Source organism: Cnephaeus nilssonii (assembly GCF_951640355.1).
Source record: "Cnephaeus nilssonii genome assembly, chromosome: 23".
Classification (NCBI taxonomy): Eukaryota; Metazoa; Chordata; class Mammalia; order Chiroptera; family Vespertilionidae; genus Cnephaeus; species Cnephaeus nilssonii.
The window spans coordinates 4,800,143-4,944,321 of NC_137094.1; the positions used below are offsets into that span (position 1 = coordinate 4,800,143).

Below are 144,179 nucleotides of genomic sequence, written 5' to 3' on the forward strand. Positions count from 1 at the left end.
TTTTTTCCATTGACATTTAGAAAGAGTGGAAGATGGGGGGGCGGAGAGAAAGAGAGACACAGAGGGGAAACATCGATGTGACTGGGAATCAAACCAGAGACCCTTCAGAGCGCAGACCGATGCTCTACTATTGAGCCACACTGGCCAGGGCTGTTATTCACAATTTTAACCAAAGCACTGTATCATATTTAATATCTTAAATTTGCAGAGTGTATTAAACGTTCATGTCTATAATCTGTGACAAAGGTAGTTACCTAACTTTAAAATTAGACCCTTTCAAATAAGAGCATGTAGAATCATAAGAACAAAATCTGAGAGATTATAGAGTTTTCATTCAAAACCACTCCAAACATAAAAGTGACAGGCCTCCTTTACAAGTGCCTTTTGTCCAACTGGTGGGAATTGACTCTCTGACCCAACCAATTGTGGTAAACAAATGTCTTGATCCAAACCAGAATGTGAAACTAGAATATTCTATGACTGGCTAGGACACCGAGTGTTATTGTAATTACCAGTAAGGTATTTAAGAAAGAGTTGTAGCTTTTTTTGATTTTAAAGAAGCTTTTATTTTTAAAAATCTCAAACAAAAAAGTAATTTTTATGTAACTATGATTTTTAAAAAAATGTATGTTTATTGATTTCAGAAAGGAAGAGGGAGGGAGAGAGAAACATCAATGATGAGAGAGAATCATCGATCGGCTGTCTCCCACAGGCTCCCCACCGGGGACCGAGCCCACAATCTGGGCATGTGCCCTTGACTGGAATCAAACCCGGGACCCTTCAGACCACAGGCCAATGCTCTATCCACTGAGCCAAACCAGCCAGGGCTGTAACTATGGTGTTTTGATTGGACTGCTGAGGGACACAGATATTGGTCTTATCAAGCTTTGTATCCCCAAGGCCTTGAATAATGAATAGCTAATTAAAACCATTTAATAAATATGTAATGAATGAACAAATAAATTAATAGGGAATGAAAATAAAGTAAACTATACTGAAAAGTACTCTCTCCCTGAGAATTATTAGAATGTCAAGGATGTAATTTTGGTTTCCTTCAAGTTCTGTATTGTTTTCTTCACTGAACAGAAATTATGTGGCCTGCTAACAAATAATTCACGTCTAAACCCTAAACACCTACATTTAAACTTATTTTCAGAAGAATGCTCTAGGGTATGCTGAGTTTCATTTTGGACATTCCATTTAGGACATCCTACTTAACATCTTGCTTCAATTTTCAGACATTTCTTGGTAAAAATTAATGCCACATCATCTCCGTTTTTTTCTAGTCAAATCCGATGAATCTACCTGAAGTTTATTAAAATCCATTCCAGAGACCAAAGAAAAAGTTAAATTCAGAAACAGGCAAAAATCCCGTTTATAATTTTAACCATGTAGCGATGTGGTTTTGGCTAATCATTTGAAATGCTTTGAAAACTTAAAGCACCATGCAAACACCACAGTTAATACAGGTCATGCAGGCTCCATGGGATTAAAATATATTCACAAGAAAAGATAAGGCTGAGAACCCATCTAATAAACGAGGCACAAAACATTGTCACTATGAGCGACCTGTTCCCTCCCTGGAATATCGGATTTAACCGTTTCCATCTCTATCTCTCCACCTCTGAGGGCCAGCTTTTCTTACCTGGTTTCCTTGGAGGCAGAGAACGTTGGGCAAGTGAGAGAGCAATATCCTTGCAACTCCAATCGTGAAAGGAAACATGTAATTACTACTCTGGAATCCAGTTTAACAAAGCTCTAATGCAAGCATGCGTCTTGAGTAACTAAAGCTTCAAAATTTGAAAAATGCAGAATTTCGCCCTAACCGGTTTGGCTCAGTGGATAGAGCGTCAGCCTTCAGACTGAAGGGTCCCAGGTTCAATTCCAGTCAAGGGCATGTACCTTGGTTGCAGGCACATCCCCAGTGTGGGGTGTGCAAGAGGCAAATGGTCGATGTTTCTAACTCTCTATCCCTCTCCCTTCCTCTCTGTAAAAAAAAAAATAAAAATAAAAATAAAAAAATCAATAAAAAATATTTTTTAAAAAATGCAGAATTTCAAGATCCATCATACTAATGGTGTTCTTTGGGGTTAAGCAATAGTGAAATCATAACCAGGATAGTTTTAGTTAAAATATACAGCTTTTAAAGTAACTTGGTGCCCTGGCTGGGTGGCTCAGTTGGTTGGAGCATCATCCTGATATGCCAAGGTTGCTGGTTCGATCTTCGGCCAGGGCACACCCAAGAAGCAGCCGATGAATGCATGAATAGGTGGGACAACAAATGATGTTTCTTTCTCTCTTCCTTCCTCTCTCTCTCTCTCTCTCTAAAAATCAATCAATAAAATATTTTTAAAAATTTTAAAAGTAACTTTGGAAGAGGAAGTTGTAAAAGAAAGGGACAGGTAGTAAGGAAAATAATTCTTAAGGAGAGATCAACTGTGGTACCATGTTTATGAGAAATATTACCTTCAGAGAAAGAAAGAAAAATCTGTGGCTTTTGGGGGTACCATACACAGAAAAACAATTTTCAATGAATAAAAACTATAATTTAATGACAGAAAAATATTTATATTACTTAAAAAACTATAGGTTTGATTTAATGCTTATTCACTTATTTATTTATTGGTTAATCCTTACCTGAGGATATTTTTTCCATTGATTTTTAGAGAGAGAGGAGGGGAGAGGGAGAGAGAGATAGAATCATCAATGATGAGAGAGAACCATTGATCCGCAGCCTCCTGCACGCCCCACACTAGGGATTGAGCCTGCAACCTGGACATGTGCTATGACTGGGAATGGAACCGTGACTTCCTGGTTCATAGGTTGACGCTCAACCACTGAGCCACACAGGCTAGGCTGTTTATTTTTTTAAATCAAAACAAATAAAATCCGGGGGTGGGGGGGTGGGGGGCAATGCGGGGATAACCACACATTTGTAATCCCTTAATCAATAAAAAAAAGAAAGAAAGAAAAAAAATCCATCCTAAAATATTTTTGGCAAATCATTTGACAAGCTGTTTATCCATCTATAAAGTGAGGTGTTTGGCCTAGACCAGTGGTCGGCAAACTCATTAGTCAACAGAGCCAAATATCAACGGTACAACGATTGAAATTTCTTTTGAGAGCCAAATTTTTTAAACTTAAACTTCTTCTAACGCCACTTCTTCAAAATAGACTCGCCCAGGCCGTGGTATTTTGTGGAAGAGCCACACTCAAGGGGCCAAAGAGCCGCATGTGGCTCGCGAGCCTCGGTTTGCCGACCACGAGCCTAGACTATCTCTAGAGTCCCTTTTAACCTAATATTGTACATTTTGATTTGAGTGATAAAATCAATAAATATATATTCATTCGCTAAACAATGATTTTAGCCCTTATTTACATCCTGGCCACTGTGCCATCATTGGAAATGTAGTGGGGAGCAAGAAAGATATGACTCTTCACTCACCAAGCTACTGCCAACTGGAGAAATCAAGGTTGGGGTGCTGCTTGCCATAACCAATCACCTACACAACAATGAGGAAAATGCAGCCATTAGCACAGAGGCATTGCTTCTCTTAGAGACAGATAAGCTCCCTTTTGTTGTTGCTGTTAAAATATCAAGTCCTGCCGAAACCGGTGTGGCTCAGTGGATAGAGCGTCGGCCTGCGGACTGAAGGGTCCCAGGTTCGATTCCGGTCAAGGGCATGTACCTTGGTTGCGGGCACATCCCCAGTGGGGGGTGTGCAGGAGGCAGCTTGATCGATATTTCTCTCACATCGATGTTTCTAACTCTCTATCCTTCTCTCTTCCTCTCTGTAAAAAAAAAAATCAATAAAAAAATACATATATATCAAGTCCCCACCCCCACCCCCACCCCATTACTCTGCAAAACAAATGAGATCGAATTAAAACACTTCAATGAGCCTCTAAGTTCTCTGAAACCAGATGGCTATCCTCACTACCAGGATGCGGGATGGGCATTGAAATGTTGCCTCTAGAATAAACAATCCGATAGAAGCCTGAGGGTCCACACTAATCATCATTCTGTGGGGCCCTTTACCAAAACCTAACCATCATACAGGTCGCCAGGGAATGAAGGCCTGAGCTGGGCACATGCCTTTAATCTGTGCACCAGCTCTGCAAGGGAAGTAAGGGGTAGCGTCCTTTCGTCCTCAGCGAGAAAACAGGCACAGAGAGGGAAGCAATCTGATAAAAGTCACGTTGCTAGAACATAATGAAAACCCAGGTTTGTGTGGCTCCGGAAGACCATCTTCTTTGTACGACACAGTCGTCCTCCAGAAAAGGAAAGCTCTGAAGCCATGTTTACCAAAGGTGGTCGTTGTCGTGTGGAACAGCCACGAGGCAAGATGCTGCCCAAGCCTGAGTGGGCTCACACCACAGTCACGTGACTGGGAAACGCCACGCACACTCCCGGCGGTGAAGCAGGACATAAAGGAGATGTTTGACTTCATTTAATCAGCTCTTCCCCAGACTCGTCTGACATCAAGCCCAGATATCTTTTCCACTGAACATTATTAGCGTCTCTTGAAGTTAACGAAAATCATGTGGCACGTGCTTAAATGACTGAAAAGGGGAAAGAGGGTTGAATGAGAGCTTCCAAGTGGAAATTCAGTTGACATAGCAATTAAAGTGAAAAACCAGCAGTTATGAGGAAAGCATTCTGAAAAGCGTAAGATACATCCTGTGCTCTCAGTGTAGCTGCGAGATGGGGGGTGGGGGGGTGGATGGAGGCAGTCAGAGGCAAAAAGGGAGACAGACATAAAACAACAGCATATTATCAGTGTGAGTTCTTTTATATATTTTTTTTTATTGATTTTTTACAGAGAGGAAGAGAGAGGGATAGAGAGCTAGAAACATCGATGAGAGAGAAACATCGATCAGCTGCCTCTTGCACACCCCCTACTGGGGATGTGCCCAAAACCAAGGTACATGCCCTTGACCGGATTTGAACCTGGGACCCTTGAGTCCACAGGCCGACGCTCTATCCACTGAGCCAAACCGGTTTCGGGCAGTGTGAGTTCTTAAAATAAATTATATATATATATATATATATATATATATATATATATATATATATATATATATATTGATTTCAGAGAGGAAGGGAGAAGGAGAGAGAGATAGAAACATCAATGATGAGAGAGAATCATTGATGGGTTGCCTCCTGCACGCCTCCCACTGGGGATCAAGCCCGAAACCCAGGCATGTGCTCTTGGCTGGAATTGAACCTGGGTCCCTTCAGTCCGTAGGCTGAAGCTCTATCCACTGAGCCAAGCCGGTTAAGGCATCAGTGTGAGTTCTTAGTGATGAATGTGGGCTGAAGTCGCAGGGAAGATACGAGAGAGAGAGAAGAGGCTTGGGCTGGGTCCTGAGGCATCTTAAGAGTTAGATCTGGGGAGAGGATGCTGGGAGACACCGAAAGGCAAAAGCACGTTAGGAGGAGAATGAAGAAACGGTTTTCAGGAACTCTGTAGGGAAATTAAATAGGAAAGGTAGGGTTCATCCAGATTATAGACAATCATCCAGAAACCGATCCATTGGTAATGTTGAAAGGAATGATTAAAATCTGGAAGATCAAAAAATAAGTAAAACCTGGAAGATCATTTAGAAAGCCGATGAATCTGGGTATTAAATATGATGAGACAGATTTTTGCATTTTACAACTGGCAGGGCCCTTAGAGCAAAGTTAACAAAACCTGTCTCATGAATCAGTAGATCCTCTAATCCAGTTACTTATGCACTACTGATCTGATAACTTTAGCCCAGAGAGGTCACTTAATTTTTCTAATGTCACACAGCTCACTAGCAACATACTTGAGTTGAGAGTCTTTGGACTAACAAGAAGGACAGTGCTCATGGATGGAGCACACCATGGTGCCAAAGAAAGAGAGTGTGGATTGGGGAGCAAGGCAAGGACATCAATCCGCACATATGACGGAGGGGTGGTCTCTGTTGAAGAGGTCCACTTAGAATCAAGGCAAACACCCCAAACCTCTTTCACCTCCTTCTCTGCTACAACTTAGTCCAGTACCTTTTGCAAACAAATATGGTACGTGTAGATTGCTGCCAATAAACAAAAATATAGAAGAAAAGAAATTACATGTCTAAAAGGCAGGCTTATTTTATTTTTTTTTAATTTCAGAGAGGAAGGGAGAGGGAGAGAGAAATAGAAACATCAATGATGAGAGAGAATCATTGATCGGCTGCCTCCTGCATGCCCCCTATTGGGGATCGAGCCCACACCGGGGCATGTGCCCTTGACCTGAATTGAACCTTCGACCCTTCAGTCTGCAGGCCAATGCTCTATCCACTGAGCCAAACCCGCTAGAGATGGATAAACATTTTTTTTCTTTATTGAATTTATTGGGTGACATTGGTTAATAACATTATCTAGGTTTCATGAGTACAGTTCTATAATACATCATGGTGTATTGACTGTGTTCACCACCCCAAGTCAAATCTCCCTCCATCACCATTCATCTCCCCTTTATCCTCTTCTATCTCCCTCCAGCCCCTAAGGATAAACTTTTTTGATTAAAATGAACAACATCGGCCTGCTTGAACCCTCACCTTGTAATCCTTTTACTTGGTACTTACTATTAGGGACAGATTCCACATCTTATTTTTTGAAATGTGTTTGGTGCTGGAACTACTAGTTTCAAAGATACTAACAACAAATAATAATTAAAACAACAACTCCATAATGAAACTCAAGGGTGACCCAAAAGATAACACTGATTTAGGGTAAAAAAAAAATTTTTTTTTAAATATATATTTCTATTGATTTGAGTAGAGGAAGGGAGAGAAACATCAATGATGAGAATCATTGATCGGCTGCCTCCTGCACGCCCCCTACTGGGGACCGAGCCCACACCCGGGCCTGTGCCCTTGACCTGAATTGAACCTGGGACCTTTCAGTCCGCAGGCCAACGCTCTATCCACTGAGCCAAACTGGGCTTAGGGTAAAATTTTGACGAGAAAGATTAGGCTTCGTGAGCACCTGTAGCCAAGAAAGCGCACTCGGATGTGTGTGTGTGTATAGATATAGATATAGATATAGATATAGATATAGAGATATAGATATAGATATAGATATAGATATAGATATAGATATAGATATAGATATAGATATAGATATAGATATAGATATAGATATATGGCGTCCCCCATATGGCGACCCCCATTAATCTGGTGCTCATTTTTAGCACCAAAAGTAGGAGCAGAGAGAACGAAAACCACCGAGGGCAAACGGGGTTGCCAGGAGGGCAAAGATTATCTCTTGTCCGCCAGCAAGCGTGGCCAGACGATAATGCAGCGACCCTCCCGCCACAGACGGCACCCCGCGGGACCTCCGATGAAGACTACCATTCCCGACTCTGCGCCGGGCCCGCGAGTCCAACCGCCCCAGCAATGTAGCGCGCAAGGCATTGTGGGAATCGTAGTCTTTCTTCCCCCTCCGCGCATGGAAGGCGAGGAGATCCTATTTCATGGAAACGACGGCCTTTCCCGACCCGGCGGCTTCCCTTCCCTTCCTGGTCTTACCCCACCTTCTCTCACGCGGAGTTTAAAAATTCCCGCGGTGCCGGCGCGCGAGGCCGGAACACTCGCGAGAACTCGGGCCCCCGCGCCGCGATCTCCTTCCCCTCTCCCCTCCCACTCGGCCCTCCCCCTTCCCTCCCCTCCCGGGCGTGTGGGACGCGGTCCGCCGGCCCCGGGTAATGCGCCAAGCGGGGCTGGCGCTGTCGGAGCGGAGGAGGCAGAGTCGCGTGGGGGAGGACCCCGAACCGCGTCGGCGTTCCGGTCGCTGAGCACTCGGCGGTGTGCGCTCCGGGGCGGTCCGAGGCCCGCGCGAGCGGCGGAGGTGTGCGCCTCCCGCCTGTGGCGACCGTGTCTCCCGGGAGATGCTGTGACGGACCGCGCGGGAGGAGCTCGCGCCTCGCCTCGCGCCCCACCGGACCTGCGGCCGCGGCGGCGGGGCCACCCGCCCGCAGGTAGAGGGAGGGGCGGGGAGGGCGGCTGTGGGCTCCCGCGGCGGAGGGCGGGTCTGCGCGGCCTGGGCCCGTGCGGCCGCCCGGCTTCTCCCGCCTCGCGGCGCCGGCTTCTCCCGCTTCGCGTGCCGGGCCTAGGCCTGGCCTTGACCCTCCCAATGAGCGGCCGCCACCCGGCTCGCGGGCCGGGCGGAGGGGGAACGTTGGCGGTTGCGGCGCGCACCGGGGCGGGTTATATAACCGAGGCGTGGCGGCGCGGCGGCACATGGCGGCACATGGCGGCGGCGAAGCCCTTCGGGGTGTACTCGGCGTTGGCGTGGCTCACGGTCTCCGGGCTGTTCGCCTCCTCCCGCCATGCTCCCTGGGATCCCGTGCGGCTGAGAGCAGGGCGGGCCTCCGCCGGGGGCCGCCGCGGGGCGGTGTGAGCGGCTGCTACCCGGACGCCTGCTGCGCGGGCTGCTCGGCGCGGCTCCGGTGAGGCCGGGCGGGGAGCGGGGCTCGGGTTGAAAAGGCGCGGCGAACCGGCCCGGGGACGGGGACCAAGGTGCCCGCCCCTCTCCACGGCCCGCTGGGTGCGCGTCCCACCTGGAGGGGAGAACCGCACGCCTTGGGGAGGGTTACCCGAACCTCGGTGCTCCCAGCTGGGAAGTCAGTTACTTCTGTTACTGTTTGTATTGTTGTTGTTGTTGTTTTTGGGGGGGGAGTGGGTTGGGGTTAGGGGGAAAAGCAAGTTAATTTGTTCTCAAAGCCAACGAAATTTATTCATACTAGGTAGCTGTTCTTTTTTTCTTTTCTTTAATAGTCATTTGGAGAACTATTTGGAAGAACCTGGGTCCTTGAGGATACACTGTGTCTCTGTGTTATTCACAAATTATCCTCAGGAGCCCGGAGATTTTAAGAACCTTCTTGGATGACCTTCCATTGGTTGGATGTGTGAGGAGGGAAGAGTTCGGGTGGGTTTATGCTTATTTCGGAGGCTTTAAACAGGGATGACAAATGACAAGCCCAGCTCCAGTCAGTGCTTGAGAGACGCTCTGAGTGAGTTGTGCTCTAGTTTTTAATGCAAAGTCTTTCCGGACTGTAGTTCCTAACGCTCATTTTTCAATAACCTAGTACCAAAGTGTCACCCATTCGCAAAACGGCCCTGATTATTTTTCAAAAACTGTTTTTTAAAGGTTTTTATACAGCAACTTTGCCACAGTCACGTGAGGACTTAAAAGGAACTCAGGATTGTTTCTTTCTCTCCTGACCATGAACATTTTCGGGAGCTCCTCATTCGGAGTGAAGTCCAACTGCCCTTGAGGTAGATCAGTGGTCTCTGCAGTAGGGCTGCTCTGTGTAGCCTCCGTATTCACGGATCTTAGGCTTCAGCTACTCCAGAATCATCCCCGATCCTGGGCCCTTTGATGTTCCTTTGCTCATGACTTTCAGCCTGGAGTGCATCTCTGCCTTTTTCAAGTTCTCAAATGTCAAATGCTTTTTAGTGTAAATGCCACCTTTTCTGTGCCCTCTTTCACTTCCCTTCATCCCCCTTCTCCCTGGGATCTCACAGCATATCTACCTCCATGGTAGCCTTTACGTGTGTCTGGCATTTTAATGGGTATGTGTCTACTCTTTGAGCATGTAACTCCTTGAGGTCAGGAAGTAGGTAATCTTTTTGCCCCTGCATTCCTTTTCCAATACAAGGTATTAAAAGTAGTTGGTGATTAATAATAAATGTTTGAGTTGTTTGAAAGATCAAATGCTGAAAAGTTTTTGGGTTTACATTTAAGTCATAATTGTCTTTTTGAGTCAAAAAGAAAAATATGTGTACAAAATGCTTTATAGACATGTTTGCTCAGTATATATTGCAGTATTGAACAACTAGAACAACTAGTTTTCTTTTTTGCAGTGGAATTCGGCTCCTTTTAATGGTGTGTATTTCACACAGAGATGACATGGTATTCTGTATTACTATTTTTCCTAGTAATTTTTGCAAATTTTGTTTTGCTTAATACTGAAACAATGTAGTGTACTTAAAAATAAGTTGGACCCAATATTGGATTATTTCTTTATTCATTTATTTATTTTTATTGATTTTAGAGAGGAAGGAAGAGGGAAAGAGAGAGAAACATCGGTTATGAGAGAGAATCAATTGGCTGCCTCCTGCATGCCCCCCACTAGGGATGGAGTCTGCAACCGGGGCCCTGACTTGGAATTGAACCTTGACCTCCTGATTCATAGGTTGATGCTCAACCACTGAGTCATGCCATTCAGGCCCAATATTGAGTTTTTTAGAGCAGTTTTAGGTTCACAGTAAAATTGAGTGGAAGGTACAGAGGTTTCCACTCATGCATAGCTTCCCCCACCATCAGCATCCCTCACCAGTCAGATTCAGAACAACCGGTGAACCTGCATTGGTGCATCATTATCATCCACAGGCTGTGTTTGCATTCGGGTTGTACTCTTGGTGGTGCACGTTCTGTGGGCTGGACAAATGTATCATGTCATGTATCCACCTTTACAGTATCAGAGTGGTTTCACTGCCCTAGAAATCCTGAGTTCTGCCTGTTCCTCCCTCCCTCCTGCTGACCCCTGGCAACTACTGGTCATTTTACTGCTTACACAGTTTTGCCTTTTTCATAATGTCATATAGTTGGAATCATGCAGTATGTAGCCTTTTCAGATGGGCTTCTTTCACTTAGTAATATGCAGTTAAATAGCCTCCATGTCTTTTCATGGCTTGACAGCTTTTTGTTTTAAGCACTGAACAGTTACTGTATGGATTACACCACTCTATCCAGTCACTTACTGAAGGACATGTGGGTGGTTTCCAGGTTTTAATAATTATGAGGAAAGCTGTTCTATATACCCGTGTTCAGGTTATTGTGTAGACATGTTTTCACTTCCTTTGGATAAGTACCAATGAGTGTGATTGTTGGATTATGTGGTAAGATGTTTAATTTTTTAAGAAACTGCCAAACTGTCTTCCAAAGTGGAGGTACCATTTTGTATTCCCACTAGCAACGAATGAGAATTCCTGGGGCTCCACATCGTCACAGCCTTTGCTGTTGTCAGTTTTCGGTATTTTGGCCAAAATAATAGGTGAAATCGGGTATGTAGTGTTTTTTTACATTGACTTAAGAATTCCACTCAAATATGTTTTCTAGTCTGGGCACCTGTTTTATACAAAAGCGCATATACATGTTAATTTCCTTCAATTTATAATCACTAAGTCTAACCAGTACAGGAATAATACCCAGATCACCTAAGCTGTGGTGTTCTGAATATTCTTAGTTATACCCTAATTTCACCAACTGCCCAAGATTTTCTGGGATAAACTCACTGCCACTTGAATAAATTGGCTACTTTTGAAGATAAAGTTCAAAGAACTCTGAATGAGTCTCCTCTGGGGGCGGGGGATTACTGTATAGACATTAGTTAGCAATTAGCAACAGAGGCCATGCTGATCCTTCTGGCACCACCGGGAGAGCACAAACTACTGGAGTGGAATCGTTTCACTTGCTTGTGGCAAAGCAGTTCAGTTCTGTGTCTCACACGCAGATAGGTGAGCAATACCCCCTGCAGGTCCAGGGCAGCGGGCAGTGCTGCTACGGGAAACGCCTTCTGAGGGTCCCTTTCAGCCCCAGAGACCAGGCTTTGACTTCCCACTTACAGAAACTTTATCATGAAGATCTTACACTCAGCATCTTAAAATGATGGTTTTCATGTGAGTATTTTCAAAGTCCACTGCCAGCACCTTTAATTTATTTCAGGGCTTTCTCCATTACTTTTAAGCTTCAACCTGCAGGTGTGCTTCTATTTCTACATATGCTAAAGGCAGGCCATTGCCAAAGGCCTGAGGCTGCTCGCCGAGCTGGATCTGGACAGTAGCATCTGTGACTTCTCAATGTTTTAATTTGTGTTTCCCTCATGACATATGATGTGCAGCATCTTTTCATGTGCTTATTTGCTGTCTATATGTCTTCTTTATTGAGGTGTCTGTTTAAGGTCTTTGGCCATTTTTAAATTGGTTGTTTCTTGCTGGGTTTTAAGAATATTGAGTGTGTGTGTGTGTGTGTGTGTGTGTGTGTGTGTGTGTGTTTTAAATAAATTGGAATTTATTGTTTTAACATGTTTGTTCCTGTCCCTGCTAGTATCTTGCTATTCTAATTTACTACATATGTAGGACCTATTAGTTGCAAGTCATTGTGACCCTCTGGGATTCACAGGAATAAGATATGATTTTTGCCTTAAAAAAAATATTTTTATTGATTTCAGAGAGGAAGGGAGAGAGTGATAGAAACATCAATGATGAGAGAGAATCATGGATTGGCCACCTCCTGCACGTCCCCTACTGGGGATCGAGCCTGCAACCCGGGCACATGCCCTTGACTAGAATCGAACCTGGGACCCTTCAGTTCACAGGCCGATGCTCTATCCACTGAGCCAAATCAGCTAGAGCTGATTTTTGCCTTTTAGAAAATCAGTATAGTGGAGAAGACAGGCAAGCACAAGTAATGAATTTTTAAAAATTATATTTAGCATTTCTAACACAAAGGTGAAAGGGGTGATCTTAGAGATGAAAGGGTGGATCTACCCAGACCTCATTGGGGAATCTAGTCTGTGAATGATGGGCTTTGATAGATGGAGGTGAAAGGAGAGACAGCAGAAATAAAAGAATGAAAGTGCTAGGCAGTGGCAAACTCATGAAGGAAGTTAGGTGGTTTGAGGAGACAATGCTGCAAAATAGTCTGGGACTTCCAGGTTGTGGAGAGCCTTGATTGCCTGTGGCTGGAGTGTTAACTGTAATAGGCAGTAGGGAGTCATTGAAGGGTCTGAGAAGGGGAGTGACATGATCCATGTGCTTTGTCAAGAAAACAAACAGTATTTCATGTGACAGCCAGCACAGTGTTCTGGCTGAGCCTGGCTAGGTCTTGAGGAGGAGTGGAAACTTTGTAAGTTACCTTTTAGAGGTTGCCAGTGCTGGCATGTCTTAAAAGCTTTTTCTTTTGGAACGCAATGTTGTTTCACTGTCAGATTGCTTACATTGTTTTCAGTAAGTCTCCTGTCATTGTTATCTTTGTTTCTTTGTGTGAGGTGCTACTTTTAAGATTTTCTCTTTGTATTTTGGTGGAGTTTTTTCATGTTTCTTGTGCTTATGAGGTTTACGGACCTTTTTGGATTTGTGGGATTATAGTTGTCATCAAATTAGGGGAAAATTTGGCCATTTGTTTTTCAAATATTTCTGTCCTCTCCTTTTGGAGATCCCTATTACAGATATTAGGGCACTCGAGGTTGTGCCATAGCTCTGTCCTTTCCCTCCTGGCCCCAGCCTTCTTTCTCTCTCTGCTTCATTTTAGACAGTTATTTACTGTGGGTGTTTACATTTACTACTTCCTATGTCTAATCTATTAATACTATTCAATGTATTTGTCATCTCTAGATATTTGATTTAGTTTTACATCTTCCAAATCTCTCCTTAACATGCTCATTCTTCCTCTTATCATCTTGGACTAAAGGCTAGAATAACTGATTTAATTTCCTCATCTACTCTTTCTAACTTCTGTCGTTTTTAGGTCTGTTTCTGTTAGCTGTTTTTCCCTGCTTACTATGAGTCCTTTTCCTGCAGCTTTGCTTGCCTGACGATATATCTATATCTATATCTATATCTATATCTATATCTATATCTTTATTGATTTCAGAGAGAAAGGGAGAGGGAGGGAGAGAGATAGAAACATCAATGATGAGCAGGTTGATGCTCTATCCACTGAGCCAAGCCAGCTAGGGCGCCTGATGATATTTTTTATAACTTTCTTGTTGTTGTTTAGTTGATTTTAGAGAGAGAGGGAGAGAAAGAGAGAAACATCAATTTATAGTTCCTCCACTTATTCATGCCTTCATTGGTTGATTCTTGTATGTGCCCTGACTGAGAATGGGACCCAAAACCTTGGCATATCAGGACGATGCTCTAATCAACTAAGCTACCAGGCCAGGTGTCTGATGATTTTAGATTGGATTGCAAACATTGTAAATTTTGCTTTCTTAAGTACTGAATATTTTTACATTCCTTTATATAGTCTTGAGCTTAGTTCCAAATAAGTTAGTTGGAAAGACTTTGATTCTTTTGAGGCTTGCTTTATTGAGCCTTTCTAGACCAGGGCTAATTTTCCTCCCTACTACTGAAGAAATCAATGCCTTTCTGAGTACTTTACTGCGTGCCCCATGTATTATGAGGTTTTTCCACTATGGAGCTATTTCTGGCCCTGTGTAAGCTCTAGGGGTTGTTTCTCCTTTAGTTTTACAATGATTCACTCCTTGGCCTCTGGTAGTTTCCTTACATGCTTACGTTGATCACATGAAGATTCAGGGGAAACCACTGCAGGATCATGGAGCTCTTGTATGGCCAGCTGCACTGCAGTACTCTGCCTGTGAATTCCAGCTGCCTTGGCGTCCTGGCATTCTCAACTCAGCGAGACCCTTGGGCTCTCTTTGGGTTCCCCTCTGTGCTCTGTGTCCTGGGCATTCCTGTACACAGCCCGATAGGTCATTTTGTGGGTTTTACTTCCCTAAGGGCCCACTATCCTGTGCTACCTTTTGTCCATTGTCTGAACTCCTTGTTTTCATATATTCTGTCCTGGTTTTTAAAGTGGGAGGGTATATCTGGAATGGAAATTACAATTTAAAAATATACTGTGACTCAGCCATTACTTCCACATCATAATCTTTGTTTTATATTAAAAACAATATAACAGTAACAGACAACTCATCCAGCCTCAGAAAGAAAACATTTTATTTTCAAATAATTGTTGATTGTGCATTATTCATTCAGATGAACTTTGGAATCACCTTGTGAAAGTCTTAAAAATTATGTTGTGATGACCCTGATTGAATTGCACTGATTATAAAACTTTTTTGCTGAATGCCCATGAACACTCCACTGAATACATTTTGAGGAGAGCTACCACATGGAATTCTGAAGGTTTTAGCTCTGGATAAATGACTTTGGTTTTAAGTTTATTTTCTTTTATTTCATTTTATTTGTTAATCCTCACCCGAGGATATTTTTCCATTGATTTTTAGAGAGGAAAGGAGGCGAGAGACAGAGAGAGAGAAACATCAATGTGAGAGAGACACATTGATTGGTTGCCTCCAGCATGCACCCCAACCAGGGCTGGGGATCCAGCCTGCAACCGAGGTATATGCCCTTCACCAGAATCAAACCTGGGACCCTTCAGTCCGCAGGCCCATGCTCTATCCACTGAGACAAACAGGCTAGGGCTGGTTTTAAGTTTAATAGGAAAATATATTAACTAACTTCAGTTTGCCATTACACTGGTTTTATCAAGGCTATAGAAGGCCATCAGAGGAAACGTGATAATATCAATTATGGTGACCCTTCCTAAAGTTTTCCTCCGTACTAAGATGCTTAGGAGAGAGGAATGTGATCAATTTGTGTAAATATAATGCTTTCAGCAATTAAGGCTTGAGTCTAGGATCCTCCTATAAATATGAGATGTGCTTGAAGCTAATGGCCACTATTTCCCATTTACTATATTATAGTAATTATAACCTAATTAATTTATATTAAATTATACTTTAGGATCTGTTTTGGATAATAAAAAGGCTTCCACTTTTTGTTGTTGTTTATCCTCACCTGAGGATATTTTTCCGTTGATTTTTAGAGAGAGGGGAAGGAGGAGGGAGAGGGAAGTGAGAAAGAAACTGATTGGTTAACTCCTCCTGCAGAGGCCCCAATGAGGGCTCAAACCCAAATCTAAGTGTGTGCCCTGACGGGACGGTGCTCCATCTGCGTCACCTGCCAGGGCTCTTTAATTTTTAAAGTTTCTTCCTCACTAGCAAGCTAAATCTCTGGTTTCTTTAAGCATATTAAACATACTTGTTTTCTGGTTATTTCACTATCTGAAGTCTTTGCAGACTTAATTTGCCAGCTGTTGATCATGATATCCTTATTCTGTTTTGTTATTTTGACTGTGAGCCCCTTTTCGTTGGAATTTTGAGGACTCTGACGATTCCAGAGAAAATTCGGTGGTTTCTGGAGGTTGCTTGGAATGTTCCAACCTGGGAATACTTTATAAAAAATTCTTACAACATAGCCTAAATTCTGGCCACTGATTTGTGTAAAGGGAAATTTTCTGAGTAGAGACTTGTTGCCAAGGTCAAAACAGGCAACTTTATTGCTCCTTGTCCTGCACAATGGATGTTTCGCTCGCTAATCTTTATGCTGATGATATAGTCCTGTGGAGTGTGACGTAGAGTGGTGGGGTGGGGAGGCTCTTCTTAGCTTATTGGCTTGGCTCTGTTGGCCCAAAGCTTCATTTTCTTCCTCTCTGGATCTCAGAGTGCTGAAAACAACGTCGGGATCACCAGGACGGGTCATCCTCAAAGCCCAAGCCAGCTTACTTGCCTTACAGAATGCCTACTGTCTCTTCCCTTTTGGCTTTGCCAGCGCAATAATCATCGAAAAAGATACTTTTTTATTTTAACTATTATTTTTGATTGTTTACAATGGAAGGGTCATTCAGGGAATCTAGTCTTCTATATATATATATATGGAAATGAAAGATAATTTTAGAATTTTTTCTACCTAAAGTTGTGTCAAACTCCGTTTCTTAAGTTACTGTGGATTTGGACTTTTTTTTTTCTTGGACTTTTCCCCCTTTTACTGTAGCGGTAATTTTTCTAAAATGTATATTACTATTTTTTTGTGTGTGTGAAGTATTCTTTGAGAGTCAGGCAATAAGATTAATTGCATCTTTGAACCAGTTTTCAAAGAATCTAGGGACTCATATATGTCCTTGGGACATATGGCTTAATGAATCTTTACATATTCTGCTAAGTCTGTTGGGAAATATTTTCTTAGGAGAGAATACCTCAGATCCAGAAGCACATTAATATGTATTTTATAATCATACTTTGGTTTTAGGGTTTTTATTTTTGATGGTTTTTCTTTTTCTCCTGGTTAGAGATAAACAAGTGTATGATGATAGAAAATATCATGAAACTATCCTTTTTAAACATTTACAGTGAAAGTATGCAAGACTTAACAGCACAAGTGACAAGCCGTCTTCTGCAGTTCCCAGAAGTGACTATTGAAGCCCTGGGAGAGGATGAAATCACATTAGAATCTGTACTTCGTGGAAAGTTTGCTGCAGGTAAAGTAATGTTGCTGAAAATTTACAAATTTGATGGATTTGTAAGATAAGTAATAAGTATCTATTGCAATTTCTTTAATGTGGATGAGGAAAAAAAAGCATATCCTGGTTAGAGTGGTCTTAAGTAAATACGTAACAACTATGACTACATGTATAGTAGTATCTACGTACTCTGGAACACATTTTCAGTGACTCTCGGGAGGGAGTGGAGCTTATTTTTCTTCATTAAAAATACCGTATATTTAATATCTTTTAGTATTGAGTATCTACCCGGTGGTTTTTCTTTATAATTAGTAAGTTTTTTTGGTGAGCTTGGATTAGAACCTAAACAGTCTTATGAATAAAGTAATTCTGGATTTTAGGGCCCTTTGTGAGACAAAATATTAGTTTTGTAATTCCATTAATCTGAACAAGATCTCAATATATATGGTTTGGATTATATAATACAGAAAACCACACAAAAGAAGCCATTATATGATGAATTTCATCTTAGTGAAAGACATTGCAGAATACTTTTTTAAAAAGATGTTTTTATTGATATTAGAGACGGGAGGGAGAGAGAGAAACATCTATTGGCTGCCTCCTGCCGGGAATCAAGCCCACAACCTGAGTGTGTGCCCTGACCGGGAATGGAACCGGTGACTTTCAGTGCATGGGACAACGCTCAACCAGCTGAGCCACACTGGCCAGGGCTGCAGAAGGCTTTTCTGAAAGTGAATATCACAGCCCTCCTTCCTAGGAGAAAGGAGCGAGACATTTGTATGGTCATTTAGCTATGTACAGTGCTATTCTCTTGAACAGTATTTACTGTAACAACTTTTCATTGAGGTAAATGTTAGATTTTTCTAAGTAATCACTGCTCTGTGTAGCTGAGAATCAAATAGGGGAAGTAACCTGATCTAAGTTACTTAGCTAGCAGGTGGCAAATATGAACTTTGAACCCATGCCTTCTATGTCCCCACTGTGTCATACTACTTCCTTAAACTATTTAGCCTCCCCTCAGCTATAATCTAGTATATCCAACTATCTATCTACTTAGATGCATGAGAGACATCAAAAATTTAGTAATGCCCTCCCGTGGTTGGCAAACTGTGGCTTGCGAGCCACATGCGGCTCTTTGGCCCCTTGAGTGTGGCTCTTCCACAAAATACCACGGCCTGGGCGAGTCTATTTTGAAGAAGTGGCGTTAGAAGAAGTTTAAGTGTAAAAAATTTGGCTCTCAAAAGAAATTTCAATCGTTGTACTGTTGATATTTGGCTTTGTTGACTAATGAGTTTGCCGACCACTGCCCTAACCGGTTTGGCTCAGTGGATAGAGCGTCGGCCTGTGGACTCAAGGGTCCCAGGTTCGATTCTGGTCAAGGGCATGTACCTTGGTTGCAGGTACATCCCCAGTAGGGGGTGTGCAGGAGGCAGCTGATCGATGTTTCTCTCTCATCGATGTTTCTAACTCTCTATCCCTCTCCCTTCCTCTCTGTAAAAAATCAATAAAATATATATTTTTTAAATAAGTTTTATAAAAATAAAATTTAGTAATAGAAGTTACCACCGTCAATGTAGCAGCTCAAAGGAAAATTCAGGGTCTGTTTTTTAATCTTCTGTATTACTTACCTCCCATATCTTATTCATTAGCAAGCAGGTCCTTTTAGTTCTGCCTCTAAGATGAATCTTCAGTTAATCAACTTTTCCCTATTGATCACCAACCAAGCATAGGTATCATTTCCCCACTTCTTTATACTCCCTCCTTATTGTCCATTCTCTGCTTAACAGCTAGAGTAACATTTTTTAAAATTTTATTTACTTTTAAATATATTTTTATTGATTTCAGAGAGGAAGGGGGAGGAGGAGAGAGAGAGAAACATCGATGATGAGAGAGAATCGTTGATCGGCTGCCTCCTGCACAAGGTTCAATTCCCGTTAGGACACATGCCTGGGTTATGGACTTGATCGAGCATGTGTCCTGACTGGGAATTGAACCTTGACCTCCTGGTTCATTTCAATGCTCAACCACTGTGCCACGCCAGCTGGGGTGGAGTAACATTTAAAAACATAAATCAGATTGTCACTGTCCTGCTTAATACCCTCTAGTTACTTTAAATTGCATGAAGAGTAAAATTCATACGTGACTAGTAAGGGGACAAGAAGGGCTTCTGATAGTTGCTTCCTTTTGTTATGCTATTTAGGTCTTGTCTTCTCAGTTAGATTTTGAATTCTTCTGGGATAGAGTCACATGTTGTATTCTAGAACACCTAGTTTAACTCTTAAGGTATAATGTAGTTAAAATATGGGCTTTGGACTTAATTGGGATCTACTTCTGCTCTGGTATTTTGCTGTACGTCTTTGGGCAAGTTATTTAACTATGAACGTTTAGTTGCCTTTTCTCTGTATTGAGGTTCAATAAGGAGTCAATGAAATAATGCATTTAATCACATAGCATGGTGCCTTTACTGGTTACTTTATTATTATTATACTAGAGGCCCAGTGCACGGAATTCGTGCATGGGTAAGGTTCCTAGGCCTGGCTGGCGATCAGGGCCAATCAGGGCCTTCCTTTGTTCCACACCACCCCCTGGTGGTCAGTGCACATCATGGCGAGCTATCAGTCTCCTGGTCGAACTCCCATGGGGTAATTTGCATATTAGGCTTTTATATATATCCATATATATAGATTATAAAATTTTTTAGTTTTGTTGTGCACATACAATATTAAAATAAGCAACATTTTTGTTTTTTTTCTTCTAGGGAAAAATGGACTTGCTTACTTGACTTGTGGCCCACAGCTTGAGGTAGTGCACTCCATAACAGGAGAGCGGTTGTCCGCGTATAGATTCAGTGGACTGAATGACGAGTCACCTATAGTCCTCGCTGTGAAAGAGTTCTCTTGGCAGAAGAGAAGTGGATTGTTGATTGGACTGGAAGATGCAGAAGGGAGTGTCCTCTGTCTCTACGACCTGGGCATATCACGAGTGGTTAAAGCGGTCGTTCTTCCTGGAAGGGTAGGTACTGTGTAAGACGTGTGGACATCTTGTTTCAGAACTGAGCCCCTGCTGATGACAGTGACAACGGTGCGTTTACTCAGTGTACTTCCAATTGGTTCACTTTTATGGAAATGTGCTATTTTTCATTTAAAAGTTCAAAGTATTTATAAAAATATTTACTACTTTGGCTTTTCCCCCCTGTTTTGTTTGAGGCTACAGTTGACCCTTAAACATTGCAGGGGTTAGGGGCACTGATCCCTGACCCCCTCGGCACAGGGGAAAATCTGTGCATAACTTTTGACTCCCCAAAACTTAATCGCCTACTGTTGACTAGAAGCCTTACTGATACAATTAACACATACTTTGTATATTATGTTCTATATACTGTGTTCTTACAATAGTGTAAGCTAGAGAAAAAAGAAAATCATAAGGAAGAGAAAATACATTTATAGTACTGTATATACTATGAAAAGAAATCCACGTGTAAGTGGACCTGTGTAGTTCAAACCTGTGTTGTTCAAGAGTCAACTACATAGTCTTTGAACAATATGGAAAACATGTCTTTGTTATTATTTAAGATTTGAGGAATGTATTTAAATAGTGGACTCATTTCTAATCACCATTTCTTAACTGTAGTATCTATATGCCCTCCATATGCCAAACATTTTACCCAGTAGTAATTATAGAAGTACTTTGAATTTGGTTTGTTCAAGTTTTATACATGATGAGAACCTGTATACACTTAACAAATGCACACACACATCCACAAATATAAAGTTATGGAAGAATAGAATTCTTCCTATACCTGGTGTGAAAAAAGTATTTACTGAGATATACATAAAAATGTGTGTATGTATATATAATGTATATAGTCATAGAATAGAGTTTTTAAAGTTAAAAGGGAACTTAACCCTTTGCACTCGCTTGCTTTTTTCGATTCCTTTATTCTACTGCTAACTGTGTTGAGTCACACTCGACATCCGAGTGCAAAGGGTTAATGACAAAATAGTTGAGGAAACTGACCTTGTAGGCCAATGTGTGCAGGGTCTGCAGTAATTGATAGTGTTATATATGTACTTGCCAGCGGTGATAATTCTAAGGCAGAAATTCATTGAGTGCTTACTATAAATCAAGCTATTTGCTAGATTTTGAGGACAAATAGATTAATTGAACTTGGTTCATGTTATCTAAAATCTTGTAGTCTAATAGAAGGCTGATGATAAGATTACAGCATAAATATAATAAGTATTTTCATAAATTCAACCATTTAGAGCATGGAGAACACCTGAATAATTTCTACTCAAAAAGGTTGGATATTTCAGGCAAAGGGACCAGAATGTAAAAAGTCACAGTATATGGAACATTTGGGAAAAAGGCTTATTTAGAACTAGAAGCCCGGTGCACGAAATTTGTGCACGGATAGGGTCCCTAGGCCTGGCTGGCAATCAGGGCCGATTGGGGCCTTCCGGCTGCCAGCCAGGGCCTTCCTTCGTTCCGCGCCACCCCCGGTGATCAGCACACATCATAGCGAGTGATTGAAATCCTGGTTGAACTCCCAAGGGGTCACTTCACATATTAGCCTTTTATTTATATAGACTAGAGGCCGGTGCACAAAATTCATGCATGGGGTTGTGTGTCCCTCAGCCCAGTCTGCACCCTTTCCAATCTGGGACCTTTTGAGGGATGACCAACTGCCCGTTTAGGCCCGATCCTACCGATCAGGCATAAACGGGCAATCAGACATCCCTTTCACAATCCAGGACTGCTGGCTCCCAATCACTCGCCTGCCTGCCTTCCTGATTGCCCCTAATCGCTTCTTTCTGCCAGCCTGATCACCCCCTAACCACTCTCCTGCCAGCCTGATTGTTGCCTAACTGCTCCCCTGCCAGCCTGTTTGCCCCTAACTGCCCTCCCCTGCAGGTCCAGTCACCCCCAATTTCCCTACTCTGCCAGCCTGTTTGCCCCTAACTGCTCTTCCCTGCAGGCCTGGGTCCCCCCCAACTGCCCTCCCCTGCTGGCCTGATCACCCACAACTGCCCTCCATTTCAGACCTGGTCCCTCCCAACTGCCCTCCCCTGCTGGCCATCTTGTGGTGGCCATCTTGTGTCCACATGGGGGCAGCCATCTTTGACCACATGGGGCAGCCATCTTGTGTGTTGGAGTGATGGTCAATTTGCATATTACTCTTTTATTAGATTAGATAGGATAGCTGCAGGGAGAGGGGAAGTAGGAAGTGGGAGCTAGGAATGGTGAAGATGGAGATGTGAATGACCTTGTTTGCAATTAGGGCTTCCTCCTAAAGTCTGTGGTGTAGTTATTTTAAGTTTAACCCTTTGCACTCGCTTGCTTTTTTCTCGATTCCTTTATTCTACTCGGGATTTAATTTTTTAAATACCCCAGATTTTACAAAGCACGGCAGTAGAATAAAAAACTGGAGTTTCTTTTCATACAAACTTATTTATTTGAATTTTTTTATATTTCAAATTATTGATACATTCAAAGAGTATAAAAAGAGCTGCTACCAATGCTAACCGTGTCAAGTCACACTTGACATCCGAGTGCAAAAGGTTAAAGCAGAACTCCAGTGTAAAAAGCTCTTTGGACTGGGATAGTTCAGGTAAAAAATGGATGATGAACTGAAGCACGGAAATGACAGGAGAAACAGAGGGTGGGGCAGCTTTAGTATATACTCAGGAAGGAACATGGACAGGACTTGTTGATTATTTGGATACGAGTAATTGAGAAGGAACTTACCTAAGTTCCTGATACTCAGTTGGGTGGATGGCTGCTATCACACGGAAGAGAGACTATAGGAGAAGGAAAAGATTGGGAGAGTAGTGATCGATAACTTCCAAAGGTCAATCGAATAGCTGTTTGGGGGGGGGGGGGGAAGGTAGGGCACAGTAACCCCTCTTAACGCTTCTTTGCTTTTCACTGCCTTATTTTAAAATTAAGCCCAGGCTGTGTAGCTCTGTTGATTAGAACATTGTCCTGAAACACCAAGGTTGAGGGTTCAATTCCAGTTGAGGGCACAAATGCATAAATAAATGGAACAACAAATCAATGTTTCTCTGTCTCTTTCTCTCTGTCTCTTTCCCTTCCTCCCTCTCTCTAAAATCAATATATAAAAAAACACCCAGAAGTTTAAAATTAAATAAGGTAACATTGCTGATTACTTATATAGCATTTATATGAGGAAAATAAGCTGTGACGGATTCCTTACCCCTCGCTGAGGAAATGGAAGAAAATACGCTTCCCGATGTTGAAAAGGAAGATAGTCCGTGAAATTACAGCTTTTAAAATTAGAAACACTACGGAATGTTTTGTGTGCTAATGAAATATAGATAGAGCCAGGCTTTTATCTCTGGTAAAAAATTATAGACTTAACTTTGATTTTATATTAATGCATTATATCATTAACAAATTTTCTCTTTTTTTCTAGTAATTTTAGTATTATAGTAGAAATCACCAAATACTTAACACTATGTCATATATCATGCCTAATTAATATTTGAATTAATAGGAAACAGAAGGAAAGCTAAGTAGAAAATAAAATATGGACTATTAGGTACAGATATTTAAGATTTAACTCATGAATGAAGGGTGGTATCATTCTATAATGTAGCTACAGTATGATTTTCTTTAAGTAATTTCAGTCCTTGTTAAATGCCAGTGATTCAGTCACTGCTAAAACTTTGTGTGAAGTCCATTATAATATAGCCCTTTTATTTTTTTAAAAAATATTTTTATTGATTTCAGAGAAGAAGGGAGAGGGAAAGAAACATCAATGATGACTCATTGATCACCTGGCTCTTAAATGCCCCCTACTGGGGATCGTGCCTGTAACCTGGGCATGTGCCCTGACCAGGAACCTAACCGTGACCTCGGTTCATAGGTTGATGCTCTACTAGCCAGGCATAACCCTTTTAAAGACCATTACACATCTTACTGTGTAAAGGCTTAAATAGGACTTTTTTTTTTTAAGAGTAAACAGTAAAATTTTCTGGAATGATTTATTTTTACTCTTTAAGAAAAGAAGCTATATAATCATAGAGTAGCTGGTTAACAGCTTTAAAGTGAGAAAAATCTAGATTTGAATTTTCTGTTTAATGAATGTGTGACTAGGATAATTCAACTAACCTTTCCAAGCATCTTTAAACAGGTATAATTATACCCAGGTATAATTATATCCATTGTCAAAGGATTATAATGAACATTAAATGAACCAATTAGCAATGTCTGGCTTATATTAAATTCTCAATAAACATCAGTTATTTCAACTGCATGATTTTTTATATATTGAAATAATGGTATAATTACTATTATATTGAAAGATTTAATTATGTTATTCAGATTCACAAGTATCAGATGCGGATTTATGCTTTTATGTTTGAAAATGTCTGTTATACCTAATAACGTGCCTTAACTTCAAAATTTATTATGTTTTAATTGCATTTTCTCACCTTGTATAAGAAAAGCAAGTCATGTATTCTCTTTTCTAGGTAATAGCTATTGAACCTATAATTAATCATGGAGGAGCCAGTGCAAGCACTCAGCATTTGCACCCAAGTTTGCGATGGCTTTTTGGGGTGGCAGCTGTGGCAACTAATGTTGGACAGATCCTTCTTATTGACCTATGTCTTGATGACTTATCATGCAGTCAGAATGAAGTGGAGGCATCAGGTAATTTCTTTGCTTAAAACCGAAAATTGAGCACCAGAATATTCTGATATAAGGGATTGAGTTTTTCAAAGTAAAAAAAATTTATATAGAGACTTCTTTATGTATCTTTGTTTCTTTCATTGTTTGGACCTATTGTTTTAATGTTTTGGGCACTGTTGATATCTTTTGCATGTTAGTCTATTTTGTTGATGAACTGTTTATATACTAAAGTAGGTATTGAAAGAGAAGGCCCAGCCCGTGATGTGGTTCAGTGATTGAGTGTCAATCTGTGAACCAGGACGTCATGGTTGAATTCCAAGAGCACATGCCCGGGTGTGGGCTCCATTCCCCAGTGGGGAGTGTGGAGGAGGCAGCCAATCATTGAGTCTCTCTCATCATTGATGTTTCCATCTTTCCCTCTCCCTTCCTCTTTGAAATCAATATCAATATGGTGTGGGCTTTTTTTAAGTGAAAGAGATAGGGATATTGATTTATTTATTCTCAGATATATACTTGAATAATATCAAGTAAATGCCAGACAAGGACTAAAGGTATAAAATGTTGAACTTTATCAAGATTTTATTTTTATCCATGTAGGATCTAACTGTTTTGGCATGCTGTTTGTGTTCCTGTGGTAAGACAAGACACAAATAATTCACTAGGTAATAACAGAGTGATTGAAAGTTATATCTTACATCCCAAAATAGAACTAATGCTACTCAATAAAAATAAAAAAGTGAAGAGAGGCAGTTTTTTCTATGTAATATTAATGCTTATATTAATAAATTTACACTTTATCAATTGCTTTTAGGTTTTTGGCATTTTTTTCACCTTTTAAATTTATGGGATTCTTGATTGGTTTATGTAGGGAGGGGAAGTAACTTAAAAACTTTTTAAAAATGTGTGGCCCTGCCCTCACTAGTGTGTTCAAAGGTCAGAGCTTCAGCCTGCACACCAGAGGGTAGTGGGTTCAAGTTCCAGTCAAGGGCACATACCTGGGTTCGATCTCTGGCCTTGGTTGGGGCATGTTCAGGAGTCAGGAGGCAACCAATGTGTTTCTCTCACATCGATGTTTTTCTTTCTCTCCCCCTTCTCCCCTTCTCCCTCTCCCTTTTCCTCTCTTTTCTCTTTCTGCCTCCCTTCTACCATCTAGAAATCAGTGGGGAAATATCCTAGGTTGAAGATTAACAATAACAAAAATAAGATAGAAAAACAAGCATGTGTGGCTCTGGCCAGGTGGCTCAATTGGTTAGAGCGCTGTCCTGTACGCTACACCAAAAAGTTGCTGGTTCAATTCCTGTCCTGGTCAGGACACATACATAGATTAGGATTCCATCCCTTGTCAGAGGTGCATACTGGAGGCAACCTATCAATGTTTCTCACAGAAGGACCATTTGACCTTTGAGGACCTTGAATTTTATTTTTTATTGATTTCAGATATAGAGATAGAAACATTAGTGATCAAAGAGAATCATTGATTGGCTGCCTCCTGTATTCCCCCTACTAGGGATTGAGCCTGCAACCTGGGAATCAATTATGCGTGACCTCCTGGTTCATAGGTCGACTCTCAACCACTGAGCCACAACAGCTGGGCACCGTCTTGATTTTTAAAGCATACTGTAATATTGCAGATCTGTTCTTTTTTAAAAATATATATTTTATTAATTTCAGAGAGGGAGAGAGATAGAAACATCAATGATGAGAGAGAATCATTGATCAGCTGCCTCCTGCACGCCCCCTACTGGGGATGGAGCCCGCAACCTGGGCATATGCCCTCATCTGGAATTGAACCGGGACACTTCAGTCCTCAGGCCAACGCTCTGTCCACTGAGCCAAACTGGCTAAGGCCATATCTGTTCTTTTATGGACCAGCTAAGAAATAGAAATAGAATAACAAACTATTTTATCCCAGCGTATGAGTCTTGTGTAATAAAACTGCAAGCGGCAAAAATTTGACCAGAAATTGACTGAGGAACTTAACCATTTGAACTAAATTTAAATCTGTAAAATAAGTTTAAGTGAAAAGAATTGATTAGCAAAAAGAAAAGTAAGTAAAAATGAGTTTGTAGAATATTAGAAATGGTTTAACTGTTCTTCATAGAAAATTAATAAAGGAATTAAATAGTCTTAAAGTTTTGTTCTGGAGTGTGTTTTGTATATGATATAGCTGTAAGGCTAATTAAAATGTTTGTATCAATTAAAACTTCCGATCAAAATAGAGTTAAAACATCTTTTTAAAAAAAAATTTTTTTTTTTATTAATTTCAGTGAGGAGGAAAGAGAGATACATCAGTGTTGAGAATCATTGATTGGTTGCCTCCTACATGGTCCCCCACTGGGGATACAGCCAGCAACCCAGGCATATGCCCTGACTGGGAATTGAACCGTTACCTCCTGGTTCATAGGTCAACACTCAACCACTGAGCCACGCCTGGCTGGGCAGAGTTAAAACTTCTTTTATTTCAGAAAGCAACAATCAGTAGTTGAATTTAGCACAAGGATAATTTTATAATTGAACTGCATTGTGATCAGAGGTCAGAACTATATCTCAATTAATAGAATTATTAAGCCATTGAATTTTATAGCACACAAAAAATTGAGTGTTGGGGTTCAATGCAAAATTGATTTTGTTTAAAAATGTAATTTATGATTACAACTATTTAGACTTTATTGAAATACATACAAAGAAAATGGAAGTTCCTAACGTTTATCATACCATAGTATTCTGCAATTCTCCCAAACCTAACGATATTTCTTACATATTCTGTCCCATCAGTACATGTAGAGTTTACCTTATTTTCTTAAATATGTCTACAGTATTTTATTATATGAAATATTATATTTTGGCAACATTTAATCACTATTCTCTGAAAATATGATCAGAAACAGTAGGGATCAGGAGGGTAACTTCAAGAACAGTAGGATATGAATTTTTTTTTTTTTAATATGGAACGCTTCACGAATTTGCGTGTCATTCTTGCTCAGGGTCATGCTAATCTTCTCTGTATTGTTCCAATTTTAGTATATGTGCTGCTGAAGCGAGCACAATGGGATATGATTTTATAACCCCTTCATAATAGCATTGAGGGAATCTGCCCTTGTACAATAGTTATATCAATATACAGGCCTGAATATTTCTGTTTTATTAAAGATTACCATCATTTTCAAGTAGGGAAAGGAATATAAGAATCCACACATACCTATCACCTAAATTCAAATTGGTTTTCAAAATTTACTGTATGTGCATCCATTTTCTTTCACTCCCCTTTCTCTCATTTCCTCTGCATTAATTCAAAGCAAGTAATGGCTATGTTACTACATAATCATGATGTCATTACCACTCATAACAACATATCAATTAATTCCTTGGTATAGTTTAGTGGTTTTCAACTGGTGTGCTGTAAGGATTTTTATTTTTATTTATTTTTTATTTTTAAATATATTTATTGATTTCAGAGAGGAAGGAAGGAGAGAGAGAGAGAAACATCAGTGATGTGAGAGAATCATTGGTCGGCTGCCTCCTGCACGACCCCCACTGGGGATTGAGCCCACAACCCAGGCATGTGCCCTGGCCCGGAATCAAACCCAGGACCCTTGAGTTGGCAGGCTGATGCTCTATCCACTGAGCCAACCCGGCCAGGGCTGTAAGGATTTTTAAAACATGCAATACCTGACTATTTAGTCAGGGGCACTGACCTTTATTCCCTTAGATTATCAAATAAAAAAATGACAACAGCAAACAGGACAATAGCCATCCAGTGTGAGTGAATCAAATTATGCCTTTTATTTCCAGATCACTAAAAAACATATTTTTTGGTGTGCTGCAGAATTTTAGTGGTTAATTTATGTGTGAAATTGCTGGTATTGAGTCCAATAATCAGATTTCTGTGATTGTCTCTAAAGCACCTTTTTGCATTTAGATTGTTTGAATCAGGATACAGGCAAGGTCCACACATTTCACTTGACATCTCTCATGTTTCCTTGAAGGTAGAGCAATCCTCTCTATCCAGTGACTTGCTGAAGAAGTTACCTGGTGTAATGCTCCACATTTGAAATTATCTGTTTGTTTCATGTGGTATCATTTACATTTTATATTTCCCGCAAATCTAAGCTCTCTCTGATTAGATTCAGACTTAACATTTGGCAAGGCTACGTCATAAATGCTGGGAACTTCATACTGTATCACATCCAGAGGCACATGGCATCTTGTTTCACATTTAGTGATCAGGGGGTCAGATGATGACCTGCACGATCGTTCCTCTTCCTATTTACCCCAGTAGTCTTCAATTTCTGCTTGAATAATGGGTGGCACATTTGTTTTTACTCTGTTCTTAGTTTATCTCACTTTTTTTTTAGACCTTGAAGTTATAGCTGGTATTCCAGCCGAAGTACCACACATCAGAGAACGTGCAATTGGAGAAGGACGCCATCTGTGTTTCCAATTAGTAAGCCCATCAGGAACAGCAGTTTCAGCTCTGAGTTACATAAGCAGGACCAATCAGCTTGCTGTAGGTTTTTCCGATGGCTACCTAGCACTCTGGAATATGAAAAGCATGAAAAGAGAGTAAGGATATCTTTTCTCTGATTTGATTTTTGGCAGTTTCTTAATATGACTTGTACCCTATTAATATGTAAAAATTAGCTTATGGGGAAAATGGTAGGACAAATTAATGATTGAGTGACTGAATAATTTTTCATTGTATTAAATCATGACGATATAATAAAGGAATGGCTTAGCACATGAATTTGGGTTGATTCAGTGTATATTTTAAAAGGCATTTCAGTTATTATGTTAATTTTGCTAATAAAGCATGACTCTAAAGATGTTTATATTGTATGAATTCTTTCAGAAGTACTTTTCTTTATAACCATATGTATAAATATGTGTAAAGTAGTTGTTCCCAGTAGACAGAAAAGCAAAGGCTTTTTTAAAAATCTGTTCTAAAATGCTTTGTTTTAAAATTGTTATTGATACTTTTAATGATGTTAAAATTGCTGAGGAATTAACAAATCCTTTGTTGAGGGAAGTAACCCTTTATTAAGGGCGGTAGCAAGCATAGTGGATCTGATGCTTAAATCCATACAGCTGAAGAAATGGAGTGTTGTGGCAGTATTTCATCTTTCTCGAGGGTACCTCTTAGTGGGGAGCAGTACATAGTGGCATATATTTATATGTATTGGAAGGACTGGTTCACATATACATGTATTCTATGCTTTATTAATTTTAACCCTTCCCAGTTCTACCTGGGGGATGGATGCCATGCTCATTGTCTTTTTTTTTTTTTTTTTTTATGCTCATTGTCTCGATGTCTTGTACCCTGTGTATTTTTTGTTGTTGTTAATCCTCACCTGAGGATATTTTTCCACTGAATTTTTTTATTTTTATTTTTGAGGGAGTGGAAAGGAGAGGAGCGAGAGATAGACATTGATGTGAGAAAGACACACTGATTGATTGCCTCCCGCACCTGACCCAATGGGCTGGGGATCAAACCTGTAACCCAGGTACATGCTCTTAATGGGGAATCAAACCTGCAACCCTTGGGTGCACAGATGGATGCTCTAACCCCTGAGCACATCACTGGCCAGGGCTACCCTGTGTACTTTTTTTTTTAATATACTTTTATTGATTTCAGAGAGAGAGAGAGAGATACAGAAACATCAATGATGAGAGAGAATCATTGATTGGCTTCCTCCTGCATGCCCACCACTAGGGATTGCCCACAACCTGGGCATGTGCCCCAACCGGAATCAAACCTGGGACCCTTCAGTCTGCAGGCCAACACTCTATCCCTGGGCCAAACCAGCCAGGGCTCCTGTGTATTTTTGAAGATGGTTGTATGAACAGTAGATGCTCTAACTCAAGTTCTTACATCGAGGCGCCTTCTTTAACAGTTATAATTTAAAAGTATGAAGTATACTAATTTTTGTGCCTCTTACAGATACTACACACAGTTGGAAGGCGGAAGGGTTCCCGTATATGCTGTTACTTTTCAAGAACCTGAGAATGATCCTCGTAATTGCTGTTACTTGTGGGCTGTTCAGTCTACACAAGATAGGTCAGTGTGATACATGTGTTTTAAAAAACTATTTGTCAAAAATGGAGCAGCAGTTAATTTCTTTGGAAAGCTTTTACTTTGTACTATGTTGTCTCTTTTTAGTGAAAGCAACATAATTCAGTGAATTAGTGATAGTTGAAATGATTAAAAAAGTTAAATGATTATTTCTACAAATTTAAGTAATTCTCATATATCGGTGAGAAGAAATTGTGCTTGCTTGATTGTTTCAATGTTATTTCAAAGTGTAAGCCAATTCAGATGAGCAGGCAACCTATTATTACTATAGGCAATTTTTATGGCTTTCTGTGTTCTCTTGTAAGACATCTTTTCTCTTTATAATCTCATTCCTTTTTCCTCTTTGTTTTGTACGCCTCTTTCATTTTTATTTATCCCTACTCTGTTTTCTAGTCCTACTTGCCTTTTGCAGTATATTTTTAGGATTGACTTTTCCCTGTCATAAGCTCTAATGTTCTAAGTACAACTATGGACAGATCTTTGTTTTCAATTTAATTTCTAACTGGTTCATGTCCAGTGCTAGGACAGTTATGCAGTATTCATTTTTAAATTTTTTTCTTAGGTATTTAGTTCTTTCTTTGATGATCATTGAAATTAAAGTTTGTGGTATAAATGCCATGGTCTTGATAACTCACTGATTCCAGTACTTACTCTTTCCAAGTCCTACCTTAGATTTTATGTACCTGAATTGTGGACCATTTGGGTTTTTTTTTCTATGTCCCCCACGTTTGAGGTTTTGTCTTAACCTTACATTGTAGTAATAAGGCAATGAATGAAAAAATGATTTGCCATTTTTGAAATTTGTCAATCCTGGAGAAAATACAGAGGTATCTATTGAGATGTGTGCCTTGAGAAGGCTTTGTGTGGTAAGGAATGAGAGGGCATTATGTTCATTTTTATCATTGACAATATTACAGATGTCTCCCATTCCTCCCCCCTTTGCCCCTCTCTACTCAGCCTCTGCCCACAACAGGCCTTCCCACACTATTGTCTGTGTCCATGGGCTATGCATATGTGCATGTATGTTCTTTGATTAATCTCTTCCTGCCCCCTCCATACCCTTCCCCTCTGGACCTATTTTGTTCATAAGTTCATTTTGTTCATTAGATTCCACATATAACCGAGAGCATGTACTTGTCTTTCTCTGACTGGCTTATTTCACTTAGCATAATATTCTCCAGGTCCATCCATGCTGTTACAAAGGGTAAGAGTTCCTTCTTTTGTATAGCCACATAATATTACATTGTGTAAATGTATCACGGCTTTTTTGTTCCACTCATCTACTGATGGGCACTTAGGCTGTTTCCAGATCTTAGTTATTGTAAATAATGCTGCCATGAACATAGAGGTGCATATATTCTTTCTGATTGGTGTTTCAGAATTCTTAGGATATATTCCTACAAGTGGGATCGTTGGGTCAAATGGCAGTTCCTTTCTATTTTAAAAAATATATTTTCATTGATTTAGAGAGGAAGGGAGATAGAGATAGAAACATCCATGATGAGAGAGAATCATTGATCAGCTACCTTCTGCATGCCCTTTACTGGGGATTGAGCCCGCAACCCGGGCATGTGCCCTGACCAGAACTCAAATTGTGACCTCCTGGTTCATAGATTGACGTTCAACCACTAAGCCAGTGACCTTAGTTTTATCATATGCACTCAATATTGTATTCAAACTAAACTGATGTGGGCAGTAAGAGATGCTTAGTGTAATTAATATGATTGTTAGTATTTCTTAGTGGAAACACTAAAGGTAAAGCTGATCTCTCTCTCTTTCAGTGAAGGGGATGTTCTGAGTTTGCATCTGCTTCAGCTGGCCTTCGGGGATAGAAAGTGTTTGGCAACAGGACAAATCTTATATGAGGTAAATGTAATGGTAATATGGCTTCTTATTACCATTTTGTTCATTGATCACATATTTTAAGTCTTCCTTTTAAGACATTAAGATATTAAAAAGTTACTCTTATATTTAAGTTAGTACTGTATTCACAATACAGTGGAAGAAGTATTACATTAGGGATTAGGACACCAGCTGGTTTTTTTGTGTGTGTGTGTTTTTTAATATATTTTATTGATTTTTTACAGAGAGGAAGGGAGAGAGATAGAGAGCTAGAAACATCGATGAGAGAGAAACATTGATCAGCTGCCTCCTGCACACCTCCTACTGGGGATGTGCCCGCAACCAAGGTACATGCCCTTGACCGGAATCGAACCTGGGACCTTTCAGTCCGCAGGCCGACGCTCTATCCACTGAGCCAAACCGGTTTCAGCGACACCAGCTGTTTTACCGAGGTAGCTTTATTGGCACTCCAGGTATCACTTTCCTCTAAAATGAGGGAATTGGACAGAACTAAAGCTTGTAGCCTAAATGATACCCAGGAAAAATAACCCCACATTGATGCTCTTAACACAGGGGTGGGAAACCTTTTTCCTGCCCAGGGCCATTTGGGTATTTATAACATCATTCGAGGGCCATACAAAATTATCAGCTTAAAAACTTGCCTGCTATATTTGGTCAAACATTTAATTAACTCATCCCTAATGCCTTGGCAGAGCCAGACCAAATGATTTTGGGGGCCTTATATGACCCACGGGCCAGACATTTCCCATCCCTGCTCTAACATATCAAGCAGTAAACCATGGGGAGACTTTATAAACAGTCTTGTCACTGACACTTATATAAGAGCATAAATGCATCTAGCTTTTCATATGATTACTAGAGGCCCGGTGCATGAAATTCATGCACTGGGGTGGGGTGTCCCTCAGCGCAGCCTGCACCCTCTCCAATCTGGGACCCCTTGGGGATGTCCGACTACCGGTTTAGGCATGATCCCTGTGGCAGCTGGATATCCTTCTCACAATCCGGGTCTGTTGGCTCCAAATCGCTCGCCTGCCTTCCAGCCTGATCACCCCTAACCACTCCCCAGCCAGCCTGATCAACACCTAACTGCTCCCCTGCCTGCCCAATTGCCCCCAACTTCCCTCCACTACCAGCCCGGTCGCCCCCAATTGCCCTTTCCTGCAGGCCTGGTTGCCCCCAACTGCCCTTCCCTGCTTGCCTGATCGCCCATAACTACCCTCCCCTTCTGACCATCTTGTGGCGGCCATCTTTGACCACATGGGGGCAGCCATCTTGTGCGACGGCATGAGGGTCAATTTGCATATTACCTCTTTATTATATAGGATTTTTGTGGCTGAATTCTTGAGGAAATAGTGGGGTGCTGCTAATAGCCATATTTGGTCAACCCTCACATTCCATTCTCCAGAACACTAGTTTCTAAACCTAGTGTTCGCAGGTATAGGGATGGGTCCCTGAATGATGTGTGGCATTCTACTGAGTATGCAATTTGGGGGGAAAGTTGCACAGCTTTTTTTTTCAGATTCTTAAAGGGATTGATGAGCAAAGACCTATTCTAGAGAAAGATTTTCATTAAGAATACAAAAGTAGGTTTGCTGGCCTAGAGTATCCTATCTAATAAAAGAGTAATAAGCAAATTGACTGTACCTCCGCTACACCACAAGCCAATCAGGAGCGAATATGCAAATAAACCCAAACAAGATGGCTGCGGCCACAGAGAGCAGGAGGGAGGCTTGGGTTTCCGTGGCAATGGAGGAAGCCAAGCTTTCTGCCTGCCTTTGCCGGCCCAGGCCTCCACTCAGTGCTACAAAGTTTCAATGATAGAAGATAAATAAATCCCACGGAGCTGGAGAGAGCAGGAGGCTAGGGTTGCCCCTGGAGATGTAGGAAGCCAAGCTTTCCACACACCCTGGCAGCACAGGCCTCCACTTAAGGCTACCAAGTTTCAATTATAGAAGATAAATAAATCCCAACAGAAATGGCTGCCGCCATGGAGTGCGCAGAAGGCTTAGCTCCGCTCCAGGCTACAAAGTTTCAATTGTAGAAGATAAATAAATCCCAGATACCAGGGCCTCTGCTTGGGCCGCCGGGGGGGCGTGGCCGGCCTGCAAACCACCACAGGCTCCTCGCCCAGGCTGCCCACACCCCAAGGGAACCCCCACCCTGATCCGGGACACCCTTCAGGGCAAACCAGCTGGCCCCCACCCATGCACCAGGCCTCTATCCTATCTTATCCTATCTAATAAAAGTAATAGGCAGATTGACCATCACTCCAACACACAAGATGGCTGCCCCCATGTGGTCAAAGATGACTGATCCCATGTGGACACAAGATGGCCAGCAGATGAGGGCACTTGGGAGGGACCAGGCCTGCAAGGGAGGGCAGTTGTGGGCGATCAGGCCAGCAGGGGAGGGCAGTTGGAAGGGACCAGGCCTGCAAGGGAGGGCAGTTGGTGGCGATCAATCCTGCAGGGGAGGTCAGTTAGTGGTGACCAGGCCAGCAGAGGAGGGAAGTTGGGGGTGACCAGGCCTGCAGGGAAGGGCAGTTAAGGGTGACCAGGCCTGCAGGGGAGGGCAGTTAGGGGCAAACAGGCTGGTAGGCAAGCAGTTAGGCATCAATCAGGCTGGCAGGCAGAAGCGGTTAGGGGCAATCAGGAATGCAGGCAGGCGAGCAGTTGGGAGCCAGCAGTCCTGGATTGTGAGAGGGATCTCAGGTTGGAGAGGGTGCAGGCTGGGCTGAGGGACACCTCCCCCTCCCCCGTGCACGAATTTCGTGCACTGGGCCTCTAGTGTGTATATATAATTTCAGTGGTTAGTCCAATTTACACTTCAACCAGTAGTACATGAAGATGAAGGTTTCCATGTTTGATAACAGCTTCAAAAAATGTATTGGTAATTACTTTTGAGAGACTAAAACTAGCCTTTTATTTGATAAATATTTTTATGCTTATAAAATTTTAGAGCTCCTTTCCGTGATACTTTCTCTTCAGGGTTTAACTTTTTTTGGTTTGTTTTCTTGTGAAATATCTTTAAATTTAGAAAATATTTAACTTTAGAATGTCGTTTTGCTTAGAATCCTATTAAGATAAGGGTTTTTGTACACTTTATTTTTCAGGGGTTGGAGTACTGTGAAGAAAGATATACACTGGACCTCACATGTGGCATGTTTCCTTTGAGGGGACAAACTAGTAATACCAAACTGTTGGGATGCCAGAGTATAGAGAAATTTCGATCTCATGGTGACAGAGAGGAAGGCATGAGTAGTGAAGGTTAGCTAAAAGTTCTCTTACATGACATGTGGATATTTGACTTAAGATTTATCTTTTTTTTTTAATCAATTTTAGAGAGAAAGTAATATCGATTTGTTATTCGACTATGCATTTACTTGTAGATCAGTCCTTCTTAACCAAAATTCCTGTAAAGAATTAAGCTCTAAGACCTAAAGGCATCCACTTTGGGTATTGATATTCTCTGGTACTAGCTATGCACCATTCTTGGGAGATATTCATTCAGATCATTTTCTATTTTCTACTTCCAATACCTCAAAGTTGCCAAGGTGATAACTGAAAATAAGCCAGAATATAACTTTTCTGATGAGTTTTTAATAAAGTGTTCTTGAAATATAAAAACAGTTAAGATAAAGGTGAGTAAATCTCTACTTACAACATGCATGATAGAAGTGTGTTTGGGCAAATTAAATCAAATACGGATTTATGAGAAAAATCTCGTTATAGTATTATTTGGAGGATTTTACTTTGAGATTATTCTATTTTTTAAAATTGTCTTTTCCTTTTAGCTCTGTCTCCCGACACTAGTGTTTCAGTCTTCACCTGGCAAGTAAATATATATGGACAAGGAAAGCCTTCTATATATTTAGGGATTTTTGACATAAATCGTTGGTATCATGCACAAATGCCAGATTCATTAAGGTATGCTTCTCTCTCTTTCTTTTGGTATTTGTATCTATAGCAGTTCAGTGACTTAATAATTTTGTAAAATTTTCTTTTAGATCGGGAGAATCTCTACATAATTGCTCTTATTTTGCATTGTGGTCCCTGGATTCTGTTGTAAATATGGCTTCTCCACATTACATCCTGGATATATTAGTCCACGAGAGAAGTTTAAGTCGAGGACTTGCTCCTTCATACTCACCTCCTGAGCAGTTTTTTAACCCAAGTTCCTATAACTTTGGTATGTATTTCCCTAACATTACCTTTTGAGAAAAATAACATGCAAGAGTGTGTGTGTGTGTATGTTTAACATATGTGCTAGTATTATTCATATCTCATTGTCAGCTAATATATGGATAACTTAGAAAACAAATATACATGTACATGAGAAATTTAATACATAGTTTATAAAGAAATTATCACAGTTTTGAATTTGCTAGAAAATATTAAAAATTTCACACTGCATTTGTGATAGTTTGGTATCATTTTTGATAAAGTTTAGAAATATTTTAAAATTTATTGTGTATAATAATTTGATACCTTGGCTAGCAGTCTCTTAAGGGAAATTCTGTTGTATCAATGCCATCTGGAATATAATACTTAAGTGGATTTTCAAAATCTTTTTTTTTAGATGCCACTTGTTTGTTAAACTCAGGAGTTGTTCATATAACTTGTACTGGCTTTCAGAAGGAGGTAGGTAACAGCTGACAATGTGGACAGTGTTTCATATTGAACTCAAGTCAGATCATGGATTTAAACTTGATGGTAGCTTCTGCTAGGTTAATGAGACGTATTGGAATGTTTTTAGCAGTTTTCTGTGGATGTTAGCTACTTGAACCCCAAGGAAAAGATCAGAGTAGGCCATTGTCTTACCATGTCCCTTTTTATCCTTTCTCTGAATTCTCCTTTCTCCAGAAAGCTTTTGAATAAATAAAGTAATGCAAAGAGGTACCTAGCACAGTGGTACAGTGCCTAGCACAGAGCGAGCGGATGGTGACTATCTGTTGAAAAATACTTTTCTAGGAAAACAACAAATGACAAACCTTTTAACTCATAATCACCTAGATGTAGATGGATGCCATATTTATACTTTATATCAGGTCTTTTGTTTATTAGACCAAGAGGAATAAATACAGGGTGTTGTGTGTATGTGTGTGTGTGTGTGTGTGTGTGTTCATAAAGAGCTGTCATCGAGTCTATCAGCTTTAGAGAAGGTATTGGGTACCTTTCATAAAAACATAGAAGCTACAATATTATTTATAATTACGAAGCATTGATTTAGCTCAAGAACCCACAAACCCTTTTCCTTGAAAATAGTACAAAAATGTCCTCTTCCACAATTTCCATTTCAGTGTTTTTAGTTTTATTCAAAATGTTAAGTCTAAAAGTGGGATAATGAGTTTATTACATATTCTTAAATCTGGTTATTTGAATTGAGTGTTAATTGATATCTTATTAATCAATCTGTTTCAGACTTTGACCTTTTTAAAGAAATCAGGACCATTTATCAATGAAGTTATTTCTGATGGTTATAATCGATGTCTTATGGCTGGCCTTCTCTCACCAAGACTTATTGATATGCAGCCTTCCAGTTTAAGTCAGGTGAGATGATTTTTTTTAATCCTCACCCGAGGATTTGTTTTTATTGATTTTTGAGAGGAGAGAAACATCGATCATTGCCTCCTATATGTGCCCTACTGGGGTTCAAGCCTGCAACCCGGGCATGTGCCCTGACCAGCAATTGAATCATGACCTGGTTCATAGGTTGACACTCAACCACCGAGCCACACCGGCTGGGCTATAAATTGAATCTTAATAATACGGCATTTTGTGACTGGCTCCTTTAACTTAGCACAATGTTTTCAAGGTTCATCTATCCCGTAATATGTATTAGTACTTCATTCTATTTATGGCTAGCTAATATTTCACTGTACCGAGTATACCTCATTTTTGAAATTCATTCTTCAGGTGATCGTTTTGGCTATAGGAATGATGCTGCTTCCCATAGAGTTCTAGTGTAGTCACGTGTTTTCATTTCTCTTGTGTGTGTACGTAGGTGTGGAATTGCTGGGTCACATGGTAATTTTGATTGTGAGGAACTACCAGATTGTTTTCCAAAGTGGGCTTTATCGTTTTATATTCCCACCAGCAGTGTGTGAGGATTCCAATTTTTCCACATCGTTGATGCTCATTATTGTCTTTTTTATATAGGCATCCTAGTGAGTCATAATGATTTTTAAGCCTTTAAAATTTTGTATTCTGAACTAGAACTTTTTACCTCTGATTCTGTGATCACATATCCTTTCTTATCATTAAATTTCTTCCTACTTTTTTTATGCATGGTGTAGGAAGAACAATTAAAAGCTGTATTGTCAGCAGCAATCCACACAAGTTCCCTGGGACTTTTGACTGGATATATCAGGAGGTGGATACTGGATGGTAAGATGATTATTTTTAATGGAAAATTACTTTTGTATTTTTAAAATTATCAACTTGCTCTTTGTGGGGGTGGTTAGTTAAACTTCATTGGGAACTATTTGTAGATCCACATATAGTTACAGGATTATAAGACATAATATAGAGAGAGCCTGTGTACTCTGCCCGCCCCCCCACTGCCACCCCAATGATAAAATCTGGCAAACCTCTACTACAACATCAAATCGGGATCCCCCATGTTGCCCTTTTATAGCCACATCCCTAACCCCTGACAATCACTAATCCATTCTTTATAATTTTGTCATTTTAAAAATGCTCATAAGTGGAATCACACAGTATGCAGTCTTTTGGGATTGACTCTTTCTCACTCAGCAAATTCTTCGGAGACTTATCCAAGTTGTGTGTATCTCTCACTCTTACAAACATTTGAGAATAAGTTGAAGACATCATGCTTCTTTACCCACAAATAGTTCAATATTATTTCCTTCTAAGAACAAGGACACTCACTTAAAAAAAACCACTTTGCAACTATAAAAATCATGAAAATTAACATTGATAATATGCCATTATCTAATCTACAGACATTGGAATCTCGCTAATTGTCCCGGTAAGGTCCTTTGTAGCATTTTGGGGCAGGGAGAATCCAGAATTTGTATATATTTATTTAATTTTCATGTATTTTTATTTATTTTTTTATTTAAGAAATGCAGGTTGTGTGTGTGTGTGTGTTTTAATCCTCACCTGAGGACATGTTTTTTTAATTGACTTTTTTTTTTTTTTTTTTTTAAGAGAGGAGGGAGAGAGAGAAACATGGATATGAAAGAGAACATCAATCAGTTGCCTCCTGTACATGCCTGACTGGGAATCGAACCCCAACCTTTTGGTGTACGGGTGGTCACTCCAACTACCTAAGCCACCCAGCTAGGGCAATTTCATGTCTTTTTAATCTCTAAAGTCGGTATAAGCCTTTCTCTTTCAAAAAATTGATATTTTAAAAGAATATAACCCTGTTATTTTGTAGGTTGTTTTTCAGTTTGTGTTTATTGATCTTTCCTCGTGACGAGATTCAGATTTTACAATTTTCACATAAAGTGATGTACTGCACTCAGAAGGATACATGATACCAGTTTCTCTCTATTGTTGATATTTATCTTGCTCACTTTGGTGAGGGCAGTTTCTGTCAGGTTTCTCCGCTAAAATGTTACTCCTTTTTTGTTTCTAATTAATAATCATACTTTATTTTTTCTTTTATATTTACAAATTAGAACAACCAAATTCTGCTGCTAATTTGCGCTTTGTGCTTGAATGGACATGGAATAAAGTGATTCTCACAAAAGAGGAATTTGACAGACTGTGTAAGTACTATATTAAAAAATTAATCATTTATTTTTTAAGTACTTAACAATAATTTAATCATCGTGAAGTTATAGGTTCTTAAAGAAGGCCCAGAAGAAAACTTCCTTTTTAGTTTAGAGTGATAAAATTATTTTTTGACGAAGATTTTGTAACAGATTTTTAAACAGGCAGCATGTTATGTCCATATTGGCAAGTTTAAGAATTGTATCTTGTGCATTGTTGATCTTCAGAGTTTAATTTACAAAATTGCTTATGATTAAAGAGAGCTAACCTCAGAAGCTCCTGTACTTATTCCTTTTCTATTTAAAGTATTTATGAGCATAAAGAAACTAAATAGGATAAAAGCTCATCATCTGTTTTTTTATTTTTTTAAATAAGTCTTTATTGTTCATATTATTACAGATGTTCCTCTTTTTTCCTCCCAGTTCCCACCCCACCCTATGCCCTTACCCCCCCGCCATTGTTCTCGTCCATAGGTGTACAGTTTTTGTCCAATCTCTTCCCACACCCCCCACATCCCCTTCTCCCAGAGAATTGTCAGTCCACTCCCTTTCTATGCCCCTGATTCTATTCACCAGTTTATTCTGTTCATCAGATTTTTTATTCACTTGATTTTTAGATTCACTTGTTGTCACTTTGTTGTTCATAATTTTTGTCTTTACCTTTTTCTTCTTCTTCCTCTTCTTAAAGAATACCGTCCAGCATTTCATATAATACTGGTTTGGTGGTGATGAACTCCTTTAGCTTTTTCTTGTCTGTGAAGCTCTTTAGCTGACCTTCATTTCTAAATGATAGCTTTGCTGGGTATAGTAATCTTGGTTGTGTAGGTTCTTGCTATTCATCACTTTGAATATTTCTTGCCACTCCCTTCTGGCCTGCATAGTTTCTGTTGAGAAATCAGCTGACAGTCGTATGGGTACTCCCTTATAGGTAACTAACAGTTTTTCTCCTGCTGCTTTTAAGATTCTCTCTTTGTCTTTTGCTCTTGGCATTTTAATTATGATGTGTCTTGGTGTGGTCCTCTTTGGATTCCTTTTGTTTGGGGTTTTTTGCACTTCTTGGACTTGTAAGTATATTTCTTTCACCAGATGGGGGAAGTTTGCTGTCATTATTTCTTCAAATAGGTTTTCAGTATCTTGCTCTCTTCTTCTGACACCCCCATAATTCGGATGTTGGTACGCTTGAAGTTGTCCCAGAGGCTACTTACACTATCTTCATATTTTTGAATTCTTTTTTCTTTTTTGCTCTTCCAGTTGGGTGTTTTTTCCTTCCTTGTATTTCAAATCGTTGACTTGATTCTTGTGATCCTCTAGTCTACTGTTGAATTTCTGTATATTTTTCTTTATTTCAGTCAGTGTATGTTTAATTTCTGACTGGTCCTTTTTCCATTTTTTTGGCATTCTCACTAACATCCTTGAAAGTCTCGCTAAGTTCCTTGAAGGTTTCTAGAAGATTCTTGAGTAACCTTTTAACTGTGGTTTTGAGCTCTATATCCAGTAGTTTGATTTCCTCCATTTCTTTCATTTGTGACCTGTTTCTTTGTCTCCGCATTTTGGCTGCTTCCCTGAGTTGATAGAGTGGTTTTGTGTGGTAGGTGTCCTATAGGGCCCAATGGCTCAGCCTCCCCAATTCCCTGAGGTGGACACTCTAGGTGCACCCCTTTGTGGGCTGGGCGCACAGTCTTGTTGTAGTTAAGCCATGATTGTTGTTGGTATCACTGGGAGGAATTGACCTCCAGGCCAATTGGCTGTGAGGATCAGATATGTCTGCAATGGAAGAACTGCTGTGCTGGAGACACCCTTATGGGGCAGGACTTGCTTCAGTGGGGCTTTGGTGCTCACTGAGTCTGCCCCCTGAGTGTGTCTCTTAGGGATGTGAGGAGTTGCAATCTGATATGATCTCACACTGACCACTGTGTACACTGGCTTTTGGATCTCCAAGGAGGTGCAAAGTCAGCCACTGCTTGAGGCCACTCAGCAGGAGCTACAGCGAGATCTGCAGATTCCTCCTCTTGGTTTGGGGTTTCGAAGTGCCCAGATGATGCCCAGCTGTGAAGCAAGGCAGGCTACTGCTGCCAAGAGCCTTTGCCCTTCTTTTGGCAGCTTTTGAGCTCTCTGACCCAGCTGCAGTTTGTTAGGTTAGACTGCGAAAGGCCAGGCCATTCATATGCAAAAGCCTCTGCGCACAGCTTGGGTGGGGTTGTAAATTGGGTGGGGTGGGGTGGGGTCTTGGGGAATCACCAGGGCAGAGCAAACAGCAATGGCTGCTAGTCAGCCATCTCCGCATTCCGTGCCCCCATGTAGGAATAATGATCACTGCGAGCACCTCAGAGAAAGCCATTCTCGCATTCCGGCCCGGTGCCACACAGTCCAGTTTCTCCCGGTATGAGTCTGGGTCCCCAGAGTCTCGCCCGGATTTGGAGTTCAGAGCAATCGGGAGCTTGTATCTCCCTCCTGATTGAAAAAAAACAACAGCGCACCCAGTTGCCAGCCCATTTTGCGTGCGCCTCAGTACCTCTGCACCTCCACACCTCCTATCAGTTTCAATGTGCTTTTTTCTTTCCTCCTAGTTACAGAACTTCCACTCGGCCAGTTTTCCTGTGGTTCTGGATGATAGCTGGTTTCTCCTTTAGTTGTAGTTTTGATGTGGTTGTGAGAGGCAGCCAGTACAGGTGTTTACCTATGCCACCATCTTGGTTCTCTCCTCATCATCTGTTTTCTAACAGATGTCATTATCAGGCATGCCAGGTCATTTTCCTTCTTGACAGTTGTACACTTTGAATTTTGAGGTATCTGTGAATAGTAAAAACTCATTATGCCCAATTAGTGCAGAAATGATTGCTCTGTACGTGAAAGTAAAATTAAAGTTTATTTAGAAGTATGTTTTTATTTCTATTATGATGAGTGAACAAATGGATTTTTAAAAATTTATTCTTAATAGAATTTTTAAATCAAAGTTGTACAGGAAGACATGGGGTTCTATTGTATTTTAGGGCATACTCATAAAACTATAAACATGGAGTAAAAAATTTTAAATATTTCAGTAATCTGATAATTCAGAGTAAGGGTCAAAATATACTTACTTTTTTTTCAGGAGAAAATGTTTTCAGGATTAATAATGTAAGTTATTTAAAAAAGAAAAAATTCAACTCGGTTTATAAAATTCTATGTCTTTATTATTCTTGTAGCATCATTTGGTGTTTCAGGGTTGAACTTGGTAATAACTCAGTCATTGTTATTGCCTTGAGTGTCATTAATGGTTAATGAAGATTTTTTTTTTTAGGTAAAATAATAATTAAAATAAAAAATAAGTATACTAAATGTATTAAAGGTAAAGCAAATATATTTTTTCCAAGTTTTTAAAATTGACTTTTAGAGCTGGGAGGGAGAGAGATTGATTTTGTTGTTCCACGTATTTATGCATTCATTGGGTGATTCTTCTATATGCCTGGGCTGGGGATCGGAATAGAAAATTTGGCATATTGCAACGATGCTCTACCCAACAACAATTGAGCTACCCAGCCAGGGCGTAAAGCAAAAAATTTGATTTGAGAAAGGAAGGTTTTAGAATTCAGATATTTGTTTTAAATGATATATCAAATATTACACATTATATAGTAAAATGCGATTATATATAAATGTCAGTGCAATTAAATCTTATCAAAAGATGTAACCAATAGCAACTAAAATACTCCCCCCCCCAAAGCATTTGTAAATTCAACCTTTAATTTAAAATGAAAGGACAACTGAGTCTACAGTGAATTATAACATGCCTGAAATTTTATTGTAATAAGTCTTTATCTGAGTCTTAATTTTAATGTCTAACTTTTGAAGACTGGAGGTGGAAGGAAGTTCTTATTAATTGCAAAACAAAATGGTACATTTCTGACATGAAAGATTTATTTGAAGGAGAATAATGAATATACTGATTTGTATTGAATCTGTATCACCTTTTCTACATTCTGCTTATCTCATTCTACATTTTTAAAGAAGTTATTGTGTCTATCCCTTCTAGGTTCCTTAAGGGTGTTTGCCATTTCAAGCTCGTCTTTGTAAATCTCATAATGTATAGAATAATTAATTCTGTGGTCAGTAGGAATTTGAGAAAGTTTTCAGTTGCGAGTTTAATTATTTCAGGTTTATTGTGTCGAAACTGATTGTATATTTTATCCTTGAAAGGTACACCATTATTTGATGGTTCGTGTCGTTTCATTGATCCACAGACTATACAGTCTATTCAACAATGCCATTTGCTTCTTAGCAATCTTAATACAGTCTTAAGCTGTTTTGCAACAGAGGCACAAGAGATCACGGAAAGAGGTGTGCTGTTTATTTTATATAAATGAACGTTTTGTTAAATTTTACTTATTGACTTCTTAAAAGAAAAAATTTCCTGTCTTAGATGGACCATTGTTCAAAAAGGCCATTATTTCTCATATGCTGTGTTTTTGTTTTGTTTTATGAAAAGCTACATAATGCTATTAGGTATATCATGAGCCCATGCTTAAATAAGTGTGGGAAATTTTGGGTTTAAACCTAATCACTATTAAGGTAGTATATTTATAGTAGAATTTCAAATTTTTAAATTATACATTAAGTTTTTATTCACAGAGGTCATTATAATGTTTTCTGCTGTTTTGCCATTTAAACAAAACAGTTTTATTTAGAGGCCTGATGTGAACAACCTGTATTAATGATACTGTATAGTTTGTATCAGTGTGTAAACTTGACTTCTGATATTAGGTAAATGGAAGTGTAGCTGAGATAGAAGCATACCTAAAACGTCTGCTTTAGTGAGTTATTTGTTCAAGCTAATTTTTGACTTAAGAATTCATTAGTTTTTTAAATCCTGCGAGTGTCTTGATTTTTCATTTGTGGTTGAAGTTTAAACAACTGATGTTTAACTCCTCTTTACAGGTCGTATGAACTTAACCAATAAGTGTATGGTTTCGCAGCTCATCTGTCAGTATGCCCAAATGGTTCTTTGGTTCTCTCATTCTGGGCTTCTACCAGAGGGCTTAGGTAAAATATTTACTTAATCTATAAACATTAATTGAAACATTCTTAAATCTTTATAATTTTGTGGTTGTGTTCTAATGTTTTGGATTTTCTTTTCTTCTACCACCTCACTTATGTTTCTTTTTTTCTTATCTTCTTTTCTTACATTCTTTCTGTTTATCTTCAGTAACTCACCCCATGCCTGATACACAGGTTTTCCATACATGTTTATTGGGTTAAAGAACATTTTGAAGGAAAGAATATTTGAAAGAATATTATGGCTTCTGAAAGTTGATTCAATATCACCAGCTATAATTTAGGTCCATAGAACTTATGCATCTTATAATCTAATTTGTCAATCTTTTTATTTTAAGGGTTCTTTTAATATGGTAATTGACGAACATTTACCATCATTTAAATACCTCCTTTTATCTCAGAGGTGGGGAACCTTTTTCTGCCAAGGGCCATGTGGATATTTATAATATCATTCAGGGGCCATACAAAATTATCAACTTAAAAATTAACCTGCTGTATTTGGTCAAACATTTAATTAACTCACCCCTAATGCCCTGGCAGGGCCTGACCAAATGATTTCGCAGGTCTTATACAGCCTGCAGGCCCGATGTTCCCCACCCCTGTTTTATCTAATGATTGATGCCAATATCAAGAATTAGAGAATTTGACTTTTGCTATATTTGTTTAAAATACACTTCTAAAGCTTATTAACTTCTTGCATTTCCAGGATTCGCATTAGACTTTATTTAAGCTTGCTTCTCTCACTGTCCATGATTGCTGTTGATCTGTTCTTTCATAATTCTCTTAGCATCCTTATTGTTACAGGTGTTTATGAGAGACTTGCTTTTCTCATTTATGCATCTATTAATAAAGGGATGGGTAGTATTACTGAAATTTAGGAAGCCTACAAATTAAACAACAATATAAAATTATAGTAAAATATCAATGTGAGTAATCTAAGTATTGTTGGGATATTTTGGAAATATTACTAGCTTTTTCTCCAACTCTTAAAAAAAAAATCTAGATGATGCTGTGCAGTTGTCAAGGTTATGCTACAACTACCCTGTAATTCAGAACTACTACACCAGTCGTCGGCAGAAGTGTGAGCTTTTATCAAGGTATAGTACATCCAGAATCTTCAAACAACATTTTAGAAATTTCTTCTGTAAGAAGTCAAAAAGCCTTCTGAAATAGAACAGAATTCACCATGTTATAAAATGAATAAATGGGTGGAATTCTCAGAATTTGTTACCAACATTACTATTTTATTTGTAATGTTTGCCTTGACCTGATGGTCACACTTTTACTTTAGAACTTGAGTGTAACTATTTATTATCTCCTGAAGAAAGATATTTACCACCATTCATTGTTAGAGGAGAATCTATAATTTTAAACGTGTTTTTTATGAGAATTCTTATTCAGAAAAAAACTGGAAGCTGCTATTCATCAAAAGAGCATAAAGTAGGTCACCAGTTATTTACATTCTTTCCATTAACAGTTGCATTTCAGCACTTGGACGACTTTGTTTTTCCCCCTTATTTCCTCTCCCCCCTCCAGCTTCCCAACTCTTCTCCCTTTAATAATTGGGATCATTACTTTTAAGAATTTAATGCTATTGTTTTGATAATAATAATTACCACTAATATTAAATAATCTTTAATGTTGCCCTTATTGCAGTGGGAAATGGAACTCTGATTATTTGATGATCGATGGAATGGTTTCTCAGTTAGGAGATCGAGTTGAGAAGTTGTGGAAACGAGATGAAGGAGGCACAGGAAAATATCCTCCTCCTAGTCTACATGTAGGTTTGCAATGGTATCACTTAAGAGTTCCCAAAGATGTGGGGAGGGAGGTATGCTTAACTGAGTTTTCACACCTGGCACAGTCTTGGGAAAAACAAGGAGTGTGAGTAAGTCTATAATAATAAAAGCGTAATATGCTAATTAGACCAGATGTCCTTCTGGGCGAGGCAAGCCCAGGTCTTAGGTGCCAGAGGGAAGCCAGTGCTGGCAGCCGGGGGAAGGAAGGCCTACTCTTGCATGAATTTCGTGCATCGGGCCTCTAGTGGGTATATAAAATGCACTGAATTTTTTATCTCTTTTATAGGCACTACTTGACATATACCTACTAGACAACGTTACTGAAACAAGCAAACATTTTATTGTATCCTTTAAAATTTTTATTAAATAATTCATGTATTACCTAAATTACAAAATTTTAGAATAGTAGAAACCAATTCACAATCTAATTCAATCTCAACTTCACATTTGAATTTTTTTAAAAGAAAGGTTTCTTAACCCAGGATCTGCGGGTTGGGTTCAGATGGTCTGTGGTTAACCTGAAATTAAACAAACGTTTGTTTTATGTCTATTTTTGTGGGGATAAGGTCCAGTGCTTTTATCAGATTCTCTAATGTGTCTGAGACACTACCAAAGTTAAGAGCAGCAGTTCTAAAACATGACTGGCAAGTAGTCATTCTCAAATAGGTTAACTTATGTACTGAATATGAATACATTTAAAGTAGCTTAATTATTACCTTAGACATTGTGTTGAACCCTGTGGTCGTTGCAGTAAGGGTTTTGTCCTAATGTCAGTTATTAATCTGAAAACGTGCAGTTCTGTTCATAATTTATAAGACACTTGATGCATTTGCTTAAGCTGCCAAGTTTTGCTGGCTAACTGGAATTTGTCTATAGCTTTGTTTCTTAAATTTGCTAAGCTACTGACTTCACGAAGCAAGTACGCTTTAGTTCTTCCCTTCTGTGATGGTACTTCCTATTGAGAATGAAGGAAGTTGGTGTGGGATTACCTATACCCACATATGATAAAACTACTTACCCTAGCTGGGTATTCATAATGGTTTTCTAAAAAGTCCAGAATCATTCCTGCTATATTCTATTGCTACCTATTATAAGTAGAAGTTTTTGTTTATTGTCCTTAACCCTCTTTTTAAAAGACCATTTATTTGCTACTTGATATTATGTATTCATTTCCAAACAAAACAGATACTTCAATTGAATCATTTCCAACTGCCTTTGCCATTTCTTGGGACCAGGTTAAACTTATTCAAGGCTTTTGGCTGATCGATCATAATGACTATGAGGTGAGTCTATTAGTTCACTTAGAATTAAAACTTTTGTAAACTATTAAAATAATAATTAAAATTTATATTAAAGATATGATTGAATCTATTTCTAGAGGTAATTTAAGGAGTCAGTTCAAATAATGGCTTCACTACCTTAGGCAGTAAGAATCCTGTCTAATAAAAAGGGAATATGCTACTTGACTGTCACACCCTCACAAAATGGTGGTGCCCACAGCCAATGAGGAGGGAATATGCTAATTGACTGCCCCACCCTCAAAGATGGCAGTGCCTACAGCTATAAGATAGCAGCGCCCAGTCTCAGCCCCGCCAGGGTGCCTGCCCCTAGAGTTCCCCAGTCCCTCAGCTCCCCAGCGGCCCAGGGCCAGCCCAAGGTGCAGGCAAGCCTCGGATGGAGGCTGCCCAGCCACCCAGGGCCACCCAAGGCTCAGGTAACCACAGCCAGCCAAGGCTTGCGCTGCCAGCAGTGGCAGCAGCAGAGGTGTAATAGGGGCATTGCCTTCCCCTGATTGCCAGGTCGCTGAGGGCCCCTGAACTGTGAGAGGGGGAAGGCCAGGCTGAGGGACAACCCCTCCAGTGCATAAATTTTCATGCACTGGGCCTCTAGTACAAAGATAAAACTCTAGGTTTCTCACTCCTTAGAGAAGGAAACAAATAGATAACAATTACTAATAGTGCAGATAGAGTGATTGTTATGTTAGAAATATGTTTAGTGGAGGGGGACCACAGAAGGCAGGATTTAGCATTGTATATGAAGTTGGTGATGGAAAGATTTTGTATAATTGTATAATGAGGTCTCAAAAGCATGAGGTTTTTGATAAAGCTTTTATTTAAAGTAAAGTATACCGTAAGTTGACATTTACACTGGTTTTATCTTGGTTTTTGTGGCTTTAGTATTGCCTGTCTTTTTAAAGGTGTGCCTTATAAATGCAAAGCATATTTGTATTTACCAGTTTTCCTGTCATTTTTTGCAGAATGGTTTGGATCTTCTGTTTCATCCAGCTACTGCAAAACCTTTCTCATGGCAGCATTCAAAGATTATTCAAGCCTTTATGAGTCAGGGTGAGCACAGACAAGCCCTCAGATATATTCAGACAATGAAGCCAACAGTGTCCAGTGATAGTGATATTATCCTTCACATCACTGTTTTGCTTTTTAATAGGTAAGTACATACTTTGAAAGTATAATCAAACTTTTGACCATATCTGTTAATATAATGGTATTGATGAAATATGTAGTAGCAGTATATAATTTGCTTTTATTGTATTATATAGTATTCTTACAATTCTTCATCTTTCAACCTTAAGAAAATGTAAAACATCTTTTATCTAGAATAACATAAATTAGAAGTACCTTGAATAAAAGAGAAAACCAAACTGAGGTTTAAAATTATATCTGTTGCTAATTGATAATATTGGTAGTCTCCTGCATGGATAGAAAAGGAGCCAGAAGTACCGAGGAAGAATAAAATCATCTTGAGTTGGTTATTGTGTGTGTGTGTGTGTGTGTGTGTGTGTGTGTGTGTGTGTGTGTGTATTTATTTATTTTTAGTTTGAGAGAGAGGAAGGGGGAGAGAGAAGCATTGCTTTGTTGTTCCATTTATGCATTCATTGGGATGTGCCCTGACAGGGGATGGCACCCACAACCTGGGTATCTGGGGATGATGCTCTAGCTAACTGCCCAGCCAGGGTAATAATAATTGTATTCTTTGAGGTAGATCCCAGTGATGGTACTCCAGTATTTGGGCAATACTGGTTGTTGGGTATTGCAGTTCTTTGCATTTGATAGTTGCCATTGCACTGTTAGAGAAAGGAAGTCTTGAAGCATCTATTTAAATAATTTAAGAAAGTTTCAGGTTTCACATCTTAATACTTTAACAAGATTTGAGCAGGTGATATCTTTATATTCTTATTTTCTTCTCTTGGCAGTATTTTAATGTTCTCTCGTGTTTAATATATCAGCATGATACATTTATCATATATATTAATGGTGACAAGTTAAATGGCATGGTTGAAAATATGATGGTCTGGTTATTGGGTTTTCTTATTAACTAAATTAGTTGGGGAAATTGCTTGGAACTGAAATTTCTTACCAAATTGTAACTTTATTTTATACAACTCATTGTGTGTTTTGTTTCTGTCTTTTTGGTTGGTCTGGGTTTTTTGTTTTCTTTTCTTTTTTCCCCAAGGACATGCTTAGAAAGAGAGAGAGAAACATTGATGTGCGAGAGAAACATCAACTGGTTGCCTTTCATTTGTGCTCCAACTGCAGCCCAGGTATGTGCCCTCACGGAATCAAACCATCATCTTTTCAATGCACAGGATGATGCTCAACCACTGAGTCACTCCAGCTGGGTGTGTGGTCATTTTTATGTTTTTATACATTGGTCATTTTATTCACCCCCAAGCATCATTTGTGAGCAAAACAGCATGTTAGTGTCACCACTTCGAAAGTTAAGTTTTCTTTGTTCCATTTGGTTAAACAGAATGTATTTCTGAGGGGTGAGGGTTGAATCAGAAGAAAACTTTTGTAGTTTAATAATAGGTTGGCTAGACATGTAGAAACTTACAGTGTCCTCAAAATAATGAATTAGGAAGTATTTGTGGAAATAATTTAGGTGAGCAAAAGTGTTTGACTAGGCCCCGGCTGGGTTGCTCAGTTGGTGTCGTACCTATACGCCAAGGTTGTGGGTTCAATCCCCAGTCAGGGCACATACAAGAAACAATCAATGAATGCTCACTTTGGCAGCAAATATACTAAAATTGGAACAGTACAGAGAAGATTAGCATGGCTCCTGCACAAAGGAAAAAAAGACAAACCAAACAGTGAATGAACAAATAGATGTTTCTCTAAAAATCATTTTTTTTAAAGTTGTTTGGCTAGCTAACAAATTGTCTAGAGCAAATATAAGAAGCTAAAAGTGACAAATATTTAATAATGAGTAGCCTAGCTGGTATTACTCAGTCATTGAGCCTCAACCCATGAACCAAGAGGTCACTGGTTCAATTCCTGGTCAGAGCACATACCGGGGCTGCAGGCTTGATTCCCCAGCAGGGGACGTGCAGGAGGCAGTCGATAGATGATGTTTCTCTCTCATCGATGTTTCAATCTCTCCCTTCCCTTTCTCTAAAAATCAATAATATACACTGAGTGGCCCGATTATTATGATCTCTGAACACATAATAATCTGGCCACTCAGTGTATATCCTATATAATAAAAGGCTAATATGCACATTGTCCCCTCGACCGGCAGGCAGGCCGGCCAACCGCCCATGTCCCCCCCACCCCCGGCCAGGCTGGCAAAACTCCACCCATGCACTAATTCATGCACCGGGCCTCTAATATATATACACACACACACACATTGAGTGGCCAGATTATTATGCGTTCAGAGATCATAATCTGGCCACTCAGTGTATATACATATATATGTGCGTGTGTGTGTGTATTTAAAAATAAATGGGTAAAGAATTCTAACACTGGGTTGGCAAGCAGCATGTAAATTTTTCTCAGTTGCATGTAAGCTTTTCACACTTTAGTGACTTTAAAGAGGTGGTAATTGATCACTAATTACATCAAAGTGCAGATGTTGGAAAGTTAGAAAAAACACCTTTGAGACGCTGCTGGTTTTTCTTTTTTATTCCATTGTCCTTTGATTCAGTCATAGCATGTTTTCTGAGTAGCTAAGATCCTCATTTTCTCTTCTTTAGCCATAGCAAACATTATGTAATTTTAAAACTTATTTCTCTTAAGTATAGAAAAGCTTCCATTATCCAGTATCCAGAAATCTAGCAGCATTGTGTAAAGTTCAGAAATAAAAACAAAGGACCACTCAAAATTTCCTCAGATTTATTTCATTATGAACATTAATTGCCTTAACTTGGTTCACTTGTTCTATATTTCTTATGTCATTTTTTTTACTAGTCTTTATTTCAGTATTTGTTGTTATTTCAATAAAAACTATAGCTAGATCTTTTTAATTAAGATACCCACTACAGTAAAAATTACCTATTGACTTGGAATTTGAAATGATGTTGTGGGTTTTTAAGATAATCATTTCCTTGATATTCCTATTTGCCATTTTTTATTCTATCCCTCTTTTACCTTGAAAGTTATCAGTCCCTCAAAAATTCTACATGCCAGATTGATCATTCTCAGTTTTGGTGTATATCTTTCAAGACATGTTATTATCTAATCTAATAAATATATAAACATTTGTTGGCTTTGTTTATTGGTTAATTTAACATTGTAATCACTGCACTGTTTTAAGCTTTTTTTTTTCTTAACAGTATAATGAGAAACACTGCTTCATTTAATGACCCTTTGCCCACAGCTCAGTGTCCCTCATGCTGTCTAAAATGTCTGATTTAGTCCAAGTCCTCTAGTCAGATCTTGCTACAGATCAGCCCAAATCTTCTGTTACTATGCTAAACCCTTCAGCTCCCCATACACACAGTCTTCTTGTTTCCATCTTTGCTTATTGTCTTTTCTACTCTTCTTTCTCATGCAAACAGTCACTTCCTTAAGAGCCTGGCTTTTCTCTATCATATCATGCTAATTTTTCAGTTCTGTTTAGATCACATTAGTTTTTTTATCCTCTTCACCTCTGTACTTATTTTGCTTTCCTATTATTTTACACTTATGTAATGATATAGAACAGCATAAAATTGAGTCTTTAAAGATGCCTGTTGACATAAGCCAACTTTTTAATGCAGTGATTAGTATTCGGTAAAATTAAGTTATCTTCAATTACATGTGTGGAGTATCTTTGAGAATCTTTAGGTGGATTACTTGTTTTGAACACTTTAAATAGCTTTTCTAAAACAAAACTTTAATAAATACTGATTTCAGGTGCATGATTGAGGCCTGGAGTTTACTGCGACACCATTCTAGTAGATCGAATATAGAGGAGTTACTAGAGCACACGTATAAAGGCTGTCAGGAAATGGGCTTAATGGAGGATTTACTGAAGCTACCGTTTACAGACACTGAGCAGGTAATGACTTATCAGTAAAAACGTGTCAGAAATTCAGGATATGTTAGTAGCTTACACATGTATTACATTCTTCCTAGGAGTGTTTGGTGAGATTTTTGCAGTCCAGCACCAGTGTACAGAATCATGAATTACTTTTAGTTCACCATTTACAGCGTGCCAATTATATCCCTGCCTTGAAGCTGAACCAAACTCTGAAGATTAATCTTACGGTATAGTTAAACTTGTTTTGTTATGGGGGATAAGGAAAGAAGAAAAACTAGTGACTTTGTTATCTAAGAGTTTGTAGTTTTGTAACCAACCACTGAGCTTTATATAAATTTGAGTTTGGAGATTCCTCTTCTTACTTTCTATAGCAGAATTAGGAATAGGGTATTATTATTTACCCAATTCTCTTTTATACTCCATTTCTGTTTAATATCTGTGATCTTGCCAGACTAATCATTTCACTTAGGGAAAAGGAGAGGATGAGGTGTAGGTCAGTAATAGAAATTATATAGTGCACAGAGCCTGGACTTCAGGAGTCAGACCAATTCATAATTTCCATTGTGTCCTGGGAACATACTCTCTGTGCCTTGGGTTCCTCATATGTAAAATGATAATATCTCTTTGTGAGGGTGTACAAAGGTGTGTGTGAAGTAACAAGTACATGTTACTGATACAGGTAGAAACTTAGTAATTGACAGCTGGTGTTCTTTAGTTGTGAAGAAATCAAGACTGGATAGGAGAGACTTTAGATGGGTAAGGTTTGATAAAGTAATTAGGTGTGTATATGAGGTCCCTTGGTTTGGAAGAAGGGAGGAGGAAGATATTCTTGGATATTTATTGTTATATTTTAAAAGGTAAATGTATAAACATAGCACCTAACATGCTTGAAGATTAAATTTTTACTAGTTTTGATATGTTCAATAGAATGATCGTGATCCTCGCTTGCGGGAGAGATCTGTGGCTCGAAATTCTATATTAGATCAATATGGAAAAGTTCTTCCGAGAGTCCATCGAAAATTAGCCATGGAACGAGCTAAACCTTACCGTGTGTCAACATTATCAGTTATTCGAAAAGGTAAAATTTCATTGAAAAATGTCATAAAGCATTGAGTTAGAGAAGATACTGAGTGATTGCCTTCTGCAACCATCCCTGTCTTACACTTTGCTGTGAATCATCACAGTGGTCCTTTTTTTTATTGACCATTCTATCCCAAGAAGTTTAAAGCTTTCTTGGACATTTTTATAACTTATTTAGTAATGTAGTAAAGAATGAAAGAACGTTTTTATTTCCTTTGAAGGCTCTTGTCCAACTTTTAGAAAACATGTAACTTTCACCATCTTCTAAAAGCCCAAATAAATAAATTTCTACATAGATGTTATTAAACCAAATGCAATTTTAACCAAACTCTTGTGATCTGTTTTCCAGTCGCACTTTTATATTAGTCTTCTATTAAAAGTCCTGGTGTTAGAGATTAAATTGAATTCTACAATATTCATTTTACAGTTTCTCGGCCCAAACCATTATCAGCAGTTCCAAAGCGAGCTGTAATAGGGACTGTGTTAACAAGATCTACTTTCATTAATAACGTATTGTCTAAAGTTGGAGAGGTTTGGAAAAGTGATGAACCTAAAAATGGCACCTTAGCCTACAATAGGTATGTTTTACTTTTTATAGTCATGTTACTTGTTAATCTTTCCTGGATATCAACAGCATTCATAAACAGTTAACCTTAGAGTTTATTATTGTATGTAAAAAGGAAAAACTTTCTATTGGTTACTTTGTTACAAGAAAAATGTATGTTCGTTGGTGTCTACACACACACACACACACACACACACACACACACACACACACACACTTATTTGTCTATATATATAAAAGCCTAAGTTTCCGTCTGACCGGTAGCTATGATGCACACTGACCAACAGGGGGCAGACGCTCAATGCAGGAGCTGCCATGACACGCACTGGCCATTTAAAAATAAACAGCACTGCGGCCCTGGTGCCGACAAAGTAACACTTGGCTTCCCCCAAGTGAAACACAGCCCACCAAATCACAGCCGTAGCTGCCAAGACCCCATGGCACAAAATGCGGCCCACAGCCCAGCCCAGCCCAGCCCGGAAACGGTCGCTGTGGGTGCCCGGTAATGATGTCACATTGCAACACCCAACTTCCTCTCCGTAGTGACTCCTTAGAGTTTCTTCAGCCCAGGAACAGGACTTGCTTTATAGCCAGGTGCAAACATTTTACACTTTAACCAAATGTTTGTGAAGGTTTTCCCGTGGCTCATCTCATTTGATCCTCACAGGTAGATAGGAGACTCGGTGGAATCCTATTTTCTTTTCATTAGCCAGAAAACGGAGATTTAGAAAGCTTAGAAACTTGACCCTACTGAACAGAAGTAAGAAATGGTGGACCTTGAAAATGACTTCAGGTTTTCTCCCTGCGCAGAATATAGTCAAACACTGCTGCAGTGAAATATTTTACCCTTTGTTCTCCCTGCATGATCTACAATAATAATCTGCTTCGTGTTGATATTTACTGCTGTGTTGCTGACAATTACCTGAAAGAGAAGTTGGGGTGCTCCACTGGGCTGGAAAAAGTTTAGCTAAAGCCGAGAGCAGGTCTAATTAAGCAAGTTTATTCTACATTTATAAAAGGCTAAGTTGACTCGCACATGCACAATTCATATAAAGCTCTCACTGGCGCCCATCGCACATGTGTGTTTCCATCTGTCATTGTCAATCATGAATTTGGTTGACACTTCTATTATAGAAAAAGGGCAAACAGCGATATTAAAATATTTCTCCTAATTCCTTTCAATGTGCATGAATCTGTGCACTAGGACACTAGTTTGTAAATAAGTGTACAGAGTAAAAAACAAAAGCCATCCTCTCCCATCTAATTCTACCTTCTTACAGCATTTTTAATTTAATGTTCCTTGTGATACATAATCAAAAGCTACATTTTTATTTTCTTTGTAGTCCTAGAATAGAAGGACCGTCTCCTGTAGTGTGTTCTCTCCCAGATCCAGAGCTGCCTGGGGCATTTGTTGGAACACCAGTTTTAAGGGCATCACAAAAAGTTTCTAGGTAAGAATTTATTAAATCTTTTTTTACCCTTTTGTTAATCCTCACCCAAAGATACTTTTCCATTGATTTTTAGAGAGAGTTAAAGGGGGGGCGAGAGACAGAGATTGGTTGCTAAGTGTTATTTTATGTAATTTATATTTTGTGTTTAACCTAAAATGCATTACTTATTTGGATCATGGTCAAAAAGTTGTTGAGGAAATCCTAAGATCTAATGCAATAATTAACATTTTCTTTAGAAAATTTAATTAAAAAATAGTGTTTTTATAGTGTTTTAGTATAACTCGAGCACTTTTTTTAGCATAACTCTTGGTAGTATAAGAATTTGGCTTTTACTTAGGTAGGCGCTGGTGCCATTTGTTGCATGGGCCCTGCTTTTGAGAAGCAATCATTCCTAAATAGACACCTGAAACATAAATGTCAGCACAGTGCAAAGCGTTTTACAAAATACCTGTTTGGGCCCTGTCCATTGTGCCAATGGTTAGAGCATCAGCCTATGCACCAGAGGGTCGTTGGTTCCATTCCCGGTCAAGGGCACATACCTTCATTGCAGGTTCTTTCTTCACCCCGTTTGGGGGGGTGTGGGACGCAGCCAATCGATGTTTCTCCCTCTCCCTCCATCCCTCCCTTCCACTCTCCAAAAAACAATGGAAAAAATATCCTCGGGTGAGAATTAACAAAAAAATCTATTTGGGGAAGCTCAATGTAAAAGTGAGTAAATAGTTTACAGATACAGAATTTGAATACAAATGAAGTAAAAAAGGAAAATAATTAGAACAGATAGTGGAGAAAAATAATGCCAAGCAACCTGATTTGGATATTCTTGTTTAATGGAAATCTCAAAGCTGTGTGAGTATAAAATAACAAGTAGGGAGACCATGTATTAAGAAAAATGCTTTTCCCTGGCCTGTTTGGCTCAGTGGATAGAGCGTCAGCCTGCAGACCAAAGGGTCCCAGGTTCGATTCCAGTCAAGGCCACATGCCCGGGTTGTAGCTCGATACCCAATAGGAGGCGTGCAGGAGGCAGCCGATCAATGATTCTCTCATTGGATGTTTCTCCCCCCCCCTCCTCTCTCTCTCTCTCTCTCTCTCTCTCCCTCTCCCCCTCTCCCCCTTTCCCCCTTTCCCCTCTCCCCTCCTCTCTGAATGCAATAAACATATATTAAAAGAAAAAGAAAAATGCTTCTTACAAGTGTGCCCGCAGTGGGCGATAGGTCCTGAGCACCCGCTAGCTCTGTTGGTCTGCCCCTCTGTGGGGAAGAGCATGTCTGAGATGAGACAGGAAGGGCGGAGCAGCTGATCCTGTTCATTTCTGGTACCAAAACATGCTGCCCTTTACAGGCATTTGGGAGAGTAAAAGGGTATAGTTTTTATTGCTAGGAAATATGACCGTGAAATAAAGGTTACATATTAACCCTAAAAGGAGGAGTGACCTGTACGGCCCAACAAAATCATTAGCAGTTCATCTTCATTTGAAAAGATAAATGCCTGACAAATAAATGGGGCTCAGTAAACATTGGTAATAAAGGAGGGAGGAGGACTAGAACTCCCTTTTCCTTTTTTAAGATTAGTTATCTAGAATTCTTAATTCTCTATTTTGCTACTGAATTAATATTCTGACATTTTAAGCATGCATCGTTAATGTACTTAACAATTTATATTTAATGCAGTTAGTCATATTTACCAGTGAATGTAAAAGCCTAATTAAATGGGTTACTAAATTCTATCGTTTACTTAGTATAACTCAATAGACAATTTACCAGGGTTTTTCTACTCATATATGTACTCTGATTACAGACTGCTGGATTTGGTTGTGCATCCTGTTCCCCAACTTTCCCAGGGTTTGGGGTTTATTCAGCAAACCCCCACCAAATATCCTTTGTACCTAACACCTAGTTCATTGCCAGTAAGTTCACCAATAAAAGGATCACATCAAAATACCTCCAGGGCATCAGAATTACATTTACTTGAAACTCCTGTTGTAGTTAAGGTGAGTATCACATACCTAGCATTCATAGTGAAGCTTGGAAGTTATTATTTTTTAAGTAGCAGGGAGAAATAGCTATTTGTAATTGATATCTCTGGATGATGGATAATTTAAGCCTTTATTTCCCTCTTTTTATTTTTGTGGGTATCTTTCCAAAATGCTTTCTGTATTTTTACATCTTCTTAATAGAATTTGCTGAACTTACCCTTTGTGTTTAAATGGCATTATTGTCAAGATTAGCAGTTATTATATTGTCCTGAAAGGCTCTTTGTGATCGTTATAAATTGGCCTTAATTTTTTAAAAAATGCCTTCATATTCTTGGGTTTAATTTTTTAGTTTTTAAATTCCATTTCTCATTCCCTTTTGCTGTTATTCTATCAAATGCTTTTTAGTTCTTAGATTTATTAATTTTAATTCTCTGGCTCCTTCAGTGCAACTATAAATGTTACTTTTCTCTACTAATAGATATCTGTCTTTAAATTGCCTCCACCCTCTCTGATAAATTACTAGCTGATGACTGATAACAGTGATCTTTTACCTTCTTATTGTCAAAATGTTTTTACATATATTATCCCCTAGCTCCTTGTCCAGTGTTCTAGATCTAATCCTAGGATCTTTTTTCTTTTCTTTTTTATTGTTTCTTGATATCTAGCATTTGTAATGAACCAGGGAATTTATTTTTCAAATTGAGTAAAAGATACTTCAGTAAATGCTTATCTGAAAATAAGTTGAAAAAGATTACTAAGACTGTTAAATTCCTGATATTTAATATCTAGTACAGTATTTCTAACATTTTTCTTCAAAAAAACAATCAAACTTTATATTGCCTGCAGCTAGGTTTAAATTAAATAAAATCAAGATAATTTTGTCCCTGCTGCCAAAAACAGTATAGGAAAAAAAAATCAATATTATCTCGTAATAGATTTAATTATCTATGGGATAATTTGTTCACTAGTCCTTTAGAGAAGTTAAGTGAAGGGATTATTTCTATTATTTTCTGTGCTAATTATTTTTATTCATTATAATCTTCAGAATTTTTATAAATAATTAAGGTGCTGTTGGATTCTTAAAGTCAATCGCATTAATTTAGATTAGATTGCTATAATTAAGCTAGGTTCTGTTCTTTTATCTAAAGTTTTCTTAAACAGCCTAGCCAGTTTGGCTCAGTGAATGAATAGAGCGTCAGCCTGCAGACTAAAGGGTCCCAGGTTTGATTCCTATCAAGGGCACCTACCAGGTTGGGGGCTCGATCCTCAGTAGGGGACGTACAGTAGGCAGCCAGTCAATGATTAGCTCTCATCATTGATGTTTCTATCTCCCTCTCAATCTCTGAAATAAATAAAAATATATTTTAAAATATAGTTTTCTAAGGAATAGTAAAATAATTTATCTTATCTATGCACTTTATTTTAAGTTGACTTTATACTTGGAACAACCAAGGCCTTTAGAATGATTATGGATGCACTTTTATGTTTTGTAGTCTTACATATAGAATGCTCTGAGTAGAATTTCACATTTTCTTTCCAGTAATCTATACTAAAACTTCGTATTATGTGTTTATTTGAGATGAGAATTTGGCCACCATTGTGATTCAATTGACCCTGTCTGTCCTTATGTATTGCCTGTTATAGACACTAACGGTGGATTTCCATTTACTCTTTGTCATAGAAAGCTAAAACTTTGGCCATGTCAATTGCTTCCTCTGGATTTGCCGAGTTCACTCCTCAATCCATCCTAAGGTCTGGTCTTCGGTCAACACCTTTAGGGTCTCCCTCTCAGTCACCTGGAAGGTCTCTTACTCCTCCTTTACGACTTAAAGAAACTAGAATTTCATTCATGGAAGAAGGCATGACCAAAAAATGGACTTCTGGAGTAAGTTTGATAATATTTAGAACAAAAAGACAGTTCTCACGGGTAAAAAGTTAGATATATCATTTTAATAATATCACTATAGATTGTTGTATACAGTCTTTCAGATAGTCATGAAATCAGAAATATTAGTTCAGAAAGAAACTGGGATATTGCCTAAGCCAAACCCATCATTTACAGGCGGAAAAAATAGGGCTTAAGAAGCATCAAGTAAATTGCCCACAAATAGCTATTTGGTGTCAGAAATGGGACTAGAACCCAGACCTAATTTTTAGCCCGTGTTCGTTTGTTTTTTAACCTGGATTGTTTTGTTTCTCTTATTAAGTTCCTCATTGACTGTCTATTTAGGAGGGTATATCTTCAGAGTTCCACTGTGGGTTGTTGATGGAACCCAATTGATGATTATTGTCATCTTGCGTATTAAAGTCTTGGAAATAACTGATTTTTAATTAGAGAAACTTAACAATCATTAAACTTTAATCATGTATCTGAAGAGAATGGATTTAGAATACATGAATTTTGATTAAGATGGAAAGGGTGGGCAATGATTGGCATTAATATCTTTGACTTGACTGATTTTTACTAGTAAAAATTATTTTTTAAAACTTTTTACTTAACAGGCTGCAGATGATAACAAAACAAAAGTATTTGTTACCATACCTTTCTATAAATGTGGAATTCCAGGAGAAACTGAGTGGCTGAAGAACAAAGATAAGACATCTTTTTTCCTGAATAGCCCTGAAATGGGCCATCAAGAAATGGATGTGAGGTCAGAAAATACACCTTCCCAGGGTTTGGAGAAACTGGATGTGAGCAAAGAAAACAGCAATGTTTCCACCGAGTCACTGGAGTATCAAGATGCCCCATCACCAGGAGAGTTTGAACATGGTGTCATGGCTACGAAGCCAGCCAGTGCTTCCACTGGACTAATGACTAATCCAGCTGAAAAGACTGAGAAGGACAACGATAAAGATGTGTTTGAATCAGTAGCTCCTCTAGACCTGGAGAAACCAACGGGTAAGAACTCATTTCCAAATATTCAAAATGGCTATTGATGTCCCTCATTTGTAATAGAATTTTTTCCACGATACAAAAGCTTTGGGCTTAGATAATGACATGACACAATACAACATATCTTATTCTTTCCACTTACAAGTAGGGATGAGGTGTGAGGGCAGAAGTACTTGTGTTCCTTTTGGCAGGGGAGAGGGGAGAACAGTAATGTTTAAGAAAGAAATGTTAACTCTCATTCTGACTTAAGGCCTTATAGTTATGAGAAATAATACTTTTTTTGTTATTTTTATTTATTTATTTTAAATTTAATAAATCTTTATTGTTCAGATTATTACAATAGTTTCTACTTTTCCCCCCCATAGCTCCCCTCCACCTGGTTCCCACCCCACCCTATGCCCTTACCTCCCCCGCACTGTCCTCATCCATAGGTGTACAATTTTTGTCCAGTCTCTTCCTACACCCCCCATACCAGTTTCCCCATGAGAATTATCAGTCTACTCCCTTTCTGTGCCCCTGATTCTATTATATTCACCAGTTTATTCTGTTCCTCAGATTTTTAACTTTACTTTTTTCTTCTTCCTCTTCTTGAAGAATACCTTTCAGCATTTTATATAATACTGGTTTGGTGATGATGAACTCCTTTAGCTTTTTCTTATCTGTGAAGCTCTTTATCTGACCTTCCAATCTGAGTGATAACTTTGCTGGGTAGAGTAATCTTGGTTGTAGGTTCTTGCTATTCATCACTTTGAATATTTCTTGCCACTCCCGTCTGGCCTGCATAGTTTCTGTTGAGAAATCAGCTGACAGTTGTATGGGTGCTCCCTTGTGGGTAACTGTTTTTCTCTTGCTACTTTTAATATTCTCTCTTTGTCTTTTGCTCTTGGAATTTTAATTATGATGTGTCTTGGTGTGGTCCTCTTTGGATTCCTTTTGTTTGGGGTTCTCTGCGCTTCCTGGACTTGTAAGTCTGTTTCTTTCACCAGGTGGGGGAAGTTTTCAGTCATTATTTCTTCAAATAGGTTTTCAGTATCTTGTTCTCTCTCTCCTTCTTGCACCCCCATAATTCTGATGTTGGTACGCTTGAAGTTGTCCCAGAGGCTTCTTACACTATCTTCAACTTTTTGGATTCTTTTTGCCTTTTGCTTTTCTGGTTGTTTTTAGCTTCTTTGTATTTCAAATCTTTCACTTGATTCTTGCATTCCTTTAGTCTGCTGTTGGGTCTCTGTATAATATTTTTTTATTTCAGTCAGTGTATGTTTAATTTCTAGTTGGTCCTTTTTCATATCCTCGAGGGTCTTGCTAAATTTATCGGCCTTTTCTAGGAAATTCTTGAAAACCTTATAACCGTGGTTTTGAATTCTATATCCAGTCGTTTTTTTCCCTCCATTTCTTTCGTTTGTGATCTGTTACTTTGTCTCCACATTTTCGCTGCTTCCCTGAGTTGGTAGGTAGCTTTGTGTGCTAGGTGTCCTGTATAGCCCAGTGGCTTGGCCTCCCAGTCACCTGAGGTGGACATTATTGGTACACCCCTTTGTGGTCTGTGTGTACAGCCTTGTTGTAGTTAAGTCTTGATTGTTGTTGGTGTCACTCGGAGGAACTGACCTCCAGGCCAATTGGCTATGTGTATCAGCTGTGTCTACGCCGGGAGACCTGTGCTGGAGACAGCCTTATAGGACCAGACTTGCAAAATTGCAAAAGCCTCTGTGCTCAGCTTGGATGGGGCGGAGTCTCAGGACTGAGCAGACAGTCTTGGCTTCCCGTCATCCCTGCCCTTGCGCACGCGCCTCCAGACCTCTGCCTTCCGCGGCTCCCCTGAGTTTCCGCCTAACAGTCCAGATTCCTCCCAGGCTCGCCTGGAACTGGGGTTCAGTGCAGTCAGAGCTTCCAACTCCCTTCCGCTAGGGAGAGCTAGCAGCAACCTCAGCAGTCAGTCTTCTCTGTGTGTGCGCACCTCTATACCCCTGCCCGCTGCGGTTTCCCCAAGTCTCTGAGTCTTCATGTGCCTTTCTCTCTACCTGACAGTCCAGACTCCCCCCGTATGAGCCTGGGTCCACGGGGTTTCACCCGGAACTGGGGTTCAGTGCAATCGGGGGCTTCCTTCCCTCTCCCGCCAGAGAAAGCCAGCCACTCTGCTGCCCTTCCTCTCTGCGCACGTGTCTCCGTACCTCAGTCCTTTGCAGCTCCTCTGATTTTCCATGAGCTTTTTTCTTTCCTTCTAGTTGTAGAATTTCCACTCAGACAGCTTTCCTGTGGTTTTGGATGATGTCCGTTCTGTCTTTTAGTTGTAGTTTTGAAATTGTTGTGCTAGTCAGCAGTTTAGGTGTTTACCTATGCCGGGTTTCTCTCCGAGAAATAATACTAACTTTAGATGAGATTGCTATTAACCCTTTGCACTCGCTTGCTTTTTTCTCGATTCCTTTATTCTAATGCTAACCGTGCCGAGTCACACTCGACATCCGAGTGCAAAAGGTTAACAGTTTTTAACTTATCCAGTTTATCCAGAAAGCTGCTCTAGAACCAGGAAGCTCATTCTACTCTTCCTCCATCTCTACCTCCAAAATAAATCACTGGATGATCGAAATAAATATACAACAGCCCATGAATTTATTGTCTTTACTCGAGGCCCTATGCATGAAATTCGTGCAAGAGTAGGACTTCCTTCCCCCGGCTGCCGGCACCGGCTTCCCTCTGGCACCTGGGACCCAGGCTTCCGTCGCTCTGGCTTCATCTGGAAGGATGTCTGGTCTAACTAGCATATTATACTTTTATTATTATAGATATTCATCTATCAAAAAAATTTTAAGCCCCTAATATATGTGCAACAAGTGTGTGTGTGTGCTAAGTGTTGTTGAGGTGAGTAGAGTGGACATGGGCGTCTGCTCGCGTGTAATTTAGAGCCTAGTGGGCTGTGAAAACAAACAAGCACTTGTAGTTTGATAGTGATATGCTAGGGGACCGCCAGCAAAGGTGAAGAGTAGGTTTAGTGGACAAGAAAACTTGTTTTCTTTTTGTTTCTGAACACTGCAGTTTTAACAAGCTTCTTTAAAGGTTACTCCTAATTTTAAATATGTAAAACCAGGTACTCTTATGAAAATCTGGTACTTTTATGAAATATTTCTTTTGGGAAATATTTCCTGCCTGAGCTTAACTAAGGTTTCTGAGTCCAGTGAAGTTTGGGCTATGAGGTTGTTGTTTTCCAGTATGTGTTTATTGATTTCAGAGAGAGGAAGGGAGAGAGAGAGAGAAACATCAGTGATCAGTGGGAATCATCGATTGACTGCCTCCTGCGTGCCACCTATTGGGGATTGAGCCCACAACCTTGGCATGTGCTCTGATTGGGAATTGAACCCATGGGTCGCTGCTCAACCACTGCGCAACACTGGCCAGGTTGTGATGTCTTTACTTAATAAACAAGCCTTTATTAGTTGCTCTCAGGATTTAGTACTGTTTTTTCATAAACAGCTTATGTCTGGAAGTTTACATTACTCTTTTCATATACTGTATTCCACTAAAATAATTTGAAAGTAAGTATTAAGTTAGTATCTTAGTTCAGTTACTTAACTAGGTTTGTGATCTGGGATAAGCAGTATAACTATATGCTTGTTTTTTTTTTTCATCTTTAAAATGGGGATAATAGTACTGCCACTTTGAATACTGAGGATTTAATGAATTGCATCTAAAACACTTGTAGCAGTGGCTGTTAAGACAAAAGTGAGAAGTGGTAGATTAAAGGGGGTGAGGGAACTCTTGGGCTAGACGCAGAATTAGAAGGAACTGTTGGCAGTCTAGTGGACTCAAAGGAGCAAGCTACACAGAGAGCAGACCTGACAACTTGTTAAAAAGTCTGAGTCCCAGACCATGAGTAATTGCTGAACATTTAACACAGATAATGGTAAATATTCTTAACTGTATGGTTTACAGGCACTTTAGAAGATGGAGAAACAAAGGATCTCTTCATTGCAGAAGAAGCACTGTCAGTATTAAATCACTCGAGCCCTATTCAAGGGGTTGAAGCTTCTCTTAGTGTACCATTAACCCATGAAAGGTAAGTGTTTAGGGAAAAATTTCACATATTATTGTTAAATGAAACTGAACCAGTAAAATAGTCTATGCATAGGTCAGCTCTTAATTACATTTTTGACATTTCCATATTTGGTAATGTTTTCTGTTATGAAAGAAGTTCATTTGTACAATTGTGTTTTACTTAGTAGTTTTATGAAATCTTAGAACGAAACTAAACATTTCCTGAATATATAGAGTCATACTTGATGGGTTGAAGTAGAACTCATACTCTTTGGTGGTCCTATTTTTGTTGAAGACCAAGAGTTTCATTCCCAGTCCTGCATTCTTCCATGCCCTTCCATTTTCGGTGGTTTCTGGGTGGTCAGGGGTAAGTTTCCCATAGCACCAAGGTGAGCATAGGGAGATGGCGCAGAGGCAGTTTTGTTTCCTACCATTGGATGGATACAAAACTCGAGCCAAGTTTTGTTTCTTAATGACATGAAGTGTTATGCTCCCACTTAATTTCGGTTAGCACTTGCACATTTAGGAAATGTGCTAGATGATGTAGGGCAGTGCTATTCAAATGTGGTCTGATTGATGCCAATTTCCACACAGTTTATGGCCCACAACAAGATAAGCAATCAGTACAGCCTTCACCGGGTAGCTTAGTTGGTTGGAGCATTGTCCCACGCACCAAAAGGTTGCAGGTTCGATTCTCCGTTGGGGCATGTATGGGAGGCAACCGATTGATGTTTCTCTTTCTCAAATCAATAAACATACCATTTAGGTGAAGATTAACATACATACATACATCTATACTAATAAAAGAGAAACATGCAAATTGATGACACTCTGCTACGCCAACCAGCCAATCAGAGCGAGTATGCAAATTATCCCAACAAAGATGGTGGTGCATATGCAGGCACAGAGTGAAGACTGAAGACAGCAGAGAAGGAAGATGGAGGGAAAATGGAAAGCGGGGCTTCACTCCCTTCTCTGATTCATTCAGGCCGCAGGAAGCCCTATTGCAGGAATCTTACTGCAACGGGCCTCTAATATGTGTGTATATATATGTATACACACACACACCGGCCCTCTATTATGTATGTATGTATGTGTGTGTGTGTATATATATATATATTAGAGGCCCGGTGCATGAAAATTCATGCACTGGAGAGGGGTCCCTCAGCCCGGCCTGCCCCCTCTCACAGTCCGGGAGCCCTCAGAGGCGTGAGGCGACCTGGCGATCAGGGGAAGGCGACACCCCATCACACCTCCACTGCTGCCACTGCCGGCAGCACAAGCCTCGGCTGGCCCCGGTTACCTAAGCCTCGGGTGGCCCTGGGCGGCTGGGCAACCACCATCTGAGGCTTGCCTGTGCCTTGGGCTGGCCCTGGGCAGCTGGGGGGCTGAGGGGACTTGGGGACTCCAGAGGCAGGCATGTGACAAGGCTGAGGGGACTGGGCGCCACCATCTTGTGGCTGGTAGGCGCCGCCATCTTTGAGAGTGGGGCAGTCAATTAGCATATTCCCTCCTTATTGGCTGTGGGCACTGCCATCTTTGCCATGGCATGAGGGTCAATTAGCATATTCCCTCTTTATTAGATAGGATAGAATATATCAGTACACCACTTTCTTTGTTAAAAGTTAGCTGAACTAATCAGTGAATTGGTTCAGCTTATGACATAGCTCCTTATTTCATTGCAAGACTGGACACATTGCACATCAGCACTAATAACAACAGTGACACCATTGTACAGGATTCCAAAAATGTTGCAATTTCAATTACTAAGAAGTAGTATGAAGCCCTGGCATAGAAGCTCAGTTGGTAAGAGCCTCATACCGATACACAAAGTTGCAGGTTCGAGCCCAGGTCAGGGCATATACAAGAATCAACCAATGAATGCATAAATAAGTAGAATAACAAATAGATGTTTTCTCTCTCAAAACCAGTGTTTTGTTTGTTTTTTTAAGAAAACGGGGGGGGGGGGGAAGGATAGTAAAATTTAATAAGCTTAACCACAAAAGACATAACTTACAACATTGTAAATGGCTTTGTACGTCCTGAGAGTGACTTCATAAAGCACTCAGAGAGAGCAGCATCACAACAGTGACCTCTCACACATTCAACTCGGTCATGTGCTGCTTTTGTGAAAGGAGAAACCCTGGTCAGCTAGGATCTTTGCCACGCCTTCATGCAAAAAGTGGGAGAAACCAATGTGAAAGGATTATCCAGATTGTTTTATTAATTAATTCAAGTATTTTTTAACTTAATGAAAACAAATATTTCTTGCAAATGGGTTTGATGGATAACAATCACAAAGCAAAGTGCATTCACTGATAAGAAACTTCAGTCTTAGCAGGGGGGTGAGGGCATGAGTGGGTGGGATGGGGTGAGGAGGACACATATGTAATACCTTAATAAAGAAAAAAAAGTTTTTAAAAAAAAGAAACTTTAGTCTTCAGTGAGCTAGGTGAATATTCTCCATCTTGGCAAGCTAGTTCCTTTTTAAACAAACTAGTTGTTCGTTCTTATTCTTATTATAAACATTGTGATTGAGGTAAGTTTACAAATGTAACTATAAATAAATGTGTGATTTACTTTAATAATTGTGTCATTCCCCTTTTTAAAAATCAGCATGGTTTAATTGGGTTCGCGGGCGGGAGGCCAGCTCGGAATAGGAAGGATCACTGTCAGCATATTTCCAAAACTTAATTTCATGAAGTGGATTAATTAATGCAGATACCTTTAGTTTTCCATTCTGAGTTATTCTTTAATCTTAGCATTAAGATACTGAACCTCCTCCTGCTGAGTGTAGAGGAATTATCCCATAATATTTGACAGATTTATTTGCAAAACGTGGCCACCAGTAATTAAAAATTGGTATAAGTGCAATTTGTTCCGAGCAACATTTTAAAATCATTTTACTTGTAATTTAAGGCCATGTCATTATTGCCAATAAGGTGAAATATTGGAAAGTGGGAGAAACAAATATAGCATTATTTGTTTCTAAATTCACTGTAAGTTTTATAGAAGTTCAGAGTGAACTTATTAATTTCTCTGAACCTTGGTTTTTATCAACAATATGACAAGTAGGAGAGGGAGTAGGATTTAAAGCATATTAGAGCAGATGGGATCTTCTCACACTGTCAAATATTTATTTCTATTTCTAAAGGAAAGTCCTCACCCCGAAGTCCAAGGTACCACTTTCAAACGAAGTATCAGTTGAAACCTGCACCTCTACAATTAGAACAGGTAACGATAAATGTGTGTATTATTTTGACTTAGAATTATTTCATTTTGGTGTTTTGATAAAGAGTTCTATTCTTAGAACCAATTAACCCTTTGCACTCGCTTGCTTTTTTCTCGATTCCTTTATTCTAATGCTAACCGTGTCGAGTCACACTCGACATCCGAGTGCAAAAGGTTAATCTATTATCCAGATTTGTTTATCTCAATGTTTTTTTATCTCTTGTGTGTATGGTGTCTGAAGGTGTATCAGCTATGAAAACAGTAGGTTGCTTGTAATGCACTCTATGATTCCCACAGTGGAAATCTTAGAATGCTTTTTGTGGACTATTTTCCTTCAATCCACACCCAGCCAGACTGCATACCTGCTTCTTAATCTTCTGGGACTCATATCTACATAGGGCAACTTCCTTTTTCCTGAAATTTTTTCCCATATGCATATTTCCCCCCACATGTTGAAAAAGGAAGGGGAGATAAATATGATAGCTAAAAGAGTACAGAGGCTTGAACCAGATTGCTTGGGTTCATAACTCAGTTCTGCACTTACAGTGTATAAGACTGAGCTATACATTGTGTGTTTGTCTGTAAAATATTAATAGCTTTAAGTGTTAATAAAAGCTCAGTAAATGGTAGCTGTTATAATTACCAATTTTTTTAAAAGCAAATTTTTTCCACTTAATATGCTTAAGACAATTTTCTTTGTCATTAGTTTAGATTAATCCTGTATTTTTTAATGGTTATAATAGTATGTGGTAGTATGGATGTTCTCTGGTATGCTTAACTAATTATTATTGAACATTTGAGCTGATCACCATTTTTGTTTTGTTGTTTCAATTCTGCAATGAATATTCTTGTGTATATATATTTGCGCATTATATATCAGTGTTTCTGTTGGGTAGATTCCTAAACATGGATTTGCCAAGTCAAGGAGTAGGCACAGATTTTTTTTTTTTCCACAGAATTTTAATATTTGGTTGTTTATGCTTTCAGACACTGATGATTAGAAGGTAGCATGCAATGTATTTTCCCATTCCTCTTTGCCAAACTGGTGAAAAACTTTTTTTCCCTTTTTTTATAAGCAGTCTTTGTATATTAGCCCATTATCTGTGAAATGTGTAAAAATGCTTTTTCCTGGTTGGTTGGGGTTTTTTTGTTTGTTTGTTTGTTTGTGTATGTGTTTTTGGTTTTTTTATGTTGTTTATCCTCACCCAAGGATATTTTTTCCATTGCTTTTCAGAGAGAGTGGGCAGAAGGGAGAGAGAGAAAAATTGATGTGAGAGAGACACATCAAATGGTTGCCTTCCACACCTGACCCAGGTACATGCCCTTGACTGAGAATCGAACCTGAGACCCTTCAGTGCAAGGCTGGACAGATACCACTGAGCCACACCGGGCAGGGCCCTCGTTGGTCTTTTCTTTTTTTCTTTAAATATATTTTTACTGGCCTCAGAGAGAGAAAGGGTGAGGAGAGACAGACACATCAATGATGAGAGAGAATCATCAATTGGCTGCCGCTTGCACACCCCCTTTTGGGGATCAAGCCTGCAGTCTGGGCATGTGCCCTGACTTGGAATAGACCCATGACCTCCTGGTTCATAAGTTGACACTCAACCACTGAATCATGCTGGCCGGACACTAGTTGGTCTTTTTGATTTTTGTTAAACACTAAAGGATTTGTTTTGTTTTGTTAATCCTCACCCAAGGATAGTTTTTTTTCCATTGCTTTTGAGAAGACTGGGAGGGATTGAAAGAGAGAGACACATCGATTGGTTTCCTCCCTTTTACCTGCCCCAACTGGGGCCAGGGATCAAACCTGCAACCCAGGTACATGCCCTTGACCGGGAATTGAACCCGAGACCCTTCATTGCGTGGGGCAACACAAGGAAGAATTTATTTTTAATGAGCTGCCCACCCCCAAGTTATTTTTTAAATGGTGAAGTATATTTGTGGCCATTTGGGTGCTTTCTGCTAAAAGAAAGATATCTATGTAGTCCTTTTCACACCTTGATTGAAGTCCAGATTTCATATCCCTCAATTAATTATATAATTGCTCAACAAAGATAGCTGGTTATCTAAACTGGTAAGTATAATTTTCAGATTAATTTAGTAAGAAACATCTGAGCTCCTCAAAGCATTTGTCATATTGATGTTTTACAATAAGTACAAAAATTATATTCCAGTTGAGAAAAAAAATGTCATTTTTAAATGTAAAATTTATCTAATGTGTTTTGTCCTGGTGAAAAGCACATGTATTTTTTTTTTTATATATTTTTATTGATTTCAGAGAGGAGGGAGAGGGAGAGATAGAAACATCAATGAAGAGAATCATTGATCAGCTGCCTCCTGCACGCCCCACACTGGGGATCGAGCCTGCAACTTGGGCATATGCCCTGACCAGGAATTGAACGGTGACTTCCTGGTTCATAGGTCAACGCTCAACCACCGAGCCACACCAGCCAGGCAGCACATGTATTGTTTAAACTGAATAATTGGATACTAAAGAAACAGGATTAACATGTAAATCCTTGTATATCAGTTTTGGCAGTATAAAAGTTTTTCAAGGAAACATTCTCAAGTACACGGTAGCCTTTTCCCTCTGTTTGCTTCCCAAATAGTGTATATATTATTTTTTTCAACTTAAAACATGAAAGGTGAACTCTCATTTTTCTTTCAGCTGTGGCCGATGTCCTTGGTGATAGTGGAAGCTCTGGGCTCGTTACCTCTGAAAGTCCTGTTATCTCTGAACATAGGCTTGACCAGGAAATAGCAGTGAATTCAGAAGAAGATCATGAAATAGAAGTTGATGCACTAAAAGAAAGTGTTGACTTACCAGAAGAAAAGCCTCCAGTTTCTGACGATTCTCCTGATACTCAAGAAGTTCATGTAAAAAAATTTAATTTTTTAATTCTCTGTCTGTCTTTCTGTTTTGAGTTAGGTTTCAAGCCATAGTTCAAACCTAATGTATTCATTTATTTGGTTGTTATATAAAAACCTCTTTATAAAGATATGTGTTTCAGAATGTTTTGTGGCCTATAAAAGAATACATCCTTTAAGAAATTATTTTTCTTAACCAAAACCAAAAGGCTGTGTTAAGTCACAATTTTAACAGTTTAATTTTTGCTTAGTTTATGATTTAAATTCAAGTTTTTTTAGCCATAAGAAAGCACATACTGGCTACTCCAAAGACAAGTATGACATTGAAACTATTCAGAGCATATATTTGAAAATAATTGAATGTAGTTAAATAGAATTTTTTTCCCCATGCATACTTACGGGAGAATTGATATATATACTCCAGGAAAGATTTTTTTTTTTCTTGGTACTTAATATGACCTTTGGTTTCCAAAAATTCCACCAATTCTCTCCTATTATTGACAGGCAACTTTTATATGATTGAATTTAAGAAGGGAGAAAAGCAACTAAATTAATTATAGAAATTTGGTTGTATAGTATTTGGAAAGTTTCTTAACTCATAAAATGTCGTGGTTGTCCATATTCACTGTGAAATAGATGGACAAAGTCCCTATTCCTTTAGCTGGGAGGCTTAAAAACTTGTGGGCATGGTGTTAGTGGGAATCCTCATTTCTGCGTATTTCCAGTCTATCATCTCATTGAATGTTTGGGGAGTGGGGAAATGTCATTGTCTAGGTGGGTGGTAATGTTCTACCTTCTTGGTCAGGAGATCTCTCTGTTACTTTCTACCTCCTCCTTTTTCTCCCCTTCCCTTACCAAAAGGTAAATGCAAGGACCATTCCTTCTTCCACCAAACCCTTGCAGGAGAGGTACTGAACTTGAAAGCCTTAGGAATTTCATGGTTTATGCAGCCCCAGCAAAGGGAAGAGGATTGAGTCTAGCCCAAGGGAGCTTATGTAGGTGAATTCTTCTTCAACCTTATGGGGATCATGCTGTTTAGAAAAGTGTGGTTAGTTAGGTAATTTGGGGATTATCATTAAAACACAGTTTGGGGGTTATTTCTTTTTCTCCAATTAATTTTTTCTTGGGTGAGAATAGAGTAAGTCCTTAATTCTTCTCACAATTGTTAGCATCATAATAATTTCAAGGTTTTGTTAATTAAAACTGTCTTTTTAGCCAGGGAAATGTGGGTGTCTACTTTAATTCCTTTCAGAACCTCAAAATCTTACTGTCTAGTTATTTTGACTAAGAAAGTCTGATTGCTTAAGTGGGTATTTTATAAAGTAAACCCATAAGTAGATGCCATGTCAAAGGTAGTTTATATTTAAAATTCATACATCAAGGGTGAGATGGTCATTTAAAAACATTGTTTTAAGTTAAAATAAATATATATATAAATTCTTTAACCAGTCTCATCTTTAATTCATTTTAGGTAATTGAAAATGAAAAGCTTGAAGTTCAAGACTCAAGACAAGAGGCTAAGAATCTTTCATTTAATGAGTATCCTTCAGGAACTCTTAAGCTTCAATATAATTTTGAGACCATAGAGCAACAGTTCTGTGACTTGCCTGATAATAAAGACTCTGCTGAGTGTGGTGACATTGCTGAAGTAGATGGGGAACTTTTTGTGGCTCAGAGCAACTTCACCTTGATATTGGAAGGTGAAGAAGAAATTGAGACAGGTGATTCTGCAGCATCTAATGTGCTAGCTAAAGCAGCTAACACAGTAACTGATTCAAAACATGTATACACTGGGGAAAATGATAATCATGGACATGTTGCAAATTTGCCATCTGTCATAACTAATGAACAGGAGTCCCAAAAGACAGAGGCGTTACCGTATGTGCCTGAACCAATTAAAGCAGCAGTAGCAGAAAATTTAATAGATGTAATTAAAGACACAAGAAGTAAAGAAATTACTTCAGATCCGATGGAACAGTCCATTCATGAAAACATACCTTTAATAAGCCAAAAGGTAACGAGTTCCACCAAGTTAGTCAAATCTACATTTAAGACTGTTCAGGAAACAAGTACAGTGACGACGAACGTTAACCAAGTTAATGACATGATTCCATCCAGAACTCGAACAAGAAGACAACGGACCCAAAGCCTGGATGTTACATCAGTGCAACAGGAAGAGTCAGCAGATGTTGCTACCCCTGAGATGCTAGGACTTTCAGTTAGAAAGAAAACCAGGAAAACAAAAGAAACTTCTAAGGCTTCTGCTGAAAGTGCCTTTCCTAATGTCAAAGAAATATCTCAAACCCAGCAAATGCCTCAAAATTCTATTACTCCTAAGAGAGGAAGGAGAAAGAAAGACACAGAGAGTCTTAATTCTGTGGAACAAGAATTACAGGTTACTCCAGGTAGGGTATTAAGAAGTTCAAGGTCATCTCAGTTGGAACCAGCAACCACAGAAACTTCTCTTAAAAAAGAAGTTAAGCTTTCATCTGTTACAAAAAAGACTCCTAAAAGAATGAAAAAATCTGTAGAAAATCAGGAAAGTGTTGAAATTTTAAATGATCTAAAAACCAGTAAAGTAGCAAGTCCTAGCATAAGTAGCAAAAGATTGAGACCTACTAATTTAGAAACTTCTGAAAATACAGGACATGAACAAGATGGGAAATTCAATGAACAGCAGCTGCCTGTTCAAGGTAGTAAAAGGGTTAAAAAGAGAGACATTAAGGCATCAGATGTTAAAGAAGACTCTAAACTTGATTCATCTCCTTTGACTCTTCAAGCAGAAGGTGATATACCCGCGACACCTAGGAAACGTGGTAGACCAAGAAAAATCAATCCATCACTAGATGTAGGATCCGAGGCTGTTAAGGAAGAGAAAAGTCCTAAGAAGAGCAAAGTTCAAAAGAGATCTGCAAGAAACACCCCTGCTAAAAGGGAAAATATTGATGCTGGAAAACCAACTTTAGAAAAATCAGTTTTAGTGCCAAATGAGGAACTTGTTACAGTGATGAGTTCTAAGAAAAAGATTACAAAAAGGATTGAAAATCAAAGCCAAAAACGTTCATTACGCTCAATACCAGAAAAATACATAGATGAAGACATGGCGCAGAAGGAACCCAAGGACCGAGAAGAAAAATTACTTGCCAAAACTCCTTTGACTCAGTTTTCCCGTAGCACAAGGACTAGATCTAGCAAGGCCATTTCACTGCCAGACTTTTCTGCACCAGAAAATGAGTCTTTATTTTCTCCTCCTGTGTCAAAGATTTCAAGGAAAGATAAAGGTATGTTTATTTCTATTCAAAGCATAATTTTCATTTTATTCAGTCTTTAGCTTCAAATTGTTTTAAGCATGATTTGAGTTGATATAGACTGTAATAGATTATTCTTTTTTTTTTGTTTTGTTAATCCTCACCTGAGGATATTTTTTCATTGATTTTCAGGGAGAGTGGAAGAGAGGGGGAAAGACAGAGAGAAACATCAATGTGAGAGAAACACACCGATTGGTTGCCTCCTGCCCAGGCTGGGAAGGAGCCTGCAACCAAGGTACATGCCCTTGACCGGAATCGAACCTGGGACCCACTTTGGTCTGCAGGCTGACGCTCTATCCACTGAGCCAAACCGGCTAGGGTTGATTATTTCTTCTAAAGATGATTTGTGGTTATAGATAATCTCCTCTCCTTCCAAAATAACAATTTTGATCTTTTAATAGTAAAATTTAAGGATTTTCTATTTTAAAGTTTATTTTCAGATTCAAGAATTTTCTGGTTCATCATGACCTTTTAAATCCTATAGTTGACTTGACTTGGGTTTAATTTTTTAGAACAAAATCATTTCTCTTTATTCTGCTCTTATAAGCTAAGTAACTTAATTTTAGTTTCTTATTAAACTTTTTTAAACGGCTGCATGTATTTTTAAACATCAGTGAACACCCTATTATGGTTTCCTGATGCTGTGAGGAAGGCCAAGAGGAAGATAAGCCATTTAGAAATCTGCAAACTCATATCTTCAGCATTCAGTATGCAAAAACCGCTTTAAATATTTGAATTTTTGAGAAACGAGACTGTTCTAAAAAATTGTATTTATGCACTCATTCGTTATATTTCTATAGCCTGAGTCCAGGAATTGACCCTTTGCCATAAAATTGCTTATTAGTTCTAAAAATGATTTGTAGTTGTAGCAGGCCCCCCTGCCCAAATTTTTTTAATATTTTATTTTGGTAGTACTATATATAATTCAGTTTCTTCATGGTATTATGAAAATGTGGTTATGCATATATTTTGCATGGAGGAGAATGAAAGGACAAAATGTGAGATTTTAGCTAACTTATCAAGGCTGCTATGTTCAAGTTAAAATGCACGCAAGGAGGCGCCCCGCGGGCCGCCGGGACCCACACCTGACTTCCTCTCTGCCCCGCCCCCCCTCCCCCCACCGCTCCCCGTCCCCCTGCCTGTGTCTGCTCCAGGGCTGCCCCAGCTGGCCCAGGCCCCCCCTCCCACCTGGCCTCCCTGCCTGTGTCCGCTCCGGGGCCACGGGGGAGCCGGGACCCACGTCTGATTTGCAGAGTCCCCCAGGCCCCCCTGCCTCTGTCTCCATCTCTGCTCCAGGCCTCACCTGCACATGCAACCTCCTCTTGTCTGGTCATGACCTGTTACGGCGTCCTGGCCTAATTTGTTAAGATTACCTCTTATATGTTAAGATTACCTCTTTATATGTTAAGATTCTTTCATACTTTCCTCGTGACTTAGAGCAGTGCAGTAAACAAAATTTACAAGTTATTTTAGTGTAGTATGGCAAATATATTAATAACTCTGATCTTTTGTTATCTTTACATAGTCATCTATCATTTTCTGTAATAAAAATAATACATGCCTGCCATAGGAAATTAGAATTTAAAAGTAGATACTCTAGCCATCTAAAGCACCACTAACCACTGCTCACATTTTCTCATATATACTTTCTGTCACTGGTGTGTGTGTGTGTGTGTGTGTGTGTATTTGTTGGTTTTTTTAAAAAGAAAAAACCAACAAACTATGGTTTATGTGTACGTTTTGTTCCTTTCCTACTAATTACATGAGCATTTTCAGATACTCTTGTTTTCTAAACCCTGAGTGAGCATGGTTTTTGAATTTTTTTGTTTTGTTTTGTTTCATACACATTGATACAGTCCATGTGTGGCATTTCCTCTCACTAATGTGCCACAGACTGCTTAACCATTCTCCTGTTAGGTGTTTTGAGTTTTCTGTTTCTAGTAGTCCAGGCGCCGTTAGGACGAGATGATTCAATGACAAATGAGGAATTTGGGGCTGGGATCTCTCATTCTGCCACTTACTAGCGAGGCAGAAAGTTATTGAACCTTTCTGAGACTTGTTTCCTCGTCATTGCAGTGAAGCTGGGAATGCCTACCTTACAGGGCTCGTGTGAGGACTCATGACTTTAAGCAGTTACACCCTTGGGTGCAGTCAGGTTCCTCTCTTCTTGGACCTGAGAGGATAGTTTCTAGACTCTTAACATCTCTCTCCCCTGTGCCTGTTTAAATTATATTCTTAAAGCTCCTTTAGGGAGGGGTAGGAGGTTCACAGAAGAATGAATACAGAAATATTAGGTTAGAAATTAATTTAGCTTACAGATGAAAGCTGGAGGCTGTACTCTAGTGAAACCTGTCAAAGAATTTTGTTTAGATGTGTTTTATAGCTAAAACAATGTGAAGCTTGACATTTCAGTACATTTTCTCCAATTTTCATTACTCATCAGATATTTAAGAAGGATCTGTTGTTATATGCCTGAGGCTATACTAGGGTATACATTTATCAATTTGAATCTCACTAAAACCCATTTAAGTATTTGAGGAAATTGGAGTTCAATAAGACTGAGCACCCATATCACCCAGGTAGTAAGTAGTGGTGTTTTGGAGCCAACTCCTGGCTGCTGAGAGCCAATGGTTAAAATGTCTGGAATTGCCTGGCTGGCGTAGCTTAGTGGTTGAGCGTCCTACCTATGAACCAAGAGGTTCAATTCCTGGTCAGGGCACATGCCTAGGTTTTGGGCTCAATCCCCAAGAGTTGGGCGTTCAGGAGGCAGCTGGGCTCAATCCCCAAGAGTTGGGCGTTCAGGAGGCAGCTGGTCAATGATTCTCATCGTTGATGTTACTATCTCTTTCTCCCTCTCCCCTCCTCTCTCAAATTAATAAAAATATATTAAAAAAAATAAAAGTATATTTTACAAATTTTTTTTTTTTAATTTCTGGAATTATCTGAGCCAGCCTTGGTGGGAACACTTATATACAGAAAGCAGAATTTGACATCTTATAGAACTCTTGATTATCCCAGTAAGTGAAGTAACATTGAAGTATAATTTGATAATTTTATTTCAAAGATTTGTTAATTATATTCTTAAACTAGTAGCCCGTTTGCACGAAGATTCGTGCAATAGACCTTCATTCACCTGGCTGCCTGCACCAGTTTTCTGCCTGCACCGGGGACCCAGGCCTTGGCTGTGGCCACCGCCTTCTGCCTTTTTCAGGGTCGGGGCTTGGCCCTGGGCAGTGGCCTTGGGCTCGGCCACACCCAACATCCCTGCTAAGGATCGAAGGAGCCGACCCCCAGTGCTTTCCTGCGATCCGTGCAGGCTGCCCGCTGGTGCCCAAGGCCGGGAAAGCCTCCGCCCCAGGCTTTCCTGGCCTTGGGCTCGCCGCACCCAGCGTCCCTGCTACCGATCACAGGAGCCGACCCCCAGTGGTTTCCTTCGATCGGTGCAGGCTCCCCGCTGGTGCCCAAGGCCGGGAAAGCCTCCGCCCCAGGCTTTCCCGGCCTTGGGCTCCGCCACACCCCAACGTCCCTGCAACGGTTTCTTGATGGGCGTGGTTTGTGGGCGTGGCTTGGTTGGTGGGCGTGGCTTGGACTAGCGAAGGTGCGGTCAATTTGCATATTTGTCTATTATAAGGTAAGATTATTATAACAAAAGCAAACATCTATAAAGCACTTACCATATGCCACACATTGTTTTTTAATCTTCACAAATAACTATAGAAACTGAGGCACCGAAAAGTCTCAGTAACTTAACTTTGGCCCCACAACTAGTTAGTCCAAAAGCTGGGCTTTCATCTATGGGAGACTGGTTAAGCGACACCATGCCATTTGCACAGTTACATTGCTAATTGGCATTACTATGGAAACCCTAAGGTTACAAACCAAAATCTGAGATTAAGTCTGATAGATGTTTTTAATTACATATTCTAAACCAATTCTTAATTAAATCATTTTTATTTATCTGTGGAATAGCTTCCTATCAGCTTTTTAAAATGTCTTCTTTCTGCTTGCCTTTTCCTTTTATGATGTGGGCTTTTCTGTTGTTCCCCTTGACTAGAACAATTAACTGAGAATGAGCTAGAAGGAAAGGTTTGAATTCTTCTTTGTAAATATTATAATTACTTCCTATCTAATAAAAGTAACATGCAAATTGACCGTACCTCCACTATACCCACAAGCCTATAGGAGGGAGCTTTCTAAAAATACAACTTCCCTGAAATACATAGGTAACATCACATTTGATGGTAAAACACTGAATGTTTCCCTTCAGATTGGGGATGAGGCAAGGAGGTCCAGTCTCATCATTTCTATACAACATTTACTGTAGGTCCTGGCCAGGGCAATAAGGCAATTAATAGAAAACAAGTGGTGTGCAGATTGAAAAGAAAGAAGTAAATCTATTTGCATATGACATGATTGTCTATGTAAAAAACAAAACCCTAAGGAATTGACAAGACATGCAGAATAGCACTTGGCAAGATTCAACATGCATTTATGACAAAACTTTCAACAAGATGGGATTAGGAAAGTATCTCAGCGTAATGAGGGCCATCCATCTACACTAATAAAAGGGAACCATGCAAATTAACCATCACTCCGCTACTCACACAAACCATGCCCACAAGCCAATCAGGAGCAACTATGCAAATAAACCCAACCAAGATGGCTGCAGCCACAGAGCAGGAGGGAGGCTTGGGTTTCCCCGGCAATGGAGGAAGCCAAGCTTTCCGTCTGCCCTTGCCGGCCCAGGCCTCTGCTTAAGGCTACAAAGTTTCAATTATAGAAGGTAAATAAACCCCGGATACCAGGGCCTCCGCATGGGTCGCTGCGGGGCATGGCCGGCCTGCAAACCACCACAGGCCCCTCACCCAGCTTGCCCCACGCCCCAAGGGAACCCCCACCCTGATCCAGGACACCCTTTAGGGCAAACCAACTGGCCCCCACCCATGCCCCAGGCCTCCATCCTATCTAATAGAGTAATATGCAGATTGACCATCACTCCAACACACAAGATGGCCAGCAGGGAAGGGCAGTTGTGGGTGATCAGGCCATCAGGGAAGGGCAATTGTGGGCAATCAGGCCAGCAGAGGAGGGAAGTTGGGGGCGACCTAGCCTGCAAGGGAGGGCAGTTAGGGGCAAGTAGGCTGGCAGGGGAGCAGTTAGGCATCAATCAGGCTGGCAGGGGAATGGTTAGGGGGTGATCAGGCTGGCAGGCAGAAGCGGTTGGGAGCCAGCAGTCCCGGATTGTGAGAGGGATGTCCGACTGTCCGTTTAGGCCCGATCCCACCAGGCCTAAACAGGCAGTCGGACATCCCTCAAGGAGTCCCAGATTGGAGAGGGTGCAGGCTGGGCTGAGGGACACCCACCCCCCGTGCATGAATTTCGTGCACCGTGCCTCTAGTTTGTAAATAAAAACCTTGTGTCTGGAACAGTAGGAATTAATGAAGCAAACTAGCCCAGGTTATATATATAAGAATGATGTTTCCCTCTCGGAATGTTTGAGGAGCAGTAAAGATTGAAGCTAGTATACTACTGTTTTGTATCTGCTTTATGGCCTGTTTTCATATTATGGCATTTAATTTGCAGCATTAACTATTCCTGAACACTTAAGTACCCAAATGATGTTTGGATTTTTACTGTCATTTCTCTCATGGGTACTAAGTTATGATACTAGTGTTTTCTGTTTGTCGATGTTTATATCTTTCTAATGCCCATATTTCAAGTTTTTACAAAAAAAGTATATGTTTATATAAAGTGACATAGTTACAGTGTTGTCTTTTCTACCTTTCTTTAGCTATAAAAGTAGAAGCTCCTGAACAGCTGAAAGAATTAATCTCAGACTTATCTTCTCCATTTGTCCTCTCCCCTCCTGCGCTGAGGACCCGGCGGAAGAATGTGTCTAAGACACCCCGACTTGTGCAGGAACTGGTGAGAAATGCATGGTTTTATCTGCATGCTTGTTTAAGCCTGCTTGTTTATTTTTTTTAGCAATGTTCCTACACTTTTTTTAAAAAAGCATACATTTTTATTAACATCCCGAAATTGCCTTGTGTTCACTTTGAGACCCTACATTTAAGAAAGATTTGTGGCCCTGGCTGGCTTGGCTCAGTGGATAGAGCGTCAGCCTGCGGACTGAGGGGTCCCGGGTTCGATTCCGGCCAAGGGCACATGCCTGGGTTGCAGCCTCGATCCCCAGTGGGGGGCATGCAGGAGGCAGTCGGTCAATGATTCTCTCTCATCATTCATTGATGTTTCTATCTCTCTGAAATCAATAAAGAAGTATATTTTTTAAAAAAAAGAAAGAAAGATTTGTGGTATATCACTGGCAGCTGCAGTTTAAATTACCAATTAGGGGAAAGGTTTTAAATTTCAGTGTCTCATCAGAATTATGTGTTTATTTAAAAAGTGTAAGTCCCCGAATGTCATACACAGACCACACTTGGAGATAGTTTCAGAGTTGATTCCTCACCTAATTACACATAATCCTAAAACACGCATATTTCGGGGATTTGAGTATGAGACCCTTACATTTGCCTTCATAAGCATTTTTTAAATTATCTGCCATTATCCAGCTACTGTGCAAGGACAGAGACTTTGACAGAAATAATTCAGGCCGATACCTTGTCTTTCAGGAGCTCAGTTTAATTGAAGAGGCAAAAGCACAGTTATTGTATAGCATGATCAGAATCCCTTCTACCCAATGCCCCAATAGACAGAAGGCAAAGGAGACAAGCGTTCTGGGCAGAGATGACAGCAGGGGGCAAAGGCACGAAGCACGACAGGGCATTGGGGGATCCATGTGCACATCAACCAATAGCTGTGGGGGTTATGTGCATTTTTTAAAAATATATTTTATTGGTTTTTTACAGAGAGGAAGGGAGGAGAGGGATAGAGAGTTAGAAACATCGATGAGAGAGAAACATCGATCAGCTGCCTCCTGTACACCTCCTACTGGGGATGTGCCCGCAACCAAGGTACATGCCCTTGACCGGAATCGAACCTGGGACTCTTCAGTCCGCAGGCCGACGCTCTATCCACTGAGCCAAACCGGTTAGGGCTATTTTGTGCATTTTTTAAAAATATATTTTTATTGATCTCAGATAGGAAGGGAGAGAGATAGACACATCAGTGATGAGAGAGAATTATCGATGGGCTGCCTCTTACACGCCCCACACTGGGGATCGAGCCCGCAACTCGGGCATGTGCCCTGACTGGGAATCAAACCATGACCTTCTGGTTCATAGGTCCACACTCAACCACTGAGCCACGCCGGCTGGGCTCGCCCTGTGCATGGTTTAAGTTGTTTCTATGAAAAATGAATTCTGGTGAGGAAAAAATGGTCTCCAATTCTTATGAGATGATGAGAGCCTGGGTTTAGGAACAAAAGGGCAGTGAACTATGGAAACATTCAAAACATGAAACTGGGAAGGCGGATTATTGAATGTGTGAGGATGATGGATAAGAAGCATTTTTAGATGACAGTTTTCTACTAAAAAATGAGTTCATATGAGACTTGCTGAGTTTGAATTCATTAGCACTGTTTGACTATATTCCTTGATTTAGTAAAGAACTTTTTAAATTTAGATTCCAAATGTTTAACTACTAAAGATTTATCTTTTTAAAATTTCAACTCTTAGGAAGATGATGCTGTGGGACAGCAAAGAGTGAAAAGAGTGAGGACTGAAAAAACAAAACAAGCAAGCAGGTACGGCCTTTTCTGTGCTCTGGTTTTAGGTTTTGTTTCTTAATATTGGATGTGAGAAGAGTCGGTTTAAAGTAGGAAATCAAGCTCATTGGAAAAGGTTCATTCTTAGGGTCATTCACAAGCACTGGCTCCCTGCAGTTGTTGACTTCACGGTGGTTTTCTTTAGAGTGGGAAAGCCCTCGTCCTTCTTAAAGAAGCCCTGTATACCCAGTGAATCTTTGATTTTGCCTGGGAGTGAGATGTTTTACATTTCTTTAGTAAAAATAGATGGCTATTAGTAAAAAGTAAATAAACTTAAAAATCTTGTGGTTATTTCACTAATAGCTATATAACTTTATCCATGGGGAAATTACTCCAGTTCAGATATATTTGTTACATGGTATTTTATTTATGCTGTGCTTTGACATTGAATTCTAGAAAAGTAAAGTAACCCATTTTACCTTACTTTAAAAACGAATTTAATGAGTCTTTTGACTGTAACTAGTAACAGCACTACTTACACGTAAATTGGCTTTGTGTGTATGTGGAAAACTGCTTCATACTAATACGAAAACATCTACGTAATTGCTGATTGCTGCTGTTTGAGAATTGCTTTCTCCTCCTTTCGTGGGCCTGCTGGGCTTTTATTCCATGGACTGACTAGTGGGACTTGGTCAGTCTCTATAACCCAGCAGTATGTACTAGGACATATGCAACATTAAAGAACATTCCTTAGTGATGTTTTTGAATATTCCGATTAAAAGGGAAATTTCTGTCACATGACACTTTAACTCTGCCTCTAATTATCTTATATGACTTAAAGCTTCACTTCTCTTGTGAAATGAAAGCACTAGGAAAAGGTAATCCTAAGTTTTCTTTTCATGTATTGAGAAGCCAGTTATAGTTTATATTATGATGTGTTTATTCTTACTTGAATTACATCTTTTTTTCAGAACCACAGAAAAAGAAAGTTGGTCACCTCCTCCAGTAGAGATTAAGCTGATTTCTCCCTTGGCAACCCCAGCTGACAGAGTGAAGAGCAAGCCGAGGAGAACTAGAGAGGACACGGGAAAAGCTCTTGGAAGGAACAGGAAGAAACCATCTTCCTTCCCGAAGCAAATTGTCCGCAGAAAAATGCTGTAACTCTTCTCAAGTTTTATTGTACACCTATTTGTAAAGTCACCAGAATTATGTGGATTATTAAAAATCATCTAATTTGGAAGACAGTAATTTATATAAATTGTAAATTTTTATAAACAGAATGTCTTCCATAAGTAAAATCACTCCATATGGAGTATGATTCTTTTAGTGGAGGCATTTTTTCCCCTATTTTATATTAAGACTTCAGACATTTATATAATATGTAAATATGGCTTATATTAGAATATTAAATAAAGTATACACTTCATAGTAGTTTGTGTCGGTTAGATTTTTGAAAGGAATTTCTGTTTTGGTGATGATTTTATATGCTAGCAGGCATCGGGCCCATTGTCTTTCTCTACAGTTGAAAGTATTAGTTCAGTCGTCCTCATTTTAAGATTGATCTAAGTTTTTTAAGTTGCTGTTTTATAATTTATGCACTTTTGCTTCTGTGATTAAGATTTCTAATAAAGTGTTTTTGGGGGGTGTTTTGTGGTTGCTATGTTCAAGTTGAATTATGGGCATGTAATTTTGCCACTTTTTTGTAGTTTAACAAATTTTATGTATTCTACCTCAGATGCTAAGTAATGCATTTGGTTAAATGTAATGTTGGTATTTCTTGTTCAGCAGGCTTAAAGGCTTTTATCTTTAAAGTCTCTAAATTATTCAGAGACTAATTATCCAGGTTAGATTGACCGGTTCACTGCTCACTAGCAACTTCTTAAAAAAGTTTGAGAAGGGGAATGTAAAAAAAACCTCTCATGGATCTTCACTGTACCTTGAGTGCACCTGATGTTGATAGAATGAGAAGTCTGAAGAAATTTTATTATTGCTTTGAAGGAGCTTGCTACTGAATCACAGAAATCTCTTATTATTCAGGTTTTTAAACTGGCAAATTCTCACAGGACCTCAGGCAAGGACCATTGAGGATGGGGAAAGTGTGTGAGTAGATGTGGAAAAAGGAAAAGAAAAAACAACACTGTTCTCTGTAGTATGACTGTGCAATTACGTGGCGATACTTGGTGTAGGCTATAAAATTCATCAATCAATAAGTGTTGTAAAATAATTTATAAGAGGTAATGGATAGTGTGTAATGAATGGACCATTAATAATTGATTGTCTAGAAGCAAACTGCTTTTGTTGGCTGAACTTTTAATGTGAAGTGTAAGGAGTGTGCTTTCTATATTATTTTTCTACCCAAAGGCAATGCGAATAATGAGAGGATGATGCAGTGCCTACACCAAGTCCCGACAGTGTGGGAGTCGCGTGCAAGTGCGGCCTTTTAGTCACGTTAGTGATCCATGTTCCCTGGCCTTGTCGAAAATTTGACTATGACTTACATTTTATTTTTAAAATTTTAGTTATCAAACTTGTATTTAAGCTGCTTATCATTTATGGAATATTAAACTTATTTAAATGAACTTGTTAAGTGAGTAATTTAAAAGATCTAAATAATTCAGTAAACACTTAATTTCATCCTTTGCACAAGTAGCACAATAAAAAAATTGACGAGAAATGTACTGTCAAGTTAATAATTTTTAAAGCCAATGCAGTTCGGTGAATATAGACATGTGGTGTCTATTGGTAATAAATGTACTTTTTTCCCCTCAACAGTAGACCATAAGCAAACAAATTGCCAAATCAGAATGAACTGTTTTATAAGTGCATTTATGGATAAATATATCTTTATAACTTTTTGCAAAAACACTGGTCATAAAACTGTGTTGCTACATTTTAGGATAAAATATGGATTACTCATTCTAAGACCTTGTAGCAGTAGTTTGCCTTTGATTACCAATGCATTCGTTATTTAAAGTAATGCTGAACAGTCAGCCCATTTAGCAAGCTTGACAGTCTGCTGTGGGTGAATGCTGTCCTCGGACGGGATTCGGGGGAAACCTTTGTTCCCACCAGCCGACAGTTTTGTCGGTGTGTGCACAGCAGGTGCACGTGTGCCGAGGTCAATTGCCTTGGCACCCGGAGGAAGGTCAGGTGGAGTTGTGCCTCGACAGACCTTGATTTCCTAAAGCCAGAGCGTGTGGTGAGCAGGGGAATAAGATTTGGGTGAGGGTTTGCTAAGATTCCGCCCCCCCTCCAGGTTTGACAGGAACGGGTCCTGAACGGGATACAATGTAATGACCTTACAGAGGTCTTCCCACTTGTACAACTGCTGCTCCCCTCGTCCAGCAGGACCGTTACATGCCACATCTGCACATTCTCAGCTCCTACCAGTCCTGCCTGGCATTCATCGATGTCGCAGAAAGTAATTCAGCAACCAGGCAGGTGTGTAATTAGGAACTAAAAATGTCAAAGAATTGACTTGTGGTCAGTGAATTAAATGCCCCCCCCAAAAAAAAAAATGGTTTTATATCCTAACCAATCAACACACTGGAAGTAGTTATTTCAGGGCTTATTTCTCATGGCTTTTAGTATTACTAGAGTAACGGCAAGTTTTAAACCAAGGGTGTGGAAGCAGACAGTTACATATTTACAGCCTTTAAGACCCTCTTCAAGAAGATCGCACTTTGTTCAAGTCCACCGCCCAAGTGGATTAGCAACGAGGAGGAACTGGAGATCATTTGAGGGTAGATGGTTATCAATCACCCCTGGACAACTTCTGGGGCGACCTGGACTCTGCCTACTTCCTAACTTCATACACAGTCTACCTTCATTGTGGGATCAGAAAACCCAACTTTTTGAGATGTTATAAGAGGCAATACATTCTCAAGTCCGAGGAACATGAATTCAAAACCTGACTTTTTCCCTTACCCACCTTGTAGCCTTGAGCAAGGTTTTAAGATCTCTGAACTTACGTTTTCCTTAAGTGCAAAATGGATACTTAACTGTTGTTATAAAAATTAGATGAAAGTGTGTAAATCAGTGAGCACAGTGCTTGACAAGCACTCTGATATCAACTGTTAAAGGTGGTTTTTTCATCGTAATCTCTTAAAGGGTTTGAGATATAACTTGCATTTTATGCAAATCCCTCACCTAAAGGGTAGTGTGTACTAGTATGTTCATGGACGTATGTAACAGTATGTTGGAGAGCATTTTATTGCCTCAGAAAAAGGGGTGCCTTTTAGCTATCATCCTTATTCCCCCAGCCCTAAGCAACCATTGGTCTGTCTCTATGCCCAAGTGTTTTGTTCTTTTTGATGCTGTTAGAATAGTTTTCTAGGTTTTAGTTTCCGACTGTTCATTTCGATGTAATTACAGTTGGTTTTTGTGTATCAGTCTTGTATCCTGCAACCCCGCTGAACTCATTTATTCTGGTGGGGGTTAGGGGGTCCCTAGGACTTCCTTATTCAAGGTGATGTCATCTGCAAGTAGAGGTCATTTTACTTTTCTCTGCATGCCACGTGCCTGGCTAGAACCTCCAATACAATATTGAATACAAGTGTCGAGAGTAGGAATCGTTGCCCTCTTCCTGATCCTTGGGGTCATATTCAGGCTTGACCATTAAGTATGATACTAGTTATGAGTTTTTCTATAGGTGGCCTTTATCAGATTAAGTTTCATCCTAGTCCTAATTTGTTGACTATCATAAAAAGTGTTGTATTTTGTCAAATGTGTTTTCTGCACCTGTTGAGATGAGAGGTGGCTTTTGGGTTTCAGTCTTGATACGATGTATTGCAGTCAATCATTTTAAGGACACCCAAGATTGGTTAGGTGTGGTGAGGTGTCAAAGAGACTGGAACTTGCCACAGAGCCACATGGGACAGCATCGAGGTCAGTGAAGGTCTGAGGCTCAAAGAGCACGGCCCGCCCTCTTATTTTAGTTTCTGTAGAAAGGAAAGGGCAGGCACAGGCAGTTTTGAGCGATTTTAGGGTTGGATAGTTGGCTGTAGGCTATGGGGGGGTCTCTAGTTGTCAGGTACCTCCTGGGGTGATGTAGGGAGAGGAAATACTGGCTTGTGTGCTGGGGGGCGGTAGGTGTCTGGGACAGGGATGTTGCATTTGTTGGTTTGCATGAAAGGCAAGTGGTTTTCTATCTCTAGGAATTCATCAACCCTTGAGGGGCTGTCTGTCTAGGCCCGGGATGTCAAAAGATCATAAAATACAGAAAATAAAAAGCATGATTAATATAGTCACTTTCGCACGTTAAGCCCAACTTGCATCTCTAGGGTAAGTCCCATTTGGTCATGGTTATCATTCTCTTTATATGTTGCTGGATTTAGTTTGTTAATTTGCTGAGTATTCCTGCATCCTTATTCATAAGAGAGATTGGCCTGTATTTTATTTTCTTATAATGTCTCTGTCTGGATTTGATATCAGGGTAATAATACTGGCTTCATAAAAATAAGTTGGTTAGTGTTCCCTCTTCTATTTTTTTTTTTTTTTGGTAGAGTTTATGAAGAATTACTTTAATTTTTTGATAGAATTCAGTCAAGCAATCTAAGCTTTTCCTTTATGAGCATTTTTTAAATTTTAACTACTATTATTCAACTTCTTCACTTTAGCTATACGTCTATTCAGATTGTCTATTTTTAAATAAGTTTCAGTAATTTGTGTTTTCTAGAATTTGTCATTTCACTTAAATGGATGTTACTCAGTTGTTCACAGTATTCCTTTATCAGCCTTCCTTTCCTGCCTTCCTCGTGGCTTCCTCTAGTTCTGTGAATATGTCTTTAGGGCTCCTGTCCACTCCTGATCACACCCAGCGGTTCACCTGCTGACGTGGGGCCGAGAGCTCTTTCAACAATGTCCTGGGAGCAAAACGCACAAATCAATCCAAGTTCTGGTTCCCGTGGGGGACTCGTTTTTGAGATCCACGTTTGACATCTTTCTCTGACCCCAGTTAGGTTCCTCCCCGCTATCTTATTCCCTTGTCCCGGCGCCGGGCAAACTCCAGGGCCTGTCATTTAACCCGTGTCACCTCCTCAGAGTGCTGCAGCCAGAGCAGAGGGAACGGGGCGACAGGGAAACCCCTCTTCTCACCCCTGCTCTCCCAGGGCTTGGCCTCAGCAGCAGGTAGGTGAGGGCCGAAGAGACAGGCTGATGTCCCGCCTCCCAGGAAGAGCCCTCCAAGTAGGATCCGGGAAGGGAGCCCGTGTCCTTGGCTCCCGAGGTCCAGGGTCTCTGCCTGCCCTGCTGGCAGGGGGGAGGCGGGAAGGGCTGCTCCAACGCACGGGCTCTGCTTCCTGCCGATTCTGATGGACTTTGCCGAGAGCATGCTTCCCCGCGGGCTGTTTGCCTGGATGATCCGGAGACTTTGGGGTTGCTTTTGCATTAATTCCACCCTTCTCCCTGGGAGCGTGACAGTGGCAGCGCCGCCCGCTGTGATGCTGGAAGAGGGCTTTCTGGCTCTGAGCACAGCTGGGTGTGGGGCAGGCTGTGCTCAGAGACCGACCAGAGAGAGCCTTTCCCGAGTGCCGAGGGAAAGAAGAGCAACTGCCTAGCCTACAGCCACCCGCACAACAGAGCAAAGTGAGCGGACGGTACGCTCCCGGCCTAATTTCTCACGAGCCATCAGGGTGGCAAAACGGCGTGGAGACCAGCCTGCGGTGCCCGGCTCTGAATCTGCGGTCTGACTGGAGAGAGAGAACACGGGGGGCACATGCGTGATTTCCATCGTTCCAGGGCCACTGCCACTCTCCACGGCCCTCAGGATCCCAAACACAGGAAGGCCTGTCCCTTGGACCGGGCATGCTGGTCTCACCATGGCTCCACGTGATTAGGATGGTGTGTGGACTCCAGCGGACCCCAACAGGAAATGTGCAGGCCAGGTAAATTCTTTAAAACACAATTTCCAATTTCAATGGAAGGGTGTGTTTTTTAAATGAAGTGTTAACAGTATAACAATACACTAGTTTTTGATGCAAGCATGCTACAATATACACTTCCATTTGAGAGTTTTGATTTTAAATTTATTCTTTTTTCGTGCTAAACACAAGGTCCAGAAGTGCAGCTAGTGCCTAAAGGAGTTTTAGGCACTCAAATTAGTTGATTTCCCAATGTAGTGACGTCAGTCAAGTCCATTATACTTTGCCTCTCTGAAACAAAATAAGCAAAACTTGTGAGAAGCTTGGTTTGAGCTAATATTTATGGTTCTGTGCACGATTCCACCTTACAGTTGCTCACACTTCCATATGGGGGGATGGCAAACAAGTCATTCAGTGTTACAGGTTCTCTGGTCAGAATAAGCACAGGGTGCACGCAGGGGGAAGGACGGAGCTCATCACGCTTCTTGGGTAAGTGGATTTGTAGTTCCCATCAAACAGAGAGAAATTCAACAATCATTTCTTCAAGATTTTCTGTCCTGCCTTATTCGTTCTGTGACATGACACTGACACTCTCTTCACGTCTCAATTTTTTCTCTGTTCTTTTCTGCCTACTTGTCTTTCAAAACTCAGACCAAAGAGGATAGCCTTTATTAGACCATCCCTAAAACCCCCTGTCACACAGTTCTGACTTCAAAAACCCAGGAAAGATCCCTGGGCCCTGGGATGCACTAAGACCCACCACCCCGGTGCAACCATAAGAAAGGCCAAACAGAAGTATAACTAGGAAGTCAGCTGTGGGGAAACTGAATTATGAAATAATCCAAAACATGGCAGAGGGGGGAGAGAGAGATGGACTAAGAATAAATAGCAAGATGGTAGATTTAATGCCAGACATTATCAATTATTATAGCAGGTGTAAATAAACATGTCCAGTAAAAGGCAGAGGTTATCAGAGTTGATAGGAAAAGCAGGATCTAACTATATCTGTACAGAAACCCCACTTAACTATAAATTAATAGATACCCATCATGGAAACACTGAGAAAACGACAGAGGCTAAATGTACATCACACAAAGCAGACTTCAGAACCAGGAATCTTACCTAATAATAGACAAGCATGCTAATTGACCGTACCTTTGCAATGCCCACAGCCAATCAGGAGTGAGTATACAAATTAGCCCAACAAAGATGGAGGTTAATTTGCATATGCAGCTGCCCAGCCAATGCAGGCCTTCTGCCCCGCCCCCAGCCGCTGTGAGCCTCTGAGCAGCGTGGGAAGGTGGAAAGGCGGCTCCGGCCAGAGTGAAACCAGTGCCGGCAGCCAGGGAAAGGAAGGCCCATTCTGGCACGAATCTTTGCGCATCGGGCCTCTAGTATTTCATAACAAAGTAATCTATTCGTGAAGAAGACAGACCATCCTAAAAGGTATGTATCCAAGAGCAGGACTGCAAACTACATGAAGCAGAAACTGATAGAAATAGACCATCTACAATTGTGTTGACGATTTCATCGCTCCCGAGTATTAGAGAGAACAAACAACGAAATAGTCAGTACTATTATAGAAGACCAGACAGCAGCAGCAACCTGACAATGACATTCTAAAACACTTCTGCGGCCCCCACCCAGCCACAGTACTGCACATCCTTCTCAAGTGAGCCGGGCACTCTATGATAGCCTGTATCCCAGATCATAAACTAGGCTCAATAAACGTGAGGCTAAAGCCATACAAAGTATGTTCTCTGACCACAATGGAATGAAACTGGAGACCGTGATGGGCCTCCCGGGGCTATGCACTCGGGCCAGGACCACTAGAATGACAGGCAGCAGAGCCTATGACAGAGGCTAGGATTCCAGGACAGGCAGTAGCAGGAGAACGCTTGGTAGTGGGTCCCGCAGGAGTGATGACTACAGAGGAGGCGGGACCATTATGAAGACGGGCATGACAGGCACGATGACGCCATGGGCACTAGAGATAGTTACTCCGGGGATGATTATAAGTGTGGGAAAGAGGTTCCCCACAAAGACCCAAGTTAAATCTGACCCTTAAAGTTCAAAAAGACGGAAGGAAGGAAGGAAGGAAGGAAGGAAGGAAGGAAGGAAGGAAGGAAGGAAGGAAGGAAGGAAGGAAGGAAGGAAGGAAGGAAGGAGGGAGGGAGGGAGGGAGGGAGGGAGGGAGGGAGGGAGGGAGGGAGGGAGGGAGGGGGGGAGGATTACAGAAATGTTATAGCATGAAATGATTATATTAGAGAAAAAGCTCAAATCAACATTCTAGGTTTCTACCTAAGAATTTAGAAAAAAGAAGAGCAAATTAAGCACAAAATGAGCAGAGATAAAAATATGAAAGATTAGAGCAGTAATTAATGTAAAATAGAAAAATCAATGAACTCAAAAGTGGTTTGAAAAAAATCAATAAAATTGGCAACTCTCTAGCCAAAATGATCAAGAAAAAAGATTTAAAATACCAAGATGAAAAATGAAAGAGACATTTCAGCTCTTAAACAAATTAAAAAGAAAATATTATGAACAAAATGCCAAGAAATTCAACAATACAGATGAAATGGACACACACTACTTCGGTTCTCACAGAAAGGGATAACCCGGGTAGTTCTGTATCTATTGAAAACTATATGTACCAAAAACTTCTCACAAAGAAAGCGCTAGAACCAGGTAGATGCCTTTGCTATGAATTCTACCAAGAGAAGAACTAATGAGAATTCTACAAAAACGAAACAAAACAGACAACCTTGCATATGATAAAAGAAACATGCATTTTCCTTTTTTTTGGAACTTGCATTTTCTGAGGCCAGTATTAGAAGAAAACCAGCCAAAGATATTACAGAAACACTATACACCTATATTCTTCATGAACATAAGCACAAAATTAACAATATTGTGCTACCGGGATCGGGCCTAAACGGGCAGTCGGACATCCCTTGAGGAGTCCCAGATTAGAGAGGGTGCAGGCTGGGCTGAGGGACAACCCCTCCCCCACCCCGTGCACGAATTTTGTGCATCAGGCCTCTAGTATATGATAAACCCTCAGCTAGTATCATGGTCAATGGTGAAAAAATGAAAGCTTTTCCTCTAAAATCAGGAATGAGACAAGGATGTCCAATCTTATTCAACAGGGTAGTGCAAGTCCTAGCCAGAGCCATCAGGCCAGAAAAAGAAATGAAAGGCATCTAAGTTCTAAAGAAAAAAGTAAAGCTGTAACTAATCATGGATGATATAATTTTATATATAGGAAATCCTAAAAACGCCCCCAAAACCTATGAGAAATAATAAACATACTAAAATTGCAGAGTACAAAAGCAATACACACAAATATATGTCATGTTTCTATACACTAAGATGAAAAATCAGAAAGAAACATTAAAACAATCCTATTTACAAGCAGGAAGTCATGGCTCAATTCCCAGTCAGGGCACATGCCCGGGTTGCAGGCCTGATCCACAGTAGGGGGCGTGCAGGAGGCAGCTGATTAATGATTCTCTCTCATCATTGATGTTTCTCTCTCTCTCTCTCCCTCTCCCTTCCTCTCTGAAATCAATAAAAATATATTTAACACAAAAAGAGAGAGCAAGTAGGAGACTGACTGGTCTCTGTCCCTTGGCGCCTGGAAGTTTCCGTAGACTGGCTGACCTTGAAAGCACAGCCCATGCTCGGGGGTGGGGGGAGGGGGCTGTAACCTTGGTTACCGGTGGGCACTGGCTAGCTGGAGGTCCCTGGCGGTCCCTGGTGGGTGTTTTCCAAATCGGCGAAAGCCTTCCCGGTTTCCAGCTTCCCTCCACTGGTTCTACGACAGCCTCGGAGCCACATTTCAAGCAGGTTGTGTGCTGCTAGTTAAGGTGGAATCAGCCAAATCGGAGCAGGGAGTGGGTGTCACGGGCCCATGGGAGCCCCCGCTGACCCTGACCCTACGGTCTTCCTCCACAGGGAAGTGTTCCAGGCCTGGGCAGGGGCATCCTGGCCACGGCCAGACCGGCTCCGGGCAAAGCCACTCCGGGATGGGGTTTGGTGCAAACAAGGGTCTCGTTCCCAACACGGCAAAGAGCTCCTCCAAGCAATCGGGAAGCGGGGAGAAATCAGGACACCAGGTGTGTGTTGTCCCGAGACGCCTCCTTTAAGGGATTTTTTGTTTTTTCCTTTTGGAAATCCTTCTCCCACATGGAAGCGATCAGCATCTCTATTTCAGGACGAGGTTAACTCTTCATGCCCAGGTCCTGTTTGCATGATTGCAAAAGCAAGTCGCAGCTCAATACAATGCTGGATTTTTCTGGTTCTATGGAGACCAACTCAGGGACATGTCTGTCAAGGGCAGGTGCTGTAGTGCGGGCTCTGACGGGATTCCTGCTGAGGCTCACGGACAGCCTGAGGAGGCGGGGTTCCTTCGCTCCCCCTTCTACCAGGGCTGGGGTGTCCTCATCTTGACCTATTGAGTTCTTTTTAAAAATATATATATATTATTGATTTTTACAGAGAGGAAGGGAGAGGGAATGAGAGTTAGAAACATCGATAAGAGAGAAACATCGATCAGCTGCCTCCTGCACACCCCCTACTGGGGATGTGCCCGCAACCAAGGTACATGCCCTTGACCGGAATCGAACCTGGGACCCTTCAGTCTGCAGGCCGACGCTCTATCCACTGAGCCACACCGGTGAGGGCGACCTATTGAGTTCTTATTCCCAAACACAGAACGTTGTTTTAGCTCTTAACAGTCCAGGCAGCTGCTTACTAGCTCTCGCACAGAGGGCCAAGGTTGCATTTTGGATGCATTTGAAGGCTGGTGACATTTCCAAGACGCAGAGCGACCATTAGCATAATTAGCTATAGAATGTGGCAGTTAGATGTCAGCAAACACTTGTCAGCACAGTCCATGTTTCTGCTTCCTCTAAATGGCAAAATAAATCTGTTATGAAAATTCACGAATGCATTATCTTTTTGTCTGAAACGTTCCCCTGCTTTTAAAAGTAGTGTGTCCAAGTGAGAGGACAGAAATTACTCACAATCTTATCCACTGAACGAACTGCCACTAACATTTCAGTACATTCCTAATTTTTAATTTAATTGTTTCACAGTGATGCACATGTAGCTTAAAAACTCCAACGCCCAAGAGAAAGGAAGGCCAGACGTGGAAACAACCACCACCCATCCATTGGTAAAGGGATGCAGCAGATGTCCATATCCACACAAGGGAATGTTAGTCAGCGATGAAAGGGACATACATCTGGTGCGTGCTACCACTTGGGGACCCTTGGAAACATCACACTGAGTGAAAGAAGCCAGACACAAGAATCCATTGGATTCCATTTATATGAAACTAGAGGCCTGGTGCATGAAATTCGTGCACAGGGGAGGGCGTCCCTCAGCCCAGCCTGCACCCTCTCCAATCTGGGACCCCGGTAGGATTGGGCCTAAACGGGCAGTCGGACATCCCTCTCACAATCCAGGACTGCTGGCTCCCAACTGCTCGCCTGCCTGCCTTCCTGATTGCCCCTCACCACTTCTGCCTGCCAGCCTGATCACCCCCTAACCACTCCCATGCCAGACTGATTGATGCCTAACTGCTCCCCTGCCAGCCTGTTTGTCCCCAACTTCCCTCCTCTGCCAGCCTGGTCACCCCTAACTGCCCTCCCCTGCAGGGTTGATCACCTCCAACTGCCCTCCCTTGCAGGCCTGGTCCCCCCCAACTGCTCTCCCCTGCAGGCCTGGTCCCTCCCAACTGCCCTTCCCTGCAGGCCTGGTCGCCCCCAACTTCCCTCCTCTGCCGGCCTGGTCACCCCTAACTGCCCTCCCCTGCAGGCTTGATCACCCCCAACTGCCCTCCTTTGCAGGCCTGGTCCCTCCCAACTGCCTTCCCCTGCTGGCTATCTTGTGGTGGCCATCTTGTGTCCACATGGGGACTGCCATCTTGTGTGCTGGAGTGATGGTCAATTTGCATATTACTCTTTTATTAGATCGGATGGCCAAACAGGAATCTATAGGCACAGAAGTAGGTTCAGGATGGCGCAGGGGTGGGGTGGAGGGGGGGGAGGGGAGGGAGAAGGTAGAGAATAGGGAGTGATGCCAGTGAGCTGCTTTGGCACAGGGAGGGACAGAGTGTCCTAATGTAGGCTGTGGCGATGGTTGCACAGCCCGTGAACACACTAAAGGCCCCTGGTTACACTCTCTAACCCTTTGCACTCGGATGTCGAGTGTGACTCGACACGGTTAGCAATAGAATAAAGGAATCGAAAAAAGCAAGCGAGTGCAAAGGGCTAAAGGAGTGCACTGGATGGTGATGCGACTTACATCTCAATCAAGCTGTTTACAGTGGAACCAAAGGCTTATGATGGAAACCACCTGTCGCCGCTGCCCTGTCCCTCTTCCCTGCCATTCCCCACAGGTTACCGCCTTCACCTTCTAGCTGTTTGCCCTCGTATCTACCTCCATACTTTAAAATGATGCTGGCTCACCCTGGACGATCTGGCTCAGTGGATAGAGCGTCGGCCTGCGGACTGAAGGGTCCCAGGTTCAATTCTGGTCAAGGCATATGCCCAGGTTGCGGGCTCAATCCCCAGTAGGGGGCGTGCAGGAGGCAGCCAATCTATGATTCTCTCTCATCATTGATGTTTCTCTCTCCCTCTCCCTCTTCCTTCCTCTCTGAAATAAATAAATGTTTTTTTAAAATGATGTTGGCTTTTCTCCTCTTAGGAAGCAGTTTTAGATATTAACTACCTTCCCGCCACGAGAGAAGAGAATTTAACTCAGCACACTAACACCCCTCCCCACCACAATGCTCCTCCCCCCCCCGCACCCCATATCCCTGCCTCATTTTAAATTTGGTTAAATCAACAGTGTTTAACATGTTAGCTGTGGAATACCACTCACTGTTGAACCAAGTAATAATGCCTCCTTTCTACACAAGAAGAATAAATAAAAGGCATCCAAATTGGAAAGGAAGAAGTAAAACTGTCCTTATTTGCAGATGACATGACACTATTTATAGAGAACCCTAAAGATATCCCCCCAAAACTACTAGAACTGATAAGTGAATTCTGTAAAGTAGCAAGACACAAAATAAATATCCAGAAATTGATTGCACTTTATACACCAATAATAAACTATCAGAAAGAGAAATAAAAAAGAAAAATCCCATTTATAATTGCATAAAAAAATACCTAGCAAGCCCTAGCTAGTTTGGCTCAATGGATAGAGCATCAGCCTGCGGACTGAAGGGTCTGGGGTTCGATTCCTATCAAGAGCACATGCCCGGGATGTGGGCTTGAATCCCAGCAGGGGACATGCAGGAGGCAGCCAGTCAATGATTCTCTCTTTTCATTGATGTTTTTATCTCTGTCTCTCCCCCTCTCCCTTCCCCTGTGAAATCAATAAAAAATATATTCAAAAAATACCAGCAATAAATTTAATCAAGGAGGTAAAAGACCCGTACTTGGAAAATTGTAAGACACTGAGGAATAAAGTGAAGAAGATATAAATAAGTGGAAGTATATACCATGCTCATGGAGAGGAAGGATTAAAATCATTGAAATGTCCATACTACCCAAAGCAGTTTATAGAGTCAATGCAATCCCTATCAAAATGCCAATGGTGTTCTTCACAGAACTAGAACAAATAACCCATTAATTTATATGGACCAAAAAGAGCCTAAATTGCCACAGCAATTTTGAGAATAAAGAACGAAGTTGGAGGGATCATGCTACCTGATATCAAACTATAATGTGAAGTTATAGTAATCAAAACAGCATGCTACTGGCATAAAAACAGACACATAGAGAAGTGTGTGAGAGACAGAATAGAGAGCTAGGAAATAAACCCACATCTATATGGTCAATGAACGTATGACAAAGGAGGCAAGAACATACAATGGGCTACAGTCTATTCGATAAAGGGTGCTGGGAAAATTGGACAGATACATGCAAAAAATGAAATGAGACCACCTTCTTACACCATACACAAGAACAAACTCAAATGGACTAAAGACTTACTAGTAAATGTAAGACTCAAAACCAGGCGTCCTCAAACTACGGCCCGCGGGCCACATGCGGGTGTCTTTGCCGTTTTGTTTTTTTACTTCAAAATAAGATATGTGCAGTGTGCACAGGAATTTGTTCATAGTTTTTTTTTAAACTATAGTCCGGCCCTCCAACGGTCTGAGGGACAGTGAACTGGCCCCCTGTTTAAAAAGTTTGAGGACCCCTGCTCAAAACCATACAACTTCTAAAAGAAAACGTAGGCAGTAAAATCCTGGACATTTAGTGATTATTTCTTCTGATCTATCTCCTCAGTCAAGGAAAACAAAAGAAAAAAATAAACAAATGAGATCATATCAAACTACCAAGGTTTTGCACAGCCAAGAAACCATCAACAAAATGAAAAGACAGCCCGGCTGGCATGGCTCAGTGGTTGAGTATCGACCTATGAACCAAGAGGTCACGGTTCAATTCCTGGTCAGGGCACATGCCCGGGTTGTGGGCTCGGTCACCAGTGTGGGGCGTGCAGGAGGCAGCCGATCAATGATTCTCTCTTCTCATTGATGTTTATCTCTCTCTCTCTCTCCCCCCTCTCTTTCTAAAATTAATAAAAATATATATTAAAAAAAGAATTTTCTCTATATCATTAACATTATTTGAGAATCTCATATTGCATGTGAAATAGAGTTGTGCTAAACTCAGTGTTAGCTTTTCCCTTTGTTGGGCATTTATATTGTTTCCATATCACTTCCCCCCCCCCAAAGATGACCGTTTCAAAGAACCTTAATCTGCTTTCCACGCAGGTTCCATTCAGGACGCTGGGAACTGACAAGGGGCAGGTGACAGCGACACCAGATCACCAGATCGGAGGGCTCTGCAGCCTGACAGACCCAGGGACCCTCACCTTCCTGCAGAGAACTCCGAGCCCCCAGTCTGACCCCGGCCAGCTTCCTGCATGTCCCTGTGCTCAGCCACACAGAGCTGTCCCCTTCCAGGCGCGCGCTTCCTCCATCTCTCCTTCCTCAGCCTCCCTGCTCCCTCTGCCCTAGAGGCCACCAGACACCCACCCGACAGCAACACACTCACGTGCTGCACCAATGGGGAAGACAGGCGCAGACCCTAAGGCTGTGGGGGGGCAGGGGGGTGTGCTGGCGGCTGCAGCAGGGCACAGATGGGGAGACCCTAAGGCTGGGGGGGGGGGTGGTGTGCTGGCAGCTGCAGCAGAGGCGGTAGGCTGGGTTAGGTGTATGGGTTTGGTGAGGCGGTGGGAGGTTGGGGGCTACAAATAGGGGCATTTAGGCAGCAGGATTCGTAGGAACAAGTCCAGGACTATCTGAAGGTGCTGGCATTCCCGGGAACAGGACGGCCCTGAGCAGCCAGGCGTGGTGCAGGGGGGAGACGTGCAGGGGCCTTTGTCCGGAGGCCGCGGAGAATCGTGGAGGATTTTCTATGGGAAAACGACCATCAGGTTGGGGGGTTAGAAGAGATGGGGTCTGGATTTCTCTGGCGGCAGGGAAGTTGGATAAGAGAGTGCCACCGAGAGGCAGGTTCAGAGGTGCTCACGGCAGCCTGGCGAGTGATGGAGGCGTTGTGATCACCATCAATTCTGATCTCCAGGTGCAGCCTGGAGGGTCCTGGCGCCAGGAACTGCCCTGGTCCCCGGACCCCCACACTTCATTCCATCCAGATAAACCTTCTTATTTGTATTGATTTCAGAGAGGAAGGGAGAGGGAGAGAGAGAGAAACATCAATGATGAGAGAGAATCATGGATCGGCTGCCTCCTGCACGCCCCACACTGGGGATCGAGCCCGCAACCCGGGCCTGTGCCCTGACCGGGAATCCAGCTGTGACCTCCTGCTTCCTGGGTCGATGTGCAACCCCTGAGCACACAGGCCGGCGTAACTGGTAAGTGGTGTGTCTTTTCTGTGTGAAATACAATCAGGGAAAAGCATGTGGAAGTGTGAGCTGGGCTGACCTGGGGCTGCTTCCTCCCAGGGGCCTCACCCCACAGCCAGCATCGCCTGGTGGACGTGGCAGGAAGCGGGAGCAGGAATCCTCAGGAGCCGAGGGGACAGGCTGAGGGGAGGGTCCCGCGTGAACTTGAGTTTGACCAACTTCGGGAACGCCACCTGGTAAGTACCCAGCGGCCGGGCACTGATTTGTGCCATAAACATGGCCTCAGACGTGAAGTCGGTTCATTGTAAGGCTCGGACCATGACTCGCTGCCGTCATTGGCCGTCCTCCTGTCTGTTGTATTTTAAACTAGGTCACGGCTCTTCGATAAAATGAAACTAACAAAACCACCGCCACCCCAAGAGGCAGCTGGTGTTCCCTTCCCTGAGGGAACCCCGTCTCTGTCCCTCCCTCCCGTCTTCCTCTCAGCCTTCCGTGTTTACCACATGTGAATATGGATATCGTTATTTAGTAGCACTCATTTTTAAACTTTACCAAAAGGAATATGAATTATTATATTGTCTCCTGGATCCTGCTCTTTTTTTAAATCCTCACCCGAGGATATTTTTTCCATTGATTATTAGGGAGAGTGGGAGAGAGAGGGAAAGACAGAGAAACATCGATGTGAGAGAAACACACCGATTGGTTGCCTCCTGCACGAGCCTGACCAGGGCCCCGGCCGGGGAGGAGCCTGCAACCGAGGTATGTGCCCTTGACCTGAATCAAACTCAATGGAACCTGGGGCCGCTTCGTCCGCAGGCCAACGCTCTGTCCGCTGAGCCAAACCGGCTAGGGCTGGATCTTGCTTTTTAAAGTTAAGGTATAAATTACATACAGTGCACAAATGTTAAATGTCCAGCCTAATGAATGATAAGTGTATACCTATGTTACTACCATATCAAGACATAGAGTATTTCTCAAGTCAACAAACAAGTGTGGGGAGGATGTGGAGGAAAGAGAACCCCGCGCACTGTTGTGGGAACGGAAACTGATGCAGCCTCTATGGAAAACAGGATAAAGGCTCCTCAGAAAATCAACACGGAACGGCTTTGTGACCTAGCAATTCCGGTTCCTGGTGTACATCCAAAGAAACTGAAAACACGAATTCAAAAGACATACGCATCCCTATGTTCACTGCAGTGGCGTTTACAACAGCCAAGCGAGGGAAGCCGCCCAAGTGCCCATCAGCAGACGAGTGGATGAAAAAGCAGTGGTACATGTATACAATGGGATATTGCTCAGCCATAAAAAATAACTAAATCATTTGGGACAAGAACCAAGATGGCGGCATAGGGTAAACACCTAACTGTTGCCTACCACAACAATTTTGAAACAGCAACTGGAAAACAGAGCGCACACCGTCCAGAACCACCGGAAAGCTGGCAGGGTGGAAAACCTACAACTGGAGAGGAGAGGAGAGGGGGACGCTGAGCCTCAGGAGCTGTGGAGGTGCAGAGATCCGTGAGCGCGGAAAGGGCGGGCGGCTGAATACGCGGCAGGCTTGCTCGCAGCGTGGAGAGGGAGGGCAGCAGACGCTGCGTGGCTAGCTTTCTCGTTTGGGAGAAAAACAGAACCTCCGGTCTGCACTGAAATCCAGCTGCGGTCGGGGAGAAACTGGGCTGTTTGGCAGTGGATGAGGCTCGAAAGCTGCCTTCTCTCAGAGGCGCACAGCCATTAGGGCACGGAGGAACCGGCCCTCTTAGGGCTGCGCGGACGGAAACCAAGTTTGTCTGCGCCATTCTGAGACTCCGCCCCATCCGAGCTGAGCACAGCCCTCCCAGTGACTGGATTTCTCATTCGGGAGTAAAACAAAACCTCCGGTCTGCACTGAAATCCAGCCCCAGCTGGGGAGAAACTGGTCTGTTAGGCAGCGGGAGAGGCTTGAAAGCTGCCTTCTCTCAGAGGCGCGCAGCCATTAATTCGGGCACGGAGAACCTGCCCCTCTTAGGGCGGAGCAGACAGGAAACCAAAGCTTGTCTGCGCCACCCTGAGACTCCGCCCCATCCAAGCTGAGCACAGAAGCTCTCCCAGTGGAGACACTGCTGATCCTCACAGCCAACTGGCTTGGAGATCAACTCCCGCCAGTGATACCAACAATCCCAAACACTCTGAACTCCAGTTTCTGGGGACACGCGGGGGACCCAGACGCCTACGGGACTCTCGGCCATCGGTTGGAGAGTGAGAGTGACTTTTCTGTCTGTGTGGACGACACCAGATTTCAACCACTCTCATAAGGGACACATTCAAGAGGCAGACTCAGTGAGCACCAAAGCCCTACTGTGTCTCCAGCACAGCAATTCTTCCGTTAGAGACACAGCAGGTCCTCACAACCAATTGGACCGGAGGTCAATTCCTCCCAGTGTACCAACAGCAATCAGGGCTTTTAACTACACCAAGACTTTCCACTCAGCCCACAAAGGGCGACCACCTAGGGTGATTGGGGAAGCTGAGCTACTGGCCCCTATAGGTCACCGACCACACAAAGCCACTCCATCAACACAGGGAGGCAGCAAAATGTGGAGACATCGAAGTATGTCACAAGTAGGAGAGATAGATGAAAACCAACTAATGGATGACACAGTGTTCAGAACCATATTTATAAGGTTACTCAAGAATCTTCTAAAAACCGCTGATAAACTTGAAGAGACCTTCAAGGACCTAAATGAGAATACCAAAAAAAATGGAAAAGGACCAGTCAGAAATTATGCATACACTGTCTGAAATAAAGAATATACAGAGTAGACCACTGCACCCGAAGAGTCAAACCAAAGATCTGGAATATGAGGAAGAAAAAAACACCCAACCAGAGAGGCGGAAAGAAAGAAGAATCCAAAAGTGTGAGGATAGCATAAGGAGCCTCCGGGATGGCTTTAAGCGTACCAATATCCGAATTTTTGGGGTGCCAGAAGAGAGAGAGCAAGATACTGAAAACCTATTTGAAGAAATAATGACAGAAAACTTCCCCCACCTGGTGAAAGAAATGGACTTGCAGGTTCAGGAAGCGCACAGAACCCCAGTCAAGAGGAATCCAAAGAGGACCACACCAAGACACATCATAATTAAAATGCCAAGGGCAAAAAACAAAGAGAGAATCTTACAAGCAGCAAGAGAAAAACAGTTAATTACCTACAAGGGAGCACCCATACGACTGTCAGCTGATTTCTCAACAGAAACTATGCAGGCCAGACGGGAATGGCAAGAAATATTCAAAGTGATGAATAGCAAGAACCTACAACCAAGACTACTCTACCCAGCAAAGTTATCATTCAGAATTGAAGGGCAGATAAAGAGCTTCACAGATAAGAAAAAGCTAAAGGAGTTCATCACCACCAAACCAGTATTATATGAAATGCTGAAAGGTATTCTTTAAAAAGAGGAAAAAGAAGAAAAAAAGTAAAGATAAAAATTATGAACAACAAATATATATCTATCAACAAGTGATTCTAAAAATCAAGTGAATTCAAAATCTAAGGAACAGAATAAACTGGTGAACATAATAGAATCAGAGGCATAGAATGGGAGTGGATTGATAATTCCCAGGGGGAAAGGGGTGTCTGTGTGGGGGTTATGGGAAGAGACTGGACAAAAATCATACACCTATGGATAAGGACAATGGGGGGGAGGGAACCAGGTGATGGGGAGTATGGGGGAAAAAAAGAGAAACAATTGTAATAATCTGAACAATAAAGATTTAAAAAATAAATAAATAAATCATTTGGGACGGCATAGATGGACTTAGAGGGTATTTCACGTGAAGTGAAATGGCAGACAGAGAAAGACAAATGCCATGTGATTTTACTTACACGTGGGATCTAAAGACAAATGTAAATGAACAAACAGAACCGGAAGAGACTCACAGATACAGAGAACAATTGATGGCTGCCAGAAGGAGGTGCATGGGGGGCTGGGTGAGAGGGTGAAGGGATTGAGAAGTACAGTCACGGGGATGTAAGGTACAGCATAGGGAATAGAGTCAGTCATCCTATATAATAAAAGGCTAATATGCAAATCGACCAAACGGCGGAACGAACGTGCACTGACCACCAGGGGCCAGACACTCAACGCAGGAGCTGCCCCCTGGTGGTCCGTGTGCTCCCACAGGGGGAGCGCTGCTCAGCCAGAAGCCTTGAGCCGGGCTCACGGCTGGCGAGTGCAGCAGTGGTGGCGGGAGCCTCTTCCGCTTTCGCGGCAGCGCTAAGGGGAGCGGGCCTAAGCTGTCAGTTGGACATCCCCCAAGGGCTCCCGGACTGCGAGAGGGCGCAGGCCGGGCTGAGGGACCCCCCGAGTGCACGAATCTCGTGCACCGGGCCTCTAGTAATAAATAAGAAACAAACATGGCGAGATAGAACAAAAACTAGATAAAATAAAACTTTCATTCCTTAGGAGGGAGAGACGGAACAAGGCAGAAAGACAAATGCCGTATGATTCTACTCAGGGATAAAATGTTGCCTTCTTTGAATACATCTTATTGTGTAGGTTTCATTTTAGATAGTTATAGAACAAGAAGAAAATGTAAAAAGGTTTTTTATAAACAAAAGCCAAGTAAAAGAAAGGGGGAGGGGGACAAGATTTAGGACATTGTCACCATCCAGAACGCTCCCTCATGCCCGCTCCTAACGGTTCCTCCAAAGACACTGGCCTTCGTCACCCAGGATTAGCTCCGCCCGCCGATGTGATGGTTGTGGTGCACGTTTTGCATTTTTGTTCTGTTTATGGAAATTCGAGTCACAAGGGCCCCTCCTACACACGCGTCCGTCCCTGCCGGTTCGTGGGTGAGGCACACATCGCCTCCTTAGCTGCTCCTCACAGGTGGCCATTTCCCAGCGACATTAGCCGACGGTCCTTCCTTCCCCGTGACCTGCTGGGCGACGGCTCCCAACGACCAACTTCAGCACAGGCTGCCTGATTCTTGGCTCTGGTCAATGGGTCAGAGACCAGATACAACATATGCTTTATCCTCTCCCACGTGACACACACCTCCTCCTCCACCTGTAACTGTTGATATGTAACTCAGTTCCATTCTACTTTAACCCCAACGATATGATTACCACTTTATACAGTGTTCATTTACATTTACCCCCCCCCACACACACCCCGCCCCGTACTTTTTGGAAGCTGTTCACGTCCTAAACCTCAGAGCTGCTCTCTGAGACCATTTCCTTCTGGCTAATGTACAAGCTTTAGCGTTTCCTTCCCGGTTTTCTGATGACGGCAAACTCCCGGTTTTGTTTCTTGTCCAAATCTGCTGGGTTAGTTCCTCAGATTTCCTCCCTCTGCGGTTCTTTCTCACACATGGCATGGCCTCCCTCCTCCCCTCGTCAATGCCAGCCTGCCTGCTGTGCGGCCCCTGGGCCAGGTGGGGGGGGTGGTGGTGGGGGGGGCGTGCGCTGCTCTTACTCTGGGGTGTAGTCCATGGGGTCCCAGCTTCATGGGCTGTTCTGACGGCAGGAAAAGGACCTCGCCCGCTCCCACTGCCCGCACACTGCCACCCTCTTCCCAGATCCTAACCCTTCTCTCCACCCAAATGCACGACAGCCCGCAGGCCCAGCGGGTGCTCCTCGGGTTCAGGGCCTCTGTCCTCGGCTCGGGGCTTCCCTCCGCTCTGCTCTCCCGGGTTCCCCTGGGGAGGGAGCCAGGGCCTGGTCCCCGGCTTCAGCGCCGTCTCAGACGGTGTCCCCCGACCCGATGTGACGTAGTCATGCCTGGGGTCTGTGGGGTCAGGGAGGGAGGGGACCCCTCCGCTGATGCCCCAGGAGGGGGGGTCTTCCTGACACACGGGTTCGTGGTGTTAGTTTATCTGTGTTGTGGAAGGATCACAGATGTCCCTGACACGCGTGTTCACGTGTTTCGCATTTCCTTTCCTGTCAGTGCTCCGGCCCAGGCGGCCTGGGAGGCAGGTCCTGCAGGCCCCCCTGAGACTCGTGCTGACCCGACGGCTGCGGCGGGAACAGCAGGACCAGCCGGCCACGCCCCCGGGCCCTTCCTTCCGGCTGATGCCGCCGCCTCTGTCGTTCGTTAGGAGCCTGACCCCCGCGCTCCAGGGTCCAGCACTGGCCTCCTCATAGCGCTTTCCTGCTCCCCCCCGCCCCCTGGTTCTCTCTCTGCCACGGCGCCCAGAGCCACTTTCCACGTGGCCACGCTGCTCTCTTGCTCCTTTCTGTGGCTCTCCGGCTCTCTACTGGGAACACACCCTACACTATTAGCAGGGAAAACGGGTCAATCCTATCTAATAAAGAGGGAATATGCAAAGTGACCATCATGCCGTAACAAGATGGCTGTGCCCACAGCAGAGGCGGGGATCCCATAACACAAGATGGCTGCGCCCACAGCGGAGGCCGAGTTCCCGTAATGAGCCTTAATGAGCAATCAGCAGGGACCTGAGGCTACGTGGCGCTGGGCCAGGACAGGGGACCTGAGGCTGTGCTCCCCGCCTGGCAGGGCTTGATGGGGGACCTCAGGTCGCGTCCCCAGCCCAGCGGAGCTTGACGGGACCTCAGGCCATGCCCCCTGCCCCGGTGTTGGACTGGGGGACCTCAGGCTGCACCCCCTGCCTGGCGGGGCTTGACAGGGGACCTCAGGCCACGCCTCCTGGCCCAGGCCAGGGGACCTCAGGTCGTGCCCCCCACCCAGCAGGGCTTGATGGGGGTGGGGCCGGCTGGGTCTGAATCTAGCCCAATGGGGGTGGGGCCGGCCGGGTCTAGGTCTCGTGCTATTTTGAGGCGCACGCGGGTGGATGGAGACTTGACCCTGGTTCCCGTGGCGCGCCCCAGACTCTGACAGGAGGAAGGTTTTCACATACATTTTACTAATTTTCTTTCATCTCTGACACTTCTATTATAAAGAAAGGGCAAACAGCAATATTAAATTATTTCCTCTAATTAATCCCCTTTTAATGTGCACGAATTTCGTGCACTGGGTCACTAGTTTAAAAAAACTGTCATGTGGTGCGGAATCAGCCCTCATTTCATGGCCAGACTGGGAACTGACTGGATTGTCAGTTCACACGAGAGAGCGGCCACCAGGCCGTCTCAGCAAAGACTCCCACCTCTTATCACTGAAGGTCGGCCACGCGGGAGCAAGGGGCCATGTGTCCAAATTAGGGAGCAGGGGGTCAGAGAGGCAAACCCTGCCTCCAGCCTGGCCGGGCCCCAGGCTGCTGTCCTGGGTAGGAGCGACGCGCTCGCTGTGGGACCCGTGACAGGCCTCTCTCTCCAGAACACGCAGGAAGCACATCCCGACCCTATCCTGAGTCTTGCCGGCCTATTTCTAAACACATCATTCCAGAGTTTTCCTGGTTGTCGGGGCCCGTGGTCTCCACGGGACCTCCCCAGGAAGCGGCTCACAGGCGGCCGTCAGATGCCGTCTGAGTGGTGGACACAGGCATGAGCCCACAGGGCGGCAGGCGTGTGCGAAGACCCGGAGAGAGGACGAGGCCGCGCCTCCTCCACCAAACACGTGGGGAGGGCCGGGGCCACCATCTCAGGAGGCGGATGAGAGAGGAACTGCAGAGCCGGCGTCCCGCCCGAGGACCCCGAGCTCCACCGAGTCCCAGCTTACTGACCTCCAGGCCTCATCTTTTCATTCCTCACGCAGAGATAACAGCATCCACTTGAAAGTGCGGATGGCCCTGGCTTACACCTTTTCAACTTACCGATGTGCATTGCGATTCGCAGTCCGCGGAAACCAGGCTGCGAGTGAGTGTGGGTCTCTCCGGGCTGCGGACACGCGGGCCACACTCCCTCCGCAGCCGCACAGCCGCGAGGGCACAACCAGGCCCTGTGTCACCAGCATTTTCTGCATGTTGTGTGGTGTGTATTGTGTGTTGTGTGTTGTGTTTTCACATCCCCTCACGTTTACCAATCGCAGGCCGTGTCTCCCACCTCCGGAGAGGAGAGGAGGAGGAAGGCTGGGGCTGAAACTCAGGAGAACGGCCCAGCTCCAGGCTGGGTCCGGGCCCTGAGCCCCAGGCCAGGCTGGGCTGCGTGTGCCCGTGCTCGGAGGGCCAGGGATTGAACGCGTTTCCAGCCGACAGCGTGTTCATCGGGTGTGGCCCCGCAGGGGGGGGAGCCCCTGCACTGCTGTGGGGGGGAATGAGGTGCCGCCGTGAACAGCTGCGAAGCTAAACCGTCACTCACAGGCGCCCGGCTCTGGGTCACGGCCGCCAGGTCCCAGGTCACAGGCCACCTGGGCCGTCACGCTCCCTCCGCTCACCCGCGTGACCCTGCCCACCTCTCGTCCACCGAAAAGCTGGTTTCCTCATTTGAATTCTGGAACAATGATCCAAAGTCAATGGCTAGACTTGAAACCGTGCACGTGGCTACACGAGCAACTTCCCTGGGTCTCTGTCACGTAACCCTGGGCAGGGGTGCGGGGACTCCGGCTGAGGGCAGTGGGGAGGGGTCCCCAGCCCAGGCTCAGGGTCATCGGGGCTGGCTCAGGCCCCAGCTCTGCCAGTTAGCACCTGGTGGCCCTGGCACATTGCTTTTCTCCGAGCTTTCGTTCCCCCAGTTGCAAAGTCTGAACAATGCTGTCAATGACACCGAAGCCTAGGAATGCCCTCTGTAAGGTCAGCAGGAACAGAAAAGCCTCCACAAAAAGCAAACTCCGAAAGGGCGTCCTTTGCAGACAGCAGCCCCAAGTCCAGGCGACATCTGCTGCGAGGAGACGTTGTCAGCACTGAGATTTGCTGAGAGGTAGGTTTGTGAATATTTATTGCCCAGCGGGCACCACGTTCTGAATCTGGCAAACGCCGTCTAGTGCCCCTGATGGGCTGGCATTTATTTGGGGAAGGGGTGCTCGGGAAGGCAGAGCGAGAAGAGGGGGAGGAAATACAACAGGAGGAGATGGAATCGGGGGCTCGGCCCTCGTGTGCCTGTCACCCGTCCCTCCAGTTCTGGGCGGGAGGAGCCCTGGGCTCAGACCCCCGGGGAGGTGCGGGATGCCAGCTGCCTGGCACACAGCCTGGACCTGCGGGGCCCGGCGGGAAGGCCCCGGTGGCTGGGAGGGCAGAGGTGCCCGGGCAGAGGGGGCGGCGGGCGTGGGCTCCTGTCTGCAGGGACAGGGCTAACGGGCCAGAACGGTCCGGAGCCAAGTCGGGGTCAGCACCTCGGACTGAGCAGGACCAGGGAGTGGAGGGCAGAGACAGGGGCTGCTGCTGGGACGGAAATCCCGAACCGGAACCGCAGGTCAGCTGAGCAGGGTCAACGCCGAGCCCACGCCGCAGGCAGAGGGCGCCCCGGGGCCTTGGCCGGGACATCGGCCCTGACTTTGGGGGAAAAACAACCATTTTGAGATAAATGTAGCTTCCCATGCAGTTGTAAGCAATTAAGGCCCTGCCCTTTAAAAAGCCATTTTAGCCTATTTTATTGCCATTTTATTTTGAGTCCATTGCTTCTGCCGGGACCACTTTATCCTGTTGGGGCCTCGCGTTCCCGCTGGTTCTGGGGTGCTGGCCGGTCCGGTTCCCAGCTCCCCGGGGCCCTGAGCCCGCGCCCCGCAGCGGAGCCCGGGGCCCGTCCCCGGCGGACAGAACACGAGGAAAATCGGTCAAGCGCTCGGCACGGGGAGAGCGTGGCCCCGAGTCCAGAGCCGCTGCCCGCGGGTCCCGGCTCCAGAGCGGCTCCCGGTTCCGACAGAGCCGGGACCCCAACACAGCCCTGCCCACGGGGCGCCCCCGCCCCGGCAGCCTCTGTGCCCGCACCCGCACCCCGACCGCTGGCCCTTCAGCCCCGACGGGCACGGACCCAATCCCAGGCGGAGCCGCGCCGGGTCCAGGCTTCCCCCCGATCCCGGCGCCGTCAGACACCGGCAGCCCGGCCTCGGGACAGCACCCCCGCCGCCCGCCGGCGCCACGCGGACCCGCAGACACGCGGCTGCGCCCTCCGCCCGAACCCCGGCCAGAGCCTGCGCGCCCCCGCGGCCACGTTCACTCGCCAGCGCGCACGGACACCCCGGCCCCGGGCCGCCCACGGGCCCGCTTTCCCCGGAACCGCTCCAGAACCTGGCAGAACTTACCGGGATTTATCCTCCCGTCCGTGCCTCCGTCCCTCCGCTCCGGCCCAGCCGCACGTCCCACTGCTGTCCAAATGCCCCCCAAACCCCACCCCCAGCGGGTTTGCCGGGCCCCCAATATCCTGCAGGGCCCCCAATAGCCGGCCGGGGCACGAGGCGTGGCCGCGGCTGCAGGTGAGCTCCCGCCCGCACCGGGCCCGGCCTCCCGCGCAGCTGCGCCAGGTGGGTGATTGGGGCGGGTCTGCAGGGCGGTGTGACCGGGACCGTGATTTACATTATTCCCCGGCAGCGTTAGGGGAGGCAGGGCAGGGCAGGGAGCCCAGGCCTTCGCGGGGCTGAGGACCCGTTTGGGGGGAATTTGAGGTTTGGGGGGAATTTGAGGTTTGGGGGGAATTTGAGGTTTGGGGGGAATTTGAGGTTTGGGGGGAATTTGAGGAGAGGGAGCGGTCTTCTGGGACCACGTGGTGTGCCCTGAGCCTGCTCCCTCTCCTGGGTTCGCTGCGGGTACCAGACCCTAAACGGGCTGTGAGGAGCATTCCCGACCTGGGGGGGGGGGGGGGGGGGGGGATGCCCTCTCCCTCCATCCACACCCGCCCCCATGACCTCTCCCCAAAGCCACGGTCGTGGGCAGACCTGGGGCCTCCGGAGTGGTGGGAGGCTCCCGGAGCCCCGGGTGAGCCCTGGCGGTGGGAGTGGAGCGGGGAGGGGAGGGGTGTCATCAGGAGGCCAGGTTAAGTTAGGGTGCAAGGATTCTAGGGGTGTGGGCATGACCTGGGGTGCACGCAGCAGCCAGATGCACTATTAAAGCAACAGTCCACATACAGGGTAGCTGGGTTTTCGGCTCTGAGCTCTAAGGGTCAGCAGGGGTCAGAGTGCAAGAACACAGGATTTCCTGTTCTGCGTGGACTGTAAAATGGGAGGAGCTTCTACCCTCTTTACTCTTTTTTTAAAAAAATAAATTTTTATTGATTTCAGAGAGAAAGAATCACCCAGGCTGGGCATGAGAGGGGGGACACCTGGGGACGCCCGCAGCCTGAAGGACATGGCAGAGGTCTGATCCAAGTGGAGGGGCCAATGCCAGGGAAGTAGGGAGGGGAGAGAGTCGGAAACTGGCTAGCTTTGGAACAGCCCCATCCAGGCCCTGACCCCTGACCCCTGACCTCTGACCTGCAGAGGTCTTACCCTGCCACCAGGGAAGCCCACGCAGCTCTTCTCTGCTCAGTTGGCCTCAGCAATGGACCTGACAGGATGCACCTTCCCCGTGGCCAGGCTTCATGCATCTCCTGAGGCCCAGACTCGGCAGCTTCCTCCTCCAGAATCCCTGAGGAAGGTGGAACTTTTAAAAAGTTAGGATCACACACACACACACATACACACACACACACACACCCAGAGGCAGAAAGTACAATTGTCCCAAAGCTAGGGTGATGTCCAACTGCCGGTCTGATTAAAACCCCGTTGGAGAGGACCTGGCTCTCCCACACACCAGACCTGCTACCTGAGGTCACGTCCTGAAGAAAGGCAAGTGAGTCATCCTCGCTCTCAGGCGCGTGTGGTGCGGGTCGGCTGCTCCCAATGCATCCCCTGCCAGGTCTGGGGCAGATACAGGAGCCGGCCTCGTCCGGCCTCGGAGAACTGTGACCACGCAGCCCGGGCTCTCAGGCGCCTTCCAGCATCAGCAGCCGCCCCACCCCTGCCGACCCCGCGGACAGGAGCCACCCCTCTCGCTCTCACCGGCTTCCCTCCTGCTGCGCTAGCTTTCTTCCTCTGCTCGGGTCTTGGGAGAAAAGGGGAGTCAGCTGCTAGACTCTGTATAATTTTTTCTTTAATATATTTTTATTGATTTCAGAGAGCAAGGGAGAGGGAGAGAGAAACATCAATGATGAGAGAGAATTATGGGGATCGAGCCCGCACCGGGCATGTGCCTTGACCAAGAATTGAACCATGACCTCCTGGTTCATAGGTCGATGCTCAAGAAGGTGCTGGCCACGCTGGTGGGGCAAGACTGTAATTCTTCCCGAATAGACAACACGGATCTGGCCAGGAAAGAGCAATGAAAGGACTGCAGGTCTCGCGGTGGCCTCTGGTCTCTGTGCCTCTGTGCTCGCACCCTGACCAGCAGGCCGGACGCTGAGGTGGTCCCTCCCCAAGGACGCCCTCAGGACCCCGTGCCCCCATGGAGTCCCGGGGCAGGTTCCATCAGCTCAGAGCTGCCTCCTGCCTCTGTGGCTCGCAGGCTCCCTCTCCTCCTTTCAAGCCCACTGTGTCCTGGACTGCCCCCCCCCCCAATTTCTAGCCAACAGGCTTGATTGGCTCCCACAGAGAGAGGCCTACTGACCATCGCCCACGGACCCCAGCCCTCCTGAGCCAGAGCACACGGGCCCTGGGAGTGGGGTCAGGCCTGACCGAGGGGCGGGGGGCACCTGCTCACCCCGCAGCACCAGCCTCCATCTCCTGATCCCGCCGGGCGCCCTCATCCCCCTTTGCAGACCTCTGCCCGTGAGGACCCCTAGTCCAGCGCACAGGCCTGATGGGAGTGGCTGAACGCCCGGCCCACAGGAGCCCTGGGCCCCAAGCAAACAGGGGCTGTGGATAGCATGCATCTCAACATCCAGAACATTCCATGACAGCCAAGGAGTCCAGGAACATTCCAGAACAGTTAACAAGCTGGCCATTCATGGCACTCTGATGACCTGCGGGGGCAGCTAGCCTGACCCCTGATCCCCAGCCCCCAGTCTTATAACACAGGAAGGCTGGGTTTGCATAGTGAAGGCTCAGACACAGATCTACACGTCCCGGGACACTGGGCTCCTTCCTGGTCCCCTGGCCAGGCCTCTCTTCTGAAACACCCTCGTCTCATTCCCTGCCCTCAGCCCGCCAGCCTGGTGTTTGGAGGACTCAGCCATGGCCCCGGGCCTGCCTCCTGGCCCCTCGCACCCAGCAGCGCTCAGTGGGATTGGTCCTGTTAACGTGAGAATTGCTTGGCTGTCTCCCGGCTCAGAGCGAGCGCACAGGCCCCTCTGCACCCCTCCTCCGCCGCCACCCACGGGCCCCACAAATGCCTCGGGCCCCTCGTCAGCAGCTGGGATCTTACTAAGTGCACAAGCGACGAGGAACGACCTCAACGTCTAACTAAAATGGTAATTTCATCGGCCACTTAGACGAATGCTTGTCTTTTTAGACTCCCAGGTGAGCACACCTCCTTCACAATCTGGATGGGAAGGTGACAGTCACCGCACGGCAAATGCAAGGTGGCCGTTAACGGGGTGCCCGTCACCACCGAGACGAAGCTGCAGCATTCGGTAACTTTCCTCCGGGCCACAGAGAGAGCGCTAGGGTGGGGCTGGGCAGGGCTGGGGGCTTGACCCGTGTCCCTCTGCCACGGAGACACGGTAACACGACAAGGCCACGGCCAGGGCTGTGGAGCTGGGCGATCTGAGAGGAACTCGCTGTGTGCTCTTGGGAAGTCGCTTCACTTCCCTGGGTCCTGCCGATAAAACAGAGAGGGGTGAACTGAATGATCGCCACAGCCCACCCCCACCCTGACATTCTATGACGTTTTAGATTTCGTGAAGCCTGCCCCGCAGACGCCGGGCTCTCCGTGTCCTCCCCACCAGCCCCCCTGCAGCCGGCCCCGCCCAGTCCCCTCTCCACACGGGAGCAGAGAGCCTTTTAGACAAGCACATGGATGGGCCACTCCCTCCCGGAAGTCCTGGTCACAGCCCTTCGGGGCCCCTCGCTGGGCACCAGCTTCTGGTCACACTCTGGGCCGCTCAGAACACCCCAAGCCCTGCTCTGCAGCAGCCTTTCTGCCTCCCTGTGGAGAGCGGCCACAGTGTTTGGACAGGTCCAAGCCTCGGACTAATGAGAGGGCACAGTCCTCTCGTGGCCACGTGCAAGTCCCAGCGTGGAGGGCAGAGCCCTCCCAGCACAATTCTAGCCAGCAGCTGGAGTTGTAAGCGTGAACCTATGGTCCCAACACGTGGCCCCACGTGTCTGAGGGACGTGGGCTTGATAGAGTTCAGGTGCATGTAATTGAGTAGATTAGAACATTGTAAACATCTTGACCACGCCCTTACTTTGCCTCGTGGCATCTGGCTATAAAATAAAGACACGGCTTGTAGTCCGTGGTGCTGTCACTAGCTCTCCATCAGCGAGGACAGCGTCCCACCCAGACCCAGCTTTCATTCTCTTGTCTGTCTTTTCTCAATCCTTCACCGCCCCCTCTCAGGCTCACCGAACCTGGCTGAGCTGGCATGGCACATAAGGCGCCCTGGGGCTGAGTATGCCATGGCCGTGCCGGCTCGCCACACCTCCCCCAAACGCCCCAGCCTGAAGTCTCCCCTTAGGCTGCACACCTAGAAGAGACTGTCTCTAAGCCCCGTGTGACCAGGCCCCCTGCACACTCTGCAGAAGCACCGCCCTTCTCCTCCAGCCTCGTGCTGGGTGTCACGTCGTCAGTCTATACAGTCCTGGACGGGTGGGGTTGGGTCTCTTTGGTCCCCACTGATTCCCAGTGCCTGACAGAGCGTCAGTGCTCCATGTGGAATAAAGGAAGAGATAAATGAAAGCATGCACACAATAGCAGAGATGCCACCCCTCCCCTCCTCCTTTATGAGTCTCTTCCCACAGCTGGGCTGGTTGCAGGGCCTTGGCCCTCCTGGAGCACCTGACCTCACCCTCTGAGGGTCGTGTGAGGTCAGCATCCTCCCTCTGAGCTGACCCTCCCCTCCCTAGGACCACATCATTTTGGGATCCAACAGCACCTACCTCTACATCAGGTTTCCTTCAGAGCAAGGCGGCGAGGACGTGAGCCAGTTTGATTATGACTTCTTCCAGCTGGAGAGAGCAGCTGCAGAGGGAGTGAATGTGGACAAGCTCGGCGAGCAGCGGGCCCGGCTTCTGGCATTTTCCATGGGCTGAGCTGAAAGCAGCTGCAGTCGCTGTGTGCTATCCCGCTTTCCTTAAGAAAACAGTCTTTTATTGTGTCAAACAACAACGTTTAGAAAGTTATGATTTCTATACAAACATAGAGTGAGCACATGTCAAAGATTTAATTCATTAAATTGTTTCTCTCATGAATGGGGGTAAGATGGCTCTGGAAGGAACGGGGGATGGGGGGTGGTATTAGCACATGAAGGGGAGGATGGAGATGAGGTTGCTGAGTCAGACAAATGGTCTTGAGGCCAATCATCTTCCACTGGAATAAAGTCGCTGTCATTTGCCAGTCTTCTACAAGTCAGCATCTAACAGCTCCGAGTCCGGGCCCCCATCCACAATAAGGCATAACTGCAAGGCTACACTCCCTGGGGAATCGAGACTCCTGGCTCAGGGCTCTGCTACGTCCTTGAAAGGACAGCCATCCCTGTGCCTTATTTCCCTGATTTGGAGGATTTTTCTTGGCGTCTCTCTCTGCATCGGAAAGCTTTTCAGCTGTGCCCACCCTTGGCTCCCTCAGGGGCACCTTCCCCAGCGCATCTTGGCCAGGAACTCAGCCTGTCCTCACGCTCAGACGCTCTGCCCTCGTTCCCCGAGCCTCTTGCCTGGTGGGGGAGCACTTGTGGGTAATTCTTAATTTTAAAACAATTCTTGAAATGTACAGAAGAGTTTCCAAAGTGATGCATAGAGCTCTTATACACACTCCCTCAGAATTCCCACTTTAACATTTCACTGTATTTGCTGGTGGTAACTTGTGGTCATTTCTAGGGACGTCGTGTGTGTGTGTGTGTGTGTGGTGGGGGGGGGCGGGGGGCGGGGGTTTGAAGGTTCGAAGACAGGCTGTTGGGGAGCAGCGGGGGCCCAGGTGCAGACAGCGGCCCCTCTGGTGGTGGATTGTGCCAATGTTCACTCTCAGGCCACATGGACGGCTGCCACAGCAGCTCCTGGGAGCAGACAGCTGCGTGTGACTGTCAGTCACACATGACGGGCAAGTTCAGGGGCAAGCCAGGGCCGTGTGAGGGCCGAGGAGGGTTTTCTGAACCGGAACGCTGCCAGCTTGAAGTTTCCTACCAGCAGCTCTGCCCAGGGGCTGCTGGCTCAGTGCACTTGGCTAGCAGAGGTGAACTGTGGAGTCAACACATTCGATCCATTTCCCGATTATTTAACCTATTTCTCCCACCATTTTTAAGCAAAGCTCTTCTCCTTCATTTTGGTTTAAAATCCCGTAGAAATGAATCCACAGCAGGGTGAAGGCGAAGTGGGGTAGCTGAAGTGAACCGTTAGCATTCTGAGCTCTGGGATCAGACTCTGGTTCAGTCCATCCTTAGGATTGTGTAGTTTGAGGCAAATGCCTTTACCTCTCTAAGTCCCTCTTTTCTTTTCTTTTTTTCAATTTTTTTATTGAGGTATTATATGTGTACATATCTTACCATTGCCCCCCCCACCCCACTCCCATACATGCCCTCATCCCCCAGAGTTTTGCATCCATTGGTTATGCTTATATGCATGCATACAAGTGCTTTGATTGATCTCTTATCTCCCCCACCTCTCCCTAACCTTCCCCCTGTAATTTGACAGTCTGATGCTTTACTGTCTCTGTATCTTTTTGTTCAAGTTTATAATGTTCTTTATTATCCATAAATGAGTGAGATCATGTGGTATTTTTCTTTCATTGACTGACTTATTTCACTTAACATAATGTTCTCCAATTCCATCCAGGTTGCTGCAAATGATGAGAATTCCTTCTTTTTATGGCAGCATAGTATTCCATTGTGTAGATGTACCACAGTTTTCTGATCCAGTCATCTGCTGACGGGCACCTAGGCTGTTTCCAAATCTTAGCTATGGTGAATTGTGCTGCTATGAACATAGGGGTGCATATATCCTTTCTGATTGGTGTTTCTAGTTTCTTCAGATATATTCCCAGGAGTGGGGTTAGCCCCTCTTTTCTTACACAGCACAGGAATAACAGCCAATAAAGTAACAGAAAGCCCTTAGAATAGTCCCTGGCACACAAAGGCTAGTGATAACCATTTGCCATTAATCTTTTCCTGGTAAAGTTTGAAACTTCAAATAAAGCCCTTTTGGTAAATGTCTTGCTCAGAGAGCCAGTGGCGGTTCGTGCCGTTTTATATCCTCGCTCTTATTTCTGTCCTCACAGGCTCATCAGCTCACTCAGCAGTGTTAGTGCCTGCACTGAGGGTGCTCCGTACAGGGGTCTTGGGTGGCAGAGATTAAGACTGTCGGTGAGATCTGCCTGAAGTAAGTTAATCTGGAAGTAACCTTTTTTTTTTTTTTAATTGATTCCAGAGAGAGGAAGGGGGTGGGGAGGGAGAAATATTGATGTGAGAAAGAAACATCGATCTGCTGCTTCCCACACAGAAATCAAACCCGCCACCTTTTGGTGTATGGGACAACGCTCCAACCAACCGAGCCACACCAGCCAGGCTCTCCAAGCAACTTGATTCCACAAAGAACTCACCGAGGGGTCTCAGTGGAGGACTGACAGGCGCTTAGTGGTCTGGGAGAGGCTGTAAAGAACCCTCCCGAGACAGCGCGCTTACTCTGTGCCTAGGCATTTATCTAAGTGCTAGACACCCAACAGCTCATTTAATTCTCACCATCATTCTGGGTCCGGCACTATTATTTCCCCCCTTCTGAGGCTTTAAAGGTTACACACCTGAGGCGTGTGAGTAAGCAGGGGCTCGACTTAGGGACTGCATTCCTAATCACATGACCTGCTACCTTAACATGCAGGCCTGTTGGGGAGAGGTTAGATCGATTTGCATAAGAAACCAGGAAGACGGAAACAGGTGACAACCCCAACTCTTGCTCTCTAAGACAGAAAGCCAGGGAATCAAACAGGATGACACTGATGGGGATGGGGGTCCAGGCTGGTGATGTCTGTTGAATACCAGGGCCCAGGGGCTTATGGGAAAGGCTGTACGTGGGAAGCACGTTTCTACCACTACCCAAATACCAAACACAAAACCACCATTCAATTGACAATCCTTTATTATGCAACTTGGGTAAGTCCAAAATCAATCTGTGTAGATGGGTGAAAACTAAGCTAAAATAACAAAAGTACAGTTTCACTTGGCAAAGGCCCACACATGCGTAGAGAAACTCATTGGAAAGTAAGATCCACTCAGTATCATGGCAAGGAAATCAGCAGTGAGGCCGTGACCAGCCTGGGTGTCTCATTAAGGGTTCTGTTAGCAACACAGATAGAGACACCGCCCACCCTCTGATCTGCCAGCTCACTTATAAAAATTGACCATGAATTCTTCAATGAAAAAGTCAGTCAAATATTAGTTCTCTCTCACAGGCAATAAAATCACAAAATCAGCTAAGATTTGAAATTTAGGGTAAGCTAGTAGAATTCCTGCTTTTAATGTGTACATATTTTAGATTTGGTAATCTCTTCCACATAGAGCCAGACAGGCTTACAGAAGAATTTCAAATATCAAATAAAAAAGCTGTTAATTCATGCGCTTTATGACTTTGGAAAAATCTTCAATTGTTTAGACTTCAGAGCTGCTAATGACACTGAATTCAATGCCTCGTTTGTTGAGTCTGTCAATCAACTTTGTTCTGGAGAAAGCGGCTCCAGGCGTGAAGACCCCGCCCCTGGAAGACAATAATGAGACAAACATGCACAAAGCCGTCTCCAGCCTTCCCTCTGCAGAGCGAGCGGAGTGATTGCTGAGGGCTGGCTATCCAATCACTGCACAGCTCACGAAAACCTGTCCTGGGCTCTGGGCTCGTGTGGGTTCGTTCCTAAACCCAGCCAATGAGCAAGCAGCTATTACTCAGGAGGAAGCTGGTGCCCAGCACTGCGCTGATGCAGCCACTATTGCCTGTTCCCCAACACTGTGCTCAGGGGCACACCCAGGGCCACCCACTGGGAACCGCCCGTTCATAGACAGCCCTCCCACCAGGAGGATAAATGAAGACCTGAGTGGAATAAATTTAGGTAATCAATGATTAATAAAGCATAAAGAGGACTGAAACCGAATGAAAAAAAGTTTCTTGAAATGTAATGGCCAAATGTAAATGCTAAATATATTCAAAGCATGTACAAGTATTTGAAAAAGTTTAATTAGGTTTCACTTTATATAATTTTTCTGTTTATGACATAACAGGTTTCAGGTCAAACTTATTTACTTCTGAGCCGAGGGCCTATGTTCCTGTGAAGCTGGCCTACTTTTAGGTATCAGCTAAATGCTCCAGGAGACAGTCCCCTTGATAATCATCTCGCCAGGACGCCAGGAATCAATCACGCTGGTGTCAGCGCGCCCAGGGAACTGAAGCCACCTTACACGGCTCTCAAACGTCTGTCTCCTCTCCATGACCTCTGCATTGTTTCCAGAGGCCCATAAGGAATTTTCCTTCTTACAGTTTTAATTTACCTCTATCTTTGTATCAAAGGAACTGTAAATACTCATGTGCAGACCCAACACCTGAAATCAAATCAAAATAAGCTAAAACGTAACATGAAAAAGCGATCCTCAAATTAGGAGAAAACCACACTTACACGCTAGGAAGGTTAGAGACATCATTTAGAAGGGTCATGGCTGCCTGGACCATGGCTATGGGGGTAGCTATATAGCCAGCCTCTGCAGAAAACAGTTGAACAAAGAAAAAGTTTTCATAAAATATGCATTCAAAACGCCCAAAAATCAAATAGTAGGTCTTAGATCTAACTCTAGGTATACCGAATTATCTCAATAAACACTTTGTTCACATAATATTTACATAGTACTTAACGAAGTGTTTGGAACTGTATTAAGTACCTTAAATTACTAAACTCATTTAATTCTCCTTAGCAATAGTGCTAAGGATAGCACTATTTTTAAAAAAATATATTTTATTGATTTTTTACAGAGAGGAAGGGAGACGGATAGAGTTAGAAACATCAATGAGAGAGAAACATCGATCAGCTGCCTCCTGCACACTCGCTACTGGGGATGTGCCTGCAACCAAGGTACATGCCCTTGAGCGGAATCAAACCTGGGACCCTTCAATCCGCAGGCCAACACTCTATCCACTGAGCCAAACCGGACAGGGCACGTTAGCACTAATTTTATCCCCATTTTACAAATGAGGAACTGAGGCATAGACAGTCTAAGTGACTAGTCCAAACTCACCAAGATAGGCAGTGGCTGAGCCAGAAGTGCACTCAGGTAGCTCTTACCCACTACACTGCACTGCCTCTTGACAATAATCAAAGCCAATGATCCTAGGATTTCTTGTTTCTCTATTAACACACTACACTTCACTTAAAAAAGGACTCAATTTCTTAAAAAACAAACCCTGAGTAACTTTAAGAGAAGTCTCACTTCAAGAAGTCACTGTAAGCAGCTGGGGCATTAGTGTTTATACTCCTGTTAGATAATAAAAACAGTCAACTTATCTTAGTAACCCAGACGGGAATTTGAAAAAAGGGCAAGATACAAAGCTATCTTTCCATTTTGCTAGATTAAAACTGCAAAATGAACCTCTTGTAACCTATCAGGGATGACAGTAACTAAACTTACAATTATACTATAATTCATAAGTGGAACTATCTATATAGTTATCTAAAATTTACAGAAAAAGTTCTAGAACTTTTTTGGATGACACTTACTTTTAACAACCTTACAAAAGTTTTTACCCTCCCCAGAAAAATGCACACGTATGCACCCATTTTATAAACAATATCAGGGTAATTACAAAGTCCAAAGAAGCCTTGGACCAAACAGATATCAACCAGTCCCTTCTCTTTTTAATATTAAAACCTGCCATGCAGAATTACTGAATCATCCTGAAAAAGAAAAACAGAGGGGGAGATACACTAATAAAATTGGATTATAGCAATGATTTTAATCCTTCTTTTAATAGAATCATTTATCAGTAATACTTAAATAATTTGTGCAAATATATTTCTAAAATAATCATGTTTTGAAAAGAATAGCATACCACCTTATATTTAACACAATGTAAAATTCCCAAGTATCCTTAAGTCATATGTGAAATACCTGGTCCTTTCACCTGAGTACAAACTCTGATATTGGGTTTGTTATTATCAGTAGAAAAGCCATTGCTGTATCCTTGACCAAAAAATGTCATTGTAAATGAGGCGCCATCAATCTGAGAAAAAGAAACCACACAAATGTTTATTTAAGAAATATGTAATTTCCCCCTGAGCACAATCTAACCTATTATTCTGCTTCATATGAGATATTTTCAATAGATAAAAACATCAACTTTCTATCTGCCAGAATATGCTGTTATCCTTTAAGCATGGAGCAAACATTAATTCTTTGAGGATACAAGTTTTGAAGACCGGTGTGATACTGGGCGGGGCGGGGGGGAGGTGACTAGGAACAAGGAGAAGATAAAGATGAGTCCTATGTTGTGGCTTACAGGATAGCACCATTAAAATAGGCAGTTTTAGGGCAAAAGCCGCAGGTACTTTTTATTTTAGGTTGATAGCATATGATCATTTGGTTTTAGGTATCTGTTTGAGGTGCCAAGACAAAAATAGCCAGCAAGTAATTTATTATTGTTCCACTTAGAGTTGTACAAATGGAGACAATACCCACTTCCAGAGGCGTTTGAGCAGATTAAGTGATCTAATTTATGTGAACAATGTAAAGGGCATCTGATGCATAGCAAAAGTGCTCCATCAAGTCTTAGCTGTTACTGTCACTGCACTGAGGAAAAGTGAAAAACGAAGAAAGAAAAATATTATTTTAGAGACCTGAACACAAAAGAGTTACCTGTTTTTGTGTTGGACCTTGTTTTGAAAAATAACCAAAGGAGAAGAGCCATGGAAACTAAAGGGGGGGAAACAACAGCCCTCAGTGAAATGTTTTAACACTCATGGAAAATACTTTTGGATCCAATTTCATAAGCACATCACTTACTTTTATGAGAAGCTGCCTCCCAATGCCAAACTTCACGAAGAACAAAAAGAAAAGCCCTGCAAACATCAGCTTCATAACAGAGGTGATGCCTCCCACAGTGACGTAGGCAGCATACTGAACCTGGAGGAGAACGTGTGTCAGACATGACTCTCTCGTCATAGGAGTGTCAGCTCTTATAACTTGCTCTGAAGTCGGAAATACTGAACAAAAGCGGTTTCCACTTTATGACTATGTTATGTTCTGAAAGCTTGTTCAGAAACCAGACATTGGGAGCATATTTGTAAAAGAAATCGTTGCGAATACTAATTAGCTTCCTCTCTTGAACACAAAGGTCCACATGATCCATATATAGAAAGTTCAATCACATACGGAACTGAGCAATTAGACATGATAGAACACAGAGCACACTTATCACCTCTTCTATAAGAAAATACTCCGATCTTTTAACCTGAGATAGTGGCCTCTTCAAGTCTCAGCAGGTGGAGCAATGGTGTGCTTCCCTCAAAAAGAGTAGGGTGATACTCGGAGGCAGCAAGGAGGGAAGAAGAGAACCCAGACATCTGCACAAGCACAGAAAGAGGGTTCCAGCTGCTGACTGTCGGGTTTATGAGCCAGGATTTCCTGTGCTGACTTGCTGCTGTTGTGTTCCATTAAAGTATTCAGCAGGCCAGATGAACTATGCGGGAGGCTACTGCCACCCCATAACACGCAAAATGCTCTACACTACTGACTCTAAACTTCCAGAAACGAAACACACATTCTCTAGCTATTTCTCTTTTGGCTTTATAAACATAAAAATCCTGATTAAACTGTAGGGAAACTATAACAAACATAGAATGCTCTTTATTAAAAAATAAATCATGTCCACTTACAGGTAATTGCTCGAAATTTTCATGCAAGTAACGCTGAGTTCGCTTCACAACAGACACATCCGCTCCCAAGAAAGGAATGGAGTAACTGTTGAGCTCTCTGCAGTAAGAGACTGGCCACCTGCAAGACACACACATGCTGCATTTTCTCCAACGGCAGTGACTACCACTTTAGCTGGCACATTTCTGAATACACATTTTAACTTTCTCGAGGCAGTAATAACAATGAAGATGGCAGAGCTGCTCTTAATTAGTATTTCAGTATTTGTCCTTTATTCTCTACACCTGCACCCAAACATGAGACCAGTGAACAAGGAGTATTCTTCACACCGTGGGCACTTAATACGTGTAGTTTAACTGTGATTCACCCCATTAATCTCACAGGACAATGATAAAAAGAACACTCATTTCAACAGCCAAACTCTGAGGTTAGAGTTCTTACAAATAAATGCTATTCACATGTTGATTGATTAAGCTACATAAGATTATCACACTTTAAGTTGATAGTTTTACTCTATTAAATTTAATTGATGTTTAATTTGGATATCAATACTGAAAAGTCAAAAAAATTTTCCCAAGGGTATAAATGTATTATTTTATTTATTTATTAATGAATCCTTACGATATTTTTCCCATTGGTTTTTAGAGGCTGGAAGGGAAGGAGGAAGCAGGGGGAGAGAGAGGAACAATGATTGGTTGCCTCCTACATGCGCCCCCAGGGATTGAACCTGCAACACAGGTATTTACCTTTGACCAGGAATCAAACCTGCCATCCTTAGTCCAAGGTCTGACGCTCTAACCACTGTGAGCAACCCGGCTAGGGCCAAATGTGTTATTATATACTAGAGGTCCAGTGCACGAAATTCATGCACAGGTAGGGTCCCTCGCACCTGCCAGCTGCTGGCCAGGGACTCCCTTCCCCAGCTACCTGCTGCTGGCCAGGGCTTCCCTCCATTCCGTGCTGCCCCTGGTGGTCAGCACACATCATAGCAAGCAATCGAACTCCCGGTTGGTCAAACTCCCGAGGGGACACTTTGCATATTAGGCTTTTATATATGTAGATGACATACTTAAGTTTAGGGCAAGGTATTAATTATATTTTATTTATCTTTGAGAACAATTCTGGACTTACTACAAACTAGTCTCCAAGCTTTTCTTAATTGCATACTTTATTAATAGCCAGATCAACACAAAATAGACTAGATATACTAAAAAATAGATTTTTGAACTAATATACCTTCTTTTTAATTTTGCACCAACAATTGGGACAGGTTTCAGATTTGACTGAGTTCGTAGTTTTTTCAATTGATTCTGATTTCCAAAACCATAAACTGCTGACTTCCAGGTACCATCATGAATGCACAACCCCTAATAAAATAATTAAAGAGTTAAAGAAACATGTCTTAAGAAATAATTATTAAAATGTAAAACCAAATAAGTTATAATTGGCACAAAGAACAGTTCACTCTATTTATGCAAGGCATAATCCATTATTTGATAATTTTGAGATGAATTTTCATGAACGGCTAGGCAGCAATAACACTCATTATTTTGGTCACATTCAATATTTACACCAACAAATGCCTTTTCTTCTTCCCTTCTACTATTATTTATGCTCTTTTCAATAAGCCATTGTATTTCACTTCATAATTTTCACTCAACTGACCATATTCCTTCAAAATTAGCCTCTCTAATCCATATCCTTACGTTGATTCCTTAAAATTTCAACATATAGCCTGGCCAATGTGGCTCAGTGGTTGAGTGTCGACCTATGAACCAGGAGGTAATGGTTCAATTCCCAATCAGGGGACATGCCCGGGTTGTGGGCTCAATCCCCAGTAGAGGGCATGCAGGAGGCAGCAGATCAATGATTTTTCTCTCATCATTGATGTTTCTATCTCTCTCTCCCTCTCCCTTCCTCTCTAAAATCAATAAAAAAAATTTTTTTAATTATTAAAAACAGAAGAAATGAGTGGCAGAAAGGAGAGCACAGGTGAAGAAGTAATCCTGGGACTCACTGTCCCAGTGCTGAGCCTTCTTTACCTAACATCTAGGTGGGCCTTTTAATTCTCTATTATGTAAATATTTCAGACTTAATTTGTAATTTTGGTTGTACATAATTGTATTATGTCCTGCCTTATATGTTGTTTAGAAACATTCAAAACCAACTTTGTCACAAGACTTTGAAAGAGGAATATCAGTAAGGAAGATGTGAAGATACTGTTGATTGCTAATAAGCAGTATAAGAGAGACAATAACACCATCAGAAGAGTCAGGTTTTTAATATCTTAGCTTTGATGACAATGAAAGGCAAAGAATCACAATACCAGATATCAAACTATACCACAAAGCCATTATAACCAAAACAGCCTGGTACTGGCACAAGAACAGGCATATAGGCCAATGGATCATAATAGAGACCGCAGAAATTAACCCACACCATTACGGTCAAATAATATTTGACAAAGGAGGCAAGAACATACAATGGGGTAAAGACAGCCTCTTCAACAAATGGTGTTGGGAAAACTGGACAGACACATGCAAAAAGATGAAACTGGACCACTAACTTATACAATACACAAGAATAAATTCAAAATGGAAAGAAGACTTAAATGTAAGACACGAAACCATAAAATCTTAAAGGAAAACATAGGCAGTAAAATCTCAGACATTTCATGAAGCAGAATTTTTGCCAATACATCTCCTAGGGCAAAGGAAACTAAGGAGAAAATAAACAAATGAGACTACATCAAAATAAAATGCTTTTGCACAGCAAGAGAAACCACCATCAAAACGAAAAGGGAACCCACTGTATGGGAGAACATATGTGCCAACAATACAGCTGATAAGGGGTTAACATAAAAAAAAATATGAGGCACTCATACAACTCAACAAAAGGAAGACAAACCATCCAATTAAAAAATGGGCAGAAGACCTGAATAGACAATTCTCCAAAGAGGACATACAAATGGCCAAGAGACATATGAAAAAATGTCCAAAGTCACTAATCATCAGAGAAATGCAAATTAAAACCACAAAAAGAAATCATCTCACACCTGTCAGAATGGCTACTATCAACAACTCAACAGATGACATATGCTGGCGAGGATGTGGAGAAAAAGGAAGCCTAGTGCACTGCTGGTGTGAATGCAGACTGGTGCAACCATTATGGAAAACAGTATGAAGTTTCCTCAAATAATTAAAAATGGAACTTCCATTTGAGCCATCAATCCTGCTTCTGAGAATATATCCTAAAGCCCTAAAACACCAATCAGAAAGAATATATGCACCCCTATGTTCACAGCAGTGTTATTTACAATAGCTAAGATTTGGAAACAGCCCAAGTGCCCATCAGTATCCTATATAATAAAAGGCTAATATGCAAATAGACCATACTGCATAACCAAACAGGTTGCTATGACATGCACTGACCACAAGGGGGCACACGCGGAACATAGCAGGTGTTGGCAATAGGCAGCAGAGCGCGGAACATGGCGGGCATCGGCCACCGCGGGATGGTGGAACAGGTGAGCAGGGGCGCCAGACCAAGGTGGGGCGCTGGTCGCAGTCATTGGGGTGAGCATCTGGTGGTTACTGAAAATTCTTTGCTTCTGCATGCTGCAGTCCCGCCCGGCACTCGCACCCGCTGGCGGTGCCAAGCGCTGGCTCTGATTGCTCGGCGCAGTCAGCGGGCCCATAGTCTATATATATAAAAGCCTGCAACCTTGGTGTATCTAACCAACTGAGCCACATGGCCAGGGCTGAATGAACAAATACTTAGGAAGCTTCACGTCTGACACCACTGGCAATAAAGTACTATCACAAACAGAAAGACAACTATCTTATGTTTCCAAATAGACTGCAAATGTATTGCTATCATACATTCCTTATTTGGCCACGAAAGCACCTAACCCCAGTTAGGCACATAATAAAACGCACCGACTCTGCACTAAGGTGTAACTGTCTTGACTGATAACATTTATTGCAGAACAACCATAGAAACTTCAGTTAGGATCATGGGAATTCATTCTAATATAACAAATTGTGCAGTTGTTTTAAAAATAAATTCTATTCTTAGGTCAAAGGAATGCTCAGCAATCTAGTATCTTTATTTTTTTTAAATTAAACACAGGGACTTTCATACACTAAAAAGTACAAATATATGTATAATTTAATTAATTTAAATATTTTCTTAAGAAGCATGTATCATTTCCAAAATGTTTTTAGTATTAACTTACAAAGCACTTGACAAACAGGAAAACTAACCTCAGGTCCTGAATTTATAGTCAGGAAACTTTCCACCGCAGTCAAAGTACCTACAAAGAGTAGGAAAATGGTCAACGTAAATCAAATAAAATCTATTTGCCAGGACAGTAACAATGAATGATTCCTATTCATTCAGGGACAGCTTTTACTTAGCCTACAGCTGATATAGTCAGAAAATCAATACTGGTAACAGTTTTATTATGTTTTTGTAAACAGAGTTAAAAGGCAGCTGAACCAGGTAAATTGTCAAAGAGTAGTTTAGCATAAACTCTATCTGCGAGTACTGACAAAGTATTTGTTAGTATTCAAACTGACGCTAAAAGTCTCCCAATAAGGCAACAATTCAGCTCACTCATCCTGGAAGGCCAGCAGGACATAGTTCTGAAAAGTACATCTATGGGAATTATTTGGTTTTCCAATATGACAGCTTTTAAGAATACTTATTAATAGTGACATACAATTAATGTACAGAAAACCTATCAAAATGGCCTTTGTGATGACTTGTAAAATATTGCAGTAAGACGTTTTAAATGGAATAAAAATATAATAAGTATAAAGTAAAAATAGAAAACCAAAACCAGGAAAAAGGGGAGAAATCAATTATATTAACCATGAGAACTAATATACAGGCACAGTGATCAAGTATTTAACTCATCTTTGAAATTCTCCAGAGCAGTCAGACAAAAGAAAAACATAGGGCTATCTCAAAATCTGATAAAATAAAATATCAGTTTCATAAGAGACAGTGTTCCTGGGTTTAATTCCAAGAAAAAATTAAAACGTGGTACTCAGAAAAGTTGACACTGGGAAAAATACTGAACCATGTCATCAACGATGATGCTACAGCAGGAGAGAACTATAGCCCCATAAATGTCAGTAGTCTGACCTCTGACAAAAACCAGGGACAGATCATTAGGGTGTATCACAGCAGAGATGATTGGAAGGGCTGTCAGGAGAACGTAGCCTGAATATGTGGCTCTGTGATCTAACCCCTCTTAAGAAAGAACATGGACCACTAACGCTGTATGCCATAAAATGTGGACCCCCTTGCATAAAAAATCAGCTAGGATAATTGTTAAAATTCTGACTCCTAGGTTTTAGCATCTGAAAAAAAGTTTTTTAAATAGTTTAAAGTATTAGTTCTCCCTTAAAAAAAAAAAAAAGAAAAATACCTATTTAAAGTAATAAAAACTTTTAAATATTTGGGAATAACCTCAATAAGATATATGTAGGATTATCATGAAGAAAACATCTAAACTTTACAGACTTAAAGAGACATACCTGGTCTATGGATTGAAAGACTAAATATTTTAAAGATGGTCAATTCATGTTTTTTCTTTTTATTGGGTATGGTCCCAATGTTGCATCATTAAGTATGATGTTGGCTATTGCTCTCTGACATTTATTAAGAAATTATTCTATTCTTCAATTTCTAAAACTGTAATCAGCACATGACATGAACTTTCAAATAAGTTATTGAGATGGACGTATAGCTTTCACCTCTGATATTCTGATATGATAATTATGTAACTTCCTAATAAATCTTTACCTTGATATATTCTTCTTCTAAAACGTCACTCGATATTTATTAAAATTTTAGCATTTTCTTTTTATAACCTCTTTCACAAGCAAGACTGACTTTAGCTTTTTTTTTTTTTTAATGTGTGCTATCTTTGTTGGGCTTTGGTTTCAGAGTTAACTTTTAAATATAAACTGGAACACTTTCCATCTTTCTAAGCTCTAGAACAGTTTGTGTGGTACTGGGATTCTCTTTTTAGGTCATTTTCTAAATGAATACTTTCAAAATATGCATGATGTTAGTAATTTCCTTGTTTTACCAAACTATTGATGATGTTTTCTATTCTTAAATCATTGCCTCTAGTTTATAAATGGGGTGAAAAAGATATCAAAAACTTTGTTCAATGCTTCCTAGCTTTGTTGGTTAAAAACTTAAAACCTTTGACTATAATATCTATATAAATCATAATTTAAAATGTGTTAATTCATAAACAAAGCAAATTTGAATTTATAATGGCTCCCAAATTTTTTTCCTAGAAATTTTACAGCTGTAGCCATAAGGGAATTGAGACAATGGATAATTTTTCACTTTAGAACACTTACACTACTATGCATATCTCAAAAAAAACCAAGTGTCAATAGCATCCTATATAATAAAAGGCCAGGGACAATAAGCACAACGACCGGAATGACCGCTTAAGCAGTCGCCATGAGGTGCATTAACCACCTCTTGGTCCCTCCCCCAGCACCCGAGAGCAGCAGCTCATGGCGGAGGGCAGGGCTACTCGTGGCTCCCTGCGGCAGTGAGTGTGTGGGGCAGGGCGGCTTGTGGCTCGCGGTGGTGGGATAATGAGCAGCAGCAAGAAGAGGTGAGCTATGGGTGCACGATTTCGTGCGCTGGGCCTCTAGTTTTATAATAAGCATAGCTATATTAAAAACAAAGCATGTGTTTTAACATTACCCATTTATAGGTGTTTCTTTTCTCAATCAACCAGATTTTAATTCATCATTAATTGCAAACATGAAGGCTTTCTGTTAAATTCAACTACTGTGAATTGATTAATAATTACCATTAATTTTACTGCTGGTATATATTACTCCCATATCTGCTGGAATGGAGTCAAAGCCACTGCTTCCAATGATATAAACCCCTTTTTCTGCAGCTTTCTCATGATACTTCCAATACATTAGTTCCAGAAACTAAAAATTCAGGACAAAAGATCTGAGTCAGAGCTATATAGAAACATCTTGACCAGTAGTAAGTGATTACCTTTAAAGACAAAAGAACTAACCTTAGAAAATGCTAACCAGTATGACTCTGTGGAGAAATATTAACTGTCAACACGTTTTTCATTTATTTAGCAAACATTTACCACATGTGCAGATGCTGATCTATTACTTTTTCAGAATGACTTGTAAATGCAAAAGTAATACCTCTTATAAAAATAACTATTAACACAGAAAAAATATAAAGAAAGCAAAAAAAGTTATACCAAATCAATAACCGAGATGAACGTCATTACAGATCTATATCTATGCATGCATACATATAATAGAAAAATAGAGTGGCAGGAAAGGAGGGAATGTGAGAAGGAAACAATGTCTATTCAAACCCTTTGCCAATTTTAAAAATTACTTGAGCCCTGGCTGGTGTATCTCAATGGATAGAGCATCGGCCTGTGGACTGAAAGGTCCCGGGTTTGATTCCAGTCAAGGGCACATGCCCAGGTTACGGCTCAATCCCTAGCAGGGGGTGTGCAGGAGGCAGGCGATCAATGATTCTCTCCCATTGTTGATGTTTCTATCTCTCTCTCTCTCTCTCCCTTCTTCTCTGAAATTAATAAAAATATATTTTAAAAATAAATAAAATAAAATAAAAATTACTTGATTTTTTTAGAACAGTTTTAGATTTACAGAAACCTTAAGTAGTAGAGTTCCCAAGTACCACCCACCCAGTTTCTCCTATCAGTACATCTTTTACATTATTTGTTACAATTAATAAAGCAAAATTGATACATTATCATTAGCCAAAGTCCACACTTTATTCAGATTCTTTAACTTTTACCTAAAGTTGTTTTTCTGTTCCAGGACTCCAGCCAGGATACAGTATTACATTTACTGTCACGCCCACTTAAGCTCCTTTTGACTGGACACTCTCCTTGTTTTGTATGAACTGGACAGTTTTGAGGAGTATCGATCAGGTACTTTGTAGAATGCCCCTCTATTGGAATTTATTGCAAGTTTTTCTCATGACGAGGCTGGAGTTACAGGTTTTTGAAAGGAAGACCATGGGGGTATAGAGTGCCATGTCATGACACCATATCAAAAGTACATACTATCACCAGTTTATCACTGTTGATGTTGACCTTTAATACCTGGCTGAGAAAGTGTTTTTCAGGTTTTTCCACTGTAATGTTATTCACTTTCCCCCCTCCTTTCCATACTGTACTCTTTGGAAGGAAGTGACTATGCGAGGCCCACACTTAGGAGCGAGGAATTATACCCCCCTAATGCTCCCGAGGGCAGAGTAGCTACATAAATAATTTGGAATTTTTAAAAATAAATGTTTTTATTGATTTCAGAGAGAGAGAAAGGGAGAGGGAGAGAGAAACATCAATGATGAGAATCATGGATCCGCTGCCTCCTGCACAACCCCTACTGGGGACCGAGCCTGCAACCCGGGCATGTGCTCCCCCAGGAATTGAACCATGACCTCCTGGTTCATATCGATGCTCAACCACTGAGCCACGCTATTTGGAATTCTTCTGCACAAATTTGTCTCTTCTCATCCTTTTGCCCATTTTATTTTATTATTTATTTATTAATTTTAAATATATTTTATTAATTTTTACAGAGAGGAAGGGAGAGGGATAGAGATTTAGAAACATTGACGAGAGAGAAACATCGATCAGCTGCCTCCTGCACACTCCCTACTGGGTGTGTGCCCTCAACCAAGGTACATGCCCTTGACCGGAATTGAACCTGGGACCCTTGAGTCCGCAGGCCGACGCTCTATCCACTGAGCCAAACCGGTTAGGGCCTTTTGCCCATTTTAATGGGTTTATCTGAATTTGTATTATGACTTAAGAGTTCTTTATATATCTGGATCTTTACTAGGTTTTTATATTACTTTTATGGTAGCTTATAAGATAAGTTTTTCACCATTTTCTCTGCTCTGGAATATTTTAAATAATACAGGAGTCCCAGCTGGTTTGGCTCAGTGGATAGAGCATTGGCCTGCAGACTGAAGGGTCCCAGGTTTGATTCCGGTCAAGGGCAAATGCCTGGGTTGCGGGCTCGATCCCCAGTATGGAGCATGCAGGAGGCAGCCAATCAATGATGCTCTCTCATCACTGATGTTTCTATCTCTCTCTCCCTCTCCCTCTCTGAAATCAATAAAAACTATTTTAAAAAAATAATAATATAGGAATTGGTTTTGTTTCATTCATGTTTCCTACCTCTTCATGAATAAACTTTGGTAATTTATACTTTCCTGGTATTTTCCAATATATATTAACAACCAATAAACTCTGATGGTAGTAATCAGTAGACTAGAGGTTATAGTTTTAAAGGAGTTACAGTTTTAAAGTAGTTTAGTGCTATGAGCGCATCACTTCCTGCAGCCAGGCAAACCTCAATTCAAGTTCTAGTTTTTCTACTTACTAGTTGCATGACTCTGAACAAGTTACTTAACCTTTTTAAGGTTCAATTTTCTCATCTATAAAACAGGGGAAAAGATGATACTTACTTTCTAGGAATGGTAAAAAGTTACATATGATGTTTATTTAGCACATTGTCTGGCATTGTGGCAAGCATTCAATGAATATGACATTTAAATATGACATTAAACTTTTTACATTGAGGGGATTTTACTTTTTTTTCCCTGTAATGTTGTAAAGGTATATGATTTTAAAAAGGGAATTTATAATGAAAGGTCCCAAAATAAGATTCCAAGAATTACTCAGAGCACACTGTTTTAATTAATTCAGATTGCAGGGAAGGAAATGTTCCCAGCAAACTAAGCTAACACCTCACCACCATGCCCTCCTGGGAGCGGCAATGGAGTACCCTCTCTAAACACCAAGGAGGAGTCACCCCCTTCTAGAACGTCTGCAAAATGGCATCAAATATTTCCCACTTTAACAGAAAATTAGGCTATTAATTCTGGTGTGGTTTTTCTCAGTTTACATACCTGAGGTTCTCCAGAGATGTCAATGCAGCTAGTTCCATTTTCAACACATGCTTTTACTACCGGTTCTCCATAAAATCGATACTGGGGGAATAGAGAAAACCAACGATTTACTCTTACTTAGGAAACGTAAATGAATGTAATACCATTCTGTTTGAAGTACAGTCTTGGTTATTAAGAAGTCAAATATTAATAAAGTAGCCTAAAGATACACAAAGGTGTAAGCAAGGGGCTCTTCAGGATACCTAAGTGCAGGGTAGTCAAGGGGATTGTAAGTAATGAGTCTAGAAACACTTGGGCCATATCAGGAAGGACCCTCATTGCCATGCTATCGACACTGAACTTCACCTGTTCTGACAGCTTCCATTTTCATAGTAAGAATCAACAACAACAAACCTCCAAACTCACAGACACAGACAATATGGTGATTATTCCCTCCAAACTCATAGACACAGACAATATTGGGAAAGGGAGGGTGGAGGAGGCAGAAGAGGGAAAAGGGGGTAATAAATGGTGACGAAGGAGGCTTGACTTTAGGTGGTGAACACAATAAAATACACAGATGATGTATTATAGAATTGTACACTTAAAACACATGATTTTATTAAGCAATGTCACCCCAATAAATTCAACAAAATAGTTTTTAAAATCACCAGACAACAGTGAGGAAAAAGCAACAGGATGCTAAAAGCGTGAGGAAAAAGTTGTAAAACTGCTGCTTCGGCCCTAGCAGATTTGGCTCAATGGATAGAGCATCAGGCCCTCAGACTGAAAGGTCCTGGGTTCGATTCCAGTCGAGGGCACGTACTTCAGGTACAGGCTCAATCCCCAGCCTGCGGGAGGCAACCAATCGATGTGTCTCTCTCACATCGATGTTTCTCTCTGTCCCTCCCACTTTCTTCCACTCTCTCTAAGAATCAATGGAAAAATATCCTTGGGTGTGGATTAACAAAAAACAAAACAAAACAAAAAACGTTGCTTCAAAGAGTAGGAGAAAGAATACCAGCCTAGGAATGGGTATAATCGCTGGAGGTGCTGAGGTTTAGGTCACATATTTCAAGGGGACCAGTTGGCATGGAGATGCATTTTTCCCCAGGCATGCTGGGTGACTCAGGTAAAGAGTAAGCAGCGATCCGGAATACCAGGACTGGGTTTTTTCCAGGGCACTGGGGAGGAAAGGGCAAAGGTGTGGCTGAAGGTGTATATAAGAATAATTCAAGCAAAGGACCAGAGAACCAAAGGTAGTTAAGAATGAGATAAACCTAAATAAACAACAACTTAGGTACATTTTTATGCGGTAACAAACCTTCCTGCTTTCATTTTTTAAATTATCGACCATTTTCTAGGTGCGTGGTGTTCCAGTGTTTTGTTAACTGTGATGGCTTCCTCAGATCAGCCGAGGTCCCCAACACTCACCTTCCACATGCCAGGTGCTTCTTTCACCTCCAGTTAGTACAGGAGCAAAAGCTGGTGGTTCCTCTCAAAATACACTCTGAACTCGCCGCCTCTAACACTCCGACCCTGTGCTTGGCTTGCTCGGACGCCCTTCCCTCCAACACTCACAGGGTTTACTTCCGCACTTCTCAGGTCTCCAGGCCAATGCCAATTCCTCACAAAGCTCTTCCCTGACCATCCACAGACACTGACGAGCCCATCTCTTTATCTCCTTACTCAGCTTTATTTTCCTTCAAAGCGTCTACCAACTACCTACTATTATTTATAACCTTATTTTCCTGTCTCTCCCACTGGACGGCAAGCTCTATGAGAGGTTCTGTTTTGTTCACCATTATGTTGCAGGTGCCTTGACTAACGCATTTACATTCAGGAGTAGGCAATAGCAGGTTTATAGTTGTGAGTACATTAAACATAGAGTTTACTCTTGCATTGTTAATTTGTAAACCTACTTTTGCCCACTCCTGTATAAAAAGCATTCAATAAATACTGAACAAATGAATGAGTCTTTTTCAATCTCTATTTTTATACGTGTTTTTAACAAATATATTTGTATAGTAATGCAGAAAAATAATTTGTAATAAATAAAAAGGATATTAGGAGAACATGCTCCAACATTTTTTACTTAAAGGAGCATACAGTAAAGGGAGGGGAAAAAAAGATTGCCAATTATAGCTGTAAATAATCAACAAACAAAACAACCCAGCACACATTCCATGAGTATGGTATCACAGAGGTCTGACCCGTCTCAGGAGATTTTGGTCCTGTTTGCTGACCACAAGAAGTAAAAACTCCCCATAAAGGGTGAAGGCCCCAACAACTCTTCTGGCCCCGCCCTCCCGATCCTCTGGAACATAAAGCAGCAGATTCTGCTGGAGGTGAATAGGTTCTTTGTTCTAATACAAAGGAGGGCTGGTTACTTACTGGTCCTACACAGTTGAGGACAATTGTTGCCTGTTTGGCCATTTCATCCAGTGAGGCTGGATTACTGATATCACAAATTATTATCCCAACTTCAGATGGGAGTGTCGGTCTTCCTGAAATGAGAAATAAATCACTTTAAGTGAATCCCATACAGTATTAGACCTCCCAGATCTTCTTTTTATAGGAATCACTGACAGCAAATCCCTGAAAGCTAACTCAGATAAAGCTGTTTTTAGCCAGGTAATAAAAAGGAAAAGGCTATATAAGAGCCCTAACTGGTTTGGCTCAGTGGATAGAGCGTCAGCCTGCGGACTGAAGGGTCCCAGGTTCGATTCCGGTTGGGGGCATGTACCTTGGTTTCGGGCACATCCCCAGTAGGAGGTGTGCAGGAGGCAGCTGATCGATGTTTCTCTCTCATCCATGTTTCTAACTCTCTATCCCTCTCCATTCCTCTCTGTAAAAAATCAATAAAATCTCTATTTTTAAAAAAGACTATGAGAAAAATGGAGTTAATGCTAACGGTGACTAAAAACATGACTAACCTTAAACAAATCTAACACAAGTAACGTGTAAATGACAATCTTGAGTAAAATGACAATTTTACGATCGTCCATATACTGAATATTGTTCTGACATCCTCTCTGCCAAGAATTATAACAAAAAATGTCTCAATAACTATTTTTTTTTTATTGGTTTCAGAGAGGAAGGGAGAGGGAGAGAAACATCAATGATGACGGTCCACGCTCAACCACTGAGCCACACCGGCCGGGCAGGCTCCTCTGTTTGGTAGCGGCAGCAGGAAGAGCTGTGGGCGAGTGGCAGGATGGTGTCTCCTGTAAGTGACCAAACAAACTCCATGCTACATTCCCACCACAGCCGGGGCTCCGTGTGGGACGAGGCGGAAGTGAGATGGGGTGGCTCAGTGGTGGAGCATGGACCACGAACCGGGAGGTCAGGGTCCAGTTCCCAGTGCGGGCACGTGCCGGGGGGGGGGGGGGGGGGGGGGGCGGGCAGGAAGCAGCCGATGGATGATTCTCTCTCATCATTGATGGTTCTCTCCCTCTGACATCCATCACACACATAAAAGCGAGGTGAAAACTGAACAGAAGAAACTCTCACGGGGGCTATGAGTCTGCGTAAGGGGAGACAAGGGTGGAAGAAGCCTAATTGAAAGCCTAACCCCGAGTCCTAAATCAATGCCTCCCGCACCTCGGGCCTGGCGGGTCCGGGGCCCGTCCCTCTCCCCGTCTGCACCCCCGGCCTCAGGGCAGGGCCTGGAGGAGACCACGCAGCACAGACGCGGGTGGATGCCCCAAGGACACGCTCCGGGCGGCGTGGGAGGCGTGGAAACGGGAGGATCTTAAGAGCAAAATAAACAAACAAAAGCCACAACCGCGTCACCAGCGAAAGTCCGGCTTCCTCTCCCCCCTCCCACCCCCGGGAGGAGGACGACCGGGGGGAAACCGAACCCCGGGCCTCCGGCTCCAGGGTGGGCCGAGCGGAAAAGGAGAAACTCAAGCTCCTGACCCCTCCGCCAGGGGGGCTCCCCAAACCGAAGGAACAATTCGAAAAGGTGGAAAGAAACCGGCTCCTTTCAACGCGGGGCGTAGAACGAAGCCGCCGCCGCTGGCGCATCGCGGAGCCCCCCGCGGGGCCGGGGCCCCCGGGCGCGGAGGACAACGCCCCCGCCGGCGGCCGGAGCCCGGGCCGGGAGCAGGGGGTCGCCGGCCGCGCCGCCCGCCCCCTTTACCCAGTTTCTGGGCCGCCCGCTCCAGCACTCGCTGCAGCTTCTCCCGGGAGCGGCCCGCCACGGCCCAGGCCAGGCGGGAGCTCCCCTCCGGGTCCATCTGCTCCCGGGCCACCTCCTCGGTCACGAACTGGCCGGTGAAGCCAGAGGCACCGAACACCACCAGGTGGAAAGGCCTCTGCCTGGTCGCCATGACGAGCGCCCAGCGAGCCGCGGCCCGAGGCGGGCTGAGTCCCCGGCGCCTGCGCCTCAGGCAGCGACCCGAGTCCCGCGCGCAGCAACCGCCTCCCCGGGCGCCGCCGCCGCCGCCGCCTCCGCCTGCACGCCGCGCTCCCGACGCCCCTCGCGCGCCGCCGCGCAGAGGCCACGCCCCCGCCGCGCAGAGGCCACGCCCCGCCGCGCAGAGGCCACGCCCCGCCCACCCTTCCCCACCAATCAGCTTCCAGGGCTGGCAGGAGCGGACAGCGGGCCTTCCTCCGTCGGGTCCCGTCGGTGGCCCCGCTCTGCTCAGACCGCCGGGGGGTCCGCACCGGAGGCGGCGGCCTTGTCCGCAGCCCGTTGTGTTTGTTGCAGGAGGGGGTGCGCAAAGAAAAGAGTTTGTGCGCCCCAGCATCGACCTGTGGGCCGGGAGGTCACGCTTCGATTCTGGTCGGGGCACGTGCCTGGGTTTGCGGGCTCCATCCCCAGTAGGGAGTGTGCGAGAGGCAGCTGATAGATATTTCTCTCTCATCGATGTTTCTAACTCTCTGTTCCTCTCTCTTCCTCTCTGTAAAAAAATCCAATAAAATATATTTAAAATATATATATTTGTATAGTAATGCAGAAAAATAATTTGTAATAAATAAAAAGAGTATTAGGAGAACATGCTCCAACATTTTTTACTTAAAGGAGCATACATCTCCATGCCTGCAGGGGGCAGCGGATCGTGGATTCTCTCTCCTTGATGTTTCTCTCTCCCTCCCTCTTCCTTCCTCTCTGAAATCAATCAATATATATATATATCTTTAAAAAGAGTTGGAGAAAACCTGATGATTGCCGGGGACTGCCCACACCAAGCCACCGTTTTGGTTTCATGTCTGGGTGCCGGGTCTCCACGGAGCGTCTCAGGCCTGACTGCGGCGGCGCAGTGCAGCAAGCCCCGTGCTCAGACCCCTCGGAGACCCCTCTTCAAGGTCGGTGACCCCGTTGTTCATGTGGAAGCTCCGTGGGGAAATCATTCCCGGAAGTATCCTGCCATTGGCGCTGCAGTGTGAAATGAATGGCGGTGCAGCAAGTCCTCCAAGTGCACTCTGGGATCCATTAGGCGGACAGCGGGTGTGGGCATGATCTGCCCTGGGGAATGGGATGGCAGTTATGGCTAATGTGAGGGGAAGACCTAATGGGGAGTCATAAGTTCCTTTTGACAAGGAAAGCAGCTGATACAAGTCAGAAATTCCCTCGTGTGCTACTAAATTTTACAACACGTGGTCTTAGCACAATGAATGCTGCAAAATACTCAAACACGGGCCCATCTCCCCATACCCAGTCTCTGCGCATCATGCCTCAAGGTGGTGGTTCTGGGGGACCTTCACAAGAAGGCAGTTTCTGTAAAATAGAGGAAGCCAACATCATACAGAGTGAGCTCAAGCAGTTTTAGTATAAAAGGGAAAAGGAGAAAGAGGGCAAAAAAGTTGGAAGAAGAAAGGACATCAAGAGAAATTTGTTTGTTTTGGTGCTTGTTTACTTAATTTGGTGCAAATTATCCAGGAGGGAGGGGGAGGGGGAGAGAGAGAGAGAAATTGATGATTAGGGAGAAAAAGGCAAAGTGCTGGGGGATATCCTTAAGTAAAAGACAGGGTGGACAGTGCACACATGGATCCTGAACAGCGTGTCCATGATATTGGGGAGAAGTTAGAGCATTTGTGCATCAGTGCAGGGAGACGCATAGGTGTAGCCGTGAGAACTTGGGCAAGCTCTCTTCTGATTGTGTAACTTTCTGTAGTGAAGTAGAAAGCCTCGCGTCCATGCCAGCGTGAGGCTTGAGGAAATAGAATCAAGAATGAAGGGGTCAGTTAGGAGGGTGGGAGGATGATGATGATGGTCCAGGGAAAGACGTGCCCACCCTCCTGAGATGAGCAATCTTAGATTTAAAGCAAGACTGGCTGGCCGTGGGTGTTTTCTCAGCCTTGCTCAGCTGTGAAGGTCTGGTGTTGAGTAAGCCGAGAGTTGGAGTCAAACAAAATTATGGCCCAAGCCAAGCAATGTGATGAAGCAAGAAGTGGTGTCTCAGGCTGCTGATCACAATCATGTGTTTGTGCTTGTCTTCTGCTCAACAGAAATGGGGTTTCTCTCTCTCTCTCTCTCTCTCTCTCTCTCTCTCTCTCTCTCTCTTTCTCTCTCTCTGCCACTTCCTTCCAGCTGACTCTTCAAACAGTAGGTGCAGAGACATTTTATTCTTGCTTAGTTTGGGAACTTGTCAAACAACAAAATTTGCTCAGATTCAAAATAACCCTTAAACGGGCATATATTGATATCATGTATTTGGAGAGAGAAATGTATATGCAAATACAATAATTAAGGAGGTTAGAGCTCCAGCTCTTCACTTTATTAAGTTTCTACTTTGCCCTTAAGTCTATATCAGGGTTTCTCAAACTTGGCACCATTGACACTTAGGGCCAGAAAATTGTTTGTTGGCGGAGGCTGTCCTGAATTGGAGGATATTTGCCCACTAGATGCAAATAGCAGCGCCCTGCCCTCTTTTCCCTCCACACCCTCCTCCTCCCCTCCCCCACCCCCGTGACAACTGAAATTGTCCCCGGGGCAGGAATGGGAGCAAAATCACCTCAGCTGAGAATCACCTGGACCACCCGAGCCTGGCTAATGCTTAGCAAGACGAAGAGTGAGGAGGCACTGGTAGACCCACACATTTAGTGTCTTCATTGGAAGTGTCCAGACTCTGGTTTCAGCCAGTGGGGAGAAGAAGGCAGGCTCATCGGGAGTTTATCAGGCTGCATCTCTCTGAACCAGAACATGTTCCTGGCTGCATGACAACGCAAGTAAACACGGCATTGTCAGAGTGGAGAAACCGGTATGGGAAACCTCGGTCTCCCCATAGTTGGCTGGTGTGGTGGCTAACTTTACATGTCAGCTGGCTAGCCTATGGTATCTAGATTTGGCCAAACCCAGGCCTTCGCTCTGGCCGGAGCCTTCAGTCTTCTCCACTCTGGCCGGAGGGCTGCTCCTGTAGCTCCCTCTGCCCGCCCCCCCCAGCCCTCCCCCTCATAACAGGCGTCCCACCCCTCCTGGCCGCTCCGCGCCCGCGTATGCAAATTAACCCACCATTTTTGTTGGGTTAATTTGCATACTCCTGATTGTGGGTGTCAGGGAGGTACAGTCAATTTGCATATTTCTATTTTATTAGTGTAGATTACACCAAAAGGCTTGCAGGTCCCCACCTCACAATGCGGTTCCGTGCCTGCGTGCTTATGCCCGTATTCCTCCTCCTGAGCAAAATGCCCTTTCTGTCTCTTCTTGCCGAATAGATCTGACCTCAATACTTAACTCGGGCCGGGCCAGCATGGCTCAGTGGTTGAGCATTGACCTATGAACCAGGAGGTCACGGTTCGATGCACATGCCCAGGTTGCAGGTTCAATCTCCTAGTGTGGTGTGTGCAGGAGGCAGCCTATCAATGATTCTCTTTCATCACTGATGTTTCTATCTCTCTCTCCCACTTCCTTCCTCTCTGAAATCAATAAAAATCTATTTTTATAAAAGTATTGTATACCTACTGTATGCCAAAGCTCTGCTTTAAAATTTCAAAAATATTTTAATATTTACTTTTTATATTTATTTACATAAAAATTTATATACTTATTTAATTTTATTTTTCAAAATGTATTGAGCACCTACTATATGCCAAGCACTGTATTAGGCACTGAGGGAAAAACTGAACACAACAGCCCCAGCTGGTTTGGCTCAGTGGATAGAGCGTCGGCCTGCGGACAGAAGGGTCCCGGGTTCGAATCCCATCAAGGGCATATGCCTGGGTTGCGGGCTGCATTCCCCAGTAAGGGACTTGCAGAAGGCAGCCAATCAATGATTCTCTCTCATCATTAAATGTTTCTATATCTCTCTTCCTCTCCCTTACTCTCTGAAATCAATAAAGATATATTTAAAAAAAAAAAAACTGAACACAACAGACAACAATCTGTGTCCTAGTGAAGTTTTGATTTAGGCAGAAATGGGGTTCGGGGGAAAAACAAAGTGGGCTGGGGACAGAGTGCCAGGATGCGGAGGGGCAAGGCTTACTGGTTAAATAGGGTGGTGGCAAGGCGGGGCTCACGGACAGGGTGACATCTGAGCAGGAAGCTAAGAGAATGGAGCCAAGCGTGCGGGAGGCAGGGCTGCTATGGTGTCTGAGAAACAGCAAGGAGGCCGGTGGTGGGAGGAGGTGGCGTGGAGGGGAGAAAGAAATGAGGCAGAGAGAGGTGGTGGGAGACTCTGGCTCTCACACTGAGCCTTTGGAGGGAGAGTCTGCATGTGAAGAATAAACGATCAGCAAGCCTTCGGTGCACAGGCTCAACCAGCTACTGGGCCACAGAAAGAACTATTTTTTAATTAAATGTTTTAGCAAGAGGGAAAAATCACGTCATTGCAATATTTTTTTGCATTATATTCTCCGCCCCCCCCCCCCCTCCACTGCCCCAATGTTTATTTCTGGAAAATTTTAAACCTACTAAAAAACAGTAATGCAGTGAACACCCATATACCTTCTTCATTAACAAAGTATTACATTTTCTCACTTTTTCTCTCTAGCCATATAGATAGATAGATAGATAGATAGATAGATAGATAGATAGATAGGTATTAGAGGCCCGGTGCACGACATTCGTGCACGGGGGAGGGGGGGGTCCCTCGGCCTGGCCTGTGCCCTCTTGCAGTCCAGGACCCCTCGGGGGATGTCCACCAGCCGGCTGAGGCCCGATTCCCCTCTCACAGTCCGGGGCTCTCGCAGTCCAGGACCCCTTGCTCCTTACCGCCCGCCTGCAGCAGAGGTGGGAGAGGCTCCTGTTACTGCCACTGCGCTCACCAGCAGTGAACCTGGCTTCTGGCTGAGTATCGCTCCCTCTGTGGGAGCACACTGACCACCAGGAGGAAGCTCCTATGTTGAGCGTCTGCCCCCTAGTGGTCAGTGCACGTCATAGCGACTGGTCGTTCCAACGTTTGGTCGATTTGCATATTAGGGTTTTATTATATAGGATATTTGCTGACTCATTTGAAAGTTGCAGGCACAGCGACATTCACCCCTAACTGTTCTAGCACTTATATATATATATATGTTGAAATTTTATTAAAAATGTGACACTTGAAAAAATTGATAATCCAATTAGGGAAATTTGAGCACTAAATATTTGGTGCAATTAAAGTGTTATTTTTCTTAGGTGTGATAAAATTCTTATCTTTTAGAGATATGTAGTGAACTTTTGTTGTTGTTTTATTTATTTGTTTAACTTTTACATAATCACATAACAATACTTTTGTAGTATGCACTGATCATGTGCTTGAATGCAATGATAATCTCAAATTATTATGTAAGTTTCTTAGTGCTTATTCCTAGTTTCTGTTCTTCTTCTTTTTAAAAAAAATTTCTTTATTGATTAAGGTATCACATATTTGTCCTCATCCCCCCATTCCCATCCCAAACCCCTCCTCACGCATGCCCCCCCCCCCCCCCTGTTGTCCGTGACCACTGGTTAGGCTCATATGCATGCATACAAGTCCTTTGGTTGATCTCTCCCCCTCCCCCCACCCTCCCCTGCCTTCCCTCTGAGGTTTTGTAGTGAATTTTTCACAGGTAAAATAATATGATGTCTGCGGTTGATACTGTTGTAATTAACCTGGTTATAAATAACAGGGAAGGAGCCGAAAGGCAGAATAGTTAGGCCTGTCATTTGGGCAGCTTCACCAGGAAGCTAAAGCCTATTCCCCCCCCGATGGCTGGGGAAGGACTGGACGGGGGAGAACAGGTGCATGCCCATGACACTGGGGTGACAGGCGGAGATGCTTGCTGTCAGTCAGTCACACCCGGGCACAGCCCTGGGCACCGCACAGGCGGGAAGGTTTGGGGTACTTACCTCCCCAAACAAAGGAAATGGCTCTCGTGGCCTTTGGGCTTCTCTTCTGCTCTTGGCTGACTCCTGGCTGGGGGGCTCTCAGGCTCCTGCTCCCCAGCATTCACCCCCTCACACACGATGGGCTAATTGCAACTAGCCCGGTGCTGAGCTGGACCAGCTGCAGCATGGACGGAAGCGCTGGCCACGGCTCTGCGTTCAGACCCACTGAAAGCCCCGTTGCACTTCTTCCAGGACCGGATTAAGGGGAACGGGGCTTTGGAAACCCAGGCGTGTAATGCCACACAAATAAAAACCACTCATCTTCCCCGGCGAGGCTCAGAAAATCCTTTTTCTCGAGATAGTGTAAGGACCCCACCCCCAGCACTCCGTGGGGAAAGGGCTACCCCGATTCCCCGATAACAGGATGACTTCAAAATAATCCAGGACACATATTGGCATCAAAAGTTAAACATCTTTGCACCCCAACTCTAGTAGTTATCTCTCCTAATCTGGTTAATTTGTTATGAAAATTAAAATATTCTCAAAATGAGTCAGGGGGCCCTCGCTGGTTTGGCTGAGTGGATAGAGCGTCACCCTGTGGACTGAAGGGTCCCAGGTTCGATTCCGGCCAAGGACACATGCCCGGGGTTGCCAGCTCGATCCCCAGTAGGGGGCGTGCAGGAGGCAGCCAATCAATGATTCCCTCTCATCATTGATGTTTCTATCTCTCTCTCCCTCTCCCTTCCTCTCTGAAATCAATGAAATACGTTTTTAAAAAAATGAGTCAGGAGGATTCATATGTTACAGCTAATAATACACAGTTAGCCACGTTGCCTCCGGCTGGTTACACGACCGTGTGCGGCTGTCAGACACACTCCTTCTGGTTTTGCCATCTGTTTCCAGCACGTGTGCGCCGCCCTCCACGCAGGAGGTGACAGGCGTCCCTGGGGAGCTGTGTTTGGGTTGCTGACGGGGACTCTCATTTCCGCCCTCCAAGAATATAACAGACACACACGGAACCCCGCTCTGGTCTCCTCCAGACCCGGGTTTGCCACGGCCCCACGGCACATACCCTCAGACCGTCTGCATTCGTCTAACATGTCTGAACATTCCAGGAAATGGTGGGTTTTGCTGACTTGCTCTCTCTCTCTCTCTCTCTCTTTCTCTCTCTCCGTCATTTGTGCACATGCACAAATGTAAACTTCATTTCCAAAATAGTTTTCATTAACTTTTTCTACATTTTCTCTGAACCCAATAACATTGTTTTCTCCAAGATCTTTCCTAATCTTTTCATTAAGGAAAAAACCCAACCATTACTGCAAACTGGGACATTTCAAATAACAAATATCCTACAATCACAAATAAAGGTGATACGCCCCACCAGCGCTGCTCAGCTGTTGAGCGTGGACCTGTGAGCCAGGAGGTCACGATTCCATTCACGGTCAGGGCACATGCCCAGGTTGCAGGCTCCATCCCCAGTAGGGGGCGTGCAGGAGGCAGCTGATCAATGGTTCTTTCTCATCATTGATGTTTCTCTCCCTCTCCCTTTCTCTTTCTGAAATCAATAAAAATATAAAACAAAACAAAAACACAACAAATAAAGATGACACAACTTATCAAACAAAGTGATAAAGACATTGGCAAGTAATATGTCCCATAATAAAGGCGGGGATTCCTAAACTGATGACAATGACTTAGTTGCCACTTTTGTTTTATGAACACAAAGCTCTTCAATAAAAAGGAAATCCCTCGCCCCAGCTGGTGTGGCTCAGTGGCTAGAGCATCGGCCTGCGGACTGAAGGGCCCCAGGTTCGATTTTGGTCAAGGGCACATGCTCAGGTTCCGGC

General features: G+C 42.9%; 2 protein-coding genes across 5 annotated transcripts; one reads left to right on the forward strand and one right to left on the reverse strand.

The window, feature by feature from the left end:
• The first annotated feature begins 7,727 nt into the window (after positions 1-7,727).
• On the forward strand, positions 7,728-85,388 carry AHCTF1 (AT-hook containing transcription factor 1). 4 transcript variants are annotated; one of them, XM_079763801.1, is made up of 36 exons: positions 7,728-7,991; positions 17,016-17,143; positions 19,884-20,137; positions 24,622-24,802; positions 29,137-29,344; positions 30,720-30,836; positions 32,633-32,717; positions 35,827-35,980; positions 36,508-36,640; positions 36,721-36,902; positions 37,293-37,354; positions 38,135-38,263; positions 39,010-39,100; positions 40,363-40,452; positions 44,632-44,772; positions 45,370-45,474; positions 46,490-46,583; positions 47,143-47,266; positions 47,572-47,628; positions 48,422-48,568; positions 49,543-49,730; positions 53,420-53,564; positions 53,642-53,773; positions 54,474-54,624; positions 55,054-55,204; positions 56,535-56,642; positions 58,437-58,629; positions 60,296-60,499; positions 61,117-61,513; positions 65,432-65,555; positions 68,688-68,767; positions 71,436-71,644; positions 73,107-74,916; positions 80,735-80,868; positions 82,578-82,645; positions 83,578-85,387. In XM_079763801.1, exons 2-36 carry the CDS (start codon positions 17,023-17,025, stop codon positions 83,765-83,767), a joined length of 6,759 nt encoding a protein of 2,252 aa, XP_079619927.1. In that variant the 5' UTR covers positions 7,728-7,991; positions 17,016-17,022; the 3' UTR covers positions 83,768-85,387. The 4 variants fall into 4 exon arrangements, with proteins under 4 accessions (XP_079619927.1, XP_079619925.1, XP_079619928.1 ...); XM_079763799.1 differs by lacking the exon at positions 7,728-7,991 and adding an exon at positions 8,019-8,462 and having other exon boundaries at positions 83,578-85,388; XM_079763800.1 differs by lacking the exon at positions 7,728-7,991 and adding an exon at positions 8,786-8,941 and having other exon boundaries at positions 83,578-85,388.
• Positions 85,389-117,360: 31,972 nt separating this feature from the next.
• Positions 117,361-136,568, reverse strand: SCCPDH (saccharopine dehydrogenase (putative)). The gene is made up of 12 exons (XM_079763810.1): positions 136,243-136,568; positions 134,493-134,605; positions 132,120-132,200; positions 128,998-129,127; positions 126,410-126,459; positions 123,381-123,511; positions 122,147-122,264; positions 121,275-121,394; positions 121,128-121,184; positions 120,384-120,495; positions 118,901-118,982; positions 117,361-117,993 (listed from the first exon to the last, which is right to left on the reverse strand). Exons 1-12 carry the CDS (start codon positions 136,430-136,432, stop codon positions 117,888-117,890), a joined length of 1,290 nt encoding a protein of 429 aa, XP_079619936.1. The 5' UTR covers positions 136,433-136,568; the 3' UTR covers positions 117,361-117,887.
• Between the last annotated feature and the right edge of the window lie 7,611 nt (positions 136,569-144,179).

What these genes read in the sequence shown, in the direction of transcription:
- AHCTF1 (XM_079763799.1), top strand. Translation starts at nt 8,254, where the DNA reads ATGGCGGCACATGGCGGCGGCGAAGCCCTTCGGGGTGTACTCGGCGTT. An exon ending in AGACCTGGAGAAACCAACGG is followed by an intron (nt 61,514 to 65,431) that starts GTAAGAACTCAT and finishes TATGGTTTACAG; the next exon opens with GCACTTTAGAAGATGGAGAA. An exon ending in CACCTCTACAATTAGAACAG is followed by an intron (nt 68,768 to 71,435) that starts GTAACGATAAAT and finishes TTTTTCTTTCAG; the next exon opens with CTGTGGCCGATGTCCTTGGT.
- SCCPDH (XM_079763810.1), bottom strand. Translation starts at nt 136,432, where the DNA reads ATGGCGACCAGGCAGAGGCCTTTCCACCTGGTGGTGTTCGGTGCCTCT. An exon ending in GCGGGCGGCCCAGAAACTGG is followed by an intron (nt 134,606 to 136,242) that starts GTAAAGGGGGCG and finishes TTCTCATTTCAG; the next exon opens with GAAGACCGACACTCCCATCT. An exon ending in GTCTCTAACCTTCCTAGCGT is followed by an intron (nt 117,994 to 118,900) that starts GTAAGTGTGGTT and finishes ATTGTCTTCCAG; the next exon opens with GGGCGGGGTCTTCACGCCTG.